This window comes from Pan troglodytes, chromosome 19 (genome assembly GCF_028858775.2).
Source record: "Pan troglodytes isolate AG18354 chromosome 19, NHGRI_mPanTro3-v2.0_pri, whole genome shotgun sequence".
Classification (NCBI taxonomy): Eukaryota; Metazoa; Chordata; class Mammalia; order Primates; family Hominidae; genus Pan; species Pan troglodytes.
In genome coordinates, this window is record NC_072417.2 from 89,127,647 (window position 1) to 89,269,331 (window position 141,685).

General features: G+C 47.7%; 3 protein-coding genes, 1 long non-coding RNA gene and 1 pseudogene across 16 annotated transcripts in view; 2 read left to right on the forward strand and 3 right to left on the reverse strand.

The window, feature by feature from the left end:
• Positions 1 to 8,754: 8,754 nt before the first annotated feature.
• Positions 8,755 to 13,716, reverse strand: FOXJ1 (forkhead box J1). 2 transcript variants are annotated; one of them, XM_511694.6, is made up of 3 exons: positions 13,527 to 13,716; positions 12,311 to 12,977; positions 8,755 to 10,542 (listed from the first exon to the last, which is right to left on the reverse strand). In XM_511694.6, the coding sequence occupies exons 2-3, from the start codon at positions 12,806 to 12,808 to the stop codon at positions 9,775 to 9,777; spliced, it is 1,266 nt and encodes a 421-aa protein (XP_511694.2). In that variant the 5' UTR covers positions 12,809 to 12,977; positions 13,527 to 13,716; the 3' UTR covers positions 8,755 to 9,774. The 2 variants fall into 2 exon arrangements, with proteins under 2 accessions (XP_511694.2, XP_054526681.1); XM_054670706.2 differs by having other exon boundaries at positions 12,311 to 13,328; positions 13,527 to 13,659.
• A 1,154-nt stretch (positions 13,717 to 14,870) lies between these two features.
• On the reverse strand, positions 14,871 to 112,691 carry RNF157 (ring finger protein 157). Of its 10 annotated transcripts, none has more exons than XM_063799326.1 (20): positions 112,338 to 112,453; positions 102,899 to 103,020; positions 84,496 to 84,614; positions 46,159 to 46,247; positions 40,109 to 40,255; positions 39,467 to 39,584; positions 38,915 to 38,981; positions 37,953 to 37,996; positions 37,203 to 37,250; positions 35,001 to 35,072; positions 34,292 to 34,451; positions 33,984 to 34,096; positions 31,778 to 32,016; positions 30,836 to 30,944; positions 28,651 to 28,762; positions 28,003 to 28,175; positions 27,693 to 27,758; positions 26,725 to 26,770; positions 24,795 to 24,905; positions 14,871 to 17,792 (listed from the first exon to the last, which is right to left on the reverse strand). In XM_063799326.1, exons 3-20 carry the CDS (start codon positions 84,586 to 84,588, stop codon positions 17,674 to 17,676), a joined length of 1,926 nt encoding a protein of 641 aa, XP_063655396.1. In that variant the 5' UTR covers positions 84,589 to 84,614; positions 102,899 to 103,020; positions 112,338 to 112,453; the 3' UTR covers positions 14,871 to 17,673. The 10 variants fall into 10 exon arrangements, with proteins under 10 accessions (XP_063655396.1, XP_016788423.2, XP_016788420.2 ...); XM_016932934.4 differs by lacking the exon at positions 102,899 to 103,020 and adding an exon at positions 111,464 to 111,533 and having other exon boundaries at positions 26,722 to 26,770; positions 112,338 to 112,402; XM_016932932.4 differs by lacking the exon at positions 102,899 to 103,020 and adding an exon at positions 19,708 to 19,748 and having other exon boundaries at positions 17,441 to 17,792; positions 26,722 to 26,770; positions 112,338 to 112,508.
• LOC107969325 (uncharacterized) lies at positions 17,361 to 20,453 on the forward strand. 3 transcript variants are annotated; one of them, XR_010153089.1, is made up of 5 exons: positions 17,361 to 17,525; positions 17,858 to 18,003; positions 18,714 to 18,777; positions 19,205 to 19,372; positions 19,728 to 20,453. It is a non-coding gene; the product is annotated as an uncharacterized LOC107969325 (long non-coding RNA). The 3 variants fall into 3 exon arrangements; XR_010153088.1 differs by having other exon boundaries at positions 17,861 to 18,003; XR_010153090.1 differs by having other exon boundaries at positions 17,861 to 17,972.
• Positions 97,838 to 99,261, reverse strand: LOC468334 (activating transcription factor 4 pseudogene; annotated as a pseudogene).
• Positions 112,692 to 137,023: 24,332 nt separating the features above from the next.
• The window catches only part of UBALD2 (UBA like domain containing 2), a 6,130-nt gene continuing 1,468 nt past the window's right edge, over positions 137,024 to 141,685 (forward strand). Inside the window, exons 1-2 of the mRNA XM_001151089.8 lie at positions 137,024 to 137,423; positions 137,705 to 137,767. Of these exons, the coding sequence (XP_001151089.3) occupies positions 137,304 to 137,423; positions 137,705 to 137,767 (183 nt within the window). The 5' untranslated portion in view covers positions 137,024 to 137,303. The remainder of the gene's footprint in view (positions 137,424 to 137,704; positions 137,768 to 141,685) is intronic.

Consider the following 141,685-nt stretch of genomic DNA (forward strand, 5'->3'; position numbering starts at 1 on the left):
GGAGACTGGATAAACAAATAGCTACCATCAGCTGATGAAATACTACTCAGCCATGAAGAGGAACAAACTATTGATGCATGCAACAACATAGTTAAATTCCAAAACTAACATGCTGAGTGAAGGAGGCTGAACACAAAGTACAAACGGTCTGGTGCCATTCATAGGAAATTCTAGAACAGGCAAAACTGACCGATGGCAATAGAAATCAAATGAGTGGTTGCTTAGGGATGGGGTGATGGTAGGGATCCCCTGGAAAGGGGCATGAGGAAATTTTCTGTGTTTTGATATATATTTGTCAAAATGGTTTGAACAGTACACTTAAGATCAGCTCATTTAATTGTACATGAATTTTACCTCAATAAGAACAAAATAGGCCGGGCGCGGTGGCTCATGCCTTAATCCCAGCACTTTGGGAGGCCGAGGAGGGTGGATCACGAGGTCGGGAGTTCAAGACCAGCCTGACCAACATGACAAAACCCCATCTCTCCCAAAAATACAAAAATTAGCCAGATGTGGTGGCGCATGCCTGTAGTCCAGCTACATGGGAGGCTGAGGCAGGAGAATCACTTGAACCCAGGAGGCAGAGGCTGCAGTGAGCTGAGATTACACCACTTCACTCCAGCCTGGGTGAGACAGAGCCAGACTCCATCTCAAAAATAAAAAACAAAAAAACATAAATCCACAAGGAAAAAAAAATAAAAAACCAGAAGGGGAGATAACGTCTGATGAGAGATTTCAGCAAATCTAGGCTGAGAACACATGAAGATGAAGAGGAAGTGTCAGAGAGCAGAGGGGCCAGCTCCTGTGCAGGTATACAGAAGGGGATACCAAAAGGAAGTTGAATGATTTTTCCCCCAGATTCTGCAAAAGGTCAGAACACAAAGCTGAAGTTTTTGCACTGAGCAGATCTCTAGCCCCCTGTCTTCCCCCTCCCTACAATGTTCCTCCCCAGCTCCAACCCCACTGAGATTGGAGGTTTATTTTCTGGAGCAATTGAACTGGGTCCTGGACCAGGGGACACTAGGCACTTGTAGGTGGTAGGGATCAGACACTGGGGTGAAAACAAGGATATTAAGTGAAAGAAGTCTGCATCTTGAAAAACAAAACCCCAAACCCCTTCCTGGCTCAGCAGCCATCACGCCAGGCTCAAACCCTGTAGGGGTAAACTAGAAGATTTTTCTCTGAGCTAATAACATGACCTTGGAGGAAAGGTCTGCTGGTATTGACCATTAGAGCCCTCCTGCAAAAAGGCTAGGTTGTCCTACAATAAAGCCCAATAGTTGACCAACTGCCTCTACTTGCTAACCTTGTAGTTAGCTTTTTAGCACTTCAATTTAAAAAATGAATTTACAGCCAGTACGACTAGACATTTGAGAAAAACCTTCAACTTGAAAGTGAGAGCTTATGATAGGTAGCTCCAAAGTGAAAGAAAGAAAGCAAAACAAGAAAGAAAAAAGAGGCTGGGTGCAGTAGCTCACGCCTGTAATCCCAGCACTTTGGGAGGCCGAGGCGGGTGGATCACAAGGTCAGGAGATCGAGACCATCCTGGCTAACACGGTGAAACCCCATCTCTACTAAAAATACAAAAAATTAGCTGGGAGTGGTGGCGGGCGCCTGTAGTCGCAGCTGCTCGGGAGGCTGAGGCAGGAGAATGGCGTGAACCCTGGAGGCGGAGCTTGCAGTGAGCTGAGATTGCGCCACTGCACTCCAGCCTGGGCGACAGAGCGAGACTCCATCTCAAAAAAGAAAAAAAAAAAATTGATATTTATTCCAGGTGCATGTACTGTTATGATGTAAAAATTTTTCCTTAAAAAAAAAAAAGCCAGGTGTGGTGGCTCACACCTGTAATCTGAGCACTTTCAGAGGCTGAGGCAGGAGGATCACTTGAGCCCAGGAGTTTGAGACCAGCCTGGGCAAACTGGTGAGACCCCATCTCCACAAAAAATTAAAAAAACAGCCAGGCGTGGTGGCATGTACCTCTAATCCCAGCTACTCGGGAGGCTGAGCTGGGAGGATTGCTTGAACCCAGGAAGTCGAGGCTGCAGTGATCTGTGATTGTGTCACTGCACTCCAGCCTGGGCAAGAGTGAGAGACTCAGTTTCAAAGAAAAAAAAAAAGAAAAAGAGAAAGAGACAGGGTGCGGTGGCTCACGCTTGTAATCCCAGCACTTTGGCAGGCCGAGGTGGGTGGATCACCTGAGGTCAGGAGTTCAAGACCAGCCTGGCCAACATGGTGAAACCCCATCTCTACTAAAAATACAAAACATTAGCCGGGCATGGTGGTGGACACCTGTAATCCCAGTTACTCGGGAGACTGAGGCAAGAGAATTGCTTGAACCCAGGAGGTGGAGGTTGCAGTGAGCCGAAATCACGCCACTGCACTCCAACCTGGGCGACAGAGTAAGATTCCATTAAAAAAAGAAAAGAAAAGAAAAGAAAAGAAAAAGAATAGAAAAAGAAAAAAGAAAGGCCCAGTGGCTGTTAGGTAGAGAACATACTGGAGCGAGGGCAGTGGGCTGGGAGACAGCTGGCTGGGGGTGCCAGTCCCGAGTGGGGGTGCAGCGTGAGGAAGGCCCACGCAGGGAGAAGGGGAATCCAGCCAGGCATACGGAGAGTTTGAGGTGCCCATAGCATGTTTGAGGGGTGCCTGAGAGGCTTCTGGGTAATGAAGGAGGGTTCTAGGAGACTCAGCTTGGAAAAGGAACCATACCTCATGAGCAAAGCTCCGAGAACAGGATTCTTGCCTTGAAGCTGCAATGCCCAAACATTTTAGCCTCAGAGTCTGTGAGTCCCATGGGTAAGGCTGTGGGCTTCCCAGCTCGGTGGGTTAGAAAGGCTCCCCAAGACGAGGTCTCATTCCTTGTTGCCCCTCCCTGACTCAGCTCAAAGGTCTAAGGAACCAGGTCACCAGGTGAGTGACTGACCAGTATCCAGCAGCACCTGGGACCCTGGCCTTCCTCTCCTGCAGCTGAGAATCTCCGGCCTCCAGCTGCGTCCTGCGAGCTGGGTGCAGGTCAGCTACCCTGACCTCCCGGGGCCCCTGCCCCTCTCGGGGCTCCTGTCCCTCCTCTCTGCTCCTCTTGCTCCTGAGTGCCCTTCCAAGTTACTGCAGACCTGCTCCTCCACCCTTCCGCCCCTTACACCCCATAGTTCCGCACATTAGCCAGAGCTGCCCACACCCTCCGGTTCACCCTGGCGCGGCCCCACCCCCTCCCCATCCTCTTCCTCTTCCCTCTCCAAGAAAGGGGCCGGCGCTCACCCTTCCTGCCTCCTCTGAGACCCTCTTCCTCCTGCTCTCACCAGGAGCTCTCTCAGCACTGCCAACGCCTCGGGGTCACCCGTACCCCTTCTTTCCTTTAAACACCCTCAGGCCTCCCATCTTAAAGCTCTCCTTGGGTCTGCCCTCACCCCTGTCCGCACCCCTCTCCTTTCTTTCTCCCCACTTGGAGCTGGAGTTTGCTGCCTGCTCTCACTCTCCCCGCACCCCACCAACTGCACTAAGGACACAGCCCCATGGGAGGCCGCCGGGACCTCCAGGGCCAATGCCGGCTTCCGCTGCCCCCACTCAGGCTGCCCTGCGGTGCTCAGCACTGTGGGCGCTCCCTTCAGGGGGTGGGGAACAGGTGTGTGAACGCAGTGGCTCCCCCTGCCCGAGTTCCCAGGCGTCCTCCCGCTTCCTCTCGGCTTTGCCTCCTCCTCCCTGGTCCCCTGGTTTCCTAGTGGTGGTCCTCGCTCTCCGCTACCCTCCCTCTGTTCTCACTTCCACACGAGAGGCCCCCAAATCCACAGGGTCAACAGCCTGCCCCCTCGCTCAATTCCAGAACGGGGCAGCAATGGGGCTTTCCTCCAAGTTCTCCCTGGGCTGCAATGCCTTCTACCTCTGCACACCCTTGGGTCAAACCACTGCCTCCAGTGGCCTCGGGAATGTTCCCAGCCCAGGGACTGGAGAACCCCTGGGTGTTGACTATCTGGCTTCTCGGCTGCTTTTCTATCTTGTGTTGATCTGCCAGCCAGCACATATATTCATTCATTTATTCAAAAAATACTTAACACGTTGGGGGCTGTGATGCTTCAAAGGTAGGAATCAGCAAGACAGGTCATCTTCCCACAGGGGTCTGCAGACCTGTGGGCTTAGTAGGTAGGGTCTGTATCCCAGTCCACCCCTCCTTGTCCCCTGCCCAACTCATGGACACAGTTCACTCGAAGGAAATTGAAGGCACTCTGTTGCTCAGTGGGGATGGGGACAGGGCTTGGTGCCCAGGGTTAGGCAGGAAGAGAGGCAGGGCAGCTGGTAGGGGTGTGCGGGGCTGTAGACGGAGCCTGTGGGTGGCTGGGCAAGGGGAGAGCTGTGGGCAGCTGCCCCACCTCAACTTAATTCCCTGGGCAAACAGCAGCATTGGGAGGCCTGCCCACCGCAATCCCGCTGCGGTTCTGGCTTCAAAGGGCCCTGGGGGCTGTGGGCGGGGTGGGCTTCGTGGAGGTGTGCACACCCTCTCCAATTCCTGGAACTCCTACTTTCCTGGGAGCGCGGGTCCTGGGGCTCAGACCTCTCTGTCCTCAGAACAGGGTGGTGCGGCCCAAGGGCAGGTGAGGGGCTGGTGGGAGTCAGTTCAGGACTGTACTGGAAGGCTATCAGGGGCCAGTAGGGAGACCCTCAGCCCCGAAAGCCCCTTCCGTTACGGTGCCCCCACCTCTCCTTGCCCTGCCAGCTCAGGCTGGCTGGCTTCTGGGGGACAATGTCCTTCCAGTTGGCCCCTGCCAACTTCTGACGCAGACAGGGAAGGTTCAAGCCCCAGCATGCCCGGAAGCTCTGACCTGCTCACCTGGGAGCCACAGAGTGGGGCAGACACAGGTGCCCCGGGAAGAATGCAGCCCCTGAGGGCCTTCTGCGCTTCACCTGCTCCTCAGCTCACACCAGTCAGCGAGGCTTTGGCATGCAAGGGCTCATAAAGCCCCCTCCCCTGCCCGAGGTGCCGCCCCCATCCCCCTCCCTCCCCCCCCCCCCCCCCGCCGCCCTGCCCCGGTCACCTGTGTTTTCCTCCTCACCAAACAAGAATGTGTCAGCAGGGCCCGGGCTCCTCCCCCACCCCATTGTTAACAAGGCCGGCTCGGCGGCCCCTTCCCACATCCCCACCCCCGACAGGCCCAGGCCTGCCCCAAGTGACCAACCCACTGCCCCCTGCTGGGAGCGCACCTACACCTATTTACCTTTGGGCCTCAGCCCAGGAGGGAGCTGCACCTGACCCTCCACCGCCCCGCCTTCTTTCCTGCCCTCCAGCTCACCCTCTTCCGGCAAGTCTGGGTCCTGGGGCGGGGGAGGAGGTGGAGAACCATTCCTGACTCCTGCTCCAGATGGAGCTCAGCTCTGCAGGGGGCCTGGCCAGTTTGTCCCAGCGGAGCATAAAGTGCAGGGTTGAGGGGGATCCCTGGGGACCTTCCAGACCTGAGAGTCACTGGGCCCTGGGTGGCCTGTCCTATTTAACAGGATGTGCCCTGGGCAGGGAGGGGGAGTCATCCAAGGTCTGAGCTCCTGGCCTTTCCTCCCGCATCCTGGCCCTCCCCGCTCTCTCCATCACATTCCTAGCTGGGGGATACAGCTGGAAGACAGAATGGGGAAGAGGCTGGACATTCTGGGACAGAAGGGTGGCTCCGTGCTTTGGGAACAGGCTTCCCCCAACACTTAAAATGAGGTGGGGCTGGGCGTGGTGGCTCACTCCTGTAATCCCAGCACTTTGGGAGCCCAAGGCGGGCGGATCACTTGAGGATCCAGCCTGGCTAACATGGTGAAACCCCGTCTCTACTAAAAATACAAAATTATTTGGGCACGGTGGTGCATGCCTGTTATCCCAGCTACTCAGGAGGCTGAGGCAGGAGAATCGCTTGAACCTGGGAGGTGGAGGTTGCAGTGAGCCGAGTTTGTGCCACTGCACTCCAGCCTGAGCGACAATGCAAGACTCTGTCTCAAAACAAAACAAAAGAGGTGGTTCAGGTGGGGGCTGTCACATGCAGCAGGGGCTGGTTACCCCAAAAGTGGGGATTGCAGGTTAGAATGAAAGGAGATGAGGAACCGGCCAGGGAACTTGAGTTATGAGCTCAAAGCCACACAGCTCCAAAGAGATAGGACAGTGAATGAACGGTGATCTCGGATTGGGATGCTGGCACAGGGAGGAGCGTGACGGGGCAATCTGCAAAGTTTGAATGGGGTCCGTGGATTAGATGGGATTACCAGGCCAATGTTAATTTCCTGTTTTGTGTTGTTTTGTTTTGAGACAGGATGTCACTCTGCCACCCATGCAGGAATGTAGTGGTGCAATCAGAGCTCACTGAAGCCTTGACCTCCTGGGTTCAGCTCAGGCGATTCTCCTGCTTCAGCCTCCTGTGTAGAGAGTAGCTGGGACCACAGATGCACACCACCATGCCTGGCTAATTTTAAAAATTATCTGTAGAGGTCGGGTGCGGTGGCTCACGCCTGTAATCCCAGCACTTTGGGAGGCCGAGGCAGGCGAATCATGAGGTCAGGAGATCGAGGCCATCCTGGATAACACGGTGAAACCCCGTCTTTACTAAAAATACAAAAACTTAGCCAGGCGTGGTGGTGGGCGCCTGTAGTCCCAGCTACTCGGGAGGCTGAGGCAGGAGAATGGCGTGAACCTGGGAGGCGGAGCTTGCAGTGAGCCGAGATCGCGCCACTGCACTCCAGCCTGGGCACAGAACGAGACTCCGTCTCAAATCAAAACAACAACAACAACAACAAAACCAACAAACAAAATCCAGAAGTGCCCTTGTTTTAAGGAAATACTTACTGAAGTATTTAGTGGTATGGGGAGTCAGGTCTTCAACGTACTGTCAAATGGTGCAAAACATACTTTGGTTGGGATTACATTGAACCTGGGAATAAATAAGAGGTAAATGGGCTGGGTGAGGTGGCTCACGCCTGTAATCCCAGCACTTTGGGAGGCTGAGGTGGGTGGATCACTTGAGGTCAGAAGTTTGAGACCAGCCTGGCCAACGTGGTAAAACCCCATCTCTACTAAAACTACAAAAATTAGCCGGGCGTGGCGGCGGGCGCCTGTAGTCCCAGCTACTCGGGAGGCTGAGGCAAGAGAATTGCTTGAACCCGGTGGGGCGGGGCGCACAGGTTGCAGTGAGCTGAGATCGCGCCGCTGCACTCCAGTATGGGCGACAGAGCCAGACGACTCAAAAAAAGAAGAAAAAAAAAAGAGGTAAATGAACATCTTTTTACGAAAAAGCCACCCCACTGAGGGGCAAGGCAGGGGTGAATAGGAGTCAGGAGCTCCTAGCCCACACTCTCGCCACTCCCCAGCTTGGCCTGCTGAAAGTCATGCCCTCTCCAGGGCCCCCTCTCGGTTTTGCCGCACATTGGAAACATCTGGGGACCTTACAAATGCTGATGCCTGGGTCCCACCCCGGAAATTCTGGTCTAATTGGTCCAGGGTGCAGCCCAGCAGTGGGATTTTTCAGGAGCCTCCAGGTGACTGTCAAGCTGGGGCAAACCTCGATCTGCTTCTCAGGCCTGGTGCTCCCCCAGTGGGGGGTCCTGCCTGCCCCAGACATTGCCCCTCTTCCCCCCAGCACAGGCCTGGGGCACACAGCTACACGCCCCGCCTGTCAGTCCAAAGCTGGAGGCTGATCCTGTGGGGAGAAGGCTGGAGCCCAGCTTGTTCCCCCAATGCTGGGGTCCGTGGAGAGGAAGGGGGCGGACAGTGGGGAAAAGGAGAGGGGAGTTGCTTGCGGGGTGAAGGGAATTGGGGCAGCCCTCAGCCTGCCTTCCTGGACCCTGCAGGCTGCGTGCCCTCCTGCAGTATTTAGAATAATTAGCAAGTGAAAGCAGCCGGTTAGCAGGGGAATGCCAGGTTGGCCTAGAGCCAACCCCGAGGACGGAGAAAGAAAGGGGCTTTGGGAGAAAGGGGTCCGTGGAGGCTGGGCAGGAATGCTTGGGATGTTGCCTGTTTGTGCCCCTGTGTGTGTGCACCCGTGTGCGAGGAAGTGGCTTTCTGGAGGCGTCGTGCACCCATGAGGGTGTATATGTGGCGGGGACTGAGTTGGAAGGTGGCTCCCGGGCAAAGCAAGGGAGGGGGATTGAAAGGTGCTGGCTGAGTGTCACCCAGACACAAATTTCCCATGCCTCAGTTTCCCCATCAGAACTCCGGTAGTCTGGTTCCTGCCAGTGTAGGTGGGAGGGGTGGGTCTGAGCTCACTCCCTTCCCTGGTGGCCTTCCTCCTCTCCAAACCTGCATTGGGCCAGGTTGTGTGGGAAGTGGGGGCCCTGGAGCTGGGTCCCTCCAGGAGAGGACCAAGCGAGGGAGGTGCTGGAGACCAGCCCAGGCCGGGGATGGCTGACTGGGGCAGGCGGGCCCGGGCAGGCCCTCGCAGTAGGGGACAGCAGGGGCCGAGCCCGGGGCACACTTAGCCTTTGAGATTCCCTGGGTCTGGGGGCTGAGGCCACTCCTCCTCCCTTTGTCTCCTGATCCCCCAGGGCTGTGGACCCCAGTCTCCCCATTGCACAGATGGAGGCACTGAGGCCTAGGCTGCAGGGGACATCCGAGAGCTACCCCTCAGCCCCTTCCTCCCCAGGGATGCTGAGGTCATGGGGAGTTGGTTAGTGCTCTTTGCAGGCCCTAAGTGCCCCCGCATCTTCCTCTCAGTCATCCCTCCCTCCAGCAAAGAGAAGCGCTGCCTCTCCAGAACACTGAGCCCTCACCTGTTCCCAAAGAAAGTTTTGAGCAGGTCCATATTTAGATTTTTAAAAATTTTATTTTTAAAAACTTTTCATTGTAAATAACTTTCATGAAAAAGGTTAAATTGCCCCACGGGGCAGGAGGGTGGATGTGGGACGCAGCCCAGGGAGTCCGGGAGGAGCAAGGCACGCCCCACGCCCCCGAGGAGTGCAGGCAGGGGCGTGGGGTACCCCGCTTCTTGGTCCCAGTAGTTCCAGCAAGCTCGGCATCCCTCCCAGTTAAGCCTCAGCTACAGCTACACTCACTACATTAGTCTGTCTGTCCTGCCCCATACAGCTTGGCTGCCCCGGCCCCCAAACCACCAAACCCAAACTTCCAGCTGCTCTCAGCCTCAAGCCGGGCTTAAAGATTAGGGATTTACGTCCCCTCCCTGCCCCCTAGGGATGGGGCCAGGCAAAGACCCCAGAGGCCTTAGAGAGGATCTCCTTGCCCCACCCTGTGCCACCACCTCATTTTGGTCTCCTCTCTCTGCCCCCTCCCCCAGTCCATCTTCTGCCCTGCTCTGCCCCATCCACAGCCTGCCCCGGCCCCAGGGAGGCTCTGCCGGGAGAAGCCTCCAGGGGGTTAATTTGCTGTCATCTAATTAGCATTTGTTGTACCTGGGGACTCTCTCTGGATAGAGACCTGGGGAAGCAGGGGGGAAGCGGAGGTGCTCTGGGAGGGCCCAGTTCTGTTCCTCCCCAGCCTGACCCGGGCTCCTCCAGGCCTCGGCTCTCATGGTGCAGGGTCCTTTAGCCGGTTTCTGGGGCTGGGAAGACGCGGAGCAATGAAACACTGTGTGTACAAGGCGGGGCTGGGGAGAGGAGGCAGCGATTCTGGTCCTGGGCCCTCGTTTTCAGCCTCCTGGGCTTGAATCTGATGGCAGCTGGGGCTGGTGGCCATGTGGCATCTGGGGCAAGCCTTGGAGCCCTGGCCCAGCCCCTGCCTAGGTGGTGGGGTGTCTGTGGACCTGTGTTGGGGGGCAGTTCTGGGCCCTGACTTGGGCACTGTCCAGAGGTGGGGCAGGGCCTGGGCTCTTACAAGAAGGCCCCCACGCTGGCCCAGTCCTGCAGGTCGGAGGCCAGGGTGGCATCCCCAGCCTCAAAGAGGGGCTCCGGGGGCAGGCAGCCACTGCCGCTCTCGTCCCAGGGGTGCTGCAGGAAGGATGTGGCCAGGAAGGTCTCATCGAAGTCCAGGCTGTCGGCAGCCTGCTCCACCGAAGGCCCCCAGGTGGCAGGGCAGTCGATGTGGCGGCCGTGGATGGTGAGGTCCACGTCCACGTGTGAGGCGGGGCTCAGAGGCGGGCTCAGCTCCAGGGCCTCCAGTGCACCCAGCTCCCCGCCCAGAGTGCCGGCGTCGAAGATGGCCTCCCAGTCAAAGTTGCCTTTGAGGGGTTCCAGCTCACCCTGCTCCTCCGGGGTGGGCAGCAGGGTGCTAGGGGGCCGCGGGACCTTGGCCACCCGCTTGGGCAGCGGCTGTTTGCGCTTATGCCCCAGCCTGCCCTCCCCTGCACCCCAGCCCGCCTCCCCGGTGGCCTCCTCGAACTCCCGCAGCAGCTGCTGGGCCTCGGTGTTCACCATCAGCGGCCCGGCCCGGGGGACAGCGCTGGGCTCCTGCGCGGCCTGGCGGGCAAAGGCTGGGTGGATGTGGACAGGGGGCAGTCGCCGCTTCTTGAAAGCGCCGCTCAGTAGCCGCTCCGCGTACTGGGGGTCAATGCGCCAGAAGCCCCCCTTGCCTGGTTCGTCCTTCTCCCGAGGCACTTTGATGAAGCACTTGTTCAGAGACAGGTTGTGGCGGATTGAATTCTGGGTGCAGGGAGAGAGCGAGAGAGAGAGGAACCGCTAGGTCAGTGGGGACGGGGAGATGAAATGGCACCTGGCGCTGCTGCGCGCCCCCCATCTTTTCTCTGGCAGGGGAGAGGAGGGGGGGACAGACACACTGGTCTGCCCAGGCGGCTGCAGCTCTGGGACACCAGCCACAGGGCACTGGGAGCCCGGAGTGCTGTCGGGGGCTTTTGTTCCCTGTTGCCGGGATATCTGCCTGCTCAGTCATCCGAGCTCTGAGCCGCAGGGTGGCTGTCGGTGCCACCCCCGTCGCCTGCCCTCCCTCCCTCACCCTGCCGCTGACAGCCTCTGGCCAAAGCCCTCGGCTCCCCCAGGGCCTGGACCACCGTCTCCCTTTGCCTGGGCCTGGCTGGCCCTCTCTGTGAGTGAGTGGGTCCAGGGAGGGGGCTGGGCAGCCGAGAATGGAGAGGAAGGGGGAGAGAGAGAGAGAGCGCGCAGGGATGAGAGGTGGGGGATCTGATGACTTTCCTTGTTTGTTGAGCCGGCTGCTGGCCTGGGCCTTCACCCCCCACGGCCCCCTCCCCCCACTCCAGGCTCAGTTGATTATTACCCAGCCAAGAGCTAAGAGCATAGCACTCATTCCTGGGGCCCGTTTCTCGAAGCCCAGCTGCACAGGCTTAGGGTAGGGTGGGGCTGAGGGTCTCTGCTTTTTCGGTGCAGCTGCAAATGACACTGTCTAGGGTCAGGGGCATTGGAAATGGCTTGGGACTGCGGTCCTGTGGCCTGCCCGCTTTGGGTGCTTCAGGGAAGAGTCTGGGCGTCCTTGGGGGGCCTCTGCCTCCAACTAGCCCTTGATGGTGATGGCTGAAGACTCTTAGGGCACTGCCTACCCAGCCTCAAATCCACCATCTTCCTGCCTTGTCCATTCTTAGGTGCTTAATCTTGTCCAAAGCCTGCTGGGGGACAGGGGTCCTGGGCTGGGACCGCAGGGCAGGTGGGTGGATAATGCCCGGCAGCAAGGCTGGGATGTTTACATGGTGGCCTGGGCCCCTTGGCTGCTCAGTGCCTGGTTCCAGAGACGTGGAACATGAAGTGAGTGTGGTAGGCAGAGCCCCAGTGGAAGGCACCTGGCTCAGGTAATTGTCCCCCCAGGGAGGTTGGCTGACAGCGGGGGTTGGAGGCAGGAAACTGAGCAGAGGTTGAGGTGGGGGGCTGGGACAGCAGCTTTAGGAAGGCCCCTTACCCCCTCCACCCTCCATTGGGACACACCTGGCCCTCACATGCTAAGGCACCCCTTCCATTCCACCCTCCCCAAGCCAACTGCAAAAGGGCAGGACGTAGAGCCTGGCAGGGAGGCCACGTTCCAGTTTCCGTTTCTGACTCCCGGCCCCGACAAACCATCCCGGGGCAGGGCAGTGTCTAGGAATTCTAGGACTTGGGACAAGAATGCGCCTTCAGTTCATCGCTCTCCCCAAGGAGACTCTGTCCACGCAGAGTCTAGCCCTGGTCTTTGGCCTGGGCCTGCTGGATGAATGGCAGGTTATTTCCCCTTGAATCTCAGCCTCTGCACCCCTAAAGCCCTCCACCTCTGGACATTCTCCCTTCTCTCTCTCTGGAAGTCAAAGGAGGGGCAGTTGCAAGAACTGGGCTCCTTTGCAGGGCTCCCTTCTGGGGCCCTGGCCGCACCGCAGAGCCTACTTGGCCTGCAGATTTGGGATATGAATCCAGTGCGGCGTGGGGAGCGAGGAGGGAATGGGGAGGGAGCGGCCGCCGCCCGTGCCTCCTCTACCTGCCAGGTGGGATCTGCGTGGCGGAAGTAGCAGAAGTTGTCCGTGATCCACTTGTAGATGGCCGACAGGGTGATCTTGGTGGCCTTGCTGGCCTGCATGGCCATGCAGATGAGCGTGGCATACGAGTAGGGAGGCTTCACGTGCGGATTGGTGGCGTAGTCCACGTCGTCGGGGGGTGGGGCCTGCAGCCCCGGGGGCGCGCTCCGCGACGTGCACGACGACGTGGGCTTACCCGGCGTGTGTGGCTGCCCCAGGCAGGCGGGGTCGGCTGCCAGGGGGGACCCGGGCGCCGCTGAACCTGGCACCTGGTGGTAGCCGTGGGGGTCGGTGCCCCCCGGGGGCAGGGCGGGGGCCTTGGCGTTGAGAATGGAGAATTCCTGCAGCCACTGCAGGCTGGTCAGGCTGTCATCCAGGGCGTCGGGCTCCTCCAGGCCGCCCTCCGGCCCGGCCTCCTCCGCCGGCCCGGCTCCCGAGAGGCGCAGCCAGCTCTCCGCCATGTCTGCGGGGACTCTCCGAGGGGGCGGTCAGCATCCACGGGCTGAGCCGGGGGTGGCCCGCCGCGCTCTCTGGCCCGCTGAGTCCCGCAGCTCCCGTTACACGGCCTCCCGGACGCGCGCTTCCATCTCGCGACCCCGGGGGCGCCTCCTCCGAATAAGTATGTGGTGCCTGCGAGGACCACGGTGGGAGCTGAGCACTACCCCACCCCCGAGGGGACAGTGTGTGTACGAGGACGCCCTCTCTAACATCATCCCCGCAGCTGGGGAGGATCTTTTAGTGCCGAGGTATGGGAAACAGAAGCAAGGCCCTAGGGTCCCACCCCCATCAGATCCGCCTCCCTCTTCCTTTCCTCTTCGAGGTTTTATTAGCCAAATGAAGAGGGTAGGGGCATCCGAGGCTATCCTTTTCTCCCGAAGAGCAGGAAATCAGGACCCCCTTCCTCCTCGCAACAAATGGAAATGGGGCGAGAAGTTTGGGAGGGCAGTACGACGGGGCGGGGGCGGTGGAGGTCCTCTGATCCTTGAAAAAGAATATTATGATAGGGGATCATTGGGAAGGAAGGGGACAGAACAGTAACGGGGGGCAGGAGGCGAGTTTCCCCCAGACTTCTCCGATGTCAGTCCCTGGGCCCACAACTTCCGTTAAGGACGAATGAGAGAGCGGGTTGGTACCGTTGCCCACCCTTCCCCCTGGCCTGCAGCCCTCCCCATCCCTTACCTGGCTCAGAGCGCAGCCCGGGCCAGAGGAAGGTTCTGGAAGAAGTTGCTCCCACCCCCTGCGGCTCTCTGCCCCCAGCTCGGGGGCCCTGCCAGCGCCTCTTGCCGCCCCCCCCGCCCGACGGCGCTTCTCTGAGCTACGGCGGCCCCGGGACCGGCATTAAGTAGCCGCTCCAAAGGCTTCTCCTGCTGCCATGGCGACGCTCCGCCCCCATAAACAGCTTCCGCCGCTGCCATTGGCCAGCACGTCTCCAAGGAGACCGCGGGCACTTGCCACTCTCTCTGGCGGCAACTCTCTTCGAACTCCCTCCTTCTGCCGCCCTCTCCCGCGCCACCCAACCCCCTACCCGCCGCTAAGTCCCGGCTCGGCTCATTCCCGCCCGAGGGCCCCGCGCTGGGGTCGGAGAAGCGCGCGGCCTGCGGCACCGGGAACCGCTATGGATCCGTTCGTTCTGGGGAACCAAGACTCTCGCCCCCACCCCCTTCCTGTCCCGTACGCTTTGAGGCGTCGACTGCAACTGGGACGGAGCCTGGGGTTGGGGGGCTAAGGCTGGGAGCGGGCTCAGGCTCGGGAACCGTATCCTTGAGGTTTTCTTTCCTCTTCGCTACGAGTGGCACTCTCTCATGTTTCTGCAGCCTTTCCCTCTCCCCCGACTCTTAGGGTCTTTCTCTGGTGTCCCAGGCAGGTCTGACTTTCCGATGCCACCTGCCGCTTACATCCACAGAGGCGGCAGACACACCAAGGGGGTAGGGTAATCCAGTGTGTCCCAGTAAGCAGCTCCTTCCCCACCCGTATCCTCGAGGTTCCAGGAAGCTGACATTCCAGAGGCTTCTGCAGAAGCGCACTCACTCCTCTGGAGACAGCTGATGAAGCAGAGCCCGTGGGTAAAACTCTGAAGTCATGGACTTGTCAAATTCTCCTAGCGGGGTCATTTGCCCAATTAATTTCACCAACCTTTAAGTCACAGGGATTAAGAGTAGAGGGACTCTGGGGACTGTGTCCCTTCCTCCTCCCTTCCCCTGGCCTCCCTCCTGTCACCAGCTTTCCTGCTCTTTAATTATTGAGGAGCTGCAGGGTTGGACGTTCTCCGGTTTAAGGCGGCTGCAGAGGCAGTGGTGGGGGCTGGGTTGATTACCCCGCCTCTGCCCAGGAGCTGGAGAGCCGGGGTCGGGGAGGCTGGTGCCCAGACCATGAAGAAGGCCCGGCTATGGCGCATCACTCCCCCGCCAACATGCCTTTCCCTAGCCCTTGCCTCTCCCACTCCTCCAACTCCAGATCCTCTTGAGTAAAAGTATTAAAGAGTGCTGGCGAAAGTCAGACAGAAACTTTCACAGATAAGCTCACTTTGCAGTTAGCTCTCCTTCCCTTGTAAACAGTTTTATTCATTTTTAAGAATCATGCAGCAATCCATAAATATTGCATTCTTGATGTCCCCACTGTAGTGTGACCACAAGTGTACTCCAGGGAGAGGGGTACACAGATGGCACAAGCAGTATACACATGCACACACCAGGTGTGCAGACCAAAGCAAAGTGAGCGACCAGTGTGCTAAACTCCAGGTGGGCAGGACCCCAACTCCCAGGTGAGGTGGGCAGGACCCTAACTCCCAGGTGAGGTGGGCAGGACCCTAACTCCCAGGCGAGCCGGCTTAGAGTGTGGTAGTCTGTGCCCAGGAAATGCCTCAGCGGGGGTAGAAACTCTGGTGGGATGGAGCTGGGCAGAAGGAAAAAAGGGCTCTGTGAGGAAGCCGGGTTCACACCACCTGAAGGCAATAGGGAGAGCACAGGCCTAGTGCAGCAGGAAGGAGCCCTGGGTCTCCATAGTTAGGCTGTGCCCTGTGAGAGAAGCCAGGCCCCACCTCTTCTCTTTGGGTGAACTGTTGACGTGACTATGTGACTGTCTCCAGATGAAGGACTGGGGCAAAAGGGTTGGCCACTGACCTGTCCTCATCAGGCTGACTGAGGACCAGCTCCTTGGATGGAGTATTTCTGTGGGCCAGAGAGCTAAATGACAGCCAAGAGAAGGCAGGGGGAGGGAGGAAGAGGAGAAATAGTAACTGAGAAACAAGTAAAGGACATTTCTAACCTAGGTATGCCTTGGACATGGGACTGAGGCCTTGAGGAATCTTTCCGTGCTTCTCCCTAGGAGAGGACTGAGCACCTGCTGCAAGGAAGGACAGGGATCCTCAGGAAGGGGGTCCTGGCCACTGTGGCTACTGTTTACCTGAATCTCCTTCATCTCAGCTCCTTCCTCCCTCCTCCCAGGTAACACCACACTGTGAATACTACCTGCAGGGGACAGGACAGGAGGTGGTCTGTGTGCCACCACCCCAGGGTAAGGGAAGCTCCCTGTCACCTGCTGCTTCTGGGCTCATATTTCAGGGAAATCAGGAAGTGGGGTTATTGCTCAGCTTATGCATCTTAACTATGAAAGGGGCGGGAAGAATGTAGGGGGAAGGAAGGAAAGAACATTAGGTGGGGCCTGAAATGGTAAAGTCTACTGCAGTTTTTCAGAGAGGGTTGGACGACGGGCCCCCCTCTCCATCAGGGCAGGATGTGAGCCACAACCACTAGGCAGTGAGACAGTCACTGCACTCCTGGCCTCTGCAGCCACACAGAAACGAAGGACCCCCTGGGCACCAGGCTCTTTTTGAGGCTGCCTTGGAAACAGCCTTGAATTTTTTTTTTTTTTTTTTGAGACAGAGTTTCGATCTTTTCAATCTTGTAGCCCAGGCTGGAGTGCAGTGGCACGATCTTGGCTCACCGCAACCTCCACCTCCTGAGTTCAAGCGATTCTCCTGCCTCAGCCTCCCGAGTAGCTGGGGAGGGCCCTTGAAGTGAAGGCCCTGAGCCCTGATTCCAACCTCTGCTCCCAGCACACTGCTGCTGGCCACATGCTGCTGCCTGAACTTAGCTCAAGGCTCTCCATCACTTCCTTTGGGGACCTGGGCACCAAACTGAGAATCACTGGTCCACATTTCTCTCAACCATTAACAAAAGGGGGTAGAGATGGGGGCAACAGGGACAAGAATGCCACCTCCCAAGTGAGTGAGGATGAATTATGGTAATATACGACCACTCCTCACCCAGTGCTTGGCACACAGAGGTGGTCAACACATGTGTTTCTTGAAATGTCACCTTAGGATGGAGTTGCAGGCCTCCCTGAATGCACCTGATCAGGAGAAATGCTCCTTAAGGGAAATCATCTTAACTGGGGGATTCTCAGATTCAAGGGCTCCTTTTTTTTTTCTCTCTCTGTCGCCCAGGCTGGAGTGCATTGGCGCGATCTCGGCTCACTGCAAGCTCCGCCTCCCGGGTTCAGGCCATTCTCCTGCCTCAGCCTCCCAAGTAGCTGGGACTACAGGCGCCTGCAACCATGCCCGGCTAATTTTTTGTATTTTTAGTAGAGACGGGGTTTCGCCGTGTTAGCCAGGATGGTCTCGATCTCCTGATCTCATGATCCACCCGCCTCGGCCTCCCAAAGTGCTGGGATTACAGGCGTGAGCCACCGCGCCCGGCCAAGAGCTCCTTCTTAACCGCACAGGCATGTGAGGCCCAGAAGACTGGCTCTGCCACCAGAAGGAAGGATTGTTTCCTTCAACCAACCTTTTGGTTGCTACCATTTCTTGTCCTTGAGAAAGGTGCTCCTAGTGCTTGTGGAGGGAAACGCTACGTCCGTGCAGTATGGCTCTCCCTTTCCACAGGAGCGATCCTCCAGCCCTACCCCAAACTGCAGGTTTCCAATTGGTTATGATGTGCCAGAGACCAGGAAATGCCAGAGGGATGTTTGTAACAAAGCTGCCAAACTCTAAGCCTTCTTGTTCTACCCCCTAAGGAGAAAAAAGATGTGTAAGGAATTAGCCCATGGACCCCAGCTCCACCTGAACATCAATATACCGTGAGGACATTCCAGAGTCCCTGCAAAAGGTCTCGTGAGCTGCAGTTCATTGAGTGGCTTTAGGTCACACGGAGAAAGGAGGGTTCCAGTTCCCTCTGAGAGGTGAGGGATTGTGGTTACAGGCTGTAACAGCTGTCACAGGAGGGTAAAAAGTCTCCAGCATCTTGCTGAGGATGCCCAGTAGGCAGCAGCTGAGTGAGGATGGATGGAATGCAGGGCAGGAGGGGAGCCCAAGTGCAGAGGCTGGGGCTCAGACAGCCAAAGGGCCCCACACACAGGGCCTTGTCTCAGAGTCCTCCAGGCTGCTGGATGACAAGCGCCGGCGCTGGGCATTCCGACTGACGGCATTGTCATCAGCCTGCCAGGCACCTGGGGAAGAGAAAATGAACATTACAGGAGCCAGACCTTTGGCCAAATCCAGATGGTGTCTCCAGCAGGGCAGCCCAGGAGCCGGCACGGAAGGAGCAGGATGCGTGTCACCTGAGACTCCGATGAGGGTGCAAGCCACAGCACTCGTGTGTGAGAACGGAGAGAAGCAGGTGCTGACAGGTGCAGAGCCTGCTCCTGCCCCCTGGGCTAGGTACAGTCACTGCCACTGTGGCTCCTGGACAGGGAGGGACATGAAAGATGTTCCTTGTTTTGCGAACTTACCCTGGGATCCACTTTTGTATTTTAATTACTTGGTTTTAAAGTTTGCCTATATGTTACAATAGACAGGAAAAGGAAATTGGGCCTTGCTGAGCTATTTTCATTGGGGCAGGAAGAGGTGGGGGGAAGTGAGAAGACTGTTCGTTCTGGCCCGAAGTGTTAATGTTTTCTGTGGGGGCCCAGGCGGGGCAGGAAAGGACTGGCCACCCAGCAGGGTTCCTGGGATGGAAGGCTGCCTGGAGGGAGGACAGCGTGAGGCTCCAGTCCCGTCACCTGCCGTTTTCCTCTCCTCCTGCACCTACGCAGCTGTTGAGGTTTGCTACTAGCTGGTGCCATCAGCCCAGCAGACACCAGCCCAAGAGCCTCAGGGTCCCACAGATACCATCACTAAACGCATCCGCTCCCCAAATCTGCTGCTGCCCCCACATGAGGAGTGCCAGCGCCTGTCTGGAAACCCATTCTTGGTGCTTCTCTTTCCCTTGTGCTGTGGATCCAATCCTCCACAGCCTCCTGTGGGCTCACTTCCTGGCCGTGTTGTGACTCCATCTGTAGTCACGCTAACCTGGGCTCCACTCCCAGTTTACAGCGGTGTGACCTTGGGCACATCAGTTTACTGTGGGCCTTGGTTTTCTCACCCATCAGATGGGACATGCGTACTGACCTCACGGGCTTGCTGTGAGGACTAGATGAGAGAATGCGAGCGTTGGTGAGTATCTGACTCCTAGAACAGCCTGTGCTCAGGCTCCTCCAGGCCATCTCGCCTCTCCCCTGGGAGTCCTCTTCATCTCCTGCCCACAGATGAGCTCCTCCCTCCAGTGCCCTCCCTCCAGTGAGGCTAGGGCGCTCCTGCCTTGGGCCTCGGCTGCCTCCACTCTCAGGGTCCCCTGGCTCCCTGGGGTAGGGAAGGCATGTCGTCCTCTGGACCCTGTGGGCCTCCCCAGCCGTGTCTCCCAGTGCCCTCCCCTCACGAGGCATCTCTGGCCGGGGGAGGCCCAGTGTGCACCTAAGTGCTCCCTGCAGCCTGAACTACTGCTCCACGCACACGTCACATGGCAGAAACCGCTAGGTCCTGGAGCTCCTCCATGGGACAAAGCTCCTCCTGGGCAGGGGCCGTGACTTCTTCACTGTTGCAGTCCAGAGCCAGCACAACACCTGACCCATAGGAGGACCTGTTCAGTGGACAAGGCCGACCAACTGTAGAGTGTGGCCGTGAGGTTGAGAGAGGCCACTCACAAGTGTCCAGGGTCAGCCTCAGGCCAGCCCAGGACATGAAACCCTTTAATGGCATGTAGAGTCAGCAGGTATAAATGGCTTATTTCCATCAATGCCTTGGTGTGCTAATCCACCTCAGGCTCTAGTAACAGTCTCTGGTGCTTGACCCCAGGGGAACAGTGAGAACAGGAGAGTCTTGGATCTCTCTCTCATATCCCAACTGAATTTGGGATCTTTACTCCCTGGGGGTGGGTACTGGAGCCTGGGACATGAGTCAAGGTGTTTTTTTTCACCTCTAATGGTGGCACTATGTGTCTAAGTGTGGCAGGATAAATATAAGGCAATATTAATATTGCCTTTAAAGTGAAGAACCCAAAATAAAATGAGCTGTTTGTTCATTTATATAATTTGGTAGATCTCATACCTATTCCTCAATGTTTATAGGGCAGGACTCCGGAGCTGCGGCTGTTCAGTAGGAAAGACCAAAAGCAAATGGTAAACAAGAGAGAAGACACACATGCATGCACAAATAAAAACAGCAGCACCACCACCACCACCACCGCCGCCACCACCAGCAAGCCATGGAATGCTGGGCCGGAGAGGCTGCCCAGAGAGCTGTCCTGACTCTGAATTCACAGAAGTCCTTGCTACAAACTCCAACCTTCTATTCTATAGAAGCCTTAGCCAGGGCAGAACATCGGTTACTTGTGGAAGACTCAAGAATCAGATCTGAAGTCTGCTCTCCTGGCCTCTTGGTATGCTCTGTGGTGAGGGAGATCCGGCAGCAAGCGGGGGGCACCTTCCCCTGGCAAGAACCCTGAGGGGCCCACGGCAAAGCCCTGCTGCTGCTCCTTCCTCAGCCTCATTCTCACAGTAAGCCTGGCTGCGGAAAGTCAGTGTGGGTGCTGAGGGGCCTTCCAGAGCAGGTGCCGCCATTTTGTCTGGCTGAATCCAGGCCCCTCCAGCCAAAAAATGGAGCATAGAGATTTAAAATCCTTAGAGGGAAATGGATAAAGGTGCTTTCCATTCACGTCTCGGTTTTTGGGATATCAAAAATGGGAGTATGAAGAGACCTCTAGAGGTAGATTTTGGGAGTACATTCAGGAAAATTTCACAAGCCCCTTTCCTGCCTCTACAAAGCCACTTATTAAATATAAGGACTGTAATAGTTCAACTGTCTTTGTAGAGTTGCTCTCCAGGGGAAGGAGAAACTTAGTTTGAAATTTTCCTTAGTGCCCACAAAGTGCAAGTAGCATCTTAGTCTTGAGTTTTGAGGCCTCTCAAAAAGAGGAGAGAATTCAATTTCAGGTCTCCACAAACCTTTTTAGATTTCACTGGATATGCTCATTCCAGTGGAATGCAGTCATTTAAAAATTGTATTGGTATTTCCACTAAAAAGACCCAAATTATCTTTGCCTTTTTTTTTTTTTTTTTTTTTTTTGAGACAGGGTCTTGCTCTGTTGCCCAGGCTGGAGCGCAGTGGCGTGACCTCGGCTCACTGCAAGCTCCGCCTCCCGGGTTCACACCATTCTCCTGTCGCAGCCTCCCGAGTAGCTGGGACTACAGGCACTCGCCACCACGCCTGGCTAATTTTTTTGTATTTTTGGTAGAGATGAGGTTTCACCGTGTTAGCCAGGATGGTCTCGATCTCCTGATCTTGTGATTCGCCCATCTCGGCCTCCCAAAGTGCTGGGATTACAGGCGGGAGCCACCGCGCCCGGCCTTTTTTTTTTTTTTTAAGATGGAGTCTCACTCCATCTCAGCCTCCCAGGCTGGAGTGCAGTGGTGTGATCTTGACTCACTGCAACCTCCGGTTCCCAGGCTCAATTGATCCTCCTGCCTCAGCCTCTCGAGTATCTGGGACCACAGGCGTACGCCACCAAGCCTGGCTAATTTTTGTATTTTCTGTAGAGATGGGGTTTCACTGCATTGCCCAGGCTGGTCTCCAGCTCCTGGGCTCAAGTGATCACTTGCCTCAGCCTCTCAAAATGCTGGGATTACAGGCGTGAGCCACTGTGCCCGGCCTATCTTTGCCTTTTTCCATCACTGACTACCCCAGGGCCTTCATAGAACTATCACTTGCCACGATGACTTTCCTGCCACCTATGTAACAGTCTACCAAACTCTTCAGAGCCACATCTGCTTAGCGTGGTCTCGCAATTCTAGTCTTACTACAACCTGTCACACCCATCAACTGAGATCTCCTTCCTTTATTCCTTTCAGAAGGAATCTCAGAACACACTACTCCCCAGTGAAAAACCAAAAATCCACCCTTGGTCTTGGGGCCCAGGAAGACCCAGAAGCTTCTTAGGGGGAGAGGGTTAGAATGACAAAAGTGCCTCTAAGCCCCTCACCAGTGTTATCAGAGTGGTGAGGACGGGAACCAACAAGGTTCGCAGTCCTTGCCACCAGCCAGGTCTCCTGGCAGAGCCCATGAGCAAGGTGCAGGGCACAGGGACAACATGGGATGCAGCCCGGGCTGCATTTCCCACTGGCCCTCTGTGAAGGGAGTGGCACCCGCTTGAAGAGGGAAAGAGACTCAAGCAGAGACCAGGCGCATGTGCAGCTGTTCTGACGGGAGAGAGCTGGCCACAGGAGCAATGAGGCGCCAAGACAGCCAGCGGTATCTCAGCCCCAGGATAGAAAGCTGAACTTACAGCTGAGTGTGAAGACGCCTATTTATTCCACGGGACCTACCAAAGTGGATATTCCTGTCTGTAACCTAGCAGACACTTCCAGAGAGTTCTCCAGCAAATTTTCTACCAGTGTGATGCTAACAGTGGAAGCAGAGACACATTTTGCCTAGAGAGATGTGCTTTTCCCTCTCAAGTAAAAAGGCAACCAGAGGTTATGAGACATCACTTTCACCCAACTACTGACCAAGGATGCCAATTAAAAACAAATCATGGCTGGGCGCAGTGGCTCACACCTGTAATCTCAGCACTTTGGGGGGCCGAGGTGGGCAGATCACCTGAGGTCAGGAGTTCAAGACCACCCTGACCAACATGGTAAAACTCCGTCTCTGCTAAAAATACAAAAATTAGCTGGGCATGGTGGCGTGCGCCTGTAATCCCAGCTACTCAGGAGGCTGAGGCAGGCGAATCACTTGACCCCAGGAGGTGGAGGTTGCAGTGAGCCAAGATCACGCCACTGCACTCCAGGCTGGGCGACAGAGCAAGACTCTGTCTCAAAAAAAACAAAAAACAAAAACAAAAAAACTCAAATCCTTTCCATTGTCCTTGCCACAGAAGCATTCCCATTTTTACTGAACAGAAATTCATATAGTCTCACACATATTTTTTTTCTTGGAAAATCTTAGTATATTGAATACAGCCCCTCATCTTGAGGCCTCTGGTGAGGATATAATGGGACACTTAACATGCCTATACCTGAGGCCCTCTCCCGAGAGCCAACACAGGCATTTGATTTCATGTCTGGCACAAACTGTGAGCCCACCATAATCTCTAAATAGCTGGCTCCACAAGTCACCCTAAGGAACCCCAGGGCTTCTCTCTTCCTCCCAGTCCTCACTCTCCTCCCATGATTCCATGGAGTAACTATCAACAAGCAGGTTAGCTGGGGGGAGTCAGGAAGAGGAGGAATAAGCTGTTTCCACTAGCACTGTTGGCTAAAACAACTCCCAGCAGCTCCCTCTGCCAAAAAAATAGGGGTGGGTAAGGGAGTCCCTTGAGGGAGGCAGGAACCTAAATTTCTCTCCTAAAGCCAAGTAAGGGGTTGACCAGGGTAGAGCTGCCTCAGACACAGGGCACAGCTAAGAAAGAGACATCATCTTCACCCAACTACTGACGGAGGATGCCAGTTAAAACCAAATCCTTTCCATAGCCCTTGCCACAGAAGCATTCCCATTTTTGTAAAGCAGAAATTAATACAGTCTCACAAATATTTTTTCTCATAAGATCTTAGAACCCTGGATACAGGCCCTTGCCAATTAGGAATGGGAGCCTTGCTCACAGCCCCAAGCGAGCGCCTCCCAGGTGTGTGCGTGCCCAGCAAGCTTGGACGGGGTGAAGCATTGGCAGGGAGGACAGTGCTGGCACGGAGTGAACATGAACTTTCATACCAAGTCTAGAGAACATACATGAGTTTAGAAAATAAACAAACCAGACAGACAGATTTACATTTGGCAAAATGATGTGAAACACAAATGGACAGATGGAAGCCAGGCCAGGAGCGGGAAGGCAGGGAGTGAAGCAGCCCCTGGGCCCCAGCAGCTCCAGTCCAGGCCTAACTGGCAGGAGGCTGGCCCCGTGGTCAACGCTTCCTCCTCCACGCTCAGGCAGGAAGGGGGTCTTCCCTGGGCCTGCGCAGGAGAAGCAGGGGAACTGATACTGCCTCTTTTGGTCTCACTGAAAATGAAGAGGCCTGGGCAGTGTCTTTAGAACAAACCAAATAGAAAATGACTCAAGAAAGCCCTTTGAAGGGCTGGAGAAAGTATCTCTAGAGAATTCCAGCTTCCCCTGCCACAAGCTTGTGTGGGGCCAGAGTGTGCTTGGACTGTGTCTTGCACAGGCTGATGGAGAGTGGCAACCACAGAGGTCGTGTGGCTCCAACGCCTCCAGCCACGTCGCTGAGCGAGTAAAGCACTGGACCCGTGATGTGGCTGTTCTGAAGCTGAAGTGAGTCTTCGTTCAGGGAATGTTTAAGAGGATTCAAACAACACGATGTGAAGGACAATTTCTGTCGTGAAACCCGGAGGGGACATTTGACTCAGTCCGCTTGGGCAAGATGTGGATTTTAGAAAAGCAGTTTTTGGGGCCCTTGAACGGGCACACTAACTAAAAAGGCACTCGGTGCTCAAAGTGTGATTAACATGATCCTGTGTAAGGCATTACCTAGATTCGGTTTAGCATCATGAGGAGGAATAAGGGGCACTCTGACAACCTGATCACCTGTGAAGTTACAGCTCCAGGGAGCATAGAGGAGCCCTAACTCGACCTCTCCGTTGGGATCCAAATCCAGTAGTATGTACAATGCAACTGGTAACCCAAAGCTCACTGGATCACAGAGCCATTCCCTAGCCTCTGAAACGCTGGCTTTCACATTCCTCTCTGATCCTAGCTGAAACACATTTCTTCTGAGGAGCTACAGCTTCACTTTTAAAGGGCGCAGGCAATCCTTCCAAGACCTTCATAGAGAGGTGGTGTCTGTCTGCTCAAACTTCCTGTTGATGAAAACAAGACTGGGCCACCTGACATGGTACCTGCAAGGCCGTGATGTGGGGTGGAGAGTGGTTAGGCCAAATCGTTAAGTTTTGCTTCTTTCTTCCTATCCTAATACTCTCACTCAGAGCAAGGCTGGCTCATTGCAAAAAGCTCAAGGACTCTCCCAGGCCTTCTTACTTCCTTCAGCAACTGGTCTCCAGCACTAGCACACCCCAGGCCTTCTTGGCAGGAACTGCAGGGCAGGAGATGGGTGTACCAGGGTGAGAGCAGGGGTAAGAGCACAGGGATCGTCTCCCACCAAGTTCATGTTCAGCAGACTGCCACTCACCAGGTAAGCAGACCTCAGAGCACAGCTTATTGTCCAGTGCTTTCACGCTTGCGATGTCAAAGTCATTGTTATTGTCACACTCCATACCTAGAAATGCGCACGTCCTCTGGCCTGTAACGGAGTTAATGCAGTTAGAGAGGGGCTGGCTGTGTTTTTCTCTGCATTGCTGTCCTTAAAATAAAAATCTTAAGGATGGAGACAAAAAAAAATCAAATCATATGTTAAAAAAAAGACAATAATTAAGTGGATAAAGAGTGGACAAGAAAGGAATCACGTTGTGTGGGCATGTCTGTGTTCTCACGCTTTCCTGCTGTTTCCCTAGAGCCCTTTCCGTCTGCTGTTCCCTAACAAGTCAGATCACTGAGGAGGGCTGTGGGACACAGGCTCAACAGAGAACACTAGAGCGAGCAGAGCTGGGCAGAGGCCAGGCTGGTGAGGCTGCGACCAACCAGCAGAAGCTAGGGAGCGCCAGTGGGGAGGTCATCCTGCTCATGCCTGCATCTGCCTTGGGTGCGAGCTGGGTGTGTTTAGGACCACATGGCTCTGCAAAATAAGTACATGAAACAACAACTAAAGGTCTTAGGGTCCATAATTTTGCATATCAAATCAGAATGACTACATTCACAAAATTATGATTTCCTTCCTTATGAGACCTGAGTTGTTATTTTCAGTGTGTTTTAAGTGGCTAACCAGAAATCTACAGACATGTAAGAAGGGAAGGGAAAAGTTTTAAAAGTTGTTTTTTATCAAGCTCCCCTCTTTTTTTCTCAGTGAAACAGACAGAAGAAAACAAATCCATTCCACGGGCTAGGGAATGTCAGGTGAAACAACCTGGCCACACTGCACTTCTTAGAAGCAAATATTCTATGGGAGAAACAATCACAAGGGGTAACTCTAGAGCCTCAAGCACTGAAGTCATCAACTGAGTTGGTGACACTCCAAACCCCCTTGGGCTGGGGTGCAAGAGCTGACGGAGGCAGCCTTGGCGGCCACCTTCTCCTTCAAGCTCCTTGGCCAGGTGGGAGCCGTCAGGTCCACATGCACACCTCCAACACTTCCCAAGCGATGGCCAGCGCTAAAGCAGAAGCAATAGGATGACATCTGCTGGTGCGTCTGCATCCAGGCCGGGCATACGTGTGCTCTGGAGGTGCCCCTGAGGGAGGGGCCTCAGAGCAGCAGGGGGAAGAGTCTGGCTCCTGGAACACATAGTGTTCCCTGCTTGGGGGAGACTTTCCTGCCCCCCTTCTTCCTCCTATGTCCTTGCTCTGTGGGCCATTCCTTCTCTTCTAGCCTTACTGGAAACAACATTCTTCCAACTGAAGATGTAACTGAGGCCTGAATTATGGTAAAGGAAGATTATTACAACAGCCTTTAAAATACTTGCCTAAGCTGAGCTCCTGAAGAAACTTGGACCTGTCTCCTTGACCACGCCTTTAGTACGTCTGCCGGCCCGAGAGTCCTCTTTTACAGTAATGTTGACCATATTCCTAACTAAAGCAAGACCTGACCAGCTGCCAAATAGTCCTCCCCCTCCCCCCAGTGGAAGAAATGGCTACTGCTGTTCAACACTGAGAATGCCAGAACAGCTCTGTGGGGCTCCACTGAAAACCTGCAGCAGGGAGGCTGATGATGGGAGCTGCTTAGAGAGCTTCCGAATCTACTTCAGGTAAATATGGACCTGTATGTATCTCCTGCAGCACCCGCACCTGACATCCATGGCTCTGAGGCCCAGAAAGAGCTGAGGAGGTCATAGAGATCATCAATGCTCTGCTTGCTTTGATGTACCATTAAGAAGACGATCTTTCCTCTAACAGCCCCATACAACTGAGCAGCACCACCACGTCATACCGGTACCCTTTTCTTTACCCCTTAAAGAATACCCAGGAAAGAAAGATAACTAAAGGAAGTAAAGGACCAGATCTTTTACCACCTTCCTGCGTGGGTGATCCATCCTCTTCCTCTATAACATCATTTCCCTAGGACAGAAGGAAGGCCCTGTGAGTCTATGAAGCGGCAAAATGAGTAAACTGATTGGCTGAAAACAGAACTAATCATCCTACTGGTATCTAACTCCAGGGCCTACGTTAATAGCATATATTTCCATCTGTGTTTAATATGCCTCAGAGGCTGAGTAGAGGCAGATCTTGCTTGGAGAGGCACCATCTGCCTACAGGGATTAGATCCGAGCCACATTACCCATATATGCTCAGAATGGTCTGTCAGGAACACCCTTGTTAATAGTTTAGCTGATACTGTTTCTCTAAGGTGGAAGTAAAAATTACTAAATGAAAGAGCAAATTGTGAGATCATAAGACTTTCAGAAATCCCTTAAGATCCCAAACCCCATCCAGATCCTCCATTGACAGGAGTTGGCTCAAGAAGAGTTCTAGGGCTCTCACTGTGAGCTGGTGTTCCACAGCACACCATGGTCAGGGCACGTCTCACACTGAACTGTGGTCCTGTCTGCCTGCTAGACTGGGCTCCTAGATGGGTGCAGTGGGCTGGGGGTAGGCAGAAACCTCACCACACAGGTCTGTATAGGTCTGTATGTGCCCCAGCACCAGTAGAGCACCTGTGACACAGTCCTCCATGTAAATACTAGTGGAATGAAGGACAATATATTCTCAAGGCCAGGGGCTGGCCAGAAAAGTTCCCTCTTGAACTCACTCCACACCAGTGACCCTGGGAACCAGTGGCCCCACTCACTGGACAGTCCACAGGCCCGGGAGCAGCTGCTTTCATCTCTACCCACATTCCACTTCTCACTGATCTAGGCATGTCCCCTAGGAAGGCTTCGTCAGCGCAGCCTCCTGGCCCTGGTCCTTACTGGCATCCCCAGCCAAGGCCAGCACTCCTCTGGTTGTGGGAAGGGGCACCACTCCGTGCTGTTGGGGTTACCTCTGCATCCTGCTCTCCAGCTGGGAGGCCAGCAAAGTTGCTGTCTGGAGACTCCGCTGGCAGCCCCTGCAGAAGAGCACAGTTTTTACAGGCTCTTCCATCAAGGTCTCGTGACAGCAAACCCAAACCTTCTTCAGAACAAAATTGGTGTCAAATAGGAGGGTCAGACCTAAGGGAATGCCTCGTTTTCTGCAGCACTCCTGGCATTTTGGGGGCTTTGCAGCCATGCATGGCAGACCTTTGGTTATGCTACTTTGGACATGTGCACAAAGAACAGAGAAGCCAGGGCGGTTCCCGTCCCTTCCCTTACCTCTCCTTCTTCTGAGGGGGCCCTGCTGGCAGGCTGGGGGGAAGAGAGAGCCTCTCCCTCCTCTTCAGTGCCAGGGGCGATGTAGGAGCCAGACATGGAGGAGACGGTGTCAGTGCTGATCTGGGAGGATGCCATGGACATGACAGACTGGGCCAAGCTGCTGCTGGCAGGGCCTTTGGAGACAGGGGATGGGGAAAGGAGCCTGGAGGTCAGGCAGGGCTTCTGCAAGCTTTCTGGGGAGCAGAGCCCTCTCCCTGCATTCAGGCATTGAGGAGTGAAGTGGCCGTACCTTGCCCTCCCCTAAAAGTGGTTTTAGGTTTATGGTTTTCCAAAATTCTGCTCCTTTATATTTTAGAGCTCAGAACTCAGCCTTGGGGACAAGACATTTGCTTTTCCCTGTCATAGTGCTAAAGGAAACCTCATTACAGGAGGACTGGGGCTGAGAGAATTGACACCCCACTAGCTACAGGCAAGCCTGCTATCCCATGGTAGGAAAGCAAGTCCTCTTCCCTCTCAAGCCAGGGCCTACTTGTCATGCAGTACAGGTACTAGCTTGCCACTCCCATGTCCCTTCCCGGAAGAAGCACCAGGACACTGTGGGCTGGGTAAGGGGGAAGGACATGCAGCCACTCCCCGCTCCTTATGTACCTTCTGGGGAGGAAATAGTGGATGACAGAGGCGTCCCTGTGCAAGACGACTGGTCAATAGCTCCAGATGACGACAAGGTGAGATTCTCACTTTCTGGAGTCACACCACATTCCTGGGGGTTGTGGGGGGACACAACAGGACATGGAGCAAGCGCCAGTCACCTGTGCTGGAGGAAGGGGTCAGGGCGGAGGTCTGGGTAGAGATGAGGAGGAAAGGCGACACTGGGAGGGACTGAGTGGCATGCAGAGGCCGCAGCTTCTCTCTTCCGTCCTCACTTCAGCCCAAGCCTGGAATGACTGCCTCCCAGGGGAGGCGCACACTTCAGTCAACACCTCCTGCCCAGGGCACAGCATCTGCTGCGGCCATACAAAGACTGCAGCTCGGGTGACACAGGTCACGCTGCAGCTGTGACATGGGGACACCCCAGGTTTCCCCAGGATTATGATCAGCTTTCCTTCTGCGGCAAAAGCATACAAAGCCAGCAGAGGACTTCCTGCCTGCAGGGTATCTCCACGTGGACCCCAGTTAATTCCTGCCCAGCTGCTTTCTGATACAAACACCACCTTGCTCCCCAGCCTGCTGCTCCTCCCACACCCCCACCTCCGATCCCAGCCCCGACCTGTCAGGCATCTGGGTGCACAGCCTCACCCATCCAAGATGGATGCAAAGTTCTACGAACTGTATCTCCATAATCCCTTCCCTTCCCTCCAGGCGCTCCTCTTTTGTCTAAGTTCACGCAGTCCTTTTTTTTTTTTTCACTTTTTTTTTTTGAGATGGAGTCTCGCTCTGTCGCCCAGCCCAGGCTGGAGTACAGTGGCACGATCTTGGCTCACTGCAACCCCCGCCTCCTGGGTTCAAGCGATTCTCGTGTCTCAGCCTCCCGAGTAGCTGGGACTACAGGCGCACGCCACCACACCTGGCTAATTTTTTCTATTTTTAGTAGAGATGGGGTTTCACCATGTTAGCCAGGATGGTCTCGATCTCCTGATCTCGTGATCCGCCCGCCTCGGCTTCCCAAAGTGCTGGGATTACAGGTGTGAGCCACCGCGCCCAGCCTGTCACACAGTCCTTCTTGCCTGGGCTACTGAAACCCTTTCCTGGCTGGGTCTGTCTCCTGTCTAGTCCAGGCTGCACACTGCGGTCGGGTGGGCCTTTGGGGTGTGAAGCACTCACTGTGCCCCTGGCTTGCTCCGAGCCCCGACTTCCTGCTCTGTGCCTTTGCATGCATCGTCTTCTCCACATGGATGTTTCTCTCACCTCTTTCTCCATGTCTAAAAAACTTCAAGGTTTAGCTAAAATGCTATTCCTCCATAACACATTTTCTGATTTCCTCCACTTACAATGATCTTTTCCATCTCTGACACAGCAATTTATCGTCTCTGTTTTGGGCATACTTCTTTTTTATAAAATTTACTTAGTCATTGAACAAATACTTACTGAGCAACAACAACGTGCCAGGCACATGCTATTCCCATGTATATGTCCTGTCCCAGCCAGACCTGAGCACCTAAGGGCAGGGACCACTTTATTTACCTTCCTATGCCCTGCTGTATCTAGCTCAGTGCCCTACAGAGAGAAGCTGCATAAACCTTTGTTAAGTGAGGTCTCTGTGGGATGCACAGAGTAGAAAATTCCAGCCTTCTCTTCCATTCTTCCACATGGGCCTCCCGACACCCCCCACTTACCCCCAGGACTTTCTCCTTGCTGTTCCCAGACCTAGGGCCCTCTCTCCTCGTATATCTGCATAGCTAGCTCTACCACTTCCCTTGGTCTTGGCTCCTGGACCACTTTTTAAGAACGGCAGCCCCCACTTCCAGCCGTGACACTCCCTTCCCACATGTCACACATGCTGATCCACAGCACCATCGGGCACACATGTATTTTTTTACCTATTGTCTTTTGTGCCCCCCACCCCAGCTAGCAAGAATATAAATGCTACAAGGGCAGGGACTTTTGTAGTGTCCCAGCTACTATCCTCAGCATATAGCACAGTGCCTGGCAAATAATACAGGCTGCATATACACTGTTGAATGCATGAATCCAGTGAAACCTCTGCCACTGCCTCAGAGGGTGTTGACAAGGTGTTTGATGAGTGAATGAGAGCAGAGGGACCTGATGAGGCATGCAGGTAGGAGGGAAGTCCCTGGAGTACAACACCCAAGAAGAGGAGAGGAATGTCAATTACCTCTCCGAGATGCCGAACCGACGGTCTCCGAGAGAGCTGTGTCTCCGACTCGCTGCAGGAACGCTCATCTTCCTCTTCATGCAGCACGGAAGAGTTTTGGGAAGTGGATCTGTAGGAGTCCAGTGGAAAAGCAGCTATATCCAACGTCCATTTAAAGAACAGAACTTACTGCAAGGGGAGCTGAGGGGAAAACCCAAACCTTTTTTGTTTGTTTATTTTTTGAGACAGCATCTCATTATGTTTCCCAGGCTGGGCTGGGACTCCCGGGCTTCAGCGATCCTCTTGTTGACGCTTTAACGGAGGAGGAGTACAGCCTCCTGAGTAGCCGAGTAGGTCTGGGCTAACTTGCCTGGCTCGAAACCCAAATCTGAAGTAGGACTAGGGAAATAGAACCAGAGAGGGATGGAGACCTCTTTTGGGTGTCAGAAGCGCTAAGTTTTACTTTTAGCTCCTCTGATGACTTGCTATCTAAACTTGGGAAAAACCACTGCCATTTACAGGGTCTCAATATTTTCATCTGTAAAATACCCTCCCCTTTACTCTGCCACAGAAACCTTGTCATGATTTGTGCCTAGCTGGATTTAGATGTTTAAGAGATACGGATCACAAGGTTCCTTCAGTCTTCGGACTAAGCAATGCTCCCAGGGGCCTAGAAGGCCCTATCCACAGTGTTCAACATCCTCTTCCCTATATCCCATCCCCTATCCTTGAAAGAAAAAAAGAATACATAAGAGATTTGTCTCATCAGAGTTTTCTTAAGTACCTACATACCATCTTATTTTCATCTCTTAATGGATGGGATAACCTTCCCACAAGCAGCTCTGGGAACAGCCCAGAGGGTTACTCTGCCCTAAGTCCCCAGGATGTGGGCCAGCACCAAGGAGGGATGAAGCATTTCATCAAGGATTCCGGGGGCAACAGTGTGGAGCACTGGCTACTCACTTGGAGAGACTCTTTTTGAGTTTGAGTCCCTGACTGCTGCTGTCAGACAGGCGGTCAAGAGGCGAGATCGTCCTGACGGGGGGCAGGTGGCCATCACTGCCATATGAAGGGAGCATTCCTGAGAGGTGGCCATCTCCAAGCACGTGAAGTGGAGGAACTGCTGGGGACGGGGTGAGGGGCCCGTTGAGGGCCTCCAGAAGAGATACTACTTCATAGCCTGGTGGAATATTCTCTGAGGACTAGGGGAATCAGAGACAGGTTGAAAAATTAATTAGGTCCTTTTTGTTTTATGACGTGATCATGCTACTTACTCTACACTGAAAAAAATGTTTTATATCTGTTCTTGGGGGGGTCTGGTAAGAACAACTGTACTAGAGGCAGAGATAAAATATCAAAGAATCACACACTGTAGATCCTGCTTATTGGTAAGCTTTTTCTTAATAATCTCTATTTTTTTTCTGATTATAATGGAAATTTGGAAAATACATAAACGTAAAAGTAAGGAAAAAAAATCACCAGTAATCAAATCACCCAAAGTTACTTTTGTTAGCATTCTGGTGTCTCTTCTTCCCATTTTTTTTCTGTGTACTATTTACACAGTTTTGATCAATCTGTAAATAACAATTTTATATTCTGCTTATTTTATTATACTTTCCTCTTTAAAAAAATAGAGATGGGATCTCACTATGTTGCCCAGGCTGGTCTTGAGCTCCTGGTCTCAATTGATCCTCCCACCATGGCCTCCCAAAGTGCTAGGATTACAGATGTAAGCCACCATGCCTGGCCAGAACATAAATATTTTCCTTGGTTTCTGAAGCCTCTTTATATATGTCCCCTTCTCATAGATCCCCTAAGTTTTCTAACTATTCTCCTAGTGCTGGGAATCTAGTTGTGTCTAACACATCCTATTGTAAACGAGTTTTGATGAACATCCTTGAATGCCTCTTTTTCAAATTATGTTCTTGTTATTAAATTATTAGCTCTTAGATGATGAGGTATAAATGTTTTTAAGGCCTTGATATATACTGCTGTTTTCTGCTGTTTTTTTTTCAGTGCCTTTTCTAGTTACACTCCTATAAGTAATACAGAAGACCTATTCTGACTGCTTCCCCGAAAGCAGGGAGAATCGCTAAAAAGAAAAGTTTTTAAAATTTGAAAGTTGGAAAATGGTATTCTCATATTTGCATATCATTGATTTTTAATGTGGTTGAACTTTTTAAAAAATTCTATGTTGAGTGTGTTTTGTTTATGCCCTTTGCCCTTTTATCTACTGCTTTATTCAATATGAACTATGGCAAAGACATTAGCTTTTCCTCTGATACATACATTGTAAATACTTTTTAAAAAAACACTATTTGTCGTCTAACTTTTAATTCTGGTTACCTTTTAGACCTCTGAAGTGCTAAACTTCTTAGGTGGTAAAATGTATGGTTCTTGCTTTCAAGCTTAGAGAATCCTTTCCAATCCAAAGTCAACTAAATAATCATCTATAATTTATTCTAGATTTTGAATGTTTTGCTTGGTTTGCTGTAATGTTTGTTTGGTTTGATGCTCTTAATATAGTTAACTAGTTACTCCAGCTGGAATTTATTTGGTAAGGAGTAAAGTGCTAAACTAATTTTTCCTCCTGAAATAGCTAACTAATTATCCCAATACCATTCACTAAATAATAATCTCTCCCAGCAGTGCGTTAGTCTAAAGAAAGACAGTATCTGCTGCTCTCTAACTGCAAAGCTTTGAGGTTTCACCCTAATATCAGCACTTACACTAGGAAACTGAAGTCAGTTACTTTATCTCAGGCACTGAGGCCACAAAACAGGATAAAGAAAAACAGTTACTTTCTTCGAGGATTCAAATAAAGATAATAAATTGTATTTAAATCCAAAATAATCGTCCCATTGTTTCTGCCTGGGGGAGTTCAAGTTGAACCTTACTGGAGTGAAACTGCAAGCAGATGGCTCTAGGAATGGTAAACATTAACTGGACACCAAGTTCCCAAGGAGGAAAAGGGAGGTTTTCATGACCAGTATTCAATTTTCCACAGTAATAAGTTGGTTTTAACACATGCTCTCAGCCGGCTTGCTAAATACTGCAGCATGCCCTGGTCTAATTCCTTGCTGCAATGCCACGTAGAGAAGCATGAAAAGTTTAAAAAAGCCAATGAGGCATTTGCTTCAGAGGGGCCGTGGTTCCGAGCCCAACTTACTGAATGCTCTTCAGAGTCAGATGTCTGGGATGAGATGATGGGGTTAAAGCTGGTTGGGGACAAGGGGCCCAATTTTTTCCTCATGGCTCGGATCTGAAGCAGTGCCCGGAAGGCTGTGAAGAAGAAAACAGGCAATCAGGACATCCTGATACAGGATTAAGAATGAACAAGAGCCCAGACAGAAACCATGATCCCTCCCAGCGCGCATCTGTTTGTCAGATCCAGCAGCAGCACATGCTTCAGTGTTTTGTAAATGTCCTCTTGTCCCCTCTCCCACCCACCAGTCCCCCTGCCGCTCTGGGGCTTACGCAGTCGGCAGATGGGACAGTTGTTGGCCTGGTAGCGCAGCGTGTCTGCACAGGTGTTACAGAGGCAGAGGTGGCGACAGGGCAGAATCAAGGTGTCCCGGACATCCGAGAGACACACCACACACTCGGCACTGTTATCACTCACTTCGTCTTCAGCCACCTGGCCGAGGAGAAAGAAATGTAGCCAATGGCACAAAGCCCTTCCTGTCCCATACTTTACTGACAAGGCAGCGTGGCTGAAGAGCTAAGATAAGTAATAATTACAAACAAAATCTGCATTGACATTGGACTTTGTCATTTACCCAGTGCGTCCACACACTTAGCTTCACTTCTTCTGGGAAGTGTTTATCTAAAATTGAGAGGACGAGACTAACCACTCGAGCTCCTCCTATAAGGCCCAGAGCTGGGCCTCTCAAGTCTCAGCTGAAGGGACTTAGGGGATCACACAGATAAAGGAAAAGGAGCAAAGAAAGGGCCCTGGTGGAAACCGAGTTGGACAGAGCTCTGTGGCAGAACAAAGCCAAACCAGCCTACTTTTCTCATTTCCAAAGTGGTAAAAGCGTAATGATCTGAAATGAGGAACAAGAAAATACCCTTCTAAGACCTAACTGATTTCAGAGTTTGGCACGCTAAATTTCTGGACGCTGGCTTACGATTTCTCACTTGGCCTCCTGGAAAGAGTACATTCAGAATTTTGGGTAAAACTTACCTTAGAATCTTGTGTGTTGTACTTGTTTTCAATTCCATAGATCTCCTGAAGGAGGTAGCTGACCCCGTCTACCTGAACAGCAAACAGAAAGGTTCAAGGACAGGCTGTCTCTACTGAGAGACAAGAGTGGGAACTCCCTCCAGTCTTACCTCTTTTGGTAACCAAGGACTACCGATTCATAATGAGAAAAAAAATCAAAGGCCTGGATAAGTAAAAGATGCTTTTATTTACTTATGTTTTCTCTTTGAGAGAAGAAAGAAAATCAAATATTTAATTCACCCATCATTATATACAACAGGGAACATAAAATTTCACAAATACAATAATAATACTTGCACTGCAGCTTACTATTATGGACAATTAAGAAGGCATAGACTAGAAAAAGGATGGAAGGTATGCATTAAAATCTAGGCATTTGCTATGTAATCCAATTTGAGTTCAGACATTATACAAATAAAGGAATGGAAAAGAGAAAGAAAAAGAAGAAGAAGTTGGCAAGGAAAAAGATGGGAAGGGAAAATATGGATGCAAAGGGCGATAGCAAGACCTTGAGGGAGAGGCTAATGGTGTGTACCCCACACCATGAAGCCACCCCATCCCCAACATGCAGCAAAATTACACCTCTTGGCCCTGTTTCCTTTTTTTTTTTTTTTTTTTTTTTTTTTGAGATAGGGTCTTGCTCTGTCATCCAGGCTGGAGTGCAGTGGCACCATCTTGGCTCACTGCAACCTCCACCTCCTGGGTTCAAGCGATTCTCCTGTCTCAGCCTCCTGAGTAGCTGCGATTACAGGGTGTGCACCACCATGCCTGGCTAATTTTTGTATTTTGTGGTAGAGATGGGGTTTCACCATGTTGACCAGGCTGGTCTCAAACTCCTGACCTCAAGTGATCCACCTGCCTCAGGCTCCCGAACTGCTAGGATAACAGAGATGAGCCATCAAGCCCGGCCAGCCCTGTTTCTTAAAACCCCAACTACCAAGGCCCAATCCCACTCCCATTAACCTGGGCCATGTCAGTGTCTAAGTTGGCCCTGACCCATTTACTTTTAGGAGCACACTCTTCTGCCTCACCTCTGTTTCTTAGCCATCCCTTCCCCTAAGACATAGCCTGTCGCTGATTTTATATCCCACTCTCCGGTTTAACAGTCTGTTGCTAATGCCAATCTAACAAGAGGAAAATGGACAAACCATCTTCCTCTAGCTACACGAGCCTTTCCATCCTATCCAGGCCTCCTGGAGAACCAGGCCTTCCCCCATGAGGCAACTCACCAAGGCCTGGCCTGCCCAGGTAGTGCCCTGGGCCTGAGCCCAGGATCTGTTTCCTCCTCTGCTGCTCTCAAAACTTGTTTTCATGCAGTGATTATATTGGAAAACTAATTTATCCTAAGATATTCTTATTATTGACCTCATTAAAAGAGAGGCGAGTAATTAACCTAAAAGAACGAACAGTGTAGAATTTCAGGTATCTATCACCCATCTACAGGAAGGCTTTACTTTGCATCTCGAGGAAGCCCAACCCTGCCTCCTACCCAGCTGCTCTACACCCTCTGTGAGATGACCTGCCCCTCACCCACCCTCCCTTGCCAATGCCACTGGCACCACTCTCTCTCCTCCCAGTGATGTCTCCTCCTACCTCTACAAGAGTGGAAAGAAAAGTGCTGGCACATGGTAGGGGCTGGGACTTTCTAGCAGACATATGCACAAGGTGCTGATCATTCTGGAAGAGGGAGAATGGCTAACATTGAATTTTAGAAAAGGAATGGATAAATTAAGCCAATGACTCTAATTACACTAAATTGGACCCTAATGCTTTATCCTTTCGCTTGAAATGTTTCTCACTCTGGCATTTTAAATAAAAAGAGTTCTCCCTAAACCCAATGTTGGGAAATAAATCTTGTTCTTTCATTTCTCAAGTCCTTTGCTCAGATAAAGGCTCCCTCAACACCAACACTTCTGGAACAATGAAGACCTCAAAAATCAGCATTCCTTTCAGGCCACCCAAGTCGTTTGTAATAGCTTGTAACATTCAAAAGCACTCCCTTTTTTTCTTTTCTTCTTTGATTAAAAAAAAAAAGAGGAAAAGGAGAGAGCAAAAAGTAAAACAAAAACAAAAACAAAAAAAGAGGGAGAGAGAAGAAAAAAGGAAAGAATAAAAGGAAGGAAGGACCCTAATACTAACAGTCTGTGGTCTTCAAATACTTACTACTTGTTTCTGTTTGAGGGGCTTGACACAGAAAGTTCCATCTGTGTGCTGGAATGAAAATATGAAAGTTATGACAAGGAAGGGAGGGTAATAAAGCACCAGGTATTCTTCTGTTACATCTCCCAGTTACAGTCGCCCTCCCTGATCTGCAGTTTCATTTTCCATGGTTTCAATTACCCGCCATCAACCACTGTCTGAAAATATTACATACAATATTTTGAGAGAGAAAGATCACATTCAGACTTTTATTACCTTATAGTTATAATTGTTTTAGTTTACTATTATTCTTAGTCTCTTACTGTGCCTAACTTATGAATTAAACTTTATCATAGGTGTGGATGTAGTATGGGAAAAACCACAGTGTATATGAGGGTTCTGTACGATCTGCAGTTTCAGGCATCCACTGGGGGTCTTGGAACTTATCTCCTGAGGATAAGGGGGGACTACTGTACACATGTTCCTGGACACTCTCAGAGCAGAATTATACAATCCTAATTCTTTAAAGGTCTTATAATTATCCAGTCTAGCCTTTCTTTCATTTATTTATTTATTTTGAGACAGAGCCTCACTCTATCGCCCAGGCTGGAGTGCAGTGGTGCCATCTCAGCTCACTGCAACCTCTTTCACCATTATAGCCTCTAAAGCCAGACCCATTCTGCTGAGCTCAGGCACCCAGCAAACGGGTTACATGTGTCTCACATGAAAGAAAGGGCTAAAGGCAATAAAGCGAGGCCCTCTAAAGTCACTCACCTTCTCAAAAGTACCCAGCAGTACATGGCAATGGCCAAAATACTCTGAAAGAAACAAAGGCACGTGAGTGAAGAAGCCCAAACAGCACACCTTGATGCCCATGACTTTCTCCAGTTCCCTGCAATTTGGCAAACCAAATGTGCCAGTCTGTCTCTAGAAGGGGCACGTTATATAACCCATACTTTTTTTTTTTTTTTGAGACAGAGTCTGGCTCTGTTGCCTGGGCTGGAGTGTGGTGGCATGATCTTGGCTCACTGTGGCCTCTGCCTCCCGGTTCCAGCAATTCTCCTGCCTCAGCCTCCCAAGCATCTGGGATTACAGGCATGAGCCACCATGCCCGGTTACTTTTCTGTATTTTTAGTAGAGACGGGGTTTCACTATGTTGGTCAGGCTGGTCTCAAACTCTTGACTTCAGGTGATCTGCCCGCCTCAGCCTCCCAAAGTGCTAGGATTACAGGGATGAGCCACTACGCCCAGCTAAACCACATTTTTTTGAGACTGAGCCTCACTCTGTCACCCAGGCTGGAGTGCAGTGGCACAATCTCAGCTCACTGCAACCTCCGCCTCCCAGGTTCAAACGATTCTCCTGCCTCAGCCTCTCAAGTAGTTGAGATTACAGGTGCACACTGCCATACCCAGCTGATTTTTGTATTTTTAGTAGAGACAGGGTTTCCCCATGTTGCCTAGGCTGGTCTCGAACTCCTGACCTCAGGTGATCCACCCACCTCGGCCTCCCAAACTGCTGGGATTATACGTGTGAGCCACTGTGCCCAGCCAAACCCACACTTTTCACATCAGCCCAGGAGCTTGGAGTCACAGATGTGAGAGGATGCAGAGACTGCCTGACTCACAGTCACAAACACCCACAAAGAAGGCATGTTGTTCTGGGGCCACAGCTGCTGCCAGGAATATGCCACAAAAGAGCAGTGTGCGCAGCCAAAGAGGACAGAAATCGCCCCTACCGTCTCCTTCATCCACCACGGCATGTACCACTAGAGGGTAAACTTCTCGGTCTAAATCAAAGCCAAGCTGAAGGGAAAGAAAAGGAAAGGAAGAAAAAAAAAGAGGACTTAACACATTTACATGGCACAGCTAATCTCAGAAAGGGCGATACTGTCAAGAAGCATTAATCTCATCTCTGCTCCTCATTCTTTAGCCTTGTTAATTACCCAAGTTTGTTAACTGAGGGCCATCAGCTGCTTTTTAAAAATGTCATAGATGTAAATAAGAACCTCTAATCTATAGGTTTTTTTTTTTCTTTGAGCATGGCTTTCTCAAAGTATCCTAGGCTAATGGGCTATTTCCATTCCTAGGGAATGGAAAAATTAACAAAGTTAGGTATATTCTTGATGCAAAATAAGCAGAGCTTTAAAAGGACATGATGAAGTCACAAGGCTGAAAGGTAAGCATGGCCTTCAAGCGTCCGAGCAGCCCCTTTGCTGTCAGACCGAGTCCTAAGTAGCCCCTAGGCCCTTCTGAGTGGATGTGGGAAACCCTCCCCAGAGGCAGCTCACCTCCTCTTCGGCCCACTCGGAGGGATCCACGGTGTGGGAGGGCAGGCAGAACTGCTGACACACTCCTCGCTTGTACTGCACAGTCTCCGACTGGAGGCTGTTGTCTTTGGGAATGTAGCTATTGATACAAGTGGGAGGCAAAGCAAAAGTCAGTATCCGGCACAGATGGGTCTGACAACTTCCTCTGCTCATGCCTGTTCTCAATTATCAACAGGGTCTAGTGAAGAGAAGAAAGGGTCCTTTATAATCCATTTCCTTTGCTCTTGCTTGGCAACGTTAAACTTTTCTATTCAACCCACACATCCAAAGAAAGGTAGCTTACTAGATTTTTAACAGCATGTTAAGGACCTGAAGGACTATACCACCATTTGTCACTATACCAAGATGGCACAATTTGAAGAGAAAAGGTAAAGGGTAGGGCTTTGTAGAAGAAAGTCTAAATTCAGGAACCAGATCTCATCTGGCTGCAGAAAAAGAATGTTTTCCGCCCTTGCTGAGTGGATAAGACATGGACTCTCCCTATCTGGGAAGGAAGTGGCTCGCCTGGTCTCCTGATCTTACCTGGTAATACCATTCTGGAACTCTTCCGTGGCCTGGTAATAATCTGGGAAGGAAGTGGCTCTCCTGGTCTCCTGATCTTACCTGGCAATACCATTCTGGAACTCTTCCGTGGCCTGGTAATAGATGGTGATGGCTACCCGAGCATCTGTGTCAAAGGTGAACTCAACATTGTAGTGGACTTTAGCTTTACTGGCCTCTTCTCCAGGGCTCTTCACTTCCTCAGCACATCTAGAAAACCAGAGACTCAGCATTTGCAGAGTAGCATATCAATATTTTAAAATTTACCTTTAAAAAAATTAGCAATATATTGTGGGCTTCTCTGAATGATCATAAGCATAGGTCTACCTCTTCATTCTGAATGATCACAGAGTGCTTCATGACCCATGTTGCTGGGCATTCAGGTTACTTCTGGTATCTCACAGTGCTACCACTACACCATTGTGCATTTGGCACTTTTGTTTTTATTTTAATAAAAGTTATTAATCACATAGTTTAAATAGTTTCCTCAAGGCAAAAAACAGCAGGCCTTACTTCTTCCCTTTCCTCGTCTTCAGAGGACACCCCTTTTAGTGATCATTTTGGCATTTACCCACGTTTCTAAAAAATATACTTGGGTTACTACTTCTTGATTTTTCAGTTTCAGGCGATATCTATGGGTTTCCTACTATAGAAACAAGGATTTCTTTCTCTTTCCTCACTGTGCTCCATGTAGGAACTCCGCCATCCCCCCAGTGTAGCTGCATCATGATTTTATTATAATAGTCCAGTACATTTGTGTCTGTATTACTGTGATTACACAAACTTATAATCTATGATTATTTTTCTTTTCCTGCATAACTTTTTCTTAGTGCTCATCCTGTTTTTTTTTTTTTTTTCTTCCAGTTGCGTAGTTTCCTATGTACTCATCACAAATTCCAACCCAAGCTCTCTGGGGCTGTCTAAATCTCTCAAGATGTTCAGATGCACCAAGCGGTCTATTCATTTCATCTTATTGAGGAGGTCCCTTGGACTTGCTCCCATCTGTACTTGGCCCTCTGCACCTGGCTCCCAGTCGCCACCCTGGAATCTCTCTCCCCCTCCATCATCCTGGTGGGTCCCTTTTGCCTCTGTCCTCCTGTAGAAGCTCATGTTTCCTGCACCTCAAGTCTTCCTCTGTCTTGGGTTATTCTTTCATATCGGTGGAGCACGTGTCCTGCCAGCTTCCTGAAAAAGGGTGTGTTGGGAAATAAACTTTTGAGAGCTATTATTCAACATTCACACTTCACTGAAAGTTTGGCTGAGCAAAGTATTCTAGATTATAAATAATTTCTAAAAGACACTGAAAGCCTTTTCGCTGCCTTATTTTTCACCTCCCAGCGTTGCTCCCAAGAAGTCTGAAGTCGTTCCAACTGTTGATCCTTCTTCTTCTGAAAGCTTACAGACGGTCCTCTTTCTCATCCATTGTGTGGGCACTTGGTGGTCCTTTCCATTTAGAAACTTGTACCCTCTGGTTCTGAGAAGTTTTCTTAAATTCTATGTCACTGATGATTTCCTTCCTTTTATATTCTCTGTTCTCTGTAGAACCCGTTAGTTGGATGTCAGACCTTCTAAATGGGTGCTCTATTACTTGCATCTTTCTTCTTCTATTTTCCTTCTCTCTGGATTTTTGCTCTACTTTCTAGAATATTTCAAGTTTTCTTCCTATCATTCTATTGAAATTTTCATTTCTGCTCCGTTTTTAATTTCTAAAAGCTATTTTTTTTGGTTTCATAAACACTTTGTGTCATTGTGTCCATGAAAGAAAAAGATAACTTCTCTCATGTCTTTGAGACTATTAATGAAGTTTTCTTCTTCCTGCATAGCTTTTGTTTCCAATTAGATTTTTTTTACTTTATTATTATTTTATATAGAGATGGGGTCTCACTATGTTGCCCAGGCTGGTCTCAAACTCCTGGGCTTAAGTGATCCTCCTGCTTTGGCCTCCCAAAGGTCCGGGATTAGAGGTGTGAGCCACCACACCCGGCCTAGTTAGGTTTTTTTTTTTTTTTTTTTTGAGATGAAGTCTTGATCTGTCACCCAGGCTGGAGTGCAATGGCACGATCTTGGCTCATTGCAACCTCTGCCTCCTGGATTCAAGTGATTCTCCTGTCTCAGCCTCCCAAGTAGCTGGGATTATAGGCGTGTGCCACCAGGCCCAGCTAATTTTTTTGTATTTTTGTAGAGATGGGGTTTCTCCATGTTGGCCAGGCTGGTCTCGAACTCCTGACCTCAAGTGATCCACCTGCCTCACCTTCCCAAAGTGCTGGGATTATAGGCGTGAGCCACCGCACCTGGCCTAGTTAGGTTGTTTTAAAATGTTGGTTTGTTTTGCTACTGTCTTTCCTATTATAGGCATTCCTTACACATCTAAGAATCTGTGGCTGTCTGCTTGTATTTAAGATATTTAAACTGCTGATTAGAGCTCTGAGTGCACAGCAGGACTTGGGGATCCTGGGCTTCACTGTGGGCTGACCTGGATTTGTTGAGGAACCTCTAACTCTAGTCTCTTAGGTTTTCCTATCCAGGCAGGTCCAATTTCCAGAAAACATTTTTCCTCTCTCTTGACAAAGGCCTGGCTGCCAGCATTCTAGGGGCAGAGTGGAGAGGCAGCTGGAGGGCTCAACATCCAGTATGCCAGGATCCACTCACCTGCTGTTTTGTTTTGAGACAGGGTCTCACTCTTGCCCAGGCTGGAGTGCAGTGCTGTGATCGTGACTCATTGCAGCCTTGACCTCCCTAGGCCCAGGTGATCCTCCCACTTCAGCCTCCCAAGTAGCTGGGACTACAGGTGTGCACTACCATGCTTGGCTAATTTTTGTATTTCTTGTAGAGACAGGGCTTTCCCATATTGCCCAGGCTGGTTAGCCTGTTTTTAGTACTGGCCATTAGCTGTGCCTGGGTCTCTCTTGTCCAGAGATTCTCTGTTTTGACCTTTCCAGGGAGAGTCATCTGCCTGCCTTTGGCCCAGGTGTAGGAATGTAGTTCTGGCTGTGGGGTACGAGGGAGGGGATCTGCCTACCTTGCAGGCAGACTTTCTACCAATCCTCTTCATTTTAGCCCCCCACCTCAACTTCTAGAGGGACCTGGCACTGCTAATTTCTGAACCCTTTGGGGGATAATATCACAGTATAAATTGGGTGATTCTCAACTTTTCTTTCTGCTAGTTCAGGATTCTGATTTCCTGGGTCTACTAAGTCATTTAACATTCACTATGTGTTTCCAGCTTCTAAAATGTTGTTGCTGTTGCTCTCTTCCCATTCTCCAAATATTTACAGATTTATGCCTTTTTAAAGAAATTTTTAAAATTATTTATTTATTTATTTTATTGAGATGGAGTCTCACTCTGTTGCCCAGGCTGAAGTGCAGTGGCACAATCTCGCCTCACTGCAACCTCTGTCTCCCGGGTTCACATCGTTCTCCTGCCTCAGCCTCCCAAGTAGCTGGGATTACAGTGCCTGCCACCACGCCCGGCTAATTTTTTGTATTTTTAGTGGAGACGGGGTTTCACTGTGTTAGCCAGGATGGTCTCGATCTCCTGACCTCGTGATCCGCCCGCCTTGGCCTCCCAAAGTGCTGGGATTACAGGCATGAGCCACTGCACCGGGCCTTATTTTTTATTTTTTAGTTGGAGTCTCACTCTGTCACCCAGAGTGGAGCGCAGTGGTACAATCTCGGCTCACTGCAACCTCTGTCTCCTGGGTTCAAGCAATTCTCCTGCTTCAGCCTCCAGAGCAGCTAGGATTACAGATGCGTGCCACCATGTCTGGCTAATTTTTGTATTTTTAGTAGAGACGGGGTTTTACCATGTTGGCCAGGCTGGTCTTGAACTCCTGACCTCGGTGATCCGCCCGCCTTGGTCTCCCAAAGTGCTGGGATTACATGCATGAGCCATCATGCCCGGCCAGATTTATGCCTTTTAAATACATGTTTATAATTACTTAATGGGGTTTTCAGAGGAAGCAAAAGTCGGTGTTCAATCCTCCATCTTTACCTGGAAATCCGAGAATCAGAATTTATTCCCATAATCACAGAAAAACAAAACAAAGAACACCCTTCAAGTTAACATTTATTGAACACCAGGTGTTTTCCCTTCTGTCACCTTAATTTTGACAACCACCATGAAAGGTAAAGTTGATTATCACCATTTTACAGATAAAAGAACCTGAAGCTCAGACACTCATTCAAGCAAGCATCTGTGGACCTGGGAGGCAAACTGCTCTGCTGCTTCCAAGTCTGGTTCTTCTAGCGCATGACAGCTGCTTCATCCTATTCTAGAGCTGCAGCCAGGCTGCCACGGCAGAGGCTATGACCTCACAGCAGCTCAGGCCCTTGAATGGTCTCCATCAAATGTGTGAATGTGCCATATGTGATGAGAGAAACCAAGTGGACAGAGTAGCTGGCAATGGCAGGCCCCAGGGGCCTCGTTAGTCTGCTCTGCTGCTGGATGAACTCCCCTGGGTCGGGTCGGGGGACTGTTCTGCAGCAGACAGGTACCTCCTTGAATCTCTCCTCCCCAGAGTTGACCCTGGGGTGGAGAGAAGCATAGCTGGGGAACCAGCAGAAACTTCAGGGACAAATAAAATATAAAAAATTAAGAGAGAGAAACAGAAAATAGATTAGTGGTTACTTAGGGCTGGGAGGACTGCTTGAGCCCGGGAAGTCAAGGCTGCAGTGAGCTGAGATTGTGCCACTGTACTGCAGCCTGGGTGACAAAGTGAGACTCTGGGCCAGGTGCGGTGGCTCACGCCTGTAATCCCAGCACTTTGGGAGGCTGAGACGGGCAGATCACCTGAGGTTGGGAGTTCAAGACCAGCCTGACCAACATGGAGAAACTCCGTCTCTACTAAAAACACAAAATTAACCGGGCGTGGTGATGCATGCCTGTAATCACAGCTACTTAGGAGGATAAGGCAGAAGAATCGCTTGAACCTGGGAGGCGGAGGTTGCAATGAGCCGAGATCGCAGTGAGCCGAGATCGTGCCATTGCACTCCAGCCTGGGCAACAAGAGCGAAACTCCATCTCAAAAAAAAAAAAAAAAAAAAAGCGAGACTCTGTCTCAAATATATATATATATATATCAGACAGAAACATCGTAATGCTAATAAGGCTGTTCTATACAAGCATGAGATGGTCTCTGAGTCATCTTCCTTGCCTATTCAGAAAAATCTGGGACCTTTATTTGCCCTAACCAAATTTTTTCACCAGAGAATCAGACAGCCTTGGTAGACATATCATCTAGGGGTGGCGGGCAGTGGGAATGTATCAGACTAAAAATTACACTGTCTCAAGGATGGCACCAAGAAGGCAAATGACGATAATTAACATTGATGATGAGGATTAAGCAACCAACCCAGTGCACTATGAGTTCCTTAGAGAACAGACACATGATATAGGGAATAAAAAAGAAAAAGAAGGCTGGGTGCGGTGGCTCACACCTGTAATCCCAGCACTTTGGGAGGCCAAGGCAGGCGGATCACGAGGTCAGGAGATCGAGACCATCCTGGCTAACACGGTGAAACCCCGTCTCTATTAAAAATACAAAAAATTAGCCGGGCGTGGTGGCGGGCGCCTGTAGTCCCAGCTACTCGGGAGGCTGAGGCAGGAGAATGGCGTGAACCCTGGAGATGGAGCGTGCAGTGAGCCGAGATTGCGCCACTGCACTCCAGCCTGGGTGACAGAGCAAGACTCCGTCTCAAAAAAAAAAAAAAAAAAGAAAAAGAAAATATAGCAATAAAATAAAGGATTTGATATTCTAAGTTCAAATTTCCCATTTTTACATTGGCTTGTTGGAGTAGCTGCAAAACTTCCCATTTTCCCTTAATAATTCTTCTTCCCTTTTAAAAAATATCCATAAAATAAGGATACTAAGCATTTCTAGGCAAGCGAAAGTTTTTCACAAACACAGACGATTGCATCCAGTGCTGAACAACATGGGTGTGGACGGCCTGATCTCAGCAGAAAGTAGCGCCCGCACTCCTGTCTGAGGCCTGGAGACGCAAGCTCTGGGGCTGCCGGAAACTGCTGCATGAGTTCCTTGGGAAGTCTGTCCCCCAGCCCCCAGCCTCCCCAAAGGAAGGTGCCTGGGACCTGGCCCCAGCCTCTGGGAACTTACTTGACGAGCCTCAGTGTGTCCTTTCGGATATTGACCAGGCTTCTCAGAGTCTTCACGGGTTCTTGGGGAGGTGGGGCGGCGTAAGGAAACTGTGTCAGAAACAAAGCAGGAGAAGGTGGTGTGTTTAAAAAGACCCACAGCTGTCCCTCGCTTTACAGTTCACCAAGAATAACCCTAAGAGGTGAGGCAGGAAGGCACAACTCTCCTAATTCAGTGAGGAAACTGAAACTCCGACATACTGAGTCAACCTGCTCAAGGTCACAGCTAGCGGGAAAACTGGGATGCAATTTGGGGCCCAAAGAGCCAGATTCATCTTCTTTTTCCATTATGTGAAGCTTATTTCGGTCAGTGTTCAAAACCTGGAGAATTAATTAAAAAAAACCACTGAAGTTCCAAATACCAAAGGACACACTGTGGCCGAGTTAATCACAAAAGGCTTTTCCATCTGACCTCAGACGACAGGGAGCCAGAACTGCAAGCCCTTTCCTTCGGTGAGGCCATACGGTATCCCAGGAATTTAGGGACTGCAAATAAAAGAGAACCCCATCATGTGTACAGAGCTGAAGTTTGCAAACAGTAAAGAACAAACTTCCCCTGCAGCTGATCATATAAAGCAGAGCTCTTTAACATGTGAGCCAAGAGTTATTTTGGGGTCACCAAAGGTTTATGGTTGTCTTCATCATTTACCATCCGCTTTTTCCCCCTTTGCCCGTTTAGACCTTTGGATTTGAAGTTCTGAGTTGTTGATAATAATGAGATAAAGAAAGGGGAAATAGCCAAAAATTTCACTGGGAATTACCTTCTGAGGATCAAGAATGATTTCAAATGTTCCCAGTATTTTTAAAATGTTATTTGGGCAATCAAAATGTTTTAACATATAATTCCCAAAAAACCTACTGGTCTCTGCAGCTTTGCAAAACTGTGGTTCTCTTGGCTCAAGAAGAGTCTACCTCCATAGTGTGGTATCACAAAACAGGACACCCAAGTTATAATCAAATTGTGCCTTCACAGGTTTTTATTGAATATGGTTATTTTACTTGGGAAACAATATAGTTAAACCATAGTTAAGGTGCATCTGACTTTATGTATGCAGTATGATTGCTTATAATTCACAGGTATGAATGTGACTCTTACATTCAATAGAAATTATCTTCATTCAGATTACTCACTTTGTGGGCATGATGCAGTAATTTACTTTTTCATTGATATATTAACCATACATTCTTTTAAAAATGATAGTTTTTTCTAATTACAAAGTAATACATGTTTAAGCAGAAAACTTGAAAAACACAAAAAAGTACAAAACTATCCCTAATTTTACTACTCGGCAATACCAAAATTAACATTATGGAATACGTATCTCCATCCGTCCGTCTATCCATCCATCTGTCCACCTCTATATCTATGTGCTGTTTCAAACTGAACATACTATTTTGCAGTTTCTTTTTCACCTAAAAAGATGTGGTAAACATTTTTAAAGTCTATAATTTTGATAACATTGCAGATAATAGCATACTTTAATCAATTCCATATTATTCAGTATTTTATGTTGGTTTTGCTTTTTTTCGCAGCTATAAATGTTGTGGTGAATATCCTTGTCCCTATATTTCTGCATGCTTGTTTGATTATTTCCTAAGGACAAATTCCTAGAAGTGGAATTACAGGATCAAAGAGTAAGCATATTTTTAAGACTTTAAAAATTATTTTGCCAAACAGTTTTCCACAAAGCTGACTCCAACTTTGCCCTCCTGCAAGCAGTGCATCAGGAGGCCTTGACATGGTAAAACTGAAATTCTAGTTCAGATCCCATCTGTGGCCTGTTTCTCCTCCCCCAACTTTCCTAGGCTGTCATACTAAAGGAATTTAAAACAATTTTTAAATAAGCTTAAGCAAAAAGTAATTAGGCAGGAAAATCCGACACAAACGCTAGTCTATTCTAAAGCCAAAATAAATGACTTTGGGATTAAAATTTTTTTCTGGAGTAGCAAAGTTAATCATTTTCATTTGTACAGGTACTTGGGCGTTATCCATAACTCCTACCTGCATTTCAAAAAAAAGATGCGTCTTTTCCCTTATTCTTTACTCTTTCTCCTCCATAGCCACTCCCTGCCGCAAAAGAGAGAAAAATAAAAAGAAAGAAAAAAAAATCCTGGCACTCTTTATCCTCCATTTTGAATATATCTGATGATAACTGTGGCAATGAAACATAAGCTATTTGGCTCTTAAGGAAAGGTATCAGTGAGTTCAATTGTTTATAAATCCACCCCTATACTTTAGGCTCTCCCTGTACACACACATACACGCACAAGACAACAACGGCAAATCTGTTCAGGAGAAGCTTGTTTGTGGGCTGCTACCTTCCAAAGTTTGTGCCTTGCTGGCCTTTCATTCATGCAATCAGAGTCTACATGCAACACTCCATGCCAGGAGTAAGGAGAGATTGAAAACCAAGAAGATAAGGCTCTGCTCTTTCAGGAAGCTGCATTATAAGGCAGCTGACATAGTAACTGTAATATCAAAGAGATTAAACATATGAATATTTTTTGCCACAAAAGGCAAAAATAAAGGAAGTGATCATTTCTGGCTGAGGTAATCTGAAGGCTTCATGGAGGAGGTGGTAGTTGATCTGGGATCCTAAAGGATAAATGAAATTTGCAAATTCAGAGATAACAGAGAAGATGGAGGGGACAGTAGGATCAGAGGCAAATTTAAAAAAAAATTTTTTTCTGCTCTTAGAGTTGTCTCCCTTCTTCTGTAAATCGATTTTGCCTACCATTACTCTCGAAATTTCTTAGTGAGTTATCTTCCTTTCAAAAATTACCATTTATTGAGTGCTTACTATTGATGACAGTGGTGGGCTGTCCGGAGCAGCCGCTGCCATCACAACGGCCGCTGCAGGGGGGTCGCAGGGAGCAGACAGACAGCCCCTCCACAGCTTGCCGCCCTGGAGGCCACCCCATGGGGCTGGCCGGGTTACCCACCAGCAGAGGAGCAGCGTGGCAGAAGAGCAGCGCGGTAGGGCAGAGAGGAGCCCCGAGGCAGAGCTGGGCCTTGGACAGTGTCCCACTTGCTCATGGAGCGCCAGGGCCAGGCCTGGGCGCGGAGCTGGGGCCATGCTTCAGGGACCTCGGGCAGGAAGTGGGAGCAGCTTCTGCTTCGGGCACCTGGCCATTGGCGCAGCCACTGTGCCCACCCTGCCAAGGGTGCCAGGTTCCTGTGCCTCGGGAGGAGGTTCTGCGCAGCCCGTCTGGGGCTGCGCCCCCAGGTCTGCCCCATATTGGGGTGACCACTGAGCCTAACACTCCTGGGCAGATGGCCCGGCCCAGGCCCAGGCCCAGGATCCACTCTGTCCCAGACTGCCCGTGAAGCACCAGGGCAACAGGCGGAGCTCATGGCGATGTTACCCTGCCCTGGACACTGGCCCCGGCCCTGGCCCCGGCCCAGTGAGGACCTGGAGCCCCTGCCCTTGGCTGCAAGGGGGTGCTGCAGGGGCTGCATGCTCCACAGAGCTGGTGGAAGCCAGGAACAGGCAGCGGCCCCGCCTTGGGCTGTGGACCTGGGGCCTCCATAAGCTCTTGGAGACACGGAAAAGCCCTCCCACCCCCCCGCCCCAGCAGGCTCGGAAGTGCCTGCTCCTGCCACCTAGCTTCTGCTTGCTCTTGGTGCTGGCTCTGATCTTAGAGCAGTGTGCGGCCAAGCCCAGGTGCTGTCGCAGCCAGGCTGGGAGTGCACACGCTTGGGGTAGCGCTGACAAGCCAGCCCCCTGCTGCCTCGGCCCCTTCCAGACTTTGGGCACTGATGAGCATGGGGGAAGGGGAAGGGGGAGAGGCGAGGGGGTGCTGAGGGCAGCTTGGTGCTGGCCTTCAGGGAGGACGTGAAGGCTGGGGGCCTGGCTGCCAGTCCCGCCCACCGGAGTGGGAACTTGTGTTGCCTTTTCTAGGCCTGCCCATGGCTGCCCAGGGACCAGTCTACCTGTACTTCCTCCCCTCTGAGGCCCATAAAAGGCCCAGGCTCAGCCAGAACAGAGCAGAGGTTGGGACCACCAGCTGCAGAGAGGAGCAACCTACTCCAGTGCCTCCTCTCTGCTGATAGCTGCAGAGATGTCCATAAGACCAGCTGCAGAGAGGAGCTATGCACTCCAGGGCCTCCTCTCTGCTGAGAGCTGCAGAGATGTCCATAAGACCAGCTGCAGAGAGGAGCTATGCACTCCAGGGCCTCCTCTCTGCTGAGAGCTGCAGAGAAGACAGGATGACCTTCCTGCGGAAAAGAGCTTCCCACTCCAGGGTCTCTATGCTAGGACACTTGTCAGGACACCCTGGCTGCGGGAAGGAGCTACCCACTGCGGGTATCCTCTGAGCTGTTCTAAGGCTCAATAAGGCTCCTCTTCGTCTTGCTCACCCTACGTTTGTCTGTGTATCTCATTCTTCCTTGTTGCAGGACAAGAATTTTGGACCCATGGAATGAATGGTGGGACTAAAAGAGCTGTAACACAAACAGGACTGAAACATGCTCCTTGCTTGTCATGTTGCAGGCAAAGAGGAGAGAAGAGCTGTGGCCCATCGGGGAGCCCAGATCTGGGAGCTGCCCAAGCCAGGGCTATGACTTCCTCTTTGTGGCCCTGTAGTTCCTGGCATCTCCAAGCTTCCAGGTGCCACCACATTCCCTGGTGCCAACCGGGAGAGCTGCTTGCAGTGCACCTGGTCCAGCCACAGCCTCGCAGACAGCTGGCACCTATACTGGCACCTGGGGCTGCCAGCCCCACAGCAGCAGCTGGTGTGTCTGACTGCACAGTGGCCGGACCCCACTCTCGCTCACACACCCCTTGCTGCTCCATGCCTGACTTGCAGTCTCCCTTGGAGGCGTGGGATATAGGCTGGTAGTGTGAGCTGAGTGCAGCCCGTCAGGCCAAGTGGGTGGAAGAAGCCCAATGTGCCTGAGCCGAACCTGTGCAAGGCACCACTGGCCACAGGTTTCCAGCCAGAAAAGTGACACCCCAAAGATCACATAATACTATGTGCCAGGCACTATGCTGAGCTCTTTATTTATATTATCTTATTTAATCTTTGGAGGAATCCTGTGAAATAGTCATGGTTGTTCCCATTTTTGCAGGTAAGAAAATAGAGGTTGCAAAGAGGTTGAAAAACTTCTCTAAAGTCCCCCAAGTTTTAGGGAGCAGAGGTTATTTTTCTCTTTTTTTTTTTTCCCCAGTAACTAACATGTCTTAAAGGGAGCAGAGTTGAGGTTTGAACACGTTCTACCTTTATCTTTCCCCAAGACGCTCTGGATGCAGCTTTTTAATCTAGAGATGAGATTTCCAAGGATTAAAGTGCTGGTTATTAAAAGATCTGAAGACACAAATTTATTTATTTTCTCATTCCTTTCTAAAGTCAAGACATCAGATAAATGTTTGTGTTTGTCCACACTATCTCCTCAATACATGCACCATTACTAAGTTATATTTAAGACAAAAGATGTATCCTGGCCGGGCACAGTAGCTCACGCTTGTAATTCCAGCATTTTGGGAGGCTGAGGCAGAAGGATCGCTTGAGCTTAGGAGTTTTGAGACCAGCCTGGGCAACATGGCGAGACTTTGTCCCCACAAAAAATAAAGAACTTAGTCAGCATGGTGGCACACACCTGTAGTCCCAGCTACTCAGAAGGCTGACGCAAGAGGATCACTTGAGTCCAGGAGATTGAGGCTGCAGTGAGCTATGATAGCATCACTGCACTCCAGCTTGGGGGAGAGAGTGAGACCATCTCAAAAAGGAAAAAAAAAAAGAGGCCAAGCGTGGTGGTTCATGTCTGTAATCCCAGCACTTTGGGAGGTCGAGGTGGGCAGATCACTTGAGGTCAGGAGCTTTGAGACCGGCCTGGCCAACATAGCAAAACCCCATCTCTACTAAAAATTCAAAAATTAGCCGGGTGTGGTGGCACGGGCCTGTAGTCCCAGCTACTTGGGAGGCTGAGGCAGAAGAATTGTTTGAACCCAGGAGGTGGAGGTTGCAGTGAGCTGAGCTCATGCCACTGCACTCCAGCCTGGGAAACAAGCGAGACTCTGTCTCAAAAACAAAAAATAAGTATCTTATTTCAACCTAAAACCAGAGATCTCACTCATACGCTAACAGGTAAGTATGAAAGGAAAGAAAACTAATGCCTTCTTGGGACCAAGAAAGATGAAGCTCAGAACAGATTCAGGGCCAAGCATTTTTCTGAAGTACTCATGCACCAGTCCACTGTACTTAGCATTAGCAATCGTTTTCTCAGTTCATATCCACAGAGTTTCTGTTTTCTTTTTTAGAGTCTGCAAAGGGTAATTTTCTCAGCCCTAGGTCTACTGAGTGAGGGAGTGCATGGTGACAAGGAAGACCAGATAAAGTCTTTCTGATGTAAGCATCCGGGCATATCCGGAAACAGGAAGAGCTTCCTTTTCTGTCTTGCACACAACATGCCCCAGGTCCATGTTGTGTGGGAGACTGAGGGAGACTGAGAAGCTTTCTGATCTCTTACCTCAAGCTCAGTATGGATTTACAGAATGGCTTCCTGTTTCTCAGGTATCATTCTGGAGTAAATAAACCCTTAACAGCCTTATGAAGGACAACTAAATGCAGCTTCTAGAATCCTATTTCACTTTTTATAATGAAAACAGGCCTCAGATCAAGACTTATGAACAAAGAATGAAATTTGGTCTGCTCAGGGATTTGGGGACCAAACATTAAGTGTGAGTATCTTTACGAAAGAAAAGCAAGGCACAGATCCCCCTAATCTATTCATCTAACCAGAAAACTCTGCCAAAAGAAAGCCCCTTTCATGGGGTAAAACTTGGGTCACCTGCAATTACAGCTTGGCAAATCATGAAAAAAGAGAATGTAAGGAAATATTTAACTGAGTATCTACTATGTGCCAGGCATTATGCTAGGTACTTTAGATAGATTCTTTGTGTCCCCCATTTTACTTTACATATTTTTTATCTTTATTTTTAAATTTTTGTAGAGATGGGGTTTTACTATGTTGCCCAGGCTGGTCTCAAACTCTTGAGTTCAAGTAATCTTCTCGCCTCAGCTTCCCAAAGTGCGGGGATTAGAGGTGTAAGCCACCACACCTGGTCTTTTTATTTTTATCTTGGTAAAATACACATAACATGAAATTTACTATCTCAATCATATTCAAGTATACGGTTCAGCAGCATTAAGTAACATTCACATTCGCGTTATCGTGCGGCCATCACCGCCATCCAGCTCTAGTTTAGGTATGCTCTTATTTCACATTCTCGAAAGGAACAACATGCCTGCCCCTTTCACCAGCCGGTAAGTTCCGTGTGTATGCTGGAGGACGGACTAACATGCCGGAGAAATACAGTAGCCGACTGAAAAATGAAGAATGTCAGTTAAACAAACTGACATTCTACAGATAAAGAAACCGAGACTCAAAAGATTCACGTAATCATCCAGGGTCCCAGAGCTAATGAGCAGCAGAACCACAATTTGAACCCAGGTACATCTGACTCCAAAAGCCATACTCTATTGTACTGCTTCTACTGTAGGGCAAGTCTACAGGCTCTTCTAATCCTAGGAGTGTTCCAGGGACCTGAGCAGAGTTTGGGGAGTCTGAAAGTTATACCATCATGGCAAACAGTACTGAATTCCGTGAAGGTTCTGGAAGCTAGCCAAAAATCTCCAATAGTGCCCTATGCTTAGGTGGCAGTATGTACAAAATCATACCACGCACCACACTCCTTTCCATCTTTAACAGGAGTATCTAAGGTCTTCTTAGAGAAGAGCTTTCTTGGAGCACAGTATGACAAAATCTTTGTCTATAAGATCTAACAGTACCTGCAGAAGATACAAATGTACACTGAGGGCAGGGTGATGTCAGAGAACACTGCCAGCAGCCACAGCCGCAATGGATACGTCAGTCAGTGTTTACCTTCCACCCAAGATGCTCAAAGATGTGTTACTGCCAGATAGTTCTAAAATATGGCGACTTCTTCACTAAATTGTTTTCAAAAAATGGTCGGGTGCGGTGGCTCACATCTAATCCCAGCACTTTGGGAAGCCGAGACAGGCAGATCACCTGAGGTCCAGAGTTTGAGACCAGGCTGGCCAACATGGTGAAACCTCATCTCTACTAAAAATACAAAAATCAGCTGGGTGTGGTGGCGTGTGCCTGTACTCCCAGTTACTCAGAAGGCTGAGGCAGGAGAATCGCTTGAACCCAGGAGGCAGAGGTTGCAGTGAGCTGAGATCGCACCACTGCACTCCAGCCTGGGTAACCGAGTGAGACTCTGTCTCAAAAAAAAAAAAAAAAAAAAAGAATAAATAAATAAATAATTTTCAAAAAACAAAGACATTTACCCATTCATTCAGCACTCTCACTATATCCTGAGTACTGAACTAGGCCTGGGGGACACAGTGAAGAGTCAAGCAAACCTCTCTTAGTTCCATCTGTAAAGGGGCGCCAAGCTTGCATCTGGTGCCCTGCCATGCTTGGATACAACATCCTCCTGGGACTGGGCTGCTGTGTCTGTCGTGAAGTAAGCCTGAATCTGAGAATAACTTAAATCCCAAACATCTCAAGCCCAGAATGGAAGTAGAGTTGGGCTCAGCCAGAAGACCTCTTTTGGTGGACCTCAGGCGTTTGCTGACGAAGGCTCTGTGTGTTACGTGAGCAACTCCTCTTTGGCTTTTGACCCTGGTGCTCATCACCTTCCTTTTACCAGCACATCACATCGGCAAAGCGCCACCTGGTGACGAAAGATGAAATTGCCAGACCAGGCCCAAATGCAGGCCAGAAGGGTGCACGTGCATTCACATACACATGGGCACACACCCATTTAGTCTGTGTGTGTGTGTGTGTGTGTGTGTGTGTGGTGTATCAACCACATGTCCTAGATTTTTTTTTTACCATTCTGATTTCAAATATTACACTACTCCTACGGTTGTACTATTTTTGCTGTAAAAAAATATGGTCACAGTACATGTGAAAGGACATCTTACTCTGTGTGTAGATTATTAGGCAATTCCCAGTAGTCTACAAAAAACACAATAATCCATTCATCCCATCCATAAAAATAAAGTTAACTTCAACATAAATCTTTTTTTAAAGTATATACTTTGTTTTCATTTGCTATTAGATTCAGGCCTCGTCTCATATATATAGGATATAGATATCCTATATATATCCTATATATAATAATAATATGAAAACTATATTATTACCATCAATTCTCAGGTAAAGAAAGTATTGATACTGTATACTTCTGTTGGTTACTTTTCGCTCTTGTTGCCCTGGCTGGAGTGCAATGGCACGATCTTGGCTCACCGCAACCTCTGCCTCCCGGGTTCAAGCGATTCTCCTACCTCAGCCTTGCCTCCCGAGTAGCTGGGATTACAGGCACCTGCCACCATGCCTGGCTAATTTTTTTGTATTTTTAGTAGAGATGGGGTTTCTCCATGTTGGTCAGGCTGGTCTCGAACTCCTGACCTCAGGTGATCCGCCCGCCTCAGCCTCCCAAAGTGCTGGGATTCCAGGTGTGAGCCACCAGGCCCGGCCTCACATGGGAATATTTTTGAAAACTGCAGATCCCAGGGCCCTGTCACTAGAATTCTGATTCAGCTAGTTTGGGGTAGGAACTAGGAATCTGTATTTTAATAAACATTCCAACCAATTCTGATGCAGGTAGGTTAGAGACCCCACTGAAAGAAAAAATGCTGGTCTTCTGCAGCTAATAATATTTAATTATATACCAAAATAAATTCACATAAAGCTTTTTTTGTTTTGTTTTTAGAGGTAGGGTCTTGCTGTGTTTCCAGGCTGGGATGCAGTGGCTATTCACTGTGACCATAGTGCACTACAGCCTTGAACTACTGGGCTCAAGTGATCCTCCTGCCTCAGCTTCCCGAGTAGCTGGGACTACAAGCAAGTCATCACAGCTGGCTAATTTCTATCATTTCTTCCACATTAAAAAAGATTTATGGATATAGAATAATTATAGCTTTCTACATTTATTAGCTGGGATTCTACTGTAAGGAAGAGCTGTCCTTTATCATTCAATTATTCAATTATTTCTTCATTTAATTATAAATTATGTATTTATATAATTTATTTTATATTAATTTTTTTACTTAAGTAAAAACAAAAAACCCAAAATACCTGCTCCAAAGACAGGAAACCATTTTAGACAATTTATAATTAAAATAGCAAAGTACAGGCTGGGAGTGGTGGCTCACACCTGTAATCCCAGCACTTTGGGAGGCTGAGGTGGGCGGGTTGGTTGAGGCCAGGAGTTTGAGACCAGCCTGGCCAGCATGGTGAAACCCCGTCTCTACTAAAAACACAAAAAATTAGCCAGGCACAGCGGCACACGCCTGTAATCCTAGCTAATTGGGAGGCTGAGGCAAGAGAATCACTTGAACCTGGGAGGCAGAGGTTGCAGTGAGCCAAGATAGTGCCATTGCACTCCAGCCTGGGCGACAGAGCAAGACTCCATCTAAAAAAAAAAAAAAAAAAAGGCAAAGTACACATTTTGTATATTGGGCAGACATTTAATATTTATGCCAGAGAATCAAATAATAATTACTATAGAAACCAACACCTGGGGTCATATCAAAAACTCATTTATGGTACTGCATAATCTCTTTCTTTTGTAGGGTTTTGTGTTTAAATTCTATTTCATTTTTATTTGATGCCTGGTTATTTTCCCAGCTTTCTCTGCTTCCCTTCTCCTGAGATACATAACGTGTCCAAGGCTTACCAGTGGATATTTTTAGACTGGTGATGGATCAGTGTTGGGGAGAGCAGCTTCGTATTTGCTTGAATGCTGTGAAGTGAATACAAATTTGCCTATTTAGCCAGATTCATCCCTGAGACAGACTGATGTGCCTGCTGTAGATCAGAACAACAATGATCTATATTAACTGCAGTAAACCTCTTTTCACTAATTTTCCAACCAATCCTCATGGGGAGCCAATCACCAGCTTAGAATGAATGGTAATCACAAAGCTGACAAGATAAAAGACATTCTTTGTACTCAAATCAGAGATATGAGGGAGATAGCAAGAGAGTGTCACAGATGACCTTGCACACAAAAATGCTTTGTCTTCAGATTTGGCTATCAAAGAAATCAATCCAAGAAAGCACTCCATTTATAGTCTTCGAACTCCTCTGCTAGGTCTCTTGGCAGGAAGTACACAAGACCAATGTCATGGCTATATGACCTCCCACCTAATGTTGACCTTTTCCAAAATATTTAATTAAGCAATTGCCCAGTTAAGCAATTCTCTCTGTTCACCTTAACAGGTGATAAGGGTACGAAAAACCTACCACAGAGTAAAGAACACATCATAAAATGGCATAGATCTTGGTAATGACCATCACAGATCCATTCTATATCTCTCCTTATGTTTTAGGTCTTGACTCATTGTTTGAGAATACTGAGACCGGGCAACATGCTCAGTACCACTCTGTCATTAAACACACCTACATGGCTACGTGAACTGCTTAGATGACAAATGAACCTACTTGACTTCCAGGCCCCCCCAGATAGGAAGCCTCCCTTCCCAGCAGGCTAAAACCTTCTACCCAGTCACGCTGTGCTTCTCAAATAAAGCTATCTTCCGGAAGACGAATTGCTTTTAGTTGCAAAAGATTTTGCCTAACACCAGCTAATTATAAGTTGAGTTAAAAGGAGAAAAGAGTGCTCTTAATAAAGCAGACACAGTCATCTTTTCCCCTCCAGCGAGTTGGTAAATAATGACTAGTGGTCAGAGATTACTCCTTTCACACGAGCAACCCATCCTCACTGCCTCACTTCCTGATTTCATTTGGTCCGGAGATTCATAACCCAGCTCACAAATTAGAATACACTTTTAAGCAGCAGGTTTTGAGACGCCTTGACACTGTATGTATGTGAAGAATATGCTTACAGAAGCAAGCACCAGTATCAGACTAAACAGGCATTTAAAAATATAAAACATATATATATATATATTTCTTCCTAAGCAAGTATTTGAATGTTCTAATGCCAAGTATTAAGTTTCCCAGATATTTTTAAACAGAGGCATTTTTGATAGGCCAATTACTAAGGGCAAGAGGACCAAAATCTTCCCTACTCTCTATTTCAAAAACAAAAAATAAGAAACTGTAAACTGGTCTTCAAGCTGAAAAACTCCAAGCTGTCCTTTCATGTCCCATTAAAAAACATCGACTCTAAAACTATTTATGGGCCAGGCGCGGTGACTCATGCCTGTAATCCCAGCACTTTGGGAGGCTGAGGTGGGTGGATCACCTGAGGTCAGGAGTTTGAGACCAGCCTGGCCAACATGGTGAAACCCCGCCTCTACTAAAAATACAAAAAATTAGCTGGGCATGGTGGCGGGTGCCTGTAATCCCAGCTACTCAGGAGGCTGAGGCAGGAGAATCACTTGAACTGAGGAGGCAGAGGTTGCAGTGAGCCGAGATCACACCACTGCACTCCAGCCTGAGCAACAAGAGTGAGACTCTGTCTCAAAACAAAAAACAAAACGAAACAAAAAAACCCAAAAAAACTACTTATGTAAGATTCAAGATTAATTACAAGAGTTGTCAAGATTTCTCTCATATTCCTGGAAGGAAAATATGCTCTGAGGTCTACTAGGCTAGAAATCTCAGGTCTGGGCGGGGGGGCAGTGGCTCACGCCTGTAATCCCAGGATTTTGGGAGGCCGAGGCGGGCAGATAACCTGAGGTCAGGAGTTTGAGACCGGCCTGGCCAAACTGGTGAAACCCCATCTCTATTACAAATACAAAAATTAGCCGGGCATGGTAGTGCACATCTGTAATCACAGCTACTTGGGAGGCTGAGGCAGGAGAATTGCCTGAACCCAGGAGGGAGAGGTTGCAGTGAGCTGAGATCGCACCACTGTACTCCAGCCTGGGTGACAGAATGAGACTCTGACTCAAAATAAATAAATAAATAAAATCTCAACTCTGGTTTGAGAAAAAGAATAATAGTATGAAATATATCAATAGAAATAGTTAAGTTTATAAGCCAAACAAACATGGAATTCAAAGCCCTGGCAAGGTCTGGTTACTCTGGCTAGGCTATGTATTTGCAGATACAGCCCTGGGAAGAAAGTCACTATTCAATCAATAACTCTAATAGGATTTTCTTTTTTTCTTCTTTTTTTTTTTTCTTGCGATGGAGTCTCGCTCTATCACCCAGGCTGGAGTGCAGTGGTGCGATCTCGGCTCACCACAACCTCCGCCTCCCAGGTTCAAGCCATTCTCCTGCCTCAGTCTCCAGAGTAGCTGGGATTACAGGTGCGTGACACCATGCCCAGCTAATTTTTTGTATTTTGAGTAGAGATGGGGCTTTCATCATGTTGGCCAGGCTGGTCTTGAACTCCTGACCTTGTGATCCACCCACCTCGGCCACCCAAAGTGCTGGGATTACAGGCATGAGCCACGGCGCCTGGCCAGGATTTTATTTTCTTTAGTTAATCCTGTGGTATAGAAGCCCTAGATAATTAGAACAAAATAGCATAAAATAAAAATCCATAGCATATACCTGATAGTTTTATTTTATTTATTTATTTATTTATTTATTTATTTATTTATTTATTTATTTTCTGAGACAGGTTCTCACTCTGTCGCCCAGGCTGGAGTGCAGTGTGGCAATCTCAGCTCACTGCAACCTCCACATCCGGGGTTCAAGCGACTCTCCTGCCCCAGCTTCTCGAGTAGCTGGGATTACAGGTGCTCGCCACCACATCCAGCTAATTTTTTTTGTAATTTTTAGTAGAGATAGGGTTTTACCATGTTGGTCAGGCTGTTCTTGAACTCCTGACCTCAAATGATCTGCCTGCCTTAGCCTTCCAAAATGCTGAGATTACAAGTGTGAGCCACCACGCCCAGCCCTGATAGTTTTATTTTCTGAGTTATTAATGTAAAGATGTGTGGAAACCCTAATGGAAAAACCTATTCTGCAGCTAGTTTAATAAGGTGGCACTTGTTCCGTTTTGCATTGCTAAGCTTCTAAGAGTCTTGAGAGCTCTGATTATTCTTCAGTCACCCCTCAATAGCAGTGGGCAGCCAAGATTCTGTAAACCAAGTGAACTACTTTCTTTGGCTTTTATGAAAGTCTAAACTCATTTAAAGACCGGATATAGTGAAATGCAGTGGCTAGAACTTTAGGTTCTAGATGGTGAACACCCATACTCTATCATGCTCCAACTCCAAGGTGACTTACGTTCTCTTGTACTGCATCCCACAGCCTCCTATCTGGGATCACTCCACTGCCCCATGTGGTCACCCATCACTTCTCAGCCCATCCTTGTAAATCTCCACTCCTTGAGCCACATCCTTCATCACCTCCAATTTTCCTTATTCTCAGCAACCTCTTCTCTGTGGTTCTTCCTCTTTTTACTGATTTTCTGCATTTCATTAAGACCCTGGGCTTCTGATCATCTTTCAGGGCTTGTCAGAGGTGATTACACTCCCTGAAGAATAAATAGGTGTCTTAGCATTAACCACAAGCTTTCTGAGACTAAAAATAGCCAAGTTCCAACTTTAAACAAGGTGCAAGCAAAGATGGTGCAACAGATGCAACAGATAATTCCCCCCAAAGCAATGCATGGTAGTATCTCCCAACAGTGTTAGTTTTGCTTCTAAGTTTATAATTCTCAGTTTGGTCATTAATACAAAGATTCTCTTATGCTAGTTAATAGTCTGTAAAGAAAGCATGGCTCCATAATTAAGTGGGAAGTCAAAAGTTCAGCAAGAGGATTTAGTGACTGGCTTCTAACGAATACATCATGGAAAGGGGAAGATTTACAGTGGATAAACCTGTACCACTCGGACCATGTAAACAGGGCTGATATCAACAGCAATAAGTCATGTGATATTATGCACCTCTGATATGATGCAACTACATCTGTGGTTTTATTTCCCAAAGTCTATAATCCTGGTCTTTTGATATTTCAAAAGAAAACATTAGAAAAACCCAAATCAAGGGAAGTTCTACAAAATACCTAGCCAAGTACATCTAAAAATTTTCAAGGTCACGAAGAACAAGGAAAAATTGAGAAACTAGCACACATTGGAGGAGATGAAGGAAACATGAGAACCAAAAGTATCCTGGACTAGATCCTAGAACTAAAGAAGGACAATAGAGGAAAAGCTGGTAAAATCCTAATAAAGTCTAGTTTTAAAAATAGTAATGTAACTGTGTTAATTTTCAGTCTGGATAAATGTGTTGCAGTTATGTAAGATGTTAACCTTAGGTGGAGCTGGATAAAGGCTATATGGCAACTCTGTTATCTTTTGTGATTCTTCCGTAAGAATAAATTATTTAAAAAATTAATTCAGCAAGAGAAATGCAGAGATGAAATGGAAGGAGCTCAGGATCTACGAGCAGAAGGCGTGGGTCTCAGCTCCTGTGCTGCTGGTTACGGTGACTTTAGACAAGCTGCTTTGCCCTACTAAGCCTCCATTTCCTTATCAGTGAAATGAGCTCCATAACAGCGACCTCAAAAGTTGTGAGAGTAGAAGTTGTATTAATCATGGTTTAGTCAGGAAAACAGGTACTATACAAGTATTTTAATAGGCAGAATTAAATACAAGGAACTGGTTAAATGGGTATCAGAGAACTAAAACACGAAAAGGGGGCACGGAGCTGACAGAGAGAAACTGCAGGAAACGGTTTCCATCCCCATGGCTGAGGGAACAAAAGGGAGAGGTTGGGTTCTCAGATCCTGGAAGCCCGGAGAAGGGACCCTCCGAAGCTGGGACTCAGACTTCTGAGGTGAGGGTACTGCCCAGCTGGTTCTGGGTTTGTTGGGAGGAGAACACAAACAAACAAATAAAAACAACTGAAGGCTGAAACAAACTGCAGCTGGTGGGATGAAAAGGCATTGCTGGGATGGTGGTCATAGGAACAGCCAGGCGCAAGAAGCAGTGGGTCCTTCTCCTCCAGCCCTGTAGACCTTCCAGCACCTCCCACTGGCAGCACATGGCCAAGTGTAGCAAGCAATGGAGAGAGCCGCAGAGTCCCAGCCCCAGTGTTCACAGGGTGATGTGGGGCCAGGAAATAACAGTGGAATTGTGGAGACAAATAACTTTGTAAAGGGTAGATGTGACCCAGTGATACTTATTACCATTACTTCTGTTAAGTGCTCAAGCTAACTGCTTGCTCTCTCTCTCTCTTTTTTTTTTTTTTTTTTTTTGAAATAGATTCTCACTGTCAACCAGGCTGGAGTGCAGTGGCACAATTTCGGCTCACTGCGACTTCCACCTCCCAGGTTCAAGTAATTCCCTTGCCTCAGCCTCCTGAATAGCTGGGTCCACAGGCACGTGCCACCATACCCAGCTAATTTTTATATTTTTAGTAGAGACGGAGTTTCGCCATGTTGGCCAGGCTGGCCTCAAACCCCTGGCCCCAAGTGATCTGCCTGCCTTAGCTTCCCAAAGTGCTGGGATTACAGGTGTGAGCCACTGTGCTTGGCCATTCTCTCTTTTAAAAATAGTTTACACTGGGCACAGTGTCCAGGGAAATCGCTTGAGTCCAGGGAAGTCAAAGCTGCAGTGAGTCATGATCATGCCACTGCACTCCAGCCTGGGTGACAGAGTGAGACCCCATCTCAAAAAAAAAAAAAAAAAAAGAATTAAAAAAATAGTTTACGGCCGGGCGTGATGGCTCACGCCTGTAATCCCAGCACTTTGGGAGGCCGAGACGGGTGGATCACGAGGTCAGGAGATCGAGACCACGATGAAACCCCGTCTCTACTAAAAATACAAAAAATTAGCCGGGCATGGTGGCAGGCGCCCTGTAGTCCCAGCTACTCCGGAGGCTGAGGCAGAAGAATGGCACGAACCCGGGAGGCAGAGCTTGCAGTGAGCCGAGATCGTGCCACTGCAATCCAGCCTGGGCGACAGGGCGAGACTCTGTCTCAAAAAAAAAAAAAAAAAATTTTACACGGCTGAATGCAGTGGCTCACACCTGTAGTCCTGGCACTTTGGGAGGCCAGGAGTTCAAGACCAGCCTGGGCAACATAGTGGGACTGTTTCTAAAAAAAGAAAAAAAAAGTTACGATATGGATTAGCAGAGGACATAAACCTCTTGTGTTACCAGCATTTAAGATTTTAATAAGTAGAAAATATGGCTAAGGACTACATTCTATTCTATAATTATACCAACATTTACCCTAAAGTTCAGTGCTGCCTTCTATAGATAAAGTGGGCTGGGTGTGGTGGCTTATGCCTATAATCCCAGTACTTTGGGAAGCTGAGGCAGGAGGATCGCTGGAGCCCAGGAGTTCAAGATCGGTTAGGGCAACATAGTGAGACACCGTCTCTACAAAAAAATAAAAAATTAGGGCTGGGTGCGGTGGCTCACGCCTGTAATACCAGCACTTTGGGAGGCCGAGGCGGGAGGATCATGAGGTCAGGAGTTCAAGACCAGCCTGGCCAAAACCCTGTCTCTACTAAAAATACAAAAATTATCTGGGCGTGGTGGCAGGTGCCTGAATCCCAGTTACTCAGGAGGCTAAGGCAGAGAATTGCTTGAACCCGGAGGTGGAGGTTGCAGTGAGCTAAGATCACGCCACTGCACTCCAGCCTGGGCGACAGAGCAAGACTCCGTCTCAAAAAAAAAAAAAAAACATTAGCCAGGTGTAGTGGTATGTGCCTGTAGTCCCAGCTCCTAGGAAGGCTGACGTGGGAGGATTGCTTGAGACTGGGAGGTTGAAGCTACAATGAGCTATAATTGCACCACTGCACTTCAGCCTGGGTGACAGAGGCAGACCCTGTCTAAAAAAAAATTAAAATTTAAAGATAAAGTATATGTCTGATTAATTTCTGTAATAATCAGGGCTACTATTTTATTTGATTGGCCTGGAAAGACCATCTTAGAGAATGAAGTGTGCTGCTTAGGGACAAAATTTACGTGTAATCAACTGTTAAGCTATTTGACTCATAAGTCTTTGACAATACAATACAGACTTTTATGTAACAGTTTCATTAACAGTTAAGGCTACTATGCATCTCTTTAAATGCTGAAAAAGTTAACCAGATTTTTCTTTGAAATGCAAAACCAGTAAGTATAGTTTCCCGTCAGATGGGGTGCACAATGACAACAGGAAACAGAGGTGAGAGTGTGCACACTTGGTTTCAATATGTTTCAAAGAAATTTCGAGGAAATTCCTACAACACAGATGCTTTAGTTCCACTACTGAATACCACAGCAGTTCTTTGTACTCTGGTTTGTTAAGAAACATGGCATCAAACAACGAAGCAAAAGTTCCAGCACTTAGTGGCACTTTTCGAGTCAGCAACATTTACATTATAAAGTTCCTTTCTCCAAGCTTTTATATGACTATTTTTATACTTCATTTTTCACTCCCTGCTCTGTATTATAGCTATGTATGTCCAAGTCTGATCTTCTCCATGAAATTATAAACTTGAGGGCAAAATCCACGTAGGAATCCTCTTCGTGTTACCCCTAGTGATTAGACCAGCACATACAGAAGGCAGAAATAGATGTCTGTAGAATGAATACACGAACAACAAGATCTTCGGAAGAGTACAGCATATGCCCATGGTGACTCTTTAGATTTTGAATATTTGCCCCGCAGACTAAATGGCAGACTGGTACAATTAATGCTCACAAAATAACTGAAAAACACAGACCACCATGTGTTTTTAACTTAAGGGTTTGTGGAGTAATACTGAGTAAGCTTGACTAGCAGCTGAAACCCTCTGGTTCTGCCAGTGAGTTGTATGAAAGACTGGAAAATGAAGATGAAATGATTTAATAAAACAAGTATGATATCAACAGCCAGAAGACACAGGTTCTTGTTTCAGCTCTCCCACTTTCTTTCCTTTTTTTTTTTTTTTTTTTTGAGACAGCATCCGCTCTCTTGCCCAGGGTGACTGCGATGGCCATCACTGCAGTCTCAACCTCTCAGGCTCAAGTGATTCTCCCACTTCAGCCACATGAGTAACAGCCGTGCGCCACCACACCTAGCTAATTTTTGACTTTTTGTAGAGACAGGACCTCACTGTTTCCCAGGCTGGTCTCAAACTCCAGAGCTCAAGTGATCCTCCCGCCTCAGCCTCCCAACATGCTGGGATTACAGGCGTGAGCCACAGCACTCAGCCTTCTCTCACTTCATACACAAGACTTTGGGCAAATAACTTAACATCTCTGAGCATCAATGTCCTTATCTGTAAAATGAGATTTATAGCTTCTGTCTATCTCATAGGGTCATTAAGATCAAATAAAAATGTTTTGAAAACCATACAGTGCTATAAAAATATATGTTATCATTAGTGATCCTTAGTGATTAGCATTAGTGATAACATCTTCATTAAAGAACTTGTAATGCTATTTTGAATGCTTAGAAAAAATAATGCACAAATGAAATACAAGCAATTAGATAAGTATCTCTTATCTACAAATCCCAAAGCACTTGAAGTAAATACAATTAGAATATATCTCACTTGGTCGTGACCCAGAAGAATTATTGTAGATCTGCCCTATATTCTACTGGAATTTAACCTCTTGGAAACAGCTACCCGCACCACCCCCCACCCATGGACACATACAAGTTTCTACCATAGTGACTGAAAGGCTGTCTGAGATTCTTGGTTTATGATCACTAGGGAAATGGAAGACACTGTCCAAGGTAACGTGAGAGTTAAGCACGTTCTCCTTTTGTCTGTTGTGACCCTGACTGTCTAACAAACAAACGTGACTTCTGAAGCCTGATCCGAAACAATCAGGAGCTGAGCGAGAAAACAAAGCAGAGGTCTGAGGCACAGCTCCTGGGCAGGCTCTCCCGCATCCTGCAGTGAGGCTGCCGCACCCATAGTTTCAGATCTGAGATTAGCGCCTGGCCGAGGGCTGCTGATGCAGGAGCAATGCTGCCCTGCTACCCCTCCCACCTCCACATCCACAGACAGCCTTGGGGGACACGGCTACCACTTCTCAGTGGTACACGTCCACAAACGGGACTCCCTGGACTACATGGGAACCAGGCCACAGAGAAGGCAATCACATTTCTATTAATCACCTCTTTCCAAGGCACATTCTGTTTTTTTGTTGGTTTGTTTATCAAGGTATAATTTATATACAGTAAAATTCAGCCTTTTTGGTGTACGGTTCTGTGAATTTTGACAAACACACACAACAGTGTAACCACCATTACAAACAAAATAAAGAACATTTCCATTACCCCCACATTCCCTTGTGCCCTCTCTAGTCAACTCCTCCATGCACCCCAGTCCCTGGCAACCATTGATCTATTTCTTATCTCTATCGTTTTGCTCTTTCCAGAATGACACAACACTCTTTACAATGCTTAAGTAAAATAGCCAAAGGCCTCATTCAGTTCGCATAGAACACCACGCACTCAGCCACCATAGGAGACTTTCAAATACATCAGAAATAGTGAAGCCAGTCTGATGGTGGGAAGGGCGGTAAATTCACTACAGCCTGAGATGACTCTGCAGGCTCTGCTGAAAGACCCCCGAAAGCAGGACACTTCTTATGGGCTGTGAAGTGGATAGTTTAAACCCAAAGACAAATAACTCATTTAAAATAGTCTCTATAGAAATGGCCTATGTCCTCTTCCATGACTGTATAATATACAGTACCAGACACGATTAGGTTTCCTTCCAGTTTAGATAACTCTGCTTTCTTCTGAATTGCTACTAAAACAATAGTAAAGAGATTTAAAAAGAGAGAGAGAAAAATATAAAACCACAAGAGCAGGCCGGGCACGGTGGCTCACACCTGTAATCCCAGCACTTTGGGAGGCCAAGGTGGGCAGATCACGAGGTCAGGAGATGGAGACCATCCTGGCTAACACGGTGAAACCCCATCTCTACTAAAAATACAAAAAATTAGCCGGGCGTGGTGGCGGGCGCCTGTAGTCCCAGCTACTCAGGAGGCTGAGGCAGGAGAATGGCGTGAACCCGGGAGGCGGAGTTTACAGTGAGCCGAGATCGCACCACTGCACTCCAGCCTGGGGGACAGAGCGAGACTCTGTCTCAAAAAAACAAAACAAAACACAAGAGCACAGGGAATGGGAGAGGATATTATAATAAAAACTTGGAAGCTGAAACACACACTGAGAAGTGGAAAGCGATTCAGGAGAACAGAAAAGGCCGAAACCCCAAATGGCAGAAACATACTCATGTCACAGAACTCCAGACAGGCTTAGGAAGTGGAGGTGCGGGTCCTCCTACAGGCGGGGTGGAGCAAGGCTGGAAACAGGAGACTGGGGTTGGTGTGAAAAGCACTTAGACCCCTAGATCTTTTTCCAGACACCACGTAACCAGGAGATCACCTGTCTCTCCAACTTCGTCGGTTATCGGGAAAATGAAAATAAATTCTACAAACCTACCACAATGGCTAAGATTAAAAAGATGGAAAATAGTAGGTGCTGGAAATTCTAAACACTGCTGGTGGGAAAAAAAAATTGGTAGAATCACTTTGAAAAGCGGTTAGCGGTATCTACTACAGCATATTCTATGACTCAGCAATTCTCCTAGCTATAGCCTTAACAGGTATGCATACACATACGCAACAAAATACATGGAATAATAGAACGTTCATAGCAGCACTATGTGTAATAGCCAAAATGCCCCAAAAAAGCTCAATGCCTGCAAACAATAGGGTGGATAAATTATGGTGTATTCACACAATGAAATACTATGCAGCAATGGAAATGAACCGTACACAGCACAGGAACAGTTTGTTCCTTCTCGTTGCTGTACGCCATTGAGGTAGGATGTAGGACTTGACTCAAGAAGTGAGACTCAACTCCAGAGGTGGGGCTCGCACATCAGACTAAATTGAGCACAAGCTAAAACAGGGACTGGGCAGAAGCAGCTTTCCATAAGACAGCCCGTACCTCCCATACCTGTCAGTGTGTGCCATGTCAGTTTACTATTGCCACGGCAACACTTGGAAGTTACCACCCTTTTTCATGGCAATGCCCCAATGACCCGGAAGGTACTATCCTTCTTGAAATTTCTATATAATTTGTCCCTTAATTTGCACATAATTAAAAGTGGGTATAAATATGATTACAAACCTGCTTTGAGCCGCTACTCTCAACACACTGCCTTTGGGTAGCCCTGCTCTGCAGGAGCAGTCACAGAGCTGTAACACTGCCGCCTCAATAAAGCTGTTTTCTTCCACCACTGGCTCTTAGATTCTTTCCTGAGCAAAGCCAAGGACCCTCCTGGGCTAAGCTACCATGAGATAAATAAATGTCACAAAGATGCTGAGTGAAAGAAGCCAGACATTAAAGAGCAAATTGAACACAGTTCCACTTATATAAAGTTCAAACCAGGACGGAAGTTAGGATTGTGGTTACCTTAGGCTAGAGGTAACAACAGGAAAGGAGCAGAAGGGGAGCTTCTGAGGGTGCTGGCCATGTGCTACTTCTTCATCTGAATGCTGGCCACAGCGGAGGGCTCACTTTGTGAAAACCAACTGTGCATGGATGACTTGTCATCTTTCTGTGTGTATGTTATATGTCAATAAATATTTTTAAAGAGGACAAGTCAGCCCTAGGTAAATGGATCTAGAATGACCTCCAATATGATACACCATTAAATTGAAAAGCAAGGGCCGAAGTATGTACGGGACTGTAGTCATGTGCTGGCGTCCCAACCTTCCCCAACCCCCTCCCCAGGTCTCTGTACCCCTGCTGTGGAGAGTTTTGGCTACAAACAGCCATAGCTACCCCTTCTCCAAGAACTGGGAACCAGAGCCACCTGATCCAAGAGTCTTCCTGATTCCCTATCTCACTCCAGGACAGCCACCAACAGCCAGTGACTGATTGACAGGGCTGTACAAAAAGCTGGCCCCTTTACCTTGAGATGAAGCAACTCTGTGGTACAAGCTGTACTCCAAAGCTTTCCCGTGGGACCAGGCCAAAATGGGTCTTGGCCAAGACTACACTCATGTTTGGTTTTGCTCCACTGCCCCATCTGTCTTCCTCATCTCTAGAGAGCATTCCCTCAATAAACAGCTTTCACAAAGATCTCCATCTCAGGCTTTGCTCCCAGAGAACCCAACCTAAACCGGTTGATATCAGATGTTGTCTATGGATGGAATTTGGGGGTGGATCACCCACCAGCCAGATGGCAATGAGGACCCATCACTGAGGTGGGTGGAAAGTGGATGGTCCCCAGCATGCTGCAGACATTCCCCTGTGGTGAAGGGGAATAGGAGACACGGGGCTGTATAATATCCAGGCGATTCTGATGTCTTTGGTACAGGAGGTACAGGAGAAACAGTTACAGTAAGGACTGTGAAACTGGGTGACTGCTATTAAGAGGACTGGTTCATTGAAAAGAGAAAATGAGTTTCAGGTGTAGCAATCAAAAATGTAAAGCCAACTATGAGCCTGGATGTGGTGGCTCATGCCTGTAATCCCAGAAATTTGGAAGGCTGAGGCGGGAAGATCACTTGAGGCCAGGTGTTTGAGACTACCCTGGGCAACACAGCAAGATCCCATCTTTATAAGAAAAACTAAAAATAAAGAAATAAAGCCAGCTATGATAGTCAGTAAGCTTCCTTTGGCAATTTTTACTTATTTATTAATTTATCTGAGGTAGGGTCTCAATATGGCACCCAGGCTTGGAGTGCAGTGGTGTGAACATAGTTCACTGCAGCCTCAAACTTCTGTCTCAAGCCATCTTCCCACCTCAGCCTCCCGAGTGCTGGGATTACAGATGTGCCACCATGCCAGGCTGCTTTGGCAGCATTTAAAGACAATCATTTCCTGCAGGCACAAGACCTAATTTTAAGAGTGGCAGAATCAAAAAGGATGAACTCTCAGCCTATACTAGTCTACTGTGCCAGATTCAGGCCCTGGTAGGGAAGGAGTGAACTCTAAGACTTGAGATGGGAATGTCTGTGTATATTTATTTATTTGAGGAACATGAACCCCAGATTCCCTAGGCTTGCAAATAGCCCTCTCCCTTGAAGATGGGAGGAACCTGCTCCTCCACCCCTCATGATTACACAGAGGTCTCAAATGAGGCGAGTAACTTAAAAGACAATGCTCACCCTACAGAGAACCTGCCCCCACCTTCCTTTCTGGCCACCCAACCATAATTAGGGCCATTATCTGAGTATTACTCAACCGGGGCCTGCTGGACCTGCAAAGAGAGGAGAGGGCTTATCATGCCAGAGGTGCTTGGGACCTGGCCAACAAAGGCACTAGCAGGACCTGGAGGATGTGTGGGAGGGGTTCCTGAGGGTGTTGGAATACAAAGTTGGATGAGGGAGAGCCTGTTGATATGGGGACATTCTCTTATGACACAGAATGAACATCTTGGCAAGAGCCTTGGATCTGATATGTGCCGGGGGAGGGGGGTTCTTGGGAGCTTGGAAAAATGATGGACCACAGTAATTGATTCCAAAACTGCCACAGAGGTCTTTAGAGGAAAAGTTCAAAAGGCTTAGTGTCTACTCCACGAGAATGGGTCTGCACATAAAGTGGGAAAATCCACTAGCTGGCTGTGTCCTTTGGGGGGGCCTGAACATACTCTAATTACCACACCCTAGATTCTGCCCCACATTGGTTACCAGCATAGGTTCTGCCGTATACATCAGTGTCCTCTTCATTCCTCAAACCTCCATCAAATCTCAGTTGGACAACTGGTTACCCTGTATCCGTTCTCATGACTCTCTAATCTACCTTCTACACTTCATCTGAGAGATCTTTTAAAATGTGTCTTCTGTGAGCCCCAGTTTAAAAGCCCATTAGTGGTTCCCCACACCTACAGGACAAAAATTCGAAGCTCACAGGAAGGCATAGCAGGCCCCTTGGTCCAGGCCTGGCATCTCAGTCTTATCTCTTGCGAAGTCTCCTCCCACCCTCTGGATGCCACACCTGCTTATGCTGAATCACCTGCAGTGCAGACCGTCTGTTGGTGAGATGTCTCTGTGCCTCTGCTCATGGGCCCTCCTCCGAAGTGTTCATGTTTCCTAGCTGTACAACTCCTTCAGGCAGGGACTGCATTTCATCGGTATTTCTAGTGTCTAACATCAGCCTGGAGGACAATGGGTATTCCATAGAATGTAAATGATTGAGGGAATAATGAAGGAGTGAGCCAGTCAGTGATTTGTGTAACAGAGAGGGGAAAGAAGATCAAAGTTGGCAACATGTTATGATCATTTAAGAAAACTATCTTCTCAGCTAGTACAGAGACCAGATTAAAACATGAACAAAGAAGAAACTATTCCTTCCTCTACTTTCTCTTCCTCCTTCTCCCAGTGCACTTATATTCCAAATTGGTTTTGGCTGGAGTGCAGTGGCTTGATCACAGCTCACTGTGGCCTCAACCTCACAGGCTCAAGTGATCCTTCCACCTCAGCCTCTTGAGTAGCTGGGACTATAGGCACGCTCCATCATACACAGCTAATTTCCTTTATTTTTTGTAGAGGGTCTCACTATGTTGCCCAGGCTGGTCTTGAACTCCTGGGCTCAAGTGATCCTCCCACTTTGGCCTCCCAAAGTGCTGGGTTTATAGATGTGAGCCACTGTGCCCTGCCAAAAGCAGCTGAAAGTTAAAAAAAAAAAAAAAAAAACAAGAACAGCTGGCAGGAAGAGCCACATCAATACTAATAGGTATAAACACTGATTCAACTTCTCTGGGAGTGCCCCTTCTTATCACTGGTGATCTCAATGTGAAGTGTGACTGCACTTGGTGACGCAGCTCACTGGTCTCCATCCCACTGCCACCTGCTCATGCTACTGGGACCCCTGTCTCTCTGAAGATCCACCTACCACAGAAATCCAACTCCATAAAACAGAGGGATAATGTCCTCATCTTTATTAAGGATGAAAAGTAATATAAGTTGAATAAAGTGCTTTTTGTAAGAACATAAAAACAAGTTAAATTTCAAAACTGAACCTACAACAAGCCTACATAATTTCATAAAACGAGGCATTTCAGGTCGGGCGTGGTGGCTCACGCCTGTAATCCCAGCACTTTGGGAGGCCGAGGTGGGCGGATCACGAGGTCAGGAGATCGAGACCATCCTGGCTAACATAGTGAAACCCCGTCTCTATTAAAAATACAAAAAAAAAAAATTAGCCGGGTGTGGTGGCGGGCGCCTGTAGTCCCAGCCACTCCGGAGGCTGAGGCAGGAGAATGCCGTGAACCTGGGAAGTGGAGCTTGCAGTGAGCCGAGATCGCGCCACTCCACGCCAGCCTGGGCGACAGAGCGGGACTCCGTCTTGTCAAAAAAAAAAACAAAAACAAAACAAAACAAAAAAACTAGGCATTTCGTCCCTAGCCCAATAGCCAAAAGGCAGGAGCAACCCAAGTGTCTGTCTATTGATGGATGAATGGATATACAGTGTATCTATATAATGTCATATTATTCAGCCTTAAAAAGGAAATTCTGACACATGCTACAACATGGATGAACCAAGCACATGCCAAGTGAAATAAGCCAGTCACAAAAGAACAAATATTCTATGATTCAACTCGTATGAGGTACCTAGAGTAGTCAAACTCATAGAGGCAGAAAACAGAATGGTGGAGGCCAGGGGCTGGTAGGAGAGGGAAATGGTGAGTCAGTGTCCAGTGGGGACAGAGTTTCAGTTTTGTGAGATGAAAGGAGTTCTGGAGACTGTACAACGATGTGTGATGAGCAGGGTGGTCACCCCTGGGGAAGGCGTGGAAGTAGGGAGACATGTATTATAAGAATGCCTTAAGTGAAACTCTTTAAAGCCCTAAACCATTTTAAAAGTATGAATATTCATCCCCTAGTTCTTTTACTGTCAGGTTGCTGAAAAGCAGGCCACATCCATACTGAATCTCATACCATTTCGAATCAATTGTTTCTAAAGGTGAATTACTGCATGTTGGTACCAAGAGGACCGAGCTCCCTGGCTCTGCTCCTCCCCATGCTTACTCTGGTTTTCTGTCTTTCTCCACAAGCCCCCAGACACTTCCTGGCACACATCCCAACCCCACTGAGCAGACCCTACCTTTCCTGTAGTTCACTAAAAAATTAAAACCATTATTTTGTGAACTCCCTTAATTTTCCTACTTCAAAATATTCTTCTAAACCTATTTCCTTCCTCTACTTAGAAGTATTCCCACCTCTATTTTTAAAGAAAATTAAAATACTTTTCATTTAAAAATGAAAACATGTTCACTGGAAAAAATTCAAACAACGTAGAAGAATATGAAGAGCCAGGCACAGTGGCTCACACCTGTAATCCCAGCACTTTGGGAGGCCGAGGCAGGAGGATTGTTTGAGCCCAAGAGTTCAAGACCAGCCTTGGCAACATAGTGAGACCCTGGCCTCGGCAAAAAAAAAAAAAAGAGAGAGAAAAAGAAAAAATTTTAAATTAGCTGTGCATGGTGTCATGTATCTGTAGTCCCAGTTACCAGGAAGGCTGAGGCAGGAGGACTGCTTGAGCTCAGGAGTTCCAGGTTACAGTGAGCTATGATTGCACCACTGCACTCCAGCTTGGGTGACAGAACAAGCTTATTTCTCAAAAAAAATAAAGAAAATTTTAGAAAATATGAATTAAGAAGTGAATACCCCCCTTCTTGATATATCCCAAGAGTTACCATTGTTAACAGTTCAAAATGCATTGTAATAGTATATTTGTGTAGCTATAAATATATGTACATAAATGCACACACATACATATATTATTTTTACCCGAAATGAAATCAGACTCTACATTATACACTGCAACTTGCTTTATTCAGTAAGTCATGTGGTTGTGGACATATTGCCATCTCAGTGGACGCAGATCTATCTAATTTTTGCTGAATAACAGTTCATGGCATAGGCACATTATAATTTATTTAACCATTCCACCATAATGGCCATTAGATATTTTCTAATTTTGCACTACTACAAGTAATGCTACAATATACATTGTAAATAGGAATCATTTCACACTCTTCAAAATATTTCTGTAGGAGAGATTCAGAGAGGTGAAACAGTTGGGCCAAAGGGTACGCACAGCTCAAAATTTAATCAATATTTCCAGGCTAAAGGACAAAAAAAAATTGTAGTAAAATTATAAAGGAAGGAAGAAGGAAAGAAGATAGCATGCAAAAGGCAAATAACCCAATCTCAGTTTCTCTCTCACACACACACACACACACACACACACACACACACGCATGAGGAAGACGCCCGTTCCCACCATGGGCTTTAGGCCTGTAGAGCAGTTAAGTGCCAGGTCCTTGTGATGTGACCTATTAGGCCAGTTACTCCAAGTCCAAGGCACAAATAAATCTCCAAACATAACACGTGCACAGCATCTGGGGTAAGTGGTGGCCTCTCACAGAGGCTGTTCCTTGGAGTGTCCTTTGCCTCAACTCACACTGCCGCAATTCTCTAATCTGCACTGTATTCATTTTATTTTCTGTTTTTTAGACACATTTTAGTCTGATCACACATGGTCCAAGAACACACAAGTCCTAAATCAAATGTAATCAGATGTTAAAGATGGGTCTTCAAAGATTACAGCAATGATGCCACACTTGCCTGTGAGCTCTCTGACATAAAATCACATCCACACCTCATGTGTGGACCACATCATTCAGCAAAGCTTCCTTAACTGTGAGCTATTAGAGCACTACTATTTTTTTTTTCAGGCTCTGAATAGTTCTAGGGATCTCACCAGGGGTTGGAGGAAGCAGCTCAGCCTCGGCATAGTACCAAAAAGTGGCCAATCGAGGCTTCAAACAAGTCACAACAATGATCATCAGCCCTGGGGCCTTCTCTGCAAGGTTATAAATTGGTCCATGGTTCTAGGGTAGAAAGTCTGCACCATGTTTATTTGCAATGCTGTTAATCCTATTCAGTTATTTCATGTATTTTTTCTTAAAATAAATTACTTCCTAACTGGTCTTCTTCTTTTCTTTCTGATTCATTACCTACACTGTGAATTAATTTATAGAATTAATTTTCTAAAATGCAAATTAGATTGTAATAGTTATCTTTTTTTTTGAGAGAGGGTCTCGTCCAGCCCAGGCTGGAGTGCAGTGGCATGATCTCCGCTCGCTGCAACCTCCGCCTTCTGGGTTCAAGCGATTCTTATGCCTCAGCCTCCCAAGCGGCTGGGATTACAGGCATGCACCACCATGCCTGGCTAATTTTTGTATTTTTAGTAGAGACAGGGTTTCGCCATGTTGGCCAGGCTGGTCTCAAACTCCTGGCCTCAAGCAATCCACCCACCTCAGTCTCCCAAAATGCTGCGACTACAGGCGTGAGCCATCAGGTCCCGCCATCATTTTTTGAGTCCTTAAAATATTCCTGCAAGGTAATTTTATAGATGGAGAAATTGAGACTCACTGATTGGCCATCATCTTAACCAACATGACAAAGTCAGTCAGTGGCAAAGCCATTCATGACTATGACCTCTACTGCCATAGAAGGAAAAGTAAAAACTTTTTTTTTTTTTTTTTTTAGATGGAGTCTTGCTCTTGTCACCCAGGCTGGAGTGCAATGGCGCAATCTCAGCTCGCTGCAACCTCTGCCTCCTGGGTTTAAGCAATTCTCCTGCCTCAGCTTCCCGAGTAGTTGGGATTACGGGAACCCGCCATCATGCCTGGCTAATTTTTGTATTTTTGTAGAGACGGGGTTTCACCACGCTGGCCAGGCTGGTCTTAAACTCCTGACCTAAGGTGACCTCCCCGCCTCAGCCTCCCAAAGTGCTGGGATTACAAGCGTGACCCACCATGCCTGGCCTGTAAAAAGTTTCGTTATTTTTTTTTTTTTTTTTTTGAGACGGAGTCTCGCTCTGTCGCCCAGGCTGGAGTGCAGCGGCGCGATCTCGGCTCACTGCAAACTCCGCCGCCCGGGTTCACGCCATTCTCCTGCCTCAGCCTCCCGAGTAGCTGGGACTACAGGCGCCCGCCACCATGCTCGGCTAATTTTTTGTATTTTTAGTAGAGATGGGGTTTCACTGTGTTAGCCAGGATGGTCTCGATCTCCTGACCTCGTGATCTGCCCTCCTCAGCCTCCCAAAGTGCTGGGATTACAGGCATGAGCCACCGCGCCCAGCCCATAAAAACTTCTTAATACAATATTCATAGCTCTTCAGATATGAACCCAATTTGTCTTTCCAGCCTCAACTCCAACCAGCATCCCTCACAGTCCAATCCTTATTGACTACTCACCACTCTGAGCACCAAAAGCACACTTCTGCATCTTTATGCTTCCTTGTATTGCTTATTAATTAATTCTGCCTCAGATGCCTCTCCTCATCTCCCCTACCTAGGAAATCCTACTTATCCCTCCAGGTTAAAGGAGTCACCTCCCAGAAGCCCCTTCCCTGGAGAGAGGGCATCCCCACTGGTCTGTGCTCCAGGGCACTCTGGTCCTCTCTCGTAGAACCTATCACAGTCCCTCGCAGTGGGGGCACATCAGCTGCCCCACTCTGCAGCAAGCATCTTCAGGTCAAGGGTCATGTCTTTTCATCTCTGCATTCCTAGTTCCCAGCACAGTATGTGACTCATAAATACTTGTTGAATGAATGAATAGCACCGGGACTAACAGAATCATGTTCTCTTTTTTTGCCACAAAGCTCTATAAGTGCAAAACTCTATGTTACAAATGGATATACTATCAAGTTCCTTTAAATAACTTGCTCTTCCTGACACATGTGATAATAGGGTTCAATTTACAGAAACTGGATTTGAGTACAACTTTTGGTATATCTGTACTAGAGAAAGAAGAAAAGTACACTGTATGCATCTTATTTCTTTTCTTTCTTTCTCTCTTTTTTTTCTTTTTTTGAGACCAAGTCTCACTCTCACTCTATCACCCAGGCTGGAGTACAGTGGTGCGATCTCGGCTCACTGAAACCTGTGCATCCTGGGTTCAAGCGATTCTCCTGCCTCAGCCTCCCGAGTAGCTGGGATTACAAGCACCTGCCACCACGCCCAGCTAATTTTTGTATTTTTAGTAGAGGCAGGGTTTCACCATGTTGGCCAGGCTGGTCTTGATCTCTCCCGACCTCAAGTGATCCACCTGCCTCGGCCTCCCAAAGTGCTGGGATTACAGGCGTGAGCCACCATGCCCAGTCTCCTTCCTTCCTCCCTCCCTCGTTCCCTCCCTTCCTCTTTTCTTTTCTTTTTTTCTTTCTTTCTTTTTTTTTTTTTTTTTTGACAGGGTCATGCTCTGTCGCCCAGGCTAGAGTGCAGTAGCACAATCATGGCTCACTGCAGCTTTGACCTCCTGGGCTCAAGTAATCCTCTAGCCTCAACCACCCAAGTAGCTAGGAATACAGGTGTGTACCACCACCCCTGGCTAATTTTTTTTTGTAGAGTCGGGGTTTTGCTATGTTGCCCAGGCTGGTCTCAAACTTCTGGCCTCAAGTGATCCTCCCGCCTCAGCCTCCCAAAGTGCTGGGAATAGGGATAAGCCACCATGCCGGGCACATTTTAGTTCTTAAAATAATGCCAGCGGCTGAGCGCAGTGGCTCAGCCCTTTGGGAGGCTGAGATGGGTAGATCACGAGGTCAAGATATTGAGACCATCCTGGCCAAGATGGTGAAACCCCGTCTCTCCTAAAAATACAAAAATTAGCTGAGCGTGGTGGTGTGTGCCTGTAGTCCCAGCTACTCGGGAGGCTGAAGCAGAAGAATTGCTTGAACCTGGGAAGCAGAGGTTGCAGTGAGCCAAGATCGTGCCACTGCACTCTAGCCTGGCGACGGAGCGAGACTCCATCTCTAAATAAATAAATAAATAAATAAATAAATAAAAATAATAATGCCAGCTGTGCAGCCCTGATTGCAGGGAGCATGAGGAAGAAGAAACTGTGTCAATGGGGCCCAGCTACAGAACACACGAGAGGATACAGACTATTAGGAACTAGGCTAAAACTCAACTACTTTCCTTATAAAATGAGAGGAGCGGTTTGAACTCCTGCCTACAAAAGGCAGGCAGAGGCTGGGCACAGTGGCTCATAGCTATAATCCCAGCACTTTCAGAGGCCAAGGCAGGAAGACTACTTGAGCAAAGGAGTTTGAGACCAGCCTGGGCTATATAGTAAGACATTCTCTCTATAGAAATTTTTTTTTAAAAGCCAGGCATGGTGGGGCGTGCTTGTAGTCCCAGCTACTGGAGAATCTGAGGTGGGAGGATCACTTAAGCCTAGGAAGTCGAGGCTGCAGTGGAGCTGTAGTTGTGCCACTGTACCTCAGCTTGGGCAACAGGGCAAGACCTTGTCTCAAAAGGAAAAAAAAGGGCAGGAAGGAGTCAAGGCATTACTTGACTAATTTCTAAGCCTCTAATAACTTAGAGTTGGGCAGTAATTATCCCAACAAAACAAGATCTAACTCAATAAAGGAGCAGAAAAGCAACACCAGCTCTTCTGCCACCTAGGAAGGGAAGGGATGGTCTTTATTTAACATTTTATAACTGATTCACAGATACCTTAGTTCCTTTATATAAGGGACCAGAGCAGAAAGACCTTCAGAAGCCCAGTTTACTACTTAAGACAGTGTTTAAAAACCAGTGAAGAGGCCGGCCAAGGTGGCTCATGCCACCTAGCACTTTGGGAGGCTGAGGTGGGTGGATTGCCTGAGGTCAGGAGTTCGAGACCAGCCTGGAACAACATAGTGAAACCCTGCCTCTACTGAAAATACAAAAAATTACCTGGGCATGGTGGTTCGCTCTTGTTGCCCAGGCTGGACTGCAATGGCGTGATCTTGGGATCTCGGCTCACTGCAATCGGCTCACTCCAGCCTGGGCAACAAGAGTGAACCTTTGTCTCAAAAAACAAACAAACAAAACAGTGAAGAACCCTACCTAGAATGACAAGTAGCTGTAGAAATAACCAACTGGAAAGGTAGCAAGTATAGCTAACGTTGCTGCATGCTGCTTTTTGTCCAGTAATTACAAGGAATCTTCCAAATTATCCTAATTATCCTAAAGTCAGAACTACCTCCATGCTACAAGCAGGTAATCTGAGCGCCTGAGTGATACGTTTGCCAAGGTTACAAAGAGTTTAATGGTAAGATATAAATAAAACTTGAAATCTAGATTCCAACTTTCTTCCACCATCTTTCTGTATATACACACACTCTAGTTTCTTTAAATCTGACCCTTAAGACTTGATAATAAATTTGGCTTTGGGCCGGGCTTGGTGGCTCACGCCTGCAATCCCAACACTTTGGAAGGCTGAGGCAGGAGGACTGCTTGAAGCTAGGAGATTGAGATCAGCCTGGGCAATAAAGCAAGACCCTGTCCCTACAAAAAAATTTTAAAAATTAGCCCAGTGTAGTAGCATGCACCTTTATTCCCAGCTACTCAGGAGACTGAGGCAGGCAGATCATTTAAGCCCAAGAGTTTGAGGCTGCAGTGAGCTATGATCACGCCACTGCATTCCAGCCTGGGTGACAGGGCAAGACCCTATCTCTAGGGAAAAAAAAAAAAATTGGCTTTGATGGATTATCCTAAGTGGTAGATCTGTGGTGCGAAGTACAGCTCAGTCAAATGACACACTTTTTAGTCTGCTCATTCAGAAATGACAGGGAATCGCACAAGCCAGGAAGTCTATGGCATTTATAGCTTAATGTAACAATTCATTTTAACATATTTCACTGCCCATATTCATTCTGTCTGCAAAGAGGAGTCGTTCTTGCCGCATGCTGCTGGATGGCTTTAAAAGGTTGTTCTCTTTCTTGCTCCCCTGTAACCTAACACTCATGTGCTGACACCCAAGATCTTTTGCTACAGAGTGGAAGTCAGCTGTTTAGAACTCAAGCTACAATCTTCAATCTCTGAACCTTCCCCTAAACAAGCATGTTGTGCAGTAATGGCAAAACCCAGAGGTCAGCTCAGCAGATGGAATTACACATGGAATACGAACTCTGAAGAGGCACTCCAAGAGAACATATCACTGCCACTCATCTGCTTTTATTTATTTATTTATTGAGACAGGTTCTTGCTCTGTTGCCCAGGCTGCAGTGATCATAGCTCACTGAAGCCTTGGCATCCTGGGCTCAAGTGATCCTCCCACCTCAGTCTCCTGAGTAGCTGGGACTAGAGGCATGCACCACCACGCCTGGCTAATTTTTATCATTTTATATTTTGTAGAGATGAGGGTCTCGCTATGTTGCCCAGGCTGGTTTTCAATTTCTAGGCTCAAGAGATCTATGGGCCTCGGCCTCCTGAGCAGCTGGGACTACAGGCGTGAGCCACTGTGCTGGCCTCATTCCACTTTCAGATACCAATATCTCAGAAATTGCACTTGAAGATCTACACAATGGACTCACAAACAGGATGTGGGCAGAGTTTCTGAGTACACCTGGCCTAATTAGCAAAAATGGCAGCATGGTTCAGGCTCTGGAGCCAGACTGCTAGGTTCCAATCCTGATCCCTTACAGGCTGTGCAGTCTTTAAACTCTCTGCGCCACATGTTCTTCACCTGTTGAATGAGGACCTTTTTCATCATGATGTGAGGACAAAATGAGACAAAACAGATGAAAAGCTTAGAACAATCAGCCCTGTCAAAAACTAGGTGTTCAAATGTTAGCCATCATTATTATTATCAAATAACCTGTGGGGAAAAGAAAAAGAGAAACATGTGGCATTTATTCTCTATACTACATTTTTATGCAGCTATATGAAGTTACTCTGATTTGCTTTCCTAATATAAAATTATGTCTTTTAAAAACATTTGCCAGCGCGGTGGCTCACACCTGTAATCCCAGCACTTTGGGAGGCTGAGATGGGCAGATCACCTGAGATCAGGAGTTCAAGACTAACCTGTCCAACATGGTGAAACCCCATCTCTACTAAAAAAACACAAAAATTAGCCAGGTGTGGTGGCAGGCACCTGTAATCCCAGCTACTCAGGAGGCTGAGGCAGGAGAATCACTTGAGCCTAGGAGACTGTGGCTGCAGTAAGCCAAGATCGTGCCACTGCACTCCAGCTTGGGTGACAGTGAGACTCTGCCTCAAAAAAAAAAAAAAATTCATTTGCTATGTGTAACATTAAGCATACTTAATGATTACTACATAAAAGCAACAACAAAAGCTCCAATGTTGATGTTCTTTTTTTTTTTTAAAGTGGCATTTATTGATTGATTGATTAAATGGGGGTCTTGCTATATTGCTCAAACTGGACTCGAATTCTCCTGGGCTCAGGTGATCCTCCCATCTCAGCCTCAGCCTCCTGAGTAGCTGGGACCACAGGCACATGCCACTGTGCCCAGCTTGATCTTCTTTGGGAAAAAGCCTCAACTTTAAGGTCAAGGCTGCTACCTAGCATTTCAGGAAGAGCTCAGTCATTCATAGGTCGGCATAGGCGAACTTGGGAAAAGTCTGCCAGCCAGCATAAACTTCAAGTTGAACCTAAGGCAGCATTTACTTCAAGCTTGTCCAACCTGCGGCCCAGGGGTAGATGGCTTTTAATGTGGCCCAACAGAAACTTGTAAACTTTCTTAAAACATTGTAAGATTTTTTTGTGTTTTTTTTTTTTTCCTTTTTTAGCTCATCAGCTATCGTTACTGCTAGTGTATTCCGTGTGTGGCCCAATGTGACAATTCTTCTTCTTCCAATGTGGCCCAGGGAACCCAAAAGATTGGACATCCCTGATTTACTTATTTTTATATCATCTTTATGGACTGAAAAGGCCAAAATTTAAAAAAATATATATAAACTATCTTTACATCAGATGAAAGGAAAAAGACAGAAACAGATGCAAACATCAAGTCCATGTTATTAATAGAAGAAACGGCTACTTTCATTTTTGTTTTTGTTTTTTTGAGACAGAGTCTCACTCTGTCGCCCAGGCTGGAGTGCAGTGGAATGATCTTGGCTTACTGCAACCTCCGCCTCCTGGGTTCAAGCGATTCTCCTGCCTCAGCCTCCTGAGTAGCTGGGACTACAGGCTCACACCACCACGCCCAGCTAATTTTTGTATTTTTAGTAGAGATGGGGTTTCACCACATTGGTCAGGATGGTCTCGATCTCTTGACCTTGTGATCCGCCCACCTCGGCCTCCCAGAGTGCTGGGATTACAGGCATGAGTCACCGTGCCCAGCAGAAAGGGCTACTTTCAAAGCACGAGCTGACTCCCTGTGAGTGAGGAAACATTTTTATCTGGCTCTATCAGAAAAAAAGAAAGATCTGTCTACTCTAATTACCAAGGCAGTAGTAACAAAATCAAAGAGTAGACATTTGATAAGTATTACTTGACATAACTTAACTTGAAGCAGACAAGATTTGGTATTTTGAAAAGTGTACTACTGGACGAAAAATTAGCAGAGGGGTCACTCCAGATAGAAAGGAAGAGAACCCGCCGGGCGCAGTGGCTCACGCCTGTAATCCCAGCACTTTGGGAGGCCAAGGTGGGCGGATCATGAGGTCAGGAGATCGAGACCATCCCGGCTAACACAGTGAAACCCCGTCTCTACTAAAAATACAAAAAATTAGCCGGGTGTGGTGGCGGGTGCCTGTAGTCCCAGCTACTCGGGAGGCTGAGGCAGGAGAATGGCGTGAACCTGGGAGGCGGAGCTTGCAGTGAGCCAAGATCGTGCCACTGCACTCCAGCCTGGGCGACAGAGCCAGACTCCGTCCAAAAAAAGAAAGAAAGAAAGAAAGAGAACAATGAAAACCAAAAAAATAATTATTTTTATGTTAAAGGTCAAGATGGAAGACCATCATCAGATCAATCTTCCTAAAAAAGCAATTTCTCCAGGTCACTCACCTACCTACAAGTCTTAAATATTCCTCACGGTCTACAGGAGAGAGTAAAAAACCTATCAAGGTAACACAGCCGCCACCTACCTTTCTCTTTTTTTTGAAACAGAGTCTCATTCTATCCCCTAGGCTGGAGCGCACTGGGGCAACCTCAGCTCACTGCAACCTCCACTTCCCGGGTTCAAGCGATTCTCCCAGTCTCTGCAGCAGCTGGGATTACAGGGGTGTGCCACCACCCCGGGCTAATTTTTGTGTTTTTAATAGAGATAGGGTTTCACCATGTTGGCCAGGCTGGTCTTGAGCTCCCAACCTCAGGTGATCTGTCCACCTCGGCCTCCCAAAGTGCTGAGATTACAGGTGTTGGCCACCGTGCCCGGCCCACCTTTCCAATCGGGCCAGACTGGTTTCCTTATTTGTTCCAGGGAAGAACAAACCATGCTCATTTCAGCTCTGTATCCACAGCGCCTATCACAGTACCTGACACACGGTAGTTGCTCAGTAAATGTTTGCCAATTCAACAACTTGAATGCTCTTAGGCCTGTGCTGTGCTCTACTCCTGGAAAGGCCTCATCCAACCCACCATTCTTCAAAGGCCAGTTCAACTCCCTGCACCTCTTCCCAGCGTAAAACTGAAGCAACCTGCCCTTGCCATTGTCTTCTCCCACTCTCAATTCCCACCACATTCAATCACTTTTGATCTTTATTGTTAATTAAACATTTCCTGTTTTCTGTGTTTTGTCTGCTCCACCAAACTTGCAGAATATTTCAAGGCAGTGAGGAGCACTGGAAAGATTACTGATCTGTGACCAGGCAAACCTAGTTACATGACTTTGAGAAAAATGTATATAAAACCCTTAGAACAGTGCTTAGAACATAGTGTGCACTTCCTAGCTTCTATCATTATTCATCTCTCTGAACACCTCAGTTCTCTCGCTTATAAAATAGAGTGATAAGTCCTATGTCAAGTGGTCTTCATACGGAACAGGGGTCTCTAGGACCTTCCTAGCACACAGTAGCCACTCAATAGCCACCTGGCGGCTATTATTACAAAGCCTCCTGCATGATGCAGAGAAGGTGCGCAATAGAAATTTATGAGAAGGAACAAGTGAGAGAAATGTATTCTCATATCAACTCATATATCAAGAGAAAAATTTTCAGTCATTTATTCAACAATCATTTATTAAGGGCTTAACATTACGTGCCAGGCTTTGTTCTAGGTTTGGGATACTACAGTAAAAACAGTCCTTGCCTTATGAAACTTACGTTCTAAACGAGGAGGCAGACAATAAGCAGAGAAAGAGACAAATCAATAAAAGGTTGGTGTTAAGTGCCATGAAGAAAAAAAAAAAAGGTAAGCCCTTGGAAAAGGGTTGCCTAAAGAGGTGACAGTTAGGGAGAGATCTGTCCTAGCTTAATTTGTGAGACTCATCCTCTCCCTCACAAGACTCCAGGAGCTCTTCCAGTCCTCTAGCAACAAGAGACCCCATACAACCAAGGAGGCTGCAGTTTGTCTTCTAGTGCGTCTCTCTCAACTCAGACCAAGCTACAAACTGCTGAACAAGCAACTGCAAACTTATTTTTGTTACATTTTTTGAATTGGCCACTTAAGCTCCAAGTAGGAGTAAACTGATTACAGCCATACCACAACTGGTCTGTTCCCCAGAAAGTTCAGATCGCTGTTCTCTCCAAACAGGTAACCTTCAGGATGAGTTGAGTCAAACTTCTCTCCTCCCATAATGAAGTGGCTGGCAAAATAGCTTCCTAGAGAGGAACAAACAGAAAAAAAATCAAACAAGCAGAAAACAGTCAACCTAAATCTAGTAAAAAAAAAAAAAAGCTGATTTTTAAAATGTTAACCTTTTGGGCCGTGCGTGGTGGCTCACACCTGTAATCCCAGCACTTTGGGAGGCTGAGGCAGACAGATCGCCTGAGATAAGGAGTTCGAGACCAGCCTGGCCAACATGGCAAAACCCTGTCTCTACTAAAAATGTAAAAATTAGCCGGGTGTGGTGGCACATGCCTGTAGTCCCAGCTACTCAGGAAGCTGAGGCAGGAGGATGGCTTGAACCCAGGAAACAGAAGTGCAGTGAGCCGAGATCCTAGCACTACACTCCAGTCTGGGCGACAGACTGAGACTCTGTTTCAAAAAAACAAAAACAAAAAAATTAACCCTCTGAATGAATAATTAGAGCAATTTCTAATCCCAGAGTGTTTTCTTTTACTGATTTGGGACAATGGCACAAAATAAGTAAAATCATAGCAGGGAAAACCCCAGATACCAAACGTAGACTAGATCACTGTTTTCCTTTTAACATTCTTAACTGAATTCTTCTAATGATCTGTTTAAAATACCTCCAGCCAAAAGACCAAAAGGTCCTACAATGCACATTAATGATCATATATATTTTTTGGTTCCTGACTTTTGCCTTTAAACTTTAAGTAGTTCTTCCATGATTGAAGAATCTCAGCTACAGGTATCGGCATATACATACACTGTGATATTGTAAAATATATGTTTGATCTTCAACCCTATTTCCTGGAATGCAACTCTTAAAATCCTTGGAATATCCAGGCCGGCATGGTGGCTCATGCCTGTAATCCCAGCACTTTGGGAGGCTGAGGAGGGCGGATCACTTGAGGTCAGGAGTTAGAGACCAGCCTGGCCAACACGGTGAAACCCCATCTCTACTAAAAATACAAAAATTAGCCAGGCATGGTGGCATGCGCCTGCAGTCCCAGGTACTTGGGAGGCTGAGGCAGGAGAATCTCTCGAACCCGGGAGGCAGAGGTTGCAGTAAGCCGAGATCACACCACTACACTCCAGCCTAGGTGACAGAGCGAAACTCCATCTCAAAAAAAAAAAAAAAAAAAAATCCTTGGAATATCCAAAGTGATGTCTTTTTTTTTTGTCTTTACATATGCTAATGAATTAACCAGTGCCTGGCAGTCCCTAGGTAGCCTCAGGATGGCGGCTGGTCACTGGAAAGAAAAGGCAGGATTAGAGGGTGGGGACTTTCAGCCCATCCCCCAACCACCGAGGAAGGGAGAGGGGATGAAAGTTAAGTTGATCATCAATGTCCAATGATGTAATCAACCATGCTATGTAATGAAGCTTCTATAAATACCCAAAGGACTGGGTTCAGAGAGCTTCCAAACAGGGGAACACTTACAGGTTTCTGGAGGGTAACATGCCCAGAGACGGCATAGAAGCTCTGTGCCCCTTCTCACATAACCTCGCCCTATGTATCTCTCTCTGTATCCTTTGTAATATCCTTGATAATAAACTCGTAAATGTGTTTCCCTAGTTCTGTGAGTCCCTCTAGCAAGTTAATCACACCCAAGGAGGGGGTTATGGGAACCCTGCTTTCTGGTTGGTTAGTTGGAAGCACAGGTAAAACAACCTGGGGCTTGCGATGGGCATCAGAAGTGGGGGGCAGTCTTGTGAGATTGCACCCTCAACCTGTGGGATGGGACACTATCTTCAAGTAGTATCAGAAGTGAAATGAATTGGAGGACACCCAGCTGGTGTCCTCTGCAGAACTGAGTGGTTGCTGGTGGAGAGAATCCCCACACATTTTGCTGACCAGAGGTCACAGAAGTTTTCTGTGCTGCTTGTGTTGTGAGTGTATAGGAGAAACTGAGTTTTTTTCCTATATCCGCAGACGCACACATTTCTTTGCCTAGATTTTCATAAGCCAGCTTATACCTACACACAGAAGTCTCAGTACCCACCCACCACTACTGCTATACCTCCATAACCTTCTATGATGAAGGTTCTTCACACTTTAACTTGCTGCAAACATTATTGTTTCACAGGAAAATACGAATTTAAATAATACAGTTATCCCTGGCTTTCTCTACCAATTACTACACAGACTATGGTGTAAAATAAGGGGACAATTTAATGCTATGAAAGAAGGCTACACACATACCCTCTCCACCTCAAATTCATTAACAGTGCTAATGGCCAGAACTGCTGGGACATCAGTCATGGCAGGGCCCCTTTGCCCCTTCTTAATCAGCCAGGAGGCAGAAATATTTTCAGTGCAATATAATAACCAAATGAAATCAGCAGTCAGGGGCCAAAATTCCCATCAGCCTCATCCAGGCAAACCAAGGAACTGTGACAGGATATGATGGAACTGAGAAGTCACCAAAGGAGGCTTAGATTATGCTGAAAATTACATCTGGGAATACATTTTAAGTTTGATGATTAAACGAATGCCGCTTACCTCTAATTTCTATTATCTAATTCTCCCATGAAGGTAAGCTGTCCAAAATAAAGGACACATCCCATAATATACCTTTATCAACACTCTCATATACCCCATTTCTGAAATTAACACAAGGAACTTATTAAGTGGCAAAAGGCTTGCTTGTGTATAATACATTGAGGATATACACAAACTCCCTAAATCAGTTGCAATTTTTGTTGAAGATTTGTAGCAGGCAGGGTGTGATGGATCTTGCCTGTAATCCTAAAACTCTGGATGGCTGAGGCAGGAGGATTGCTTTAGGCCAGGAGTTGGAGACCAGCTTGGGCAACTTAGCAAGCTTAGCAAGACCTTGTCTCTACTAAAAACAAAACAAAAAATAAATAAAAATACAAAAATTAGTTGGGCATGGTAGCATGCGTCTGGAGTTCTAGCTACTCAGAAGGCTGACGCAGAAGGGTCGCTTGAGTTCAGGAGTTCAAGGTTGCAGCGAGCTATGATTGCCACTGCACTCCAGCCTGGGTGACAGAGTGAGACCCTCTCTAAGAAAAAAAAAAAAGAAAGAAAGAAAAAAGAAAAGAAAAGAAAAGAAAAAAGGAAAAAAAGATTTATAGCAAACTAAAAAAAAAAAAAAATGAGATTCAGTACTTTGAGCCTGTGGAGAAGCCATAGGAAGGAAGACAGAGAAGAAAATTCTAGCAAAAACTGAACCAAACATTCATTTTTAAAACTTTCTACACAAGGAGCTTTAGTCTAGAAACATCTATTAAATAAAACAATGTGGATAAAATCACTCACCACAAAGTGAGGCAACTATTGAATTAAACAAGCAGGAAAACATTCTTTGAGAGTAATAATGCAACCCAAATCAAAGCAATCACTGAGGAACTACTGAAAGTCACCCATTAAAACTTAAAAAGACAAAGGGCAGCCATCTGATACAGTGATACAACAGCAGAATTCATCATTTAGGAAAGCTTAATTATCAATTATTTATGTCTGGCACTTGCTAGCCCTATTTTCCAAGTGCATAATTTATGGAGAGGAGAGGTACCTAGTTGCCTTAAGTAGAAGCAGCAATCTCAAATAATTTAAGTCATTTACTGATGAACTTCAGCAAGATATATTTTCTATGCATCAGGAATTATACATTTATCATATATTAGGTAAAATTGGAAAAGTTAAAGATGTTACACAGATGGATGGCTTGCCCAAATCATGAAAAAAGAAAGGGGGAGAAGAGAGTTTGCTGTCTGGAATTGTCTAGGTTGACCTCAGTGTGGGACCACTGAGTTTCCAGTACCTGTGAGATCTCAGGGGAGGGATCTGGGGCAGTAAAAATCCATGGATGATTGGCTTAGAGGTGGCCATGATTGAACCTAGCGAGAGAGGACCCCTAATGATTTGGGGGCTAAAGAGTTAAAGCAGGCAACAGGGTTCGATTAGAAATGCCCTTTTATGCCATAATATTAAAAGAAAAGAAATGACCACAAAAGATGTGTAGAGCTAATTGTAGTTTTGCCTTGCATTAAAATCAAGAATAGTCTGGGTGTGGTGGCTCACACCTGTAATCCTAGCACTTTGGGAGGCCAAGGTGAGAGGATCACTTGAGCCCAGGAGCTCAAGACCAGCCTAGGCAACATGGTGAGGCTCTGTCTCTGTATATTTAAAAATAATAATAATAATAATACTATGGTATATTCAGTCAGTAGAGTATTATGAAGCCTTTCAAAGTGGTGTTGTAAATCTATATCTATTGACATTAAAAATGTTCACAATATATTACAATTAGACCCTTGTCTCTACAAAAAATTAAAAAATTAGCTGGGTATGATGGCCCAAGCCTGTGGTCCCAGCTACTCAATAGGCTGAGGTGGGAGGATCACTTGAGCCCAGGAGGTCAGGCCTTCAGTGAGCCATGACTGCGCCATTACATTCCAGTCTGGGTAAAAGAGCAAGACCCTGTGTCAAAACAAAAACAAAAACAAAAACAAAAAACAAACAAACAAACAAACAAAAAACCCCATAAAAGCTATATAAGCTGTATACTTATAACTGGGAATGATTTTCTCAAAATTACAAAGTTGGCAAAATTGTTCTTACTTTTACTTAAAATTAGCTTGAACACCTGTTCAATCACTCAATAATTCTTTAGCAATATTAATTTCTAAACTTTTGGTTATTAAGGGGAAGATGCATAAAATGTGCAAGATTGTATGAATTAAAAAGAGCTCCCCAAACCTTCATCTATTTTTTGTTTGTTTTTGTTTTTCTGTAGAGATGGAGTTTCACCATGTTGGCCAGGCTGGTCTCAAACTCCTGGGTCAAGAGACCTGCCCGCCTCAGCCTCCCAAAGTGTTGGGATTACAGGTGTGAGCCACCGAGCCCAGCCATCCTCATCTGTTAAAAGGAAAAATAAATTTACTTATTGGTATTTCATTTTACAACCAAAAATTTGCTTTTTCCTTTCTTTGAAATGAACCCCTCTAGCAGCTTGCTTTCATTTAGACAAATGAGAAAAGCAAATCAGCCTTTTTCAGACTGAATAAAGCTTTCTACTTGCTCAGTCTTTCTAGAGGGACAAATTGGTGCACAGCTACGTATAGCTACTAGATCATCAGATACCAACACCAAACACATCAACAGTCCCCAAACAAGATGACTTTTAGACAGCTTATGCATATTTTTACTTCTTAACACAATGAACTGTGCTTCAAAATCAGTGGTGGGGGAAAAGAACTCTACTAAAGTACTTCTTTGCCTATTTGTTACCAGGAAAAACACGTCACTCACAGATAAACTGCAGAACTCAACTAAAATACACTCTTGCCTATTTGCTAACGGGAAAAAAACATATGTCACTAGTAGATAAACTTCGAGTGTTTCATTATTAGTGAGCTATAATTTATTAATCAAAACTCATATTCAGAATTCTTTGCAGGCTTTAAGAAGTCACATCATACACATATCTCCAAGATTATACGTAAACCGTAAGGTATGAGTGGGAAGGAGGAAGGGGAAATTAATGTTTAACAAGTACATAGTTTTAGTTTTATAAAATAAAAAAGTTCTAGACATCTGTTGCAAAACAGAGTGAATATATGTAACACTAATGAATGCTTAAATATGGTTACTATGATTAAATTTAACGTTATGTGTTTTTTTGCCACAATAATAAACACATAAATATCAAGAAAAAAAAACAAAAGGTATGAGCCAGAATGATCAACACTAAGACAAGTTCAGTAAAATGACTGACCTTTAAAGAAAGAAAGGCATCCAGGCAAAAAGTCAAAATTCTAGAGGGGAAGAAAATCGGTGTCATCAGACTTTTCAACAGAAACACTTTATGTCAGAAGACAAGGGAGTAACATTCTAAGGTAGTCAAAGAAAGAAAAGCCCCTGAGCTCATCTGAGGAGTCTACTAAGGAATAAGCTTCCAGGCCAAGCCCAGTGGCTCACGCCTGCAATCCCAGTACTTTGGGAGGCCAAGGCAGGAGGATTGCTTGAGCCCAGAAGTTCAAGACCAGCCTGGGCAACATAGCAAGACCTCATCTCTACAATAAAAAAATTAAAAAGTTAGCCAGGCATGGTGGCATGTGCTTGTGGTCCTAGATACTCGGGAAGCTAAGGTGGAGGATTGCTGGAGGTCAAGGCAGGAGTGAGCTATGATCACACCCCTGGACTCCAGCCTGGGCAACAGAGTGAGACTCTGTCTCAACAAAGGAAAAACAGGCCAGGCGTGGTGGCTCACACCTGTAATCCCAGCACTTTGGGAGGCCAAGGTGGGCAGATCAACTGAGGTCAGGAGTTTGAGACCAGCCTGTCCACCATAGTGAAACTTCGTCTCTACTAAAAATACAAAAATTAGCCGGGAGTGATGGCATGTGTCTGTAGTCCCAGCTACTCAGGAGGCTGAGGCAGAAGAATCACTTGAACCTGGGAAGTGGAGGTTGCAGTGAGCCAAGATCACGCCACGGCACTCCAGCCTGGGTGACAGAGCAAGACTCCATCTCAAAAAATAAAAAATAATAAAAAAAAAACAAAGAAAATACAGTACAGCTCTCAAAAAATAAAGAAGGGGGATGGATAGCAGAGAAAAAGCAGAATATGTTTGCTGACAAACTTTAGGTGTAAGTGAGAGTCAAAGGAGATACTTCAAATGCTGGAGTAAAGAGGAGAGGTGAGTGAAGAGGTTACTAGTTATATCCATATTATTCACAGTAGGAAACTAACAGACAAAAATAATAATAATAACAATTTAACAGTAGTATATAAAGATTAAATAAGGGTAACCATTAGAGAAAAATACAAACCTTCCTAAATCCAAAAAATACATCTTAAAAAAAGAGCAAACAAAACAGACTACATAGTGAAAGACTATATAAATTTTTACATATATTTATATACATATAAATATAACATAAAATGGCCAGCCTTAAGCCAAACGTATCAATCATATCAATAAATACAAATAGGCTTAATTTATATTATGCTACCATGCGTGTAAGGAAGAGTGGCTATGAAGATATATACATATCAATTAATATTTTTAAAACAAGCAATGTAAGGATAAATCATAATAATTTTAAAGTGATTATCTATAGGAGGAGGGAGGGAACGAAGTAGAAGAGACCAGACAGAAGGTAGATTTCTTTGAATACGCATTGCTTTATGTATCTACCACTGGAACCATGTAAACATTTTACATAATTATAAAATTAAAATTTCTGTAAAGCAATCCCTAAAAATCAAAAGTAAAGTGAAACAAATGAACCTAGGTGTGTGTGTAGTGGAATAACTACAGAAAGAGAAACTATTCCCAAGAACTTTAAGAGACTGTAATTTAACTGTACATCTCAATAGGAAAGAAAACTGCAAAAAATATATTTCAAACAGTTTACAGTAATATTATTGGTGACAGTATTTTCTTCTGAGAATGTGGCATTAAGCAGATGAGTAATTATGTGATTTTCAATTTTATCATACCTAGCGTATTGAGAATCAGAGAGAAAGTTAAAAAAAGCCAAGGTTAAACAAAAACCATATAGTCCTGAATTTGTATTAGAAATATCAATAAAAATGCATGATGTGTATTTTATCTTTACAAACAATGTTTCCTAGCTTGGGCCACTGAAAAGGCCTAGAAACATAGACCAACAAAGTAGGAGGGGGTGCCGCTAGCATCCAGCCTGTAAGTCTGCAAAAGTCATTCCCCACTAACAGGAACAAGGGCTCTTTGGAGGCCACATTCCAAGTCTGTGGCAGGAAATACACAAGATGGGACTAGAACATCTTGTCATACCAGATAACAAGGACACTCTCTAAACTACTAGGGTCATATCCAAGGGACTCAAGAGCTGACTTAAAGAGGTTCCCGCAGAGCAAAGATGGAATATATTAAGCTTCATCAGGATAATAAGGGCAAGGAATAAGTCTAAGTCAATGAGTTCGTAATGATATCTAAAAAAAAAAAAAAAGGTTACCATTGAAGGATGCTAGTAAACCAACTCATTATTTTGGAAACTAGCAATTAAAGGGAAAGCCTCAAGCATTTATCTTGCCTTTCCTATATGAACTGTACCTCTGGGTGAGTGAATAATTAATAGATGAGGGGAGGCCGGGTACCATGGCTCACACCTGTAATCCCAGCACTTGGGAAGGCCTTGAGCCCAGAAGTTTGAGACCAGCCGAGGCAACATGGCAAGACACTGTCTCTACAAATTTTTTTTTTTTTTTTTTTTTTTTTTTTTTTTTTTTTAGTTAGCTGGGCCAGGCGCAGTGGCTCACACCTGTAATCCCAACACTTTGGGAGGCCGAGATGGGTGGATCACGAGGTCAGGAGTTTGACACCAGCCTGGCCAACATGGTGAAACCCTGTCTCTACTAAAAATACAAAAATTAGCTGGGTGTGGTAGTGTGCACCTTCAATCCCAGCTACTCAGGAGGCTGAAACAGGAGAATCACTTGAACCGGGGAGGCAGAGGTTGTAGTGAGCCGAGATTGCGCCATTGTACTCTGACCTGGGCAATAAAGTGAGACGCTGTCTCAAAAAAAAAAAAAAAATTAGCCGGCTTGGTGGCAAGGGCCTTGGTCCTAGCTATTCAGGAGGCTGAGGCGGGAGAATTACTTGAACTCAGTAGGTCAAGGCTGCAGTGAACCGTGTTTGTACCACTGCACTCCAGCCTGGGCAACAGAGACCCTATTTCAAAACAAAAAGAAAAGGTAGATGAGGGAAAGTTTCTCTTTACAGAAATATTCTAGCTAATAAACAAAGAAGGAATGATAGGATTAGAATGTAAGTCTTAATAAATTAATAAATCATCCATTACCAAACCTCTCCCCCACAAAAAAAGACAACCAGATACATGCTAGTGACAGAAAATACAACAAAGTAGTCTTACCAAAGTAAGTAGCTTCAAATTTTAAAGCTTTAAAAAAAAATGAACTTGATCAAGCTGCTGAACCCGGTTAACCACCAGCTTATAGGGAATAAAACAGAACATGATTAATGAGAGTTCAAGGAAGCAACTGGCAAAACTCAGGCTGCAGAAAACCTTAACAAGAAAAATGACCAGGTTTCCTCAATGAATATATTGTAAGAGGGGAAAGTATGGCAACAGAAAATCCAAAGTACAGACTTTATTTGATTAAACCCTTTAATTTCCACATATTTTACTGTATACAATCAATAAAAACCAGGACTTTCTTGGTCCCAGCTATTGTTCATGCTCCTTCATTGGTTCTTCTAAAATAACTATAAGAAATAAAATACAAGGAAATAATAGATGTTCAAATCATATGGGTTCACAGAAGTACTATTTATAATAATCAAAAGGTGGAAACAAATGTCAAACAACAAATGGGTAAGCAAAATGTGATATATAATGTGTCTGACATACATCCTTACAACGGAATATTATTCAGCCATAAAAAGAAGTGAAGTTCTGATACATGCTACAACATGAATGAACCTCCAAAACAGTATGCTGACAGAAAGAAGCCAAACACAAAAGGTCACATACTGTAGTATGATTCCATGTATATGAAATATCCAGACAGGTAAATCCAGAGAGAGTAGACTGGTGATTGCCAGGGGATGGGGGCAGGGGAGAGTGGGGACAAACTGCTTAATTGGTTTTATTTTGAGGTGATAAAAATGTTCTAGAGGCCGGGCGCAGTGGCTCACACCTTTTGGGAGGCTGAGGCAGGTGGATCACTTAAGGTCAGGAGTTCGAGACCAGCCTGGCCAACATGAAGCAACCCCGTCTCTACTAAAAATACAAAAATGAGCTGGGTGTAGTGGTGCACGCCTGTAATCCCAGCTACTTGGGAGGGTGAGGCACAAGAACAGCTTGAACCTGGGAGGCAGAAGTTGCAGTGAGCTGAGGATCGTGTCACTGCACTCCAGCCTGGGTGACAGAGCAAGACCCCGTCTCAAAAAAAAAAAAAAAAAAAAAAAGTTCTAGAATAGAGGTAGTGGATTGTGCGACACTGTGAATGTTCAAAATGCCACTGAGTTGTTCACTTTAAGATAATTTTATGTTACGTGAACTTCACCTCAATTTTAAAAAATCATATGGGGAGGAAGAATTTGGCACAGTCAGGTTATAATGCTGTCATCTGAATTTTTATTTTAACTTCCAAGCATGTATCGTAAGCAAGATACAGAACTTTACCAAAATTATCCCTGATTTTCATCTGTAAGATATTCTCTTACGTCCATTTTTCAGTTGAGGAAACTAAGGATTAGAAGAGTTCAGTGACTCACACAACGTCCCACAGTTAAGAAACAGCAGAGACCGAGAGATGCAAGGTTTGAACCGAAGGTCTGGCTAACTCCACATCTCAACCCTGCACCTGTCTCTCCATCTGACAGTGGCAAAGAATAGCATGTGTGTGAGAGAAATGAAAACAAACAACTGTGTGTGTGTGTGTAAATGTAATGTCTATTATTTCATATATATGTGGAAGACGAGCCAAATGTTTAAGGTTCTTTTTTTTTTTTTGAGACAGAGTCTCGCTCTGTTGCCCAGGTTGGAGTGCAGAGGCCCCATCTTGGCTCACTGCAAGCTCCGCCTCCTGGGTTCACGCCGCTCTCCTGCCTCAGCCTTCCGAGTAGCTGGGACTACAGGCGCCCGCCACCATGCCTGGCTAATTTTTTGTATTTTTAGTAGAGACGGGGTTTCACCGTGTTAGCCAGGATGGTTTTGATCTCCTGACCTCGTGATCCACCCACCTCGGCCTCCCAAAGTGCTGGGATTACAGAGGTGAGCCACTGCACCCGGCCTTTTTTTTTTTTGAGACGTAGTCTCACTCTGTCACCCAGGCTGGAGTGCAGTGGTCCAATCTCTGCTCGCTGCAACATCCGCCTCCCAGGTTCAAGTGATTCTTCTGCCTCAGCCTTGCAAGTAGCTGGGATTACAGGCATGTGCCACCAAACCTGGCTAATTTTTGTATTTTTAGTAGAGATGGGGTTTCACCATGTTGGCCAGGCTGGTCTCGAACTCCTGACCTCAAGTGATCCATCCGCCTCGGCCTCCCAAAGTGCTGGGATTACAGGCATGGGCCACCATGCTCGGCCAAGGTTCTTTACAACATAAACAATACCTGACTTTTCCTTTTCCTGTACTGTAATAGGAAAAAAGAAAGAGGGATAATGAATTGATGATAAAATGCTTAACCATATAAAACCCAAATTTTTTTCTTTCTGACAAACAGGAATTGTAAATCAAACCCCTTAGTCTCAAAAACATTTTGTTTGCCACATCAACTTTAAATATTGTGTTTTACATATCTAGTGGAAGAACCACTAAGTTCAAGTTCAACGCACAGCCTCCCTGTTCAGAATAAAATACAGAATATAATGAAACAAAAAACCAAATAGACTGCACTGCCCAACTTTATAGTTTTGGAAACAAAAGCAAAATAACTCTGAACCTCGGTAAAAAATGTTAGAACATGCAGTGTTTTCAACACATACACAATTCATATACAACTTTGCAGAGCACCATCAGAAAGAAGTAAGTATAATAACACAGGGCAAGGCCCACACTGGCCAGAGCAGCTCCAGATACTACTCCTTAACATCTGACTTTATCTTAGTCACTATCAGCACTTTCTGGCTCTACAAGAACTCAGGGCAATGCAAAGGGAACTTGTATTACACTGAGGGAGCCCTACCCTATCAATGGCAATTTTTGAAGCGAAAGCCCAAAATCAATAAATTGACTTCAACAAAGGAAAATCAACTATTTGTTCCTTATAATGTGAACAAAAAAGAAAAATCTCATTTAAAATTCATTGTATTAAATAATTTGCCTAATCATTTTGAATTTAAGTTTTTGGGACATATTCCTAATACCATAGTGAAATTAAATATTGAGCAATGGGTTCCCTAAATTATGTCTGCCTCAATAAGATATTGTGACATTTGTTAGCAAACCACTATGAATTATAACAACATATAATAAAGGACAATTAAACCCATTTTCCATTCTTCTACAAATCTATGGAAATCTATAGGCTATGGGAATCCTAGTAAATTTTCATATATTTGAAAAAATCTTCATCTACATGACATTTCAATAACAATAAGCTTTAGATCACAAAAAGAAGAAGAAAACTAGAAAATTGCAAACACCTCTAAATATTCAGCTCAATTCTATAATGCTACAGTGCTGCTTTTGTTCTTCATTTTTAAGTTTTCCCCCTAGAGCAAGGGTGCCTAATCTTTTGACTTCCCTTGGCCACACTGGAAAAAGAAGAATGGTCTTACGCCACACATGAAATACACTAACACTAATGATAGCTGATAAGCTTAAAAAAAAAAAAAAGACAGAAACTGCAAAAAAACTCATGTTTTAAGAAAGTTTACTAATTTGTGTTGCGCTGCATTCAAAGCCATCCTGGGCCACATGTAGCCCAGCCCGTGGGGTGTGGGTTGTACAAACTTGCCCTAGAGCATATTTTTAATTATTTAAAAAATTAGGGCTGGGCGCAGTGGCTCATGCCTGTAATCCCAGCACTTTGGGAAGCCAAGGTGGGCAGATCACTTGAAGTCAGGAGTTCGAGACCAACCTGGCCAACATGGTGAAACCCTGTCTCTACCAAAAACACAAAAATTAGCCGGGTATGGTGGCGGGCATCTGTAATCCCAGCTACTTGGGAGGCTGAGGCAGAAGAATCGCTTGAACTTGGGAGGCGGAGGCTGCAGTGAGCCAAGATTGCACTACTGCACTCCAGCCTAGGCAACAGAGTGAGCCTCCATCTCAAAAATATAAAAATAAAAACAAAAATATTACATGTTAGGTGCAATGGCTCACAACTGTAATCCCAGCACTTTGGAAGGCTGAGGTGGGAGGATCACTTGAGCCCAGGAGTTCAAACCAGCCTGGGCAACATAGCAAGACTCCATCTCCACAAAAAGAAAAAGAAATAGAAATACACAATACATGTCCTTTGCCAAAAAAATTAGTATATATAAGTTAATAATTTAAAATTTAACCCTACTCCATAAGAAGTAACTCCACTATTCACAATTGGGTGTGGCCTTCCAGATTTTTTTATACATATACAAATATGTCCAGGTCTTCTTGTTCTATTATTTTTTTTAATTGAATGGACTATTTGAATGCACATATTGTCTGCATAATTGAATGCACATATTGATCTGCAAGTTGCTTTCACCTAATATACTGTAGGCATCTTTCTATGTCTGTATTTATGGCATGACCTCATTGTTTTTAGTGGCCAAATAATATATTTTTTTTTCCCTACAAAATAATTTATTGGAACACACAGCTACAGCAGACACTCTATGTACAAGCACGTTGACGCTCCTGACCTACCCTCAACTAGGGGACCCTTTTCTTCCCCCTTGCCTTGCGGACCTCTTCTATCAAATCTTTCAGGTACTGGATCTCCTTGGCCAGGGAATCCGCCCTCTCTTTTAGAGCCTCGTTCTTCTTTTCCAGCTCTTTGCACTCGCCAGTGAGAGCCTCCTGCTCCGCCCTCTTCTTCTGGCGGTACCTAGTGGCTGCTGTCTTGTTTTGCTCCATTTTTTTCAGCTTCTTATCCAGTTTCTCACCCTTTACTTTTGCTGCTACCATCTTCTCTCCAGGAGGATCGTAAGGTTTGGGGTGGGCAGACCCACAGAGAACACCTGGAGATGGGAGGCTCCTATTTGGAGAGCCCCTGGTAGAGGGGCTATGCTGAGGAGACCCCAGATAGGACTCTAGGCTCATACAGATGCCACTATCATTATCTGAAGGGGTGTCTTCCTCCTTTATGCACTGAGGGATCATGGCAACGTAAGCAGTGGAGTCTGGCTTCCTATCTCCTTTAGTGATATCCACTGCACTGCCCAGCTCTAAACTAAAGGAATGATCTGGAGTGGAGGACTGGACCCCTGGGGAAAGGGGAAGAGGTTGCAAGAAGGTGAAGGGGGCAACCTGGTCAGGTTTTGTTAAACTTTCTGGGAGATGGCCAATTGGGTTCACCATCTGGGGGGGCGCCTTATTAGTCTCCTGGACTAGGGGGGCAAAGAGGTTACAAGTGTCATCCAACGTGGTCAAAAGGTCATCTAGCATGGTTTCCAGGTCATCTATACCCAACAGGGCACCAAAGTCGAACTCCTCCAAATCCATTTTCTCCAACATCCAATGTGTCCCAGAGAAGGCATCCCTCTTGCTGTTGTTGGAGGGACTGACCAACCCATCCACAGCCAGCCATTCGGAGGAGCCCGCCTTAGCCTTGTCGCTGGAGAACCCATGAGGTTTGAAGTGCTTGGCCACCTCCAGGTAGTCATCTAAGAGACCTAGGCTTTCTTCAGCCCCCAAACCTGACTGGTCGAAGGGGGACATCAAGTCCCCCACCAACACCTCGTTGCTCAGGAAGCTCATTTCGGTCATGTTGCGGTGCTTTGCTGGAATCGAGTAATGTGCTTAATTCGAAGGTGTCTTTGTCGGTTACAGCAATGCTGCTGCTGAATGCCGTGAGAAGCGCCATGGCTTAAGCCGCTGGGGGGTGCCGCTGCAGAGCCTGGAGCTGTTGCTGCCGCTGCAAAGGCCAATGCTGCCACAGGCACTGCTGCCCCTAATATGCCATGGTGGCCGTGGACCCTGAGGGCGGGGAGGAGGGAAGGCGTGCACGTGCGGAGAAAACTACATCTGTGAGCAGGTGAAGTAGAAATGCCAAATAATATTAATAACCTCTTTGTTTTGTTTGTTTGTTTTTGAGACGGAGTCTCACTCTTGTCGCCCAGGCTGGAGTGCAATGACGCGATCTTGGCTCACTGCAACCTCTGCTTCCTGGGTTCAAGAGATTCTCCTGCCTCAGCCTCCCAAGTATCTGGGACTACAGGCACCTGCCACCACACTCAGCTAATTTTTGTATTTTTAGTAGAGACAGGGTTTTACCATGTTGGCCAGGCTGGTCTTGAACTCCTGACCTCAGGTGATCCGCCCACCTCGGCTTCCCAAACTGCTGGGATTACAGGCGTGAGTCACTGCACCTGGCCTATAATCTCTTCAGAGGACTGACTCTATAACAGCACTGTACTAGCAAGTACTACACGGGTTATTCTTCACAACCCTTTGAAGATGTTGCTATTTTCTTTTCATTTTATAGAAGAGGAAACTAATGCACAGAGGTTAAATAATCTGTCCAAGGTCACACAGATAGTAAGAGGTAGTGGCCCGGCATGGTGGCTCATGCCTGTAATCCCAGCAGTTTGGGAGGCTGAGGTGGGCGGATCACCTGAGGTCGAGAGTTTGAGACCAGCCTGACCAACATGGAGAAACCCTGTCTCTACTAAAAATACAAAATTAGCCGGGCATGGTGATGCAGGCCTGTAGTCCCAGCTACTCAGGAGGCTTAGGCAGGAGAATCGCTTGAACCCGGGAGGCAGAGGTTGCGGTGAGCCAAGATCGCCCCATTGCACTCCAGCCTGGGCAACAAGAGCGAAACTCCATCTCAAAAAAAATTAAAAAAAAAGAGGTAGTGTCAGGTCCCCAAATCTAGCTATATTTATTCCAGAACCTGTGCTCTTAACCATTATAATGTATTCCCACTGAATGTCCAGATTTAATTAACTGTTTCCCTACTGATAAACATTCTCTTTACAGTTTATGTTGCTTCCTGTTTTTTACAAATGGAATTCATAGATGTAGACTTTGTGGGGTTTTTTTCTAAAAAGAAATAAAAAAAACATTTATGGAATATTCCATTTCCCCCCACTAATTTAAATTCTATTCTTATGCTAAATATACTTAGATCTGGACTCTTCTATTCTGGACCAGTACAACATAGACTGAACAACGGTAGCTTCACAGCATTTAGAGAAAGGCACACATCAATGCGTCTAAATCCTTCCCACATTCTCAAGTCCCAACCCCAACCCTGTACCCTTCTTCCTTGTGGTGCTCTCTCAGAACCCTTATGCATTACAAAAGTTTCAACACCTAACAACTTCCCCATATTTCTACCCATACTTTCTTCCAGTCTCAAGGAGGCATTCCTCCTTTCCAAGGTTAACTTCTTCACCTGAGTTCTCATTCCCAACTGCCTCTACCTCACCTGAGACCACATCTGTAACCATCCTTCTTGTTTAACACTTGCGTTCCTCTCTCTCCACTGGCTTCTTACTTACCTCATCCTACAAGCATATACTGGTCTCCCCAACTCAAATAACAAATACCAAAAAAGTTCCATCTTCCATGGCTTACTAACCAGTCACTTGGGCTGGGCACGGTGGCTCACACCTGTAATCCCAGCACTTTGGGAGGCTGAGGCAGGTGAATCACCTGAGGTCAGGAGTTTGAGACCAGCCTGGCCAACATGGTGAAACCCCCTCTCTACTAAAATACAAACTTAGCCGGGCGTGGTGGTGGGCGCCTGTAATCCCAGCTACTCGGGAGGCTGAGGCAGGCGGAGAATCACCTGAACCTGGGAGGCAGAGGTTGCAGTGAGCTGAGACTGCGCCATTGGACTCCAGCCTGGGCGACAGAGTGAGACTCCATTTCAAAATAATAATAATAATAATACAAAAAAGAAAAACCATTCACTCACCCACCCACCCACCCACTCACCCATCCATCGATTCATCCTGTCCTTTCACACCACACATCCAGTAATTCCTCAAATCTTTACAATAGTTTCCACCCCTCTACTAAAACTCTTCTCTGGAACACCAACCAAACCAAGTCTTGTCTCACACTTCATTTACCTCTGCAGAATTCAACACTCATTTCTGAGGCTCTCTTTCCTCAAAACCCTGGATAGTTTGTGTCTCTTCTGCCTCTCACTTGTTTCACTTTTCGCCATAAAGATGGACATATCTTAAGGGTTCGGCCCTCTCCTCTTCCTTCACACTTTCTCTCTTCTTCACAGAATCGAAGCGAAGGTTTTGACTTACGAGAGAGCTGGATTTTATCCTGATGCTGCTGTCTATCAGCCTTGTGACCCAGGACAAATTATTTAAACTTTTTGAGCTTTGGTTTATTTGTAAAATAGAGACAATAATACTTCTTTCAACAGATTATTGTTGAGATCAAGTAAGATCACATGTGTATAGAAGCTGGCTAAGCCCAGTGGGCAACTGATAAATTTTGGCTTCTCCCTTCCCATACTCAACTCCCAAACCTTTGTCTCTGATCTTCAGCATTTCAGTCCAAATCTTCAATCACCTGCCATATCTTTTCATCCAGATAGCCCATCTTTGCCTCAAACTCAATCACCTTTTCTTCTGGAAGGAGGAGGAATCAAGAGCACTTTATCTGAAGAGCTGGCACCAGAACTCCTCTTAGGGAAGGCACTATCTTTTTGGAGGATGCACCTTAATGAGCTACTTAGAATGGAGAGTGGCACACTAAGGGTATGTATGGGTGCTTCTGTTGCTCCTTGATGGAACCTAAACTGCTTGTAATTTGTTTTTCTTCTAAGATATAAGAGTGAAGAGTCAAAAAAAAAAAAAAAAAAGGAAAGATAAGAGGAAGGAGACATTAGGACAAAGAAAGGCTGGGGTTGGAGAACTTAAAGAGTCAGTAAAACTTTAAAGTACTGTTTAGGGTAACCATGCTTATGACTCCTCTGGAGTTGTGTGCATTTCTATAAGGTACACCCCAACTCATCATTCCCCACAAATCATTAGTAAAATCTATATTCTGAATATATCATGTGAATGGATTTTTTTGGAGAAACTGAAGAATCGACTGATGTCACATCTGCAGTGGGGCAAAGACAGCAAACTGGATCATGGGAATCAAAATGATCATAACGTGAGTCCTTTGGCAATCCACAGAAACCTTTGAGGGGGCATTAAAATCCTCTATTCTGTGGTTTTGGGAAATAAGTGGGTTTCTGTCTAATTTCCCCGGATCTTGAGGCAAAGTAAAGCAACCAGCCGACATTTAGGACTCACTGCAAAAGCAGTTTCTGCTCCAGAATTCCAATTTCTGTCAATGGTATCTCACTTCTCTGGTCACCCAGGCTAAAAACGTCAGTCATCAAAGAAACAAAAACACTGAACATGTGCTCTATGCAAAGCATCCTGAGTCAAGACCTTAGCCTTTTCCAAGTTCAATTACAATGGGTTATCTTCTAAGAGTTTCCTACCAAATCTCTCTGCTTCCAGTCTCTCCTCCCAATCACTCATATTTCTTAAAAAGAGATACTGAGCCGGGCATGGTGGCTCACACCTATAATCCCAGCATTTTGGGAGGCTGATGTGGGTGGATCACGAGGTCAGGAGTTTGAGACCAGCCTGACCAACATGGTGAAACCCCATCTCTACTAAAAATACAAAAATTAGCCAGGCATGGTGGCAGGCACCTGTAATCCCAGCTACTCGGGAGGCTGGGGCAGGAGAATCGCTTGAACCCAGGAGACGGAGGTTGCAGTGAGCCAGGATCACGCTATTGTACTCCAGCCTGGGCGAAAGAACAAGACTCCATCTAAAAAAAAAAAGAGAGAGAGAGAGAGAGAGAAAGAGAAAGAGAAAGAGAGAAAGAGAGAGAGAGAGAGAGAGAGAGACTCTTCTTAGATTAAAAGATTTAATCTTTTTTTTTTTTCTTTTTTAAAGTTAGGGTCTCACTCTATCACTCAGGCTAGAGTGCAGTGACCAGATCATAGCCCACTGCAGCCTTGACCTCCTGGGCTGAGGCGATCCTCTTGTTTGTGCCTTCTGAGTAGCTGGGACTACCTCTGCCTCCTGGGTTCAAGTGATTCTCCTGTCTCAGCCTCCCAAGCAGCTGTGACTACAGGCACCGGCCACCACGCCCAGCTAATTTTTTGTATTTTTAGCAGAGACAGGGTTTCACCGTGTTAGCCAGGATGGTCTCGATCTCCTGACCTCATGATCCGCCCGCCTCGGCCTCCCAAAGTGCTCAGATTACAGGCGTGAGCCACCGTGCCCGGCCTCTTGCACATTTTTTAATTGGGTGGTTTGTCTCTATAATATTGAGTTGTAAGAGTTCTTAATATTGATACACATCCTTTATGTGATTTGCAAATATTTTCTTTCAGAAAGTGGCTTGTCTTCTCAACTTTTTACTGTCTTTTGAGGCCCACCACCATGCCTAGCTAATTTTTAAAATTTTTTGTAGAGATGAGATCTCACCACGTTGACTGGGCTGGTCTCAAACTCCTAACCTCAGGTGATCTTCTGGCCTTGGCCTCCCAAAGTGGAAGGACTGCTTGAGCCCAGGAGCACAAGATCAGCCTGGGTAACATAGTGAGACCCCATCTCCATTTATTTAAAAAAGAAAAAAAAAAAAGTCTACCTTCAATGCCTTTTGCTACCAAGAACCCCACCCTTTCAATTATCAAGCTCTTGTCTTTATTTTATCCAAAAGGCACAAACCCCTCTGTGCTGTTATTTTTAAGAGCTTTATTGAAGTATAATAAACATGGCATAAAATTCATCCATTGAACAATTCAATTATTTTGGCAACCATCATCACAATCCAGCTGAAAACATTTCCATTACCCCAAAATGTTCCATCATGCCCATTTACAGTTAATTCCTATTCTTATTACCAGCCTTAGGCAAACACTATTCTGCTTTCTATCTCTATAAATGTGCTTCTTCTAGCCATTTCATATAAACAAACTCATACGATATATAGTCTTGCATCTAGTTTCTTTCCCTTAGCATAATGTTTTTGAAGTTAAATCATGTTGTATAGCATGTATCAATAGTTTATCCCTTTAAATTGTTGAATATGGCCAGGCGTGTTGTCTCATGCCTGTAATTCCTGCACTTTGAGAGGCCGAGGCTGAAGGATGGCTCAAGACTAGGAGTTCGAGACCAGCCTGGGCAACGGAGTGGGACCCCTGTCTTTACAAAACATAAATTTAAAAAATTAGATGGGAGTGGTAGCATGTGCCTGTAGTCCCAGCTACTTGGGAGGCTGAGGCTGGAGGAGTGCCTGAGCCCAGGAGGTCGGCGCTGCAGGGAGCTATGATCGCACCACTGCACTCCAGCCTGAGCACTTAGAGCAAGACTCTGTCTCTAAAACAAAAGCAAAGAAACAAACAAAAAATTAAATCGCTGAGCAGTGTTTCATTATATGACTGTACCATGAAATAAACAATGGATTTTGTTTATCCATTCACCAGCTGATGTACACTTGGATTATTTCCAGTTTCTTGGCTATTATGAGCAATGCCGCTATGAACATCTGCATCCATGTCTTTGAGTGTACATATGTTTTCATTTTTTTGGACAGATTCATAGGAGTGGAACTGCTGAATCATAAGGCAAATTTATGTTCCACTGTTTAAGACACTGTCCAACTTTCCAAAGTGGCTGTACTATTTTACATTTCCCATAGCACTTCACAAAGATTCCAATTCCTCTGCATTCTCAACATTTGACACTGTCTGCCTTTTCTATTTTAGTTATCCTAATTCTAATAGGTGTGAAATGGTATCTCATTGCAGTTTTAATTATATTTCCCTAATGGCTGCTGATGTTGAGTATCTTTCCATGTGTTCATCAGCCATTCCTACATCTTTTTCAGTGAAGTATCTATTGAAATCTCCCATATTTTTTTTTTGAGACACAGTCTTGCTCTGTCGCCCAGGATGGAGTGCAGTGGCCCAGTCTCCGCTCACTGCAACCTCTGCCTCCCGGGTTCAAGTGATTCTCCTGTCTCAGCCTCCCGAGTAGCTGTGACTACAGGCACCGGCCACCACGCCCAGCTAATTTTTTGTATTTTTAGCAGAGACAGGGTTTCACCGTGTTAGCCAGGATGGTCTCGATCTCCTGACCTCATGACCCACTTGCCTCAGCCTCCCAAAGTGCTGGGATTACAGGCGTGAGCCACCGTGCCTGGCCTCTTGCACATTTTTTAATTGGGTGGTTTGTCTCCATAATATTGATTTGTAAGAGTTCTTAATATTGATACACATCCTTTATGTGATTTGCAAATATTTTCTTTCAGAAAGTGGCTTGTCTTTTCAACTTTTTACTGTCTTTTGAGGTGGTAATGTTTTTAATTTCGAAGAAATCCAATTTACTATTATTTTTTACTTGTATGGATTTTGCTTTTGGTGTCACATCTGAGAACTCTTCGCCCAATCCAAATCAAATAACATTTTTCTCCTATGTCTTCTTCTAGGGGTTTCATCATTTTTGCATTTATGTCTATGATCCATTTTTATTTTTTTATTAGTGACAGGGTCTCAATCTGTCACCCAGGCTGAAGCGCAGTGGCACAATCATAGCTCACTGCAGCCTTGAAATCCTAGGCAAAGCAATCCTTCTGCCTCAACCTGCCGAGTAGCTGATATCATGCCACCATGCCCAGGTAATTTTTTAAAAAAATTTTTGTAGAGACAGGGTCTCACTCTGTTGCCCAGGCTGCTCTTGAACTCCTGGGCTTAAGCCATCCTTCAGCCTTGGCCTCCCAAAGTGCTGGGATTACAGGCATGAGCCACCATACCCAGCCCCATTTTGAAAATAGCTTTGTGGAGATACAATTTATATACCACAGAATTCACCTATTTAGTGTGTACAATCCAGTGGTTTTAGTATATTGACCGTGTTATACAACTATTCACCACTATCTAATTTTAGAACACTGCCATTATCCCAAAAAGAAATCCATTAGCAGTCACAGCTCATTTCTCCCTCTCCCCAGCCTCTGGCAGCCGCAGGCACAGCCACTGCGCCACTGCCACTAATCTACTTTCTGTCTCTGTGGATTTGCCTCTTCTGGGCATTTCTTATAAATGAGATTATTCAATAGATGGCCTTTTGCACCTGGCTTATTTCACTGAGTATAACATTTTCAAGGTTCATCCAGGTTGTAGCACATATCAAATCTTCATTCCTTTTTATTGCCAAATAATATTCTATTGTGCAGACTTACCATATTTTATTTATCAGTAGTTCTATTCATCGGTTGATGAACATTTGGGTTATTTCCACCTTTTAGCTATTATGAGTAATTCACGTGCAAGTTTTTATGTGAATGTATTTTCTTCATTTTTCTTGAGCGTGTACCTAGGAGTAGAACTGCTGAGTCATCTAGTAACTAGCCATCTGAGAAACTGTCAAACCGTTTTCCAAAGTGGCTGCCCCATTTTACATTCACACCAGCAGGGTATGAGGGTTTCGCTCTCTCCATATCCTTACCAGTACTCGTCATTATCATTTTTTAAAATTATAGCCATCCTAGTGGGTGTGAAGTGGTATCTAATTGTAGTTTTGATTTGTATTTCCTTGAAAGTTAATAATGATCATCTCTTCATGTGCTTATTGTCCACTGTATATCTTTTTTGGAGAAATGTCTATTCAAGTGCTGTGACCATTTTTAATTGGGTTGTCTTTTTATTATTGAGCATATGAGTTCCTTATATATTCTAGATACAAATTCTTGTCATACCTATGATTTATAAAAATTTCTCCCATTCTCTGGGTTCTCTCTTTTAACTCTATAATCCATTTTGAGTTAATTTTGGTGATGTAAAGAATAGGTCTGAGTTCATTTTCTTTTTTGCTCATCCCAGCATCATTTGTTGAAACCACTATCCTTTCCCCATTCAATTGTCTCAGTACTTTTGTCAAAATCAACTGAAAATAAATGTAAGGATTTCTGGTTCATAACTCTGTTCCACTGATCTATATGCTCTTCATTGTGCCAATACCACACTATCTTGATTACTGTGGCATTATAGTAATTATATGCATAGTAACTTTTAAAATAGGGTAGCGATAGTCCTCCAACTTTGTTCCTTTTTCAAAATTGTTTTGGATATTTTAAAGTGTCAAACTGTGCCAACCAAATAATTCCTTATTTTGTAGTAAGTTACTTTTTTTTTCTTTTTTTTTTTTTGAGACGGAGTCTCGCTCTGTCGCCCAGGCTGGAGTGCAGTGGCACGATCTTGGCTCACTGCAAGCTCCGCCTCCCGGGTTCACATCATTCTCCTGCCTCAGCCTCCCGAGTAGTTGGGACTACAGGCTCCCGTCACCATGCCTCGCTAATTTTTTTGTATTTTTAGTAGAGACGGGGTTTCACCATGTTAGCCAGGATGGTCTTGATCTCCTGACCTCGTGATCTGCCCGCCTCGGCCTCCCAAAGTGCTGGGATTACAGGCGTGAGCCACCGCGCCTGCGTATTTTTAAGTGTATGGTTTCAAATCTAATATTAAATTGATACTCCTAAAGCTAGGAGAAACTTACATTAAAACTTTTATAGTTATTCGACAAAGACTTATTATCCATGCCTTTAAAAACTGTTCTTGCAATACGAAAGACCCATTTGACAAGAATATGTGTACTCTAAAATAACAAAAATTTGGAGAATGATGATGTAGACAGATGTGATACATCTATGGCCGGGTGCAGTAGATCACTTCTGTAATCCCAGTGCTTTGGGACCCGGAGGTGGGAGGACTGCTTGAGACCAGGAGTTCAAGACCAGCCTGGGCAACACAGTGAGATACTGTCTCTACAAAAACTTTAAACATTAGCCAGGCATGGTGGTATGTGCCTGTAATCCCAGCTACTGAGGAGGCTGAGGCAGGAAGATCGCTTGAGCCCAGGACTTTGAGGTTACAGTGAGCTTTGATAACACCACTGCACTCCAGCCTGGATGCCAGAGTGAGACCCTGTCTCTAAAAATAAATTATTTAATTTTTTAAAATCTACAATCAGTTGACTTTAAGTAAAGGAGATTATCCTTGATTATGTAGGTGGGCCTCTAGTCAGCTGAAGGCCTTAAAAGCAAAAACCCGGGTTTAACCAAGCTAGCTGGTCAGGACTCTGATTACCATTCTGAATTTCTGTAGTAGGTTTACTTCTTAAAGACTTCAGCAAAACAAATTATTCCTATTTTCCAACTTGCCCAAGTATGTGGAGGGAAACAAACTAGATTTATGAGGTACTGCTTTATATAAATTAAATTGTCTTTATATTATGCCTATTTCTTCCTGGATAGAGAAAACAGGCTTTTATCAATGTGGACTTTTATCAACGTGGATACTTCTGTCAAAAGATGAGCTTCATAAAAGCAACCATCTCTGCAAAGCCATACCTTTCTTTGCTAAACAAATGATCTTGGGCTTTTAAAGATGCAAAGATCTTAGAGAAGCATGTATGACTTCTAACTCAAAAATTACAAAAGTACATCCAAATACAGTAGAACCGTGCTCTAAATTGCTTTCTATGCTAATGTAGAAATGCTATACAGAAACTCCCACCATACTTTCTATTACTTAAATGATTAATATTCACACAATTATTAATAAACCTAAAAATCACCTAATGCATAACATTATTCATTGTTGCACTGTTTGCAATAGTAAGATACTGAAAAAACAACTCACAGATGTTTATCAACAGGAGACTATGTAAAAAAAAGATGGCATATGCGTGTAGAGGAATACTATATAGTTGTTAAAAAGCACAAAGAAACTTATCAAATATGAGACAATATAAAAAGATCTCCAATATCTCTGAAAGCAAATAGAGCAAGGTGTAGAACAGTCTAATAGCATGCTATGCTTGCATTTACACAAGAAACTCTAAAAGAATTCCAAAGAAACCAAAAGTGGTTACATGGGATGGGAGGTTTAGAGGGAGGAAGGAGAACCAGGTGGATGGACAACAGCGGTGAGAACAAGGCTTTCACTGTACATGTTTTCATTCTTTTAAAGTTTGAACCATGTGACTATATTACCTATTCAAAAATAAATAATTCTAAATAATTTAGGCTATTTATTTCTATCTACCTCTATTTAAGGATAGAAAAAAGCTACAAACCCAAGTCTCAACTTGAAATCTGCCATTCTTGATAGGATTTAAATGTTTGTTTCAATGTGCATACAAAACTAAGAAGTTCCATTAAATATACTAGGAAAAAAGCAATTTCAGCTGGACACTGTGACCGTCATTACGAGGACAGATGATAGTGTTTCTTTCCGAAACAACTGTTCCACCGGCAGTGCAGGTCTAGCCGCTTTCCAGCGAGCCAGATAGTGGTCTCAACTTAACATTCAAACTACAAGGTATGTCATCTGGAGAAAGCTGACTCTGCCACTTGCTTTGTTCCACTGTTAGTACTCAGGATAAGGAGACTTCTCAAAATCAACCCAGGCTGATTCCTCTACAGGGACTTCAATTATGACACGAAATAGCCTTCATTCCATAATCATGGAATGATTGTTTTAAGTCTTGTTTTTTGAGTACAAGTTCAAAACCCAATTCCTTGAGAGGTAGAGGCAGACGGTATAGTAGGAAGAACACTAACTGGCTGAGAGACCCTGGCCATACCAATTCATTTCTCTGGGTCTCCATTTTCTTATCAGTGAAATGAATGGGAGGCCAAGGCAGGAGGATTGCTTGAGACCACGAGTTCAAGACCAGCCTGGGCAACATAGTGAGAGAGTGTCTCTACAAAAAACTTGCCTGGGCGTGGTACCTCACACCTGTAATCCCAGCACTTTGGGAGGCCGAGGCAGGCGGATCACCTGAGAGGTCAGGAGTTCAAGACTTGCCTGGCCAATATGGTGAAACCCCATCTCCACTAAAAATACAAACAATTAGCCGGGTGTGGTGGCAAACACCTGTAATCCCAGCTACTTGGGAGACTGAGGCGGGAGAATTGCTCGAACCCTAGAGGCAGAGGTTGCAGTAAGCCAATATTGCACCACTTCATTCCAGCCTGGGCGTGACAGAGAGAGACGCTGACTCAAAAAAAAAAAAAAAAATTAAACATTAGCTAGGCATGGTGGTCATGGCCAAACTCTGTCAACGGTTCCTTTCAGGACTAATACTGTAATCCCATAAAGAGCCAGGTCAATTCAAAGATCAGAAGAAAGGCAATGCCTCCGTCTAGAGCATATATGCAAGCTCACATGTTTCAAATACACAAAGGTTTGCTGACAGAGACAGGATGTTCTGATTCTATTTTCTATGTTTTAGCTTCAACAGAAATAATGTGGTCCACTTGCTGTAAAGACTTCTCTCATGTGTAACTTCTGATTTAACATGAATTACAGTTTTACAGTTAAACTTTGAAAAGACTGGTAGAGAGGGGAGGATTATTTATTGAGTGTGCTAATTAACAAAAGTTTTGGTTTGGTCTATTGTCTTTTTATTATCATCACCCAAGATTCATACTTGTACAAATATGCTTTGGGGAACAGCCTTCCAGAGGTTTACCTATGTTAAGTCCCACATGTGAAAGAGCGGTGAATACTTTCCTGAGGCAGCAAACACTATTGAAAATTCCAAGCTCAGCAAAGTATGCTCCATATTTTGATCAATAAAAGCCATGTGGTTTAAGAAAAACAGAGCCCACAAATACTGCTGCATATTTTTGTCTATTTTAAAAAGTTTTCCTCATGCCGCCCTAAGAATATTTTTGTCTATTAAAAAACAAAATCTATGCCTTGGTTAGCGTTGATTTTATGTAGTCATAATCAGTCAGAGCTTTATTAAAATACTAACGACCCACAGCTTTATCTTAGACCTTTCTAAAACAATTCTTCATCATATTCATCTTTGCAAGGATTCATTCTTTGGCACAAAAGCAGTGAGAAACACAGCTCTGGCAGACACTCTGCAGGGATGCGGGCAGGTTCATCGTCTGGCCCCTGCTTTCACCTGGCAGACACTGGACACACTGCTGAGAAACCAGCTCATCTCAGTATATCTCTATTCTACCAAAAAGAGACGAGGCTCTGCTCCAATTCTGACACCTCATTCCGAGATCACCAAAATCTCCATCGGGTCCTAAGCAGACAGAATGTGGCAGCCATTCATCCTCAGAAGTCTTGAGAATAAAATTAAAAGTAATTAATTAAAATAAAACTACTTGCAATTAAAAGTAAACACCGGCTAGGTCATGCAATTCATACTGGCCGGCGCTCACATAACTGAACTACCTTCTTGTGATTCTCTGCTTTGCTGTCAAAATCCTCCTCCACGTCCAATGCTGATACCACAATCCAGAGGCTAGAGACATTTAAGTGAAGGGATGATTCTAATAACAAACATACTTCTATACGTTTCCAATACCTCTGCCCTGTCCCAGAGCTGGTCCCACTCCAAAACCCAGGCTTGCCACTATGCTAGCAAAGGGGCAATCCGAGTGACTCTGATACTCAGATTCCCAAACATTTCTGTTACTTTCCACCACCCCCCCACTCCCCCCACCCCCCGGCTTCTGACAGCCTCTGCAAAAGCACCAGCACTGCAAATGCCTGTTTGGCTTCCATCCTTCAGCAGGCAATGGAAGCTTTTCCAGGAGAAACCTAATTCTAACCTTTCCAGAGGCCAGGAGACGGCAGCGCAGGGATAGCACCTGGCGCAAGTGCCTGTTTGGATGCCGAGGTCGCCTCCCTCGCGGCCCTCGGACCCCGCGAGGCAAGTAGGCTTTGGGCCGGGCCGGCCGGGTCCGTGCGGGGCGCCGACCTCGCCTACGACGCCGCAGCCCCGCTCCCCAGGAGCCTCAGTCCCTGCGGGCACGCGTCCCCGTCACGGGGCCGATTACAATGGAGGCCGCTCCCGTCCTCCCGTGGAGGGGCTCGGTGCCCTCGGTGACCCTGCTAGACCCGGCAGGACGCCCCTTAGGCTAATTCGCCCGGGGCGGGGGAGACCTCGGCCTTCTCGAAGACCTCCCGCGCTCGAAGACCGTTTCGGAGCGTCCGCAACCACTGAGTCCCCGAAGACCCGCGGGGCCCCCTCAGGCCGTCCCGACCCAGACCCCTGCCCCTGCCCCTCTCCCTCCTCGCGGCTGCGGCGCCCGCCCGCCCTCACCGGACTTGGGCGGGTAGCGGTACACGGAATTAGACGGGATGTCCACCTCCTCCACGCCCGCGTGCTGCCGGCTCGTCAGGGCCCCCATGGCCGCTGCGGCTGCAGCCCCGGCCCGGCCCGGCCCGGTGCCCGCGCCGCCCTCCGCGCTTCACCGCGGCCGCCCGCCCCGCGCCCGGTGCGGGGGCCGACTGCCCGCCGCGGCCGGCTCCGCTGCGGCGCTGCGGCTCTGGCGGCGGGGAGCCCCCGGCGCGCCGCGCACCATCCTCCGCCGGGCACCGCGGCGGCGCCTCTGCCAAGGGGGCTGCCGGGCTGGGCCGGGGGCGCCGCCGCCGCCTCAGGCCGCGTGATGTCAGCGGCTGCTCCGCGCGGGGACCGCGGCGTCCCCAGCCAATGGCGAGGCGGGGCGGGAGCGCCCGCGCCGGAGCAGCCAATGAGCGCGGGACTGCAGCAGGAGCCGGCGGCGCGTGCCTCGCGCGGGGAGCCGCGGCTGGACTCGGCGCGCGTGGACGCGGCCCAGGGCCTCGCGGCGGGGGCGGGGGCGGGGGCGCGGCCGGGTGCCCGCGGCGGGGCGGGGCGGGACCGGCCGGAGCTGGGACCCCAGGAGACGAGCGCTGCACCGGGCCCGGACGCGTCGCCCCTCCGCGCCTGTTTATCCCGGCTCGGATTACCGCGCAGGGAGCCGCCCCCTCCCGCGGTCCGCGAGGACTGGCCGGGAGCTCGCTCGCCATTGTCCCGGGCGTCCTAAAGCGGGCGGTCCCCGCTCCGCTGCTCCCGCGCCTGGAGGAAGCCTTCCCAACCCCGCCCCTCAGCGTCTGCCGGCGGAGGTCTTCGGAAACCTCATGCAGGAGGGTAGGGAGAGGGGTCCCACGGTGCATTCGCATGTCTCCTGCCCCATGTTAATGCTGGTGACCGGCTAGGAAGATGCCGCCTCCCTCTCACGTGCGTCTATTCAAAGCGCTCCCAACTCTACACGTGCTGTTTAAGGCTCCTTGTAGCCCTAAAGTTAGGAGAACATCGACTGAGGATAAGATCAAGACATTCAGCCTCTGTCTGTATCGTGGAAACGGGACCCCGGAAACTTTGGAAAGGCCTGAGTGCCAAGAGAGTCAACGCAGGCGAAAGCGAACCGGGCCAGGCAGAACCGGGGGCTCCTCTTGATAAAAACACAACAGTGGGAAGCTTGGGCCGGCGGAAGACGTCATTCCATTGCTTAATTACAGACATTTGTGTTTTAAACCTTCTATTTTCTTTGTGGGTCTGGTGTTTTTTTTCCTGAGAGTGGACTGATCAGCAAACATTTCAACTGCTAGAACATGACTTTCACAACTTTTCAACAGTGTTCGAAGTACAGTTTGGGGTGTCTGGTTCCCTTGATTAGGTTTGTAAAGCTATTTTACGGAGTCTAGGTCTTTCCTGGTTATATTTTGTTTTTGTTTTTCTGTGTTTTGAGACGGAGTCTCCCTCTGTCGCCCAGGCTGGAGTGCAGTGGCGTGATCTCAGCTCACTGCAACCTCCGCCTCCTGGGTTCAAGGGATTCTCCTGCCTCAGCCTCCCGAGTAGCTGAGACTACGGGCATGTGCCACCACACCCGGCTAATTTTTCTACTTTTAGTAGAGATGGGGTTTCACCATGCTGGCCAGACTGGTCTCCAATTCCTGACCTCCGCCCCCCAAAGCGCTGGGATTACAGGCGTGAGCCACCGCGCCCGGCACATTTTGTATTTTTCATTGCCGTCTTTTCAGCAGCAGCCAACAGACCTGATGCTAATTGCCTTGATTTCCTCCAGGGTCCTCAGGATGGTGGGAACACATCCCTGTCATTTATATTGGCTGCTGCTAACGAAGGCTTGGGTTACAGGGCAAGTCCCTGCCCCGGCAGCTTCTCCCAAGCACCAGAGCTCTCTGGCAGAGTCCCTGGTCCTAACTACTCCAGGGCTTTCAGTCATCCCTGTGGGAGGGAACTGGTGTCCTCCTCCATACTCCTTTCAGCACACACAGGCCCTACCTTGTAACTGCTGGGTAAAGGTAAAATGCAAATAAGAATCTAGAACCACCTCAAAACACAAGGCCTTCGACACATCACAGAGTAAAATGTTGCCTTATGCTCCTCGGCTCTGTTCAGAAGCCTTGGTTCTTCCTGCCCTCGGCATTTTGTAAAGGGACATCCCTTCCCTTTGTGGGTTTATCCATGTCTGAGAGTTTCTTCTGCTTAGCCAGGGCCAGGCAGGGATGTGGCTTAGTCAGGCAGCCCAGTCCTGTTGCTTATGGGGTGTCTCTTCTGGTCCCACCTTGGCCTGACCCTGGGAAGCCAGCTTCTCCATCTTGAATAATACTCTCCAAGCCTAGAAGTTGGTTCCTCCTCCCACGAAGGAGTCATGAGTCCAATGCTTAGAATAGTAAAGAAAAACAAGGCATAGCACAATAAAATTAGTGGATATTTATGGAACACTCTATGTGCCAGGCTGTTTTAAACACTTCACACGTATTAAAGCATTCAACCCTCCCAACAACCCTATCAAATACATGCTATTTACACCCCGATTTTACAGTCGAAGAGAATGAGGCACAGAAAGAGCACTAGACTTTGAGTTGGACAAATCAAACCCCTAAGCAGCTATGTAACTTTGACCTAAGCCCTTAGAAACTGTCTCCGTTTCCTCCTCTGAAAATAGCCCAGTCTCCAATGGTTATTGCAAAGATGCAATAAGTGAATCAAGACTCTTTTGTTTTGTTTTGTTTGTTTTTGAGACAGAGCCTCACTCTGCTGCCTAGGTTGGAGTGCAATGGTGCGATCTCGGCTCACTGCAACCTCCACCTTCCGGGTTCAAGTGATTCTTCTGCCTCAGCGTCCTGAGTAACTGGGACTACAGGTGCCCGCCACCACGCCCGGCTAATTTTTGTATTTTTAGTAGAGATGGAGTTTCACCATGTTGTCCAGGCTGGTCTCCAACTCCTGACCACAGGTGATCTGCTCGCCTTGGTCTCCCAAAGTGGTGGGATTACAGGCGTGAGCCACCACACCCAGCCAAGACTCATTTTTAAAAGAATGTTGACCAGAGGCAGAAGAGAAACGGATAGAAGGCAGTTTAGAAACTTCTAGATCAAAGAGACTTTTTGTGAATTAATTGAGCTACAGTCCCACAGTCTACAGTGTAATCACCTAGTGTGAACAATTTTGGAAATAGAATCTCAGCCAGTGCCCTGGGCAAAGGCGAGATAAGCAGCTAGACCCTCGGAGCAGCCGACTCTAGAGGGGCTGAGTCCTGCATTCCTCTATGGTTCTTCCCTGGCTCCACTTGGCTCCCTCGCCAAAGATCTGGGCCAGGGAGAGTGCCCGAGGGAGAAGGCAGCTCAGATAGGAGGAAAAATCCAGAAGTGACTGCACCAAGAGAGCCATAAAAATGTTTTTAACTTGAAAAATGGTCTGGGGAGGGGTTGCACAGTGTGCATAGGGAAATCACATGCAAATACCACACGTGCTTTGTGGAAATAGCCTTGTAGCACCCTATCCATTTCCACACTATGGATGCAGCCCTTGGGAGAATCCCAGCAGACAACACAACATCCAAGGGTCTCAGCGGTTTTCTCTAAACATCCCTGGAAGGCAAGGGGCAAAGCCAAGTATTTTTATCACATTGAAGCTCTTCTTCTGTAACTTGGGTCTAAGGGAGAAAGGAGAAGGGTGGGGGAAGTAGGGGGACAAGTAATTTTTAGGTGAGCTTGTCCCTTTGGACTTTTCATTTTGTTCATGTTGCTGTCCTGGTTTCAGCCCAGATGTGCCATTTCCACCCTTGTAACACATGCAACGATTAGCTTAGTGCAGGAGTGAGGGAGCCTGCAGGTGGAAACTGACAGACACAGCCCTGCAGCACAGCATTCCTGAGGCAGCCGGGTTTGGGAGGCAAACCACTATCTCAGGTGACCTGAAAGAGCTAAGAAAGGTCCCTGCCTTTGGGACAGGAAGATGAGAATCTTGGCTGTTCTTAATGAGTACCAGCTCTCTCCAGAAGATAGGGCCCAATCAGCCACACATGGGCCCGATCCCTCTTTTAGTCCTCGACATGTGGCTTCGGTGGATTGAAGCCAAAACCACCAGCAGAGAATGTCACATCCTGCTCCAGATCAGTGGGCTAGGCTAACGTCGACAGAATAGTCTGATACTAAATGCTTTGGGGCCCTGCAGATGGTTCCTCTGGCAACCTAAGGCTCTCTGTAGAGGAAAATAATCTTGTCCATTAGGAAATCCGCAATCAGGCTTTCATATTTTGCTTTTTGCTGAGTGTGAATTCCTCATTGTTAATTTCGTCCTCCACTCTGGGCTGCCAATAAAGGAGAGTTGTTCAAATGGATGCAGACTCCAGTCCAGTTTGTAGCCTATTAATCTATTTTTCAAGTTAAGACTAAAATGAAAGATGATGTTTACACGGCCCAATGTGTTGGGGATAAGGGGAAGCGAGTGGGGCACCCAGAATGTCAACTTTAAGAAGTTCTCATTCTCAGCCAGGCACAGTGCCTCACGCCTGTAATCCCAGCACTTTGGGAGGCCAAGATGGGCGGATCACGAGGTCAAGAGATCGAGACCATCCTGGCCAACATGGTGAAACCCCATCTTTACTAAAAATACAAAAATTAGCTGGGCATGGTGGCACGCACCTGTAGTCCCAGCTACTCGGGAGGCTGAGCCAGGAGAATCACTTGAACCCGGGAGGCAGAGTTTGCACTGAGCTGAGATCAGGCCACTGCACTGCAGCCTGGCAACAGAGCAGGACACCATCTCAAAAAAAAGAACAGTTCTTACTCTCAGTGTCATGCAATTGCCTCACCTGCCTCACTCTGGTTCCGGCCCTGCTGCCCAGGCATCTGGCATTGGAGAAATGAGGGGCCCAAGACTCTATTTATGTTTACAGACTAGTTTGAAGAAATTGGGAGAGTCTGTTCTGTTTTTTGTTGTTTCTATCAAATACCAGACCTTGTAAGCTTGGTTCTACATGTTCACTTCTGCCTTCATTCTCTTCCTTGTTGGTCCTGCTCTTCTTTTGGCTTTGAGCTCACTCCACCTGGGACTACACATTCTGCATCCTAAAGTTGGTGTAAAAAGAATGTGCGGGCTGGGTGCAGTGGCCCACGCCTGTAATCCCAGCACTTTGGGAGGCCGAGGCATATGTATCACCTGAGGTCAGGAGTTTGAGAACATCCTGGCCAACATGGTGAAACCCCGTCTCTACTAAAAATACAAAAATTAGCCAGGCATGGTGGCACACGCCTGTAATCCCAGCTATTCAGGAGGCTGAGGCAGGAGAATCGCTTGAACCAGTGAAGTGGAGGTTGAAGCGAGTCCAGATTGCACCACTGCACTCCAGCCTGGGGCCACAGAAGGAGACTGCGTCTCAAAAAAAAAAAAAAGAGTGTGAGGCTAACATTTCAGCTTGGCAGGGCAGGCCTGGTAGCTCACACCTGTAATCCCAGTGCTTTGGGAGGCCGAGGTGGGAGGATTGCCTGAGCCCAGGAGTTCAGCACCAGCCTGGGCAGCATAGTGAGATCCTATCTCTACAAAAAAAATATTTAAAAATTAGCTGTGCAGGCCAGGCGCGGTGGCTCATGCCTGCAATCCCAGCACTGGGAGGCTGACGCGGGTGGATCACGAGGTCAGTAGCTCAAGACCAGCCTGCCCAACACGATGAAACCCTGTCTCTACTACAAATACAAAAATTAGCCAGGCGTGATGGCGCGCGCCTGTAATCCCAGCTACTCAGGAGGCTGAGGCAAAAGAATTGCTTGAACCCGGGAGGTGGAGGTTGCAGTGAGCAGAGATGGCACCACTGCACTCCAGCCTGGGTGACAGAGCAAGACTCCATCTTGGGGAAAAAAAAAATTAGCTGTGCAAAATTAGTAGTCCCAGCTACTCAAGAGGCTGAGGCAGGAGGATTCCAGGAGCTGGATTGCACCACTGCACTCCAGCCTGGGTGACAGAGCAAGACCCTGTCTCGAAAAAAAAAAAAAAAAAAAAAGAACCTTTCAGCCCAGTATCGACTCCAGCTGCCCTTCTTGGAGAAACAGACCAGACCAAACAGGCACAAAGCCCAGCGTCTGCCTCTTGCTACCTAGAAAGGGTAGAATGTGGAAGCGGCAGCGTGGTGACAGCCCCAAACCTTTCTTTAACAAAACAAATACTCAACTGCGGTTACTTAGATCAAAAGAAGAAAATAACAAACAGGGTTTCTTGAAAATGCCTGTCCTGGCTGGATGGTCAGATTTGGAAGGAATCTCAAAGGTACAGCCCCTCCCCTGACAGATGAGGCAGCTACAACCTTTACAGGGTAAGGGGCTTGCCCAAGACCATACAAGTGGTAGCCATGGCTCAGAACCCAGGGATCCCTGGCTCCCTGTGCACTGGGTCTTGATATGGGAAGCTGGTGCTATGCTGGTTTTATCTCTCTCTGTCTCTCCTTGTTGAGCCATCTCCTACAGCTGTCATAAGAGGACAAGCCGACTTGAGGTTGAGCTCTGAAGCTCAACACAAGTGCATACACGTGTTCAGCTGTTGCAATATCAGTGTGAGCATGCAATCAACTGCACTCACAGGAAAGTTGTCTGTAACTGTGCTCAAGTCAGAATCAGAAAACCACTGAGCTCCTCTCAGCTGGAGACTCCCTGCACCCTCCCTCTGCTCTTCTGAAACTGGAGCTGAGGTCAGGGCTGCAGAACTGAACTGATCAACCAGTCACCTAACTCCTCCCAGGCACAGGAACCAAAGGGCTGCTGAGAAAAGAGAAATGAGAGGCCACTGAGGGTTAGGAGATCAGATTCTTAGCAAGTAGGTTAAAAGTGCCATATGCATGCTAATAGTGTGTCCAGCTAAAGTCTGAGTGCCAGCCAAAGTCCACTACAGACAAGCAATTTGTTTACAATGACACATTTATTTCTGAGCTAACTGCTTGTTTATTTATGTGATAACTACTATCCTATTAGGGTATTTCAAAGACTGTGTGTTGATCCTGACAAAGTAATAAACAGAAATACCACTCACTGTTATGGTTCTCACAGTAAGCTATTGGAAGCCTTAGGTCTTTTTTACACACCACGAGGTATATATTTATTACATTGTTAGCCATATCCTGTTATCTTTTTTTTTTTTTTTTAAGATGGAGTCTCTCTGTCACCCAGGCTAGAGTGCACTGGCCTGATCTCGGCTCACTGCAACCTCCACCTCCCAGGTTCAAGCCATTCTCCTGCCTCAGCCTCCTGAGTAGCTGGGACTACAGGCGCATGCCACCATGCCCAGCTAATTTCTCTATTTTTAGCAGAGACGAGGTTTCACCATGTTAGCGGGGCTGGTCTTGAACTCCTGACCTCAAGTGATCCACCTGCCTCGGCCTCCCAATGTGCTTGGATTACAGGCGTGAGCCACCACGCCTGGCCCTGTTATCTTTTATTTTATTATTTTTTATTATAATAACATATAATAAATATCTTTGTTTATAAAGATATAAATATAATAAATATAATAAACATATTTGTTTTATTTTTTGTTGTTGTTGAGACAGAGTCTCATTCTGTCGCCCAGGCTGGAGTAAAGTGGCACGATCTTGGTTCACTGCAACCTCCGCCTCCCTGATTCAAGAGATACTCATGCCTCAGCCTCCCAAGTAGCTAGCTAGGATTATAGGCATGCGCCACCACGCCCAGCTAGCTTTTTGTATTTTTAGTAGAGACGGGGTTTCACCATGTTGGCCAGGCCAGGCTTAAACTCCTAGCCTCAGGTGATCCACCTGCCTCGGCCTCCCAAAGTGCTGGGATTACATGAGTGAGCCACTGTGCCTGGCCCCTGTTATCTTTTATATTCCAAGATGAAATCTGTGTATGAAAAGAGGTCTGGCAATTTCATTAGCTTTCTCTCTGGTTTTCCTATTTTCCTACCTCTTGGTCTTCCTTCCCCTTATCCATTCTCTAAATTATTCTCAGGTTAGCGTCACCAATATACAGCTGTCATCATGTTACTCCCTTACCTATATACTTTCAGTGGCTCCCTGTTACCTTACAGAAGACAGGTGCTTCATCCCTGAGCCCTTTCCTCTCTCTGCTTCCCAATAAACCCCTGCTCATACCCCAAATGCAGCTTATCATTCCTGCTCATGTATGAGTTTTTTGTTTTTGTTTTGTTTTGAGACAAGGTCTCGCTCTGTCACCCAGGCTGGAGTGCAGTGATGCAATCACGGCTCACTGCAGCCTCCACCTCTCGGGATCAAGCGATCCTCCCACTTCAGCCTACCGAGTAGTTGGAACTACCAGCATACAGAACCACTCCCAGCTAATTTTTGTATTTTTGGTAGACACAAAACCCCTTTTATAGAAGGAGTTTCGCCATGTTGCCCAGGCTGGTCTCAAACTCCTGGGCTCAAGCGATCCACCTACCTTAGCCTCCCAAAGTGCTGGGATTACAGGCGAGAACCACCGCATGTGGCTCCCGCTCATGTTTTTGCTCACAAAAAAACCCCTCCACTTGTGCCCTTTCCATTCCTGTCTGCCAAGGTGAATTCCACTCAGCTGAAATCCTACCTCTTCCATGAAGCCGCCTCTGAGAACTGCGGCCAATAGGTGGCTCTTCTTTCTCAGAAGTTCTATTGCATGAATTATTTTCAGTATAACTTGATATTTATGTGCAAGATGCCCCCAGTCTACAAAGGCAAAAGACATATACAGTTGTCCCTCTGTATCTATGGGGGATTGGCTCCAGATACCAAAATCCTTGGATGCTCAAGTCCCTGATATGAAATGGCACAGTATTTGCATACAACCTACTATGCACAATGTCGGGTAGGCTTTAAATCATCTCTAGATTACTTGTAATACCAAATACAATTCCAATAGTTGTATTACCTTTTATTGTATTGTTATTTTTCATTGTTTCTTTTCTAATTTTTTTTTTTTTTTTTAAACAGAGTCTTGCTCTGTCACCCAGTCTGGAATGCAGTGTCACAATCTCGGCTCACTGCAACCTCTGCCTCCTGGGTTCAAGCGATTCTCCTGCCTCAGCCTCCCGACTAGCTGAGATTATAGACATGCGCCATCACGCCTGGCTAATTTTTGTATTTTTGGTAGAGATGGGGTTTCACCATGTTGGCCAGACTGGTCTCAAACTCCTGACCTCAGGTGATCTGCCCACCTTGGCCTCCCAAAGTGCTGGGATTACAGATATGAGCCACTGCGCCCAGCCTCTTTTCTAATATTTTTGATTCATGGTTGATTGGATCCATGGATATGGAACTCATGGACTTGAAGGATCAACTTCATAAAGCTCTAGAGTCAAACAGAGCAAAGTTCAAAACCCAGGTCTTCCATTATTGGCTGTGTATCTGGGAAAGTTCTTTGACTTCTCTGAGTTCATTTATGCTTCATCCATGAGAACATCTAAGAGCTCTTTGAACATTAAGTTAGCCAAAGCATGTGCAGCCCTCACACAGTTCCTGACATACAGTGGGTGCTCAATGAATGCTAACTTTTTTAATTAAAAAAAAAAAAAAGCTGGCTGGGCATGATGGCTCATGCCTGTAATCCCAGCACTTTGGGAGGCAGAGGCAGGCAGATCACTTGAGGCCAGGAGTTCAAGACCAGCCTGGCCAACATGGTGAAACCCCATCTCTACTAAAAATACAAAAAAATTAGCTGGGCATGGTGGTGAGCACCTGTAGTCCCAGCTACTTGGGAGGCTGAGGCAGGAGAATGGCGTGAACCAGGGAGGCAGAGCTTGCAGTGAGCCGAGATTGAGCCACTGCACTCCAGCCTAGGTGACAGTGAGAGACTCCGTCTCAAATAATAATAATAATAATAATAATAATTTTAAAGTCAGAGTTTCTGGATTTCCAAGTCAGGATATGTATTTGAGAGTCTGCCCAAGATGAAACTGAGGTCCACGCACTTCCCATACCAGGTGAAGGCAGAGCCCAGGGGTTTCGATTTCCTGAGACATCACTTTTCTGTGTTCATTGAAACTCAAAATGCCAGAAACATGTCTCCCTTATCACATGTGTGGTGGCTGCTAAAGGGCCAGAGAAAAAGATAGCCTAGCCCTGCTCCTTCTTAACAAAGTACTGCCAACAAGTCACTGCACTAGAAGAAAGCAGGGCCCCTAATCAGCCCTCTTGCCCCTGCTGTCTGGATTAGCCATCCGTGGACGTGTGTGGTGTGTGTATTTGCGGATGTGTGTATTTGTGGGTCAGAGTTTGTCTGCCATTGTTTTGGGGGGTTTGCTTTTTGTTTTGAGATACGGTCACCAGGCTGGAATACAGTGGCATGAACGTGGCCCACAGCAGCCTCGACCTCCTGTGCTCAGGCGATCCTCCCACCTCAGCCTCCTGAGTAGCTGGGACTAAAGTGCGCCACCACACCCGGCTATTTTTTTTAAGAGATAGGGTCTCACAATGTTGCCCAGGTTGGTCTCGAACTCCTGGGCTCAGGTGATCCTCCCACCTCAGCCTCCCAAAGTGCTGGAATTATAGGCGTGAGCCACCGTGCACGGCCTTCGGCCATTGTTAACTTCTCACTTAAGTGCCATTTGCTAACTAGAGAGAATGTTCAAGTTCAACGAGTTGGGGCCAGCTCTCCAGGGCTCATAGTTCAGGAATTTTGCCAGCCAGTTGTTAAATTGTTGGTAGCGTAATGGGAGTATTTACAACACAGAAACCATCAAATCCTGCAAATCACAGCTTCCTCCCATTCTCCAGAGCCAGTTTACCAGCATACCCCTGGTCTTAGGTTTCTTCTAATCCCCCAGAAGGGCTGGGTACATTGCTTCCCATATAGAAAGTGCTCACTAAATGAATGACTATTTAGTTGTTGTTGTTGTTTTGAGACGGAGTCTCCCTCTGTAGCCCAGGCTGATGTGCAATGGCGCAATCTTGACTCACTGCAACCTCTGCCTCCCAGGTTCAAGCGATTCTCCTGCCTCAGCCTCCCGAATAGCTGGGATTACAGGTGGATGCCACCATGCCCAGCTAATTTTTGTATTTTTAGTAGAGATAGGGTTTCACCATGCTGGTAAGGCTGGTCTTGAACTCCTGACCTCAGGTGATCCACCCGCCTTGGCCTCCCAAAGTGCTGGGATTATAGGCGTGAACCACCGAGCCCAGCCAAGAATAGTCATTTTTGAGCAATGACTCTGTCCAAGCACTTTGGAATGCATTGTCACCCGAGCTGGAGTGCAGGGGTGTGATCACAGTTCACTGCAGTCTCGACCTCCTGGGCTCAAGCGATCCTCCCACCTGAGCCTCATTTAATCTTCAAAACAACCCTAAGAGATAAGTATTATTGTTCCCACTTCCCAGATGAGGAAACTGGAACTCAGGTAGGCACAGGGAGCAGGAACTGGCCCCAGGTTCTTCCAGGTTCAAAGCCCTACATTTTACCCATGGATCATCCATCTCACCAGCCTCTGTGGGGAAAGCCTGCCTGGGTGCCAGCCCTACTGCCCACCAAGCTAGCGGAGTGATTCTCCCAGGGTGGTGCCAGTGACAAAGGGCAATGCATGGGGACGTCTCCATCATTGTCACACCACCACCTCCACCTTCACTGTGCCTCTCTCTAGGTTTAATCTTTCTTCCTTTTCCTCCTCACTTCCCTCTGTATTATCAATCTCCTTGCCTGTATCGGGACTATTTCCTCAACAGGCCCTGGGAAGCTCTTGTCTATGGAAGTCCTCTTTGGCCTTAAGCTTCCCTCTAAGAGCTCCAGCAGATGAGTAACCTGTCCTCCTGCAAACACTGCCATGAAGTGCGTAGGCAGCTGCCTGCCTTCAGGGCTGGATGGACACCCTGTTTCCTTGCTCAATCCCTTCTGATGACTGGACTCTGTACACAGTGTGGTCAGTGGGTCACCTCTGATCTGGAAGCTCCCAAAGGCAGGACACAAGATTTTCTCTGACTGTTCCCAGGCCCCAGGGCGTGTTGGGCACGGGAGCGTGTGGCACGGATGTTGTTCATGATGAGGCATATTCTAGTGGTTTCCCAATTCGCTTGTGTACAACCCAGTGCTCTAGTGTTCAGTAAATACTTCCTTCCTCTTTAGGCAGAACACTGGCTCTGTGTTTTATTAACAGCACCTCATGCCTGGCCCAAAGAATGATTTGTGTGGCTTGGGCTGTTGGGGTCAGAAATGGCATTCATTCATCATTCACTCTGGAGGTGCTGTGTTTCTGAAGGAGAAGGGGACCTATCCTGGCAAACAAATCAGGGGCTTTATGGTAAACAAACTCCTCTCTTCCCAGCACTTGTTTCTTGCTCTCTGTTTTTGATTTTCTCTCTCTTTCACTTTTTTTTTTTTTCACTATACCCGGGCTTCCTGAGTTCCTGACAATTTCTAAAGCCTCAAGCATGATCTCATCAGAAACTCTGGCTTCTTTTAACATTTCTTTCCCTTCTGCTGAGTCCTAGTCCATTTAAATTTCCTCTGTGACTCTGGGAATTTTTTTTTCCTTGAGACACAGTCTCGCTCTTGTTGCCCAGGCTGGAAGTGCAATGGGCTGATCTCAGCTCACTGCAATCAATCTCTGCCTCCCGAGTTAAAGCGATTCTCCTGCCTCAGTCTCCCAAGTAGCTGGGACTACAGGCATGCACAACACCATGCCCGGCTAATTTTGTATTTTTAGCAGAGACGGGGTTTCACCATATTGCTCAGACTGACCTCAAACTCCTGACCTCAAATGATCCGCCCACCTCGGCCTCCCAAAGTGCTGAGATTACAGGCGTGAGCCACCGCGCCCAGCCGGACTCTGGGATTTAAAGACAACCAAGTGAAAATAGGTTCATCCTCTTTGACTCACAGCCTGGCTGCCTGTGGAGGCAATGAGGAGCTAACATTCACCTGACCCCCGTCCTCTACTTTCGGGTATGCAGAGGCTCTCTTTTGCTGCCCGCGTCAAGTTAGAAGAGGCCACCTGATTCTTCGGGACAGTGAACCATGAACAAAGGGGTATTGCAGTCACGTGTTGCTTAAAGAACCGTATACGCTCCGAGAAATGCGTCATTAGGCGATTCTGTCGTCGTGTGAACATCCTAGAGTGTACTTACACACACCTAAATGGGCTAGCCTACCACACACCTAGGCCATGTGGCATAGCCATTGCTCCCAGGCTACAAACCTATCCAGCATGTTACTATACTAAATACTGTAGGGAACTATAGCACAGTGGTGAAGTATTTGTCCACCTAAACATAGAAAAGCACTTTGGGAGGCCAAGGCGGGCAGATGACTTGAGGTCAGGAATTTGAGACCAGGCTGGCTAACACGGTGAAACCCTATCTCTACTAAAAATACAAAAATTAGCCAGGCATGGTGGCAGGTGCCTGTAATCCCAGCTACTCAGGAGGCTGAGGCAGGAGAATCGCTTGAACCCGGGAGGCGGAGGTTGCAGTGAGCCGAGATCAGGCCATTGCACTCTAGCCTGAGGGACAGAATAAGACTCCGTCTCAAAAAAAATAAAAAATAAATAAATAAACATAGAAAAGATACAGTAGAAATACAGCATTCTAATTGAGGGGCCCACCTTCACAGACGCAGCCCATCATTGACAGAAAGGTCGTTATGCAGCGTGTGCTGTGCTCCCAGGCTAAGCGTTTCATCGCCGATGCTCAGCTCTTCAGTCCTCTCATTGTCTGCTGGCATGTTCCATATGGTGCAAAGTGCCAGAGAGGACATCGTTATGGCTTATGGCTTGTGTATTGCAGCTACTCAAATAAAAAAAATTATTAATTTGGGAGATAAACTGGGAGATCAAGGTTCCAAAGGAGGAGAGGTTCACCCCAGGGTCACATACAAGGGGAGCAGTGGAGAAACTGCATGGGCTGTGAAGGGGGCTGTATTGAGGATTTCACCAGTGGCTGGGAAACAGTGAGCTAGGAGACGTCTTCAGAGGAGGATGAGGACTTGGGGGAATGTGTGGGTTCCCTGGCAGCCTCACAGTGGTTGTCAGACCCTTCCCTCTTTGGAATGTGCCATCACAAGGCATTACACGCAATAGGTGTAATGACGGTGCACAAGCAGGCACACAGTAGGGAGACTGACCTAATGCACAGTAGGTAGACATTAGTGCATTAACACACACACATAGTAGGACTGACTGTCAGCATACTAGCAGGCACACACAATAGCTGGCAGGCCTTGACCACGGACAGAGTATTTTTCTCTACACTGTGGAAGAATATCTGAGGTCCTCTTGAGAAGCGTGAACTACCTTCAGCTAATTTTTTATATTTCGTAGAAATGGGTTCTTGCTTTTTTGCCCAGGCTGGTCTTGAACTCCTGGGCTCAAGCAATCCACCCGCCCACTCGCCTCAGCCTCCCACAGTGCTGGGACTATGGGTGTGAGCCACCGTGCCCAGCTCTGCATTTTATTTTTTGAGAAAAAACAATCATACACCCAAAGTGTGTTTATAATTTACATGCACAATTAAAAAAAAAAAAGACAGAGGCCAGGTACGGTGGCTCACACCTGTAATCTCAGCACTTTGGCAGGCTGAGGCAGGTGGATCACCTGAGGTCTGGAGTTCGAGACCAGCCTGATCAACATGGTGAAACACTGTCCCTACTAAAAATACAAAAATTAGTTGGGCACGGTGGCTAATGCCTGTAATCCCAGCTACTTGGGAGGCAGAGGCAGGAGAATCACTTGAACCCGGGAGGTGGAGGTTGTAGTGAGCCGAGATTGCACCATTGCACTCCAGCATGGGCAACAACAGCGAAACTCCGTCTCAGAAAAAAACAAAACAAAACAGGATCTCGCTCTGTCACCCAAGTTGGAGTGCTGTGGAGATCTCGGCTCACTGCAGCCTCGTGCCTCTCAGGTTCAAGCAATTCTCATGCCTCAGCCTCCCGAGTAGCTGGAATTACAGGCGCATGCCACCACACCTAATTTTTGTATTTTTAGTAGAGATGGGGTTTTGCCATGTTGGCTAAGCTGGAATATACACAATTTAAAGAATAATAAACAATCACCTGTGTCCCCGACACAGAATTTAAGAAGTCCAAGACCTTTGAAGCCTCTTGAATGACCTCTCCCAGATGCATATCCTCCTTTCTTCACCGGAGACTCAGTATCCTCTAATTTGCATTAATCGGTCCCTTGCTTTTCACTGTCATTTAATCCTATACATGTGTATCCCTGAGCAATGCATTGTGGGTTGGCACATTGATTCCACTGCATATGTGACCCAGTCCCTCTCTCTAACTTCTGGTGGGTGAGCTCAGTGGAGTTCTCTTACCAAGGTAGATTCCTCCAAGCAAGGGCTGGCTCTTTTTCCGTTTTCTGTGACCTCAGACAGCGACTCTGACCCAAACGAGCAACCACAGGTCATAAGGAGATAATCCAAGAAGGCTCCTTAGAGCAGGGAAAATTGAACCTGGGAAGGATTTGGATAAACAGGAAGGGGAAGAAAGGGAATTTTTGGAAGAGAGAACGGTGCAAACCAAAGCAAGTTCATAGCCACACACATTCAGGGCATCTGTTGGGAGCCTGTGGGGCCTGCGGGGGTGCTAAGCTTGGACAGGCAATGGCTGGAATGAACGTGCTCTGGGCAGTGAAGGAGACCGGGTGGGGGTCATACATCCTTCATCCATGAAAAGCGGCACATGCTGTCAGGTTGGCCCAGAGATGCCTCAGATTCATCAGGTAAGGCTCAGCCATACCGAGGTAACAGACGGTTTTCCTTCTCACCCATACAAAGGCGGCTGCAGCGACTCAAGAAAATCTCCCCTTGGGGCAATAATATCATGACCCATATGGGGAATCTTCCCTCCTCTCTCCCAGCTGTGAGTTGACAAACTGTAGCCATGAAGCTGCTGCCTGTTTTTGTAAATAAAGTTTTGTTGAAAATTAGCCAGGCATGCTGGTGCTCCCCTGTGGTCCCAGGTACTCAGGAAGCTGAGGCAAGAGGATGGCTTGAGCCTGGGAGGTCAAGGCTGCAGTGAGGTAAGAAGGAGCCACTGGACTCCAGCCTGGGTGAGATTGAGACCCTGTCTCAAAAAAATTTTTTTTTATTGGAACACAGCTATAGAAATTTTTTTTTTTTTTTTTTTTTTGAGACTGAGTCATGCTCTGTAGTCCAGGCTGGAGTGCAATGGCGCTATCTCGGCTCACTGCAATCTCCGTCTCGCAGGCTCAAGCAATTCTCCTGCCTCAGCCTCCCAAGTATCTGAGATTACAGGTGCCCGCCACCACGCCTGGCTAATTTTAAGTAGATACAGGGTTTCACCATGTTAGCCACGCTGGTCTCAAACTCCTGACCATAGTGTGTCCGGAATTGGTGGGTTCTCGGTCTCACTGACTTAAAGAATGCAGCCGCCAACGTTACAGCTCTTAACGTGGCACGTCTGGAGTTTGTTCCTTCTGACGTTCAGATGTGTTCAGAGTTTCTCCCTTCTGGTGGGTTCGTGGTCTCGCTGGCTCAGGAGTGGAGCTGCAGAACTTTGCTGAGTGTTACAGCCCTTAAGGCGGTGCATAGCAGTAGCAAGATTTATTGCAAAGAACAAAGCTACCACAATGTATAAGAGAACCGGAGCGGGTTGCCACTGCCAGCTCCGGCAGCCTGCTTTTATTCTCTTATCTGGCCCCACCCACATCCTGTTGATTGGTAGAGCCCAGTGGTCTGTTTTGACAGGGCACTGATTGGTGCGTTTACAATCCCTGAGCTACACACAAAGGTTCTCCACGTCCCCACCAGATTAGCTAGATACAGAGCGTCTACACAAAGGTTCTCTAAGGCCCCACCAGAGTAGCTAGAGACAGAGTGTCGACTGGTGCATTCACAAACCCTGAGCTAGACACAGGGTGCTGATTGGTGTGTTTACAAACCTTGAACTAGACACAGTGCCGATTGGTGTATTTAGAATCCGTGAGCTAGACATAAAGGTTCTCCAAGGCCCCACCAGAGTAGCTAGATACAGAGTGTCGATTGGTGCATTCACAAACCCTGAGCTAGACACAGGATGCTGATTGGTGTATTTACAATCCCTGAGCTGGACGTAAAGGTTCTCCACGTCCCCACCAGACTCAGGAGCCCAGCTAGCTTCACCCAGTGGATCCCGCACTGGGGCTGCAGGTGGAGCTGCCTGCCAGTCCCGCGCTGTAGGCCCGCACTCCTCAGCCCTTGGGTGGTCGATGGGACTGGGGGCTGTGGAGCAGGGGGCGGCGCTCATCGGGGAGGCTGGGGCCGCACAGGAGCCCACGGAGGGGGTGGGAGGCTCAGGCATGGCGGGCTGCAGGTCCCGAGCCCTGCCCCGCGGGAAGGCAGCTAAGGCCCGGCGAGAAATTGAGCGCAGAGCCGGTGGGCTGGCACTGCTGGGGGACCCAGTACACCCTCCGCAGCCGCTGGCCCGGGTGCTAAGCCCCTCATTGCCCGGGGCCGGCAGGGCAATGAGCCCTGCCATTGGTGCGGAGCCCGCCAAGCCCACCCACCCGGAACTCCAGCTGGCCTGCAAGCGCCGCGCGCAGCCCCGGTTCCCGCTCGCGCCTCTCCCTCCACGCCTCCCTGCAAGCTGAGGGAGCCGGCTCCGGCCTTGGCCAGCCCAGAAAGGGGCTCCCACAGTGCAGCGGTGGGCTGAAGGACTCCTCAAGTGCCGCCAAAGTGGGAGCCCAGGCAGAGGAGGCGCGGAGAGCGTGCGAGGGCTGTGAGGACTGCCAGCACGCTGTCACCTCTCAATAGGTGATCTGCCCACCTCAGCCTCCCAAAGTGCTGGGATTATAGGCATGAGCTACTGCACTCGGCCACAAATTAAAATTTTTTATTTTGTAGTACAGACAGGGTCCCACTATGTTGTCCAAGCTGGTATTGAACTCCTGGGCTCAAGTGATCTGTCCACCTCGGCCTGAATAAAATGATTATACTGCCATTTCTTGATTTATCAATTTTAGAAATTATTTACTTTCAATTACAGTAGATCAATATTTACATACTTAAAACTGCTACCTCTACATCTGCTTCCCACCCACCATCCTGCAGGGCACACCCACGGAGATGGGGCTGAGACCTGGCCTGGGCAGCTGAGGGCCTCTTGGGGCACTGGTACATGTTCGTAGTCCCAGCTGCCCAGGAAGCTAAGGCAGAAGGATCACTTGACCCGGGAGGTCGAGGCTGCAGTGAGCTGCATTGCACCACTGCACTGCAGCTGGAATGACATTGAGACACTCTTAAAAAACAAAAAAAGGGCGGGCCAGGTGGGAAAGCTGCCTCGTATCTGAAGTCAGTGCCTGCCACAACAATAGGCCTCTTGTGTTTTGGACATGAAGCTATAGTGGCCTAGCTCCAGGCCCATCCATTTCTGTCCTCCCCAGAGAAAGTGGCTGGGAGTCCTGAGTCTGAGCAGATAACTAAGGACCCCTGAGAAGGAGGACCCTCCTTAGAAAGCTTTTACTTCTTGTCTTTTCCTTAGCAGAGAGGCAACCTCCTGTGTCCAGCCAAGTGTCTCTTTGAAAAGATTGCCAGCGCTGGGCATGGTGGCTCATGCCTGTAATCCCAGCACGTTGGAAGGCCAAGGTGGGCAAATCACCTAAGGTCAGGAGTTAGAGACCAGCCTGGCCAACATGGTGAAACCCTGTCTCTACTAAAAATACAAAAATTAGCCAGGCATGGTGGTGGGCGCCTGTAATCCCAGCTACTGAGGAGGCTGAGGCAGGAGAATCGCTTGAATCCAGGAGGCGGAGGTTGCAGTGAGCCGAGATCGCACCACTGCATTCCAGCCTGGGTGACAGAGCAAGTGTCTCAAAAAAAGAAAAAGAAAAAAAAAAAAAAGAAAGATTGCCAGGGACTCACCTACCATTAGACACACCTAGCAAGCAGAGGCAGGGCCACCTTATCACTGGGTTGGCAGGTACAGGACAGAAAGTACTCACCAGTCAGAGTGCTGCTTTTAGGAAATGCCATTAACTGTGCTGGGAGTGGTGCGGCCTTTGTCCCTTGTGGGACATGTGACAATTGGTGAAAAATGTAATCTGGCATAAGCCAGCAATGAATTCATCACTGGGGAATTGGCTTTCACCTTCCTGCTGCTTCCAACAGCACAGAAAAGCTTTTGTATCTTTTCAGTATCATTGAGGGAGAGCTAAGGGGGATTCCAGGGGGCGGACAGGGCTTACAAAGTCGAATGTGATCATTAAGAGAGCCAGCTCTGGAAGCAAACACCAAGTATCTGGGCTCAAATCTCAGCTCCCTGAGCTAGCGAGTGATGTTGGGCAAATCACTTAGCCACCCTGACCTCCTTCATTTTCCCTTTTATTAACTGGGGATATGCAGAGTCCCACCTAACTGGGTAGTTGTGAGTATTAAATGATGTAACCCAGGCCAGGCGTAGTGGCTCACACCTGTAATCCTACCACTTGAGGAGGCCGAGGCAGGTGGACTACTTGAGCCCAGGAGTTTAAGACCAGTGTGGGCAACACAGCAAGACCTTGTCTCAAAAAAGAAAACAAATTAGTAAACGATGTAAAATCCAAATATAGCACAGAGCTGGGCTCTTAGTGTGTTCCCAATAGACAGAGCTCTTCTCATCACCCAGGAAGACTGGGATATGCCTGGAGTAGAAGCAGCCCTTCTGCTCAGTTTCCTTCCTCTTTGAGGCAAAAGAATAGACAAAAAAAAAAAAAAAAAAAAAAAAGGCTAGGCGCAGTGGCTCATGCCTGTAATCCCAGCACTTCGTAAGGTCAAGGTGAGAGGATCGCTTGAGGCCAGGAGTTCAAGACCAGCCTGGGCAAAAAAAATAAAAATAAAAATCAGCCAGTTGTAGTGTTGTGTGCTTGTAGTCCTAGCTTCTTAGGGGGCTGGGCTGGAGGATTGCTTGAGCCCAGGGGAGTTGAGGGTTGCTGCAGTGAGCTACTACACTCTAGCCTGTGCACAGAGCAAGACTGTGTCTCAAAAAAAACAAACAAACTGGCCGGGCATGGTGGCTCATACCTGTAATCCCAGCACTTTCAGAAGCCGAGGCGGTCAGATCGCTTGAGGCCGGTAGTTTGAGACCAGCCTGGAAAACATGGCAAAACCTTGTCTCTACTGAAAATACAAAAATTAGCCGGGTGTGGCAGCGCATGCCTGTAGTTCCAGCTACTAGGGAGGCTGAGGCACGAGAATCGCTTGAACCCAGGAGGCAGAGGTTGTAGTAGCCGAAGTCGTACCACTGCACTCCAGCCTGGGTGATAGAGCGAGAAGTTGTCTCCAAAAAAAGAAAAACAAAGCATAAATTTGCAATGAAAAATAGCAGCAAAAAATAGGTTATGTTAAACAAACAAAGGCTAGCAATAGCGTTGGAAATCCACAAAAGGAGAAGAAAACCATCGCACCACCAGTGCCTCCTGGACCCGAGCCTTCAGGGAGTGTGTGAGTCCAGCCTGGCCCATCTGCCTTGGCGCTGCTTGTTTTCATTGTCTTCTTATTGGCCCTTTCCCATTCTCCTCCTCTCAACACCTTCCTACTTCTCTTGGCCACCTTGTCCTTTTGTCCTGGCATCTTGAAGAAACAATAGGGAAGCAAGAAATAAAAATTAGAGGATGGAAAAAAGAAAGGAAGAAAGGAAAGGAAAGGAAGGGAGGGAGGAAGGAAATGAGCTTTTGGATCAATCAAACCTGAATCAAATCCCAGTGCTACCATCAGTCAGCAGGGAAAAGCGAGTGTTCATGACCTTGAGTGGATTTTGTTTCCTCTCTGAGCCTTGGGCCTATTGGGAGTTCTGAGAGCCCTCAAATTCCATCTTTCAGCTTTGTTGGATCTGTTTGGATTTAGGGAAATAAGAGGTGGAAAGGAGGAAGAAAGGAACAAAAATTTATTTTTATTTTTTATTGTCATTATTTTTGAGACAGAGTCTCACTCTGTCGCCCAGGCTGGAGCGCAGTGGCATGATATCGGCCCACTGCAACCTCCACCTACGGGGTTCAAGCAATTCTCGTGCCTCAGCCTCCCGAGTAGCTGGGATTACAGACTACAGGCACGCACCACCACGCCTGGCTAATTTCTGTATTTTTTTTTTTTAGTAGAGACGGTGGTTTCACCATATAGGCCAGGCTGGTCTTGAACTCCTGACCTCAAGTGATCCGCCCGCCTCGACTTCCCAAAGTGCTAGGATTACGGGTGTCAGCCACTGCGCCCGGCCAGAACAAGAATTTAACGCACTGCAGAGATGGAGGTTGGGAATGCCAGTTCTCTACCCTTCCCCTAAACCCATTACCCAAGAGAGCTGGTGTCCTTTTCTCCCCATCCCCACGGAGGCGGGGAGGGTTCACTCATTCCAAGCATCTCCAGCGGAACTCTTAGTGCCCTCTATAGATCTTTTGGGGAAGGGGCCCTTTGAGAGTCCCACAGAAGTGACAGCTGCAGCGGGAAGGGAGGTAGCATGGGTGAGCTAACCACTGCCTCACTCCACCGCTGGACACTCTTCCCCTCCACTGTCCCTCAGCGGCCCCATCTGTGAAATGAGATTCTGGATTTGGGGGAGGATTGAAATGAGTTAATAGACATTCAAGTCTTAGAGAGCTGCCTGGCTCACAGGAAGTGCTTGGTAACTGGCAGCTGCTTGTTATGGTCCGGCTATTGTGTGCCTGTTTCAGGACTCATTCAATGACTTGCATTCACAACAACCTTGTCATCCGGGAACGGAGGAAATACTGCTAAGATTGTTTCTCTTCTTGGTTGCTGCCTCACCGCTTGTCCTGGAGCCCAGACCATTGATGTAACAAGGATTTTCTTTCTGAGGATACCATGTTTTATTTGTGATTCAAGCCTTTTTTTTTTTTTTTTTTTTTTTGAGATGGAGTCTCGCTGTGTCACCCAGGCTGGAGTGCAGTGGCACAAAATCGGCTCACTGCAAGTTCTGCCTCCCAGGTTCATGCCGTTCTCCTGCCTCAGCCTCCCGAGTAGCTGGGACTGCAGGCGCCTGCCACCATGCCTGGCTAATTTTTTGTGTTTTTAGCAGAGACAGGGTTTCACCATGTTAGCCAGGATGGTCTCGATCTCATGACCTCGTGATCCACCCGCCTTGGCCTCCCAAAGTTGCTCTATTTTACCTACCATACATTGTCCTCTCAGATTAAAATAATAGTACCTTCAGTTAATAATACCTTGCATTTAGGAAGTTGCTTTCCTCCCATCAGCTCAAAGCCCTCTACAAACATGACCTCATTCATTCTCCCAGGAGTGGGACAGTCCTAGGTTTCCCAGCTACTCATCTCCAACCGGATTCTCAGAAGCCAAAATATGGATTAAGCACTTCCATGTGTCAGGACCACAAATCACGGGCTCTGTTGCTCTCCTTCCTTCTTCCTGAGTGACCTTAGGCCCACAGAAGATAACTAGAACCTGAGTCTCTCTGGCTTGGGGGCCTTGCCCTCCATGCCCTGCCCAGGTGCCCACAGCTGGGCCCTGCAATTGTTAAACATTACATAAACTGGATAAACTGCCTTGATTTCCAGGAAATAACAGGTTTGGCAACTTTGGACTCTTGCTTTCCTTGGGAACTTACTTCTGAATTAAGACCTACAGGCTCATAGGGGACATTCCACTACAGCCAGAAATGTCTCTCCCCAGGGTAGACCCTCCTACTCACGGCCCTGGCATGTTTGACACCCGCATGTACTTGTGAAAACCTGGAGCCCCACAGTGACAGTACTTCCTTCTTCTGGGCTGCTTGCGGCCTGAGCTCCCTGGCAATGTATGCTGCTGGCTGCTCACTTTTGTTTTCAACTTGCAATTACTGGACGGGAAGGCTGCAAGCTGTACTGGAGTCTCCAGCCACACGCCAGGTCCCAGCCCACGTGTACTTCAGGGCCATTCCCAGGAAAAAGCTGACTCCTACTCCTTCAAAACAAACAAATAAACAAAAAACGAACCAAATGGAATGAGCTCATGATAGTACCTGAATTTGTTTTTCATCAGTACAGAAACATTAACCTTAATTGTAATCTTCTTCTTGTTTGTAAACTTTAAAAATACATACTGTCAAGTTTTCTTAGATAGGGAGTTAAATCCAATTTAGGCAAAGTCAAGATAGAACCACGACGTGCTTTCTTATTATAAGCCTCCTTCTGTTCTGCAGACCTTTAACTGGTTAAAATACACTTTGTAATTAGTAGTTCAGATAAAAACTCACAAAGTTCTCCGGAAACAGAAATTCTAACAGTGAATCCCTAACAATATTTATCTTCCCAATCTCTTCTGCCCCTTCCCCAATCTGCTTAAACTCCTAGTTCTTTTCCTACCCCAACAATTCTCAAACACAGCCCTGAAGATCAAACCCTAATCCAGAAGATGGAAGCTCAGCACATACAAACAAATCTGGGGCCAGGCATGGTGGCTCACACCCGTAATCCCTGTGCTTTGGGAGGCTGAGGCAGGAGGATCACTTTAGTCCAGGAGTTCAAGACCAGCCTGGGCAACAATAGTGATATCTCATCTCTACTAAAAATTCAAAAATTAGTCAGGCATGGTGGTGTGTGCCTGTAGTCCCAGCTACTCGAGAGGCTGAGGCAAGAGGATTGCTCGAAGTTACAGTGAGCCATGATCATGTCACTCTAGCCCTATCTAACAACCACCACCACCAAATTTTGGACTTTAAAGGGCTACCACTGAGAAACAGTATCTCTGTAGAAACACTCACTGTTTGTTATTGTTTGTTTTTATTTGGTAGAGATGGAGTCTGTGCTATGTTGCCCAAGCTGGTGTTGAACTCCTGGCCTCAATTATCCTCCTGTCTCGGCCTCCCAAAGTGCTGGGATTATAGGTGTAAGCCATCCCAACCCCAGACTCCACCCCTACTGCCACCCGTTGTTTTTTTAAAAGATGGTAGAAATTAAAGCTTCATCTTAGCTTTCGTGACAAGCAAGAGAAAAAAAAAAGAAAATTAAAGCTTCAGTTAGGTCAACCGATTTAACAAGAAAAAATTCTTGACTTGGCATTTTGGCTACTGAGAAAGTCTCACTTTTTTCCTTGCATATTTCCTTGCATATCGTATTTATTGTACGTAAGTCTTGGCTTCCATCTTCAGAGAGCAAAGTCTTTGGTCTAAAAACTGAGAAAATACTGCTCGATCCTTGCGGTGGGTAGTGATTAGAAGAGGGCAGGACGCGGGTTCCTAGGGTGCAAGTAACGTTCTGTTAATTGATCTGGGTGTTCACTTGGTGAAAAGTCTGGGAGCTGTACCTGCGACATCGCACTTTCCTAATGTACGTTATATTTCAATACAAGATTTTTTTTAATTGGACTGCTTGAAAGTTATTTTTAAAAATTACATGCTTTTGAGACTTGAGCAGCTGCAAAGGCTCTGTTTTCTATTTTGATCATTCTGTTTCTCGAGATGACCACATCTTTCAGAGGAAATGAGTCAAAGCCACTCTGTCTTGCTTTTCCAGCTGAGCATGTTCTGTTTCAATGAAGTAATGAATGAACTTGGCCGCACCACCCCCAAGCCTACAACAGCAAACAGAGGGCCCTCGGCCAATCAGCAGGCACTCCGGGTTTTCAAGTTGAGTTCAAACAGGACCACCGGAGGCCAATCAGAGTGCGCGGCCCCGCCCCGAACGCCCGGCCGTGACCAACCACGAGGCCGGATGAGCCAAAACACAGCGGCCGGCCAATGCTGGGGAGCCCCACGGCGCCGAGCTCCGCCAATGGGCGCGGCCGGGCGAAAAGAGAAGCAGTGAGGGCCCCACAGGCCGCAGGATTCGAATCGAACGTCCTTACGGGAGCCGGGCGCTGGCGGAGCGGCGCCCCGGCCAATCAGCGGCGGTCCCCGAACGTTGGGCCGGCCCAGCCCCGCCCCGCGCTGTTGTTTGTGGTGTCGGCCGGGCCGCGGGAGTCGAACCACAACATTCGCCGGGCGGGCGGCGGCGGAGCGGCGGCAGCAGCGGTGAGCGCGAGCCCCGGAGCCCCGGGCGGCCGGCCTCCCGCGCCCGCGCAGCCCCGCGTCTGCGTCCGGCCGGAGACGCCGGGCACCGCGCCGCGCCATGTCGGTGAACATGGACGAGCTGCGGCACCAAGTCATGATCAACCAGTTCGTGCTGGCCGCGGGCTGCGCGGCCGACCAGGCGAAGCAGCTGCTGCAGGCGGCCCACTGGCAGTTCGAGGTGCGAGCCTGGCCGCCGCGGGGCCGGGTCGCGGGGGTCTGGGACGCCGGGCGGCGGCGGGGGCGGGGAGCGCTCCTGTTGTCGGCCCAGAAGGCGATCGGCGCCCGCGAGCGGGTCTTACGCGGGACCGGGGCCGGGACCGGCTCCCCCCTGCACGTGGGGCAGCCGAGGGTCGGGGGCCGCGGGCCGGGCGCGGAGGCGGGGAGAGCCGGTGGGGGGCCCGGCCGCTGCGTTTCCTGACTCCGCCTGGCCCGCCGTGTCACTGCCCTGTTTGTCCGCAGACCGCGCTGAGCACGTTCTTCCAAGAAACCAACATTCCCAACAGCCACCACCACCACCAGATGGTAAGCGGCGGCGGGCAGGGGCGCGGGCCGGGGCCGCTGTCAGCGCGGCGGTGACAGCCATGTTGCCGGGGAGCGCCGCGCCGCGAATGTAAACAAAGAGCCAAAATGTCTTCCAGGAAAGAGCGGCTCCCGGGCCGGCGCTGGCGCCTCCAACTTTGAGGCCCGCCTCCCGGGCTGCTGCTGCTTGGCCTCGGGACTGGTGCCCGGCACTGGTCCCTGAGGGGAAGCGGCGCCAAAGTTGGGGGGAGGGGGAGAGGGCCGGGGGCCTGGCGAGGGGCTCAGGAGCTGGGGGACCCCAGAGCCAGGGGATGGGGAGGGGGCTCGGGTGATGCCCGGACGTCTGAGGCACTGGGAAGCCCGCGCGAAGGGCCCAGGGAGGGCGCTGGGGGTGCTTGTGTTTATGGGGACCCCCTCGTGCTGTTGAGTGGTTCCCCCCTCCCCCTCCACACACACACACACACCCAGCGCTACAGAGAACAGGAAAGGCATGAATCCACCCTGGCTCAGGAAGCCGGGCTCTACCCACCAAGATCTGTTCAACCTTCCGAAGCCCAAGGGGACTGGGAAGTTGGAAGGACATACATCCCCCAAGCCAGGAGGACACACAGATTTTGACCCAAGATAAGGCCAGGAATGTGTCTTTAATCTCTGTGTTGAGCTCCACCAGCCAGCACACAGAGAAGTGGTCCGGGGTCTGGATTTGCTTTCTTTTTCATTCTGGCCCAGGCCCAAGCTTTTGCCCTCCTGGCCATGGGGTACTCTGCTTTCTTGAGGCCCAGGACATCCCTGCTGTACCCTACCCCCCTAGTTACCTATTAGCCCTGCTGGGGGAGGAGGGGCAGGGCTCAGCGATAGGGATCTTAAAACATTGTTCCCCAGGAGAGCTGTTGTGGACTCTAGGTGCATTTTTGGGATTTTTAACACTTGGAGCCCTTGCCTTTGGCTCTCTGTTTTCATCTAGTCACAGAGGACAAGTAGAGGGGTCTGTCTTGACCTTTTTAGCTAGTTTTTCTCAGAATGGCTGATGCTGTATATAAATCAAGCCAAAATGGCATTTGAGTATGATGGGAGCATGGTGCTGGCCACAGGGCTCTTAGAAACCCAAGAGGGTTTCATCTCCAGGAGACACCGTCCCCTGCACTTGACCAGGAGAAATGGCCAGTGCCTGCCTATGCTTGAGTCTCGAAGCTTCCTGCCATCTCCTGTCAGAGGATCCTTGAGATTTCCTCCCACCAGCTGTGGCCATCCCAAAAAGCTCAGAACTTCCAGATACTACAGCCATTCTGAGGGGCTGAGAACAGGGAGGCTCCCCAGGAAGAGCTGGTCTGGCATCCTGTTTAGTTCCTATTGCCCCTCCTCTGCAAATCCCAAGGAGATGCTAAGTCTCTTTTGAAGCTTCCCTCAAGGAAGGCAGCAGGTTTTGTAACACACATAACCAGTGTCACACACATCAGTGCCCAAGTCTGAGTGCCTTAGCAGCACACATCAGTGCCCAAGCAACACACATCAGTGCCCAAGTCTGAGTGCCTTAGCAGCACAGTGGAGGACACCATCCCTGCTCTCAAAAAGTTCGTGGTTTCTTTTTTTTTTCTAATTTTATTTTTGAGAAAGGCCAGGGCAGGGGGAGTCTCTGTGTGGCCCAGGCTGGTCTTGAACTCCTGGCCTCAAGCTATCCTCCCGCCTCAGCCTCCCGAAGTGCTGGGATTATAGGTGTGAGCCACTGCACCCAGCTGGCAATTTCTTTTCTCTTTTTTTTTTTTTGAGACAGAGTTTCACTCTTATTGCCTAGGCGGAGTGCAATGGTGTGATCTTGGCTCACTGCAACCTTCACCTCCTGGGTTCAAACGATTCTCCTGCCTCATGGGATTACAGGCACGTGCCACCTGTAATCCCACACCTGGCTAATTTTGTATTTTTAGTAGAGACGGGGTTTCTCCATGTTGATCAGGCTGGTCTCGAGCTCCCAACCTCAGGTGGTCCGCCTGCCTCGGCCTCCCAAAGTTCAGGGATTACAGGCGTGAGCCACTGCACCCGGCCTGGCAATTTATTTTAGACAAAGTAAGTCAAAGGAAAAAGATCAAAAAACGAAACACTAGAGACCAGTAACGGCAAAATGGCAAAACCAGAAGTCATGAGTAACTGATAAATGGTTGTCCTGTACATTACTGTAGATTCCCATAGTTGGAAGCTTCCCAGTTGATAAGGAGGGCTTCCCAGTTGGAAGTGGAGAAAGGCACTACAGACTTGAAGTGGGAGGACAAGGGTACAGGGGACAATGGGTTTTCTTGAGAACTGGCCGAGGGGGCATATCTGGTTCAAAACCCTCATTTTACAAAAGCAGAGAGAAGCTCCAGAGAGGTTCAGGAACTTGCCCAAGCTCACACAGGCAGGCCACCACAGGCCTGCCAGCCATCATCCCTGCTGTTCTCTGGCGGCTGTTTGAGGAGACAGGCCTCGCTGGCTGGCGGGGAACTGGGGAAGTCGGTCACGATGCTGTGATGCAATTGGCCTCCACCCCCACCCTTCATTCATTGTTTCCTGCTGCCGAGAAGTCATCCCCAGAGGGTGGCGGTGGAGGGGGGGGGGGCAGGGAGTAGTGGAGGGAGGAGGGGAAAGGTCTGGGTGGGGCCAGGCCTCTGCATTGAGTCCTTTGGCCTCCCCCTGAGGACCCCTAGAAAGGCAAGGGTCAGAGCTCCCTTGGTGCCCTGGGTGCTGACATGGTGTGGGGCTCAATGGACAGGGTGTGCTAGTGTCCCCCTTCCATGTATGTTACACACCCCCTACACAACCTCCGGTTTCTAGCTGTGAAAGCTCCCTCTGGTTTTTTTTTTTTTTTGAGACGGAGTTTTGCTCTGCCACCCAGGCTGGAGTGCAGTGACACGATCTCAGCTCACTACAACCTCCACCTCCCGGGTTCAAGTGATTCTCCTGCCTCAACCTCCCAAGTAGCTGGGATTACAGACGCCCATCACCACACCCAGCTAATTTTTGTATTTTTTAATAGAGACAGGGTTTCACCATGTTGGTCAGGCTGGTCTCGAACTCCTAACCTCAGGTGATCCGCCTGCCTCGGCCTCCCAAAGTGCTGGGATTACAGACGTGAGCCACTGCGCCCTGCCAAAGCTCCCTCTTTCAAGGTGAAGAGCCCTCAAGTCTTGTTCCCCCAACTCCTGTGCCTGGGGGAGGGGCCAGTGTTGCTAAAATTAGGAGAAATTCAAAGAAGGACTCCTGTGGCTTCCTGGGAAAGGGAGAAAGCAGCTTTGAGGTCCCAGCCAGTTTTGTGTGGTCTTGTTCTCTGTGTTGCCTCTTGCCCATGCTGCTGACGAGGTGCTCCTGGATGGCACTCCAGCCCCTGCCCCCAGGGTAGTGACAGAAGACAGCAGATGGGGGACTGTATACCCCCAGGAAGAGGACTGAGGGGCTGGACAGACAGAGAAACTGCCAGCCTGCAGCCAAGGGCAGGCCAGCTGTGTGTGCGGCCTGAGGCTACAGACACAGGACATTGAAATCCCTGGTTTGTGTCCTCAAGGGGCCCGGATATAAAGGGGCTCTTGACTCTGTCTGTGCAGCGTGGCCCAGTAGATGTTAAGAGCTTGGTCCTGCAAACTTGGGAGCTGGGGAGGTCCGTCTTCTCAACTTGCCCTCTGCTGTGGGTGCATTTTCGGGCAAGTGACTTGACTTCTGGGCCTCAGTTTCCTCATTTGTCATAAAGAGAGGATAATTGAAGCCACTAAGTGTCATTGTTAAGGGAGGCAAAGCCTTCAAGGCCTGGTGGCTGTCACCCTTAGTGTGGTGTGAACCCATCCACCAATGTGGTTTAACTTTTCCAGGGTTGGCACAGGAGGGAGAGCCTCCCCGCTGGCCGCTCTCCCTTGCCTAGCAGCCTGGGAGCATCTGAGGGTGGCTGGTGGGGCAGTC

Excerpts from the sequence above, each read along its gene's own strand:
- FOXJ1 (XM_511694.6), bottom strand. The coding sequence starts at position 12,808 with ATGGCGGAGAGCTGGCTGCGCCTCTCGGGAGCCGGGCCGGCGGAGGAG. Across the intron at positions 10,543-12,310 it reads ACGCAGATCCCACCTGGCAG|AATTCAATCCGCCACAACCT; the intron begins GTAGAGGAGGCA and ends CCCTGCACCCAG.
- RNF157 (XM_016932930.4), bottom strand. The coding sequence starts at position 112,425 with ATGGGGGCCCTGACGAGCCGGCAGCACGCGGGCGTGGAGGAGGTGGAC. Across the intron at positions 40,256-46,158 it reads GACACACTGAGGCTCGTCAA|ATGTGCTGAGGAAGTGAAGA; the intron begins GTAAGTTCCCAG and ends CTGGTTTTCTAG. Across the intron at positions 39,585-40,108 it reads TTCCAGAATGGTATTGCCAG|CTACATTCCCAAAGACAACA; the intron begins GTAAGATCAGGA and ends TTGTATCAATAG.